The 144,179-nt window shown below is 41.3% G+C and overlaps 1 protein-coding gene across 1 annotated transcript; it reads right to left on the minus strand.

Moving 5' to 3' along the window:
• Window positions 1-1,920: 1,920 nt before the first annotated feature.
• Window positions 1,921-72,941, minus strand: ANO1 (anoctamin 1). Its single transcript, XM_077784365.1, has 27 exons — window positions 72,697-72,941; window positions 42,393-42,571; window positions 39,743-40,069; window positions 37,328-37,426; window positions 36,219-36,370; window positions 34,922-34,976; window positions 32,434-32,485; window positions 29,866-29,931; window positions 29,326-29,381; window positions 27,803-27,844; window positions 24,729-24,793; window positions 24,027-24,161; window positions 22,603-22,763; window positions 19,907-19,989; window positions 17,441-17,512; window positions 15,527-15,604; window positions 14,301-14,375; window positions 12,707-12,908; window positions 12,108-12,219; window positions 11,884-11,941; window positions 11,695-11,795; window positions 11,427-11,572; window positions 10,176-10,328; window positions 8,945-8,997; window positions 7,147-7,331; window positions 5,423-5,528; window positions 1,921-4,510 (listed from the first exon to the last, which is right to left on the minus strand). Exons 1-27 carry the CDS (start codon window positions 72,752-72,754, stop codon window positions 4,250-4,252), a joined length of 3,132 nt encoding a protein of 1,043 aa, XP_077640491.1. The 5' UTR covers window positions 72,755-72,941; the 3' UTR covers window positions 1,921-4,249.
• Between the last annotated feature and the right edge of the window lie 71,238 nt (window positions 72,942-144,179).

Consider the following 144,179-nt stretch of genomic DNA (forward strand, 5'->3'; position numbering starts at 1 on the left):
CTGCTCTCACAATGCATCTGCATTGATTTATTTTAGCTTTAACTGACACTGAAGGTTAGAAAAGTAACCTACAAAAACTGTCAGGAGTTTTTATTTTATCCAAAGTGAAACCAATCACTCAATGAGTACTACTGAACCTCATGCAAAGCACACTGAAGGGAATCAATGGAAATATTTTCTTTGGCTCCAGGTGGCCCACATAGCCATAAAAATTAAGGATAGAGTTAAAATTCAAAAGAAGCCACATTCATAGTTAGTTTTTTCTTCAGAAAGGCCTGTTGGCCTAAAAAAAGAAGGTTAAAAAAAGGGTTTTCTCTGCTATACTAAAAATGGCATGTTGTGTTTGGTTATGGAATAAATAGTGCTCAAATGTGCAAAGAATTGAACCAGAGTTTGAATGGAATTCATATAAATTTTAAGACGGGGTTTTTTCAGTGGAAAGAGGAAGAGAACTTGTTTACTCTGAAAACTTCATAGGAAAATACAAATGCACTCAAGTGATGTACAGAGCTCTGGGAGAGGTCAGACTCCGGAGGAATCAGGATGAAAAGTAAATTATTATTGCTTATTGGAAATCACAACAGCCAAAAAGATCATTAACAGCTCAGGACCAGAGAGCATAGGGGGGTTAAAAATAGAAATGTGTCTGTGCCTTGATGTGAGACTTATTCACCCTTAAGCTATTTAAGACTGCAAAATATTTGTAGGACAGTATCCTGGAAACACAATGACATGGAAATCCAGGAGATTCAGACTCACACTGGCAGCACTTGGGGTGAGAACAGCTTCCTCCTCCTTGGATGCACTGACAGACATTGTGTTTTTGCTACCAACCTCGCACAGCAAACAGTGATTCAGCAATAGTTCAGAAATGTCCCCTGAAGCCATTTCCAGCAGGAATCTTCTCCAAGGTCTGCATTTTCTCTTGGACCAAGCACATGGATGCCATGACCTATCTCTTCAATACATTAAGGTGTTGGGTTTGAGACTTGTTTTTCTTTGATCAAATCCAGGCTGGGAAATGGTTTTGTGCTTATGGTTTTGGGGCAGAAGCATGCCAAGAACAGGCTGACTGCATGTAATGGACATGGTGTCATACCCAACACTGAATTCAGCTTTGTACTTGCACAAATTAAATATTTGGTTTGCTATCTATCTTTCATTAAACCTGGTCACTGTGCGTCACATCAAGGCATGTGCAGGTATTCTTTGATCACTTCCAGATTCCTGCTTCCCTATTTTATGTTTCTTTTTTTCCCCCCTCTATTCCAGTAAATCCTTTCTAGCACAATCCTGCCTCAAATTTGCTATTGTTAAAAGCAAACTTTTTTTTTTGCATCCCAAATATGAAAAACCTTCAGGAAAAATACCACAACCAGAGTGGAAGTGGTTTTCTGAATGGCATTATCTTACATCTACTGAGCTTATATGTACTATTCCGTCTTTAATAACTGACAATCCCACACAGTTAACAGCTAGACTGTGGTTTACCTGCTTGTGTTGTCCATATCCATTCTCTCAGGATACAATTCTCACCTTCTAAGCTAAATTTCCTGACTGGGAGCATGAATATTTTCCATCAAAGAAAGGAAGGCTGGTGTGAAGCCTCGTGCTTTGCCTCCTCACATGACAGTTAAATGGGAGAGGGAGAAAATATTGCAATCAGCAGGTGAGGTTTTGAGGCCAACTTTGCTTGGACAGCTCCCTCGGGGCAGTGGAAATGTGACAGCCACAGTGGAGCCATTCTGCAGTCAAAAACTCCCTTTGTGCTCCTGGAGATGGATTTCAGGTGGGATTCACTCATCTCCAAGTGGGTCTCTAAAGCAGCTCAAACACCAGACCTACCTGGGACATTTTTAGGGAGATGTTTACTCAGAGCACAAGGAGAGTTGGGAACAGAACCTGTCCCACCGGAGAAACTCTTGGATATTAAAGTTTATTTCAAATAACTTACTTCAAATAAGTGTTTAAAGAAAAAGGAAAAAACCCAACAAAATAAAACAGATTTAGTATATATTTGCTTTTCTTAAAAAATGATTCCATGAAAGAATTTTATAGATATCTAAGTAGTAATACAGATTTTTATATACAAAATTCAATTTCAATTTACTGTACAAAATAAAGTATAAGCAACTGTTACTATTCCATGATTTCAGCAAATAATGAAAAATTCAGATAAGTATGTGTTCAGGATATAGTTCCACCATTTACAGGAATGTCAGTATTAAGTTGGGAACACTTTTAGGTCAGTATTTACAGATTAAATCCCCTTCGAGGACCATCCCTAAGATTTCTCTTCAGAATAGGCAGTTTGGCTTTCTCCTGGATCTTTTGGGCTATCAAGGAATGAGAGGAAGAACATGTTTTCAACAAAATGTGTGGACAGAATTCTGCTTGATTTCTCCCCAGTCCTATTGCAGTTAGTGGGCCTGATCTGGTAAACACTTACTAACCAGGCATTACATTTATGTGGGAATAAATCAGGCAGGATTTGGCCCTACAGCAACATGCTACCATAAGGTACAAATTTTAAAAATAGTGACATTCCTGCAAGTCAAAATACAACAGAAACAAGAGTTAACAAAATATAAGCCCTTTATTAATAAAAATCTTTGGTTGGATCAATATTTTAAATAAGCTTCAAGAATATTTGGTTAATACCATTTTCTTTCTTCCACATAATTTCTCTTTTGGTACCTTCTTTGGACAGACTACAGAAAAATATCAAGTTTATCACATACTTTAAAACAAATAAATATATCAAAAGCTATATATGGCATTCTTTTTAAAGTTCTAGCATTAATCTTTAAATTAGTTTGGCAAAGAAAAAAAAAAGAAAGAAAAAAAGAAATAACTAACCTCTTGAAAACAGTTTGGTTTTGTAACAAACCATACAGTAGTTAGACTTTAAAGAAATCTTTCCTTTTTATTTTCTTTTTCAATTTTATAATGCAAGTGCCATGGACAAGACAAAGCAATAAAAGAAATTAGGTTAATTGCACCAATATTATTTGGAAGTGCAGTTTATAGGTTGACAAAGCAAAACAAAAACGTATTATGCTTAAAAAGAGCTGTACTGATGGCATTTAGCTAGTCATGGTAAGGATTTCAGACTTACACTTTAGGGGAAAGCTCTTTGTACAAAAGACAGAGGATTTTAAGACAAAAGAAAATTCCTGTAACTAGCTGATGGTCTGGTCCTGTAGGCCCAGTGCAGGCAAAGCTTCCACTGAAGACAGTAAGTGGGATGCATTTGGGATTTACTCCTCTGGCACAGCCTCTGGGAAGTGCCAGCCAACAGCAGAAAGTCTGTGGGAAAAGCTGGCTGTGAAACACGGGGTGCAAGCACTCCCTTCTGCTCCAGAGGGCTACAGGGAAAAGCCAGGCTGGGACAGGGATGTGCTGAAACATCGGGGAAAAGGGAATTTCCTCAGCAGCAGCAGCGTGCGAGTGCTTGGCAGGGCAGTGAGAGTCACTAGAGCTCTCTGTGTGCTCTTTAACTCAGGGCATTTAACAAATCTTCTGTGACCATGGACCTGCTGGGAGGATCTCTGGAATTGTGCTGCTGCTGCCAAGAAAGCACTGCCCAGAATCCCTGTGCTGATGTTTCCAGAGGCAGCGGTGCCCCGGGGAGGGTCTGGGGCACACAGCAGACTGCCACAAGTCCCTGCCACACCTTTGGGACTCCAAAGCTCAGGCTCACAGAGCTAAACCCAGCCTTGGCAAGCAAGTCAGTCTGATTTGCTTTATGAAATGCGAGGGAATACTGATTTTGCATCTCATTTAGCGAGTTACCCCATGGACCTTCAAACCCAGCTCTCCAAAAATAGTTCAATTAATATTATTATTATTATCATTATTATTATTATGACTTCAAATTTACCTTTATTTCATTAACTAATTGATAGGCTAAGATCAGATTCCCAGAGAATATCCCTAGCAACATTGTCCTAAGTACCTGCATTTCTTAATGCACACCAACATTGATAGCATTACCTAAGGATGAAATATAAAAACTCCCTGCATTACGGCTTGTGCAAAAGAAAAAACAAAACAAAACAAAACCCTAACATAGTCAGAAATATAACGTGGTCCTCCATGTTTGCAAGAAGGGCATTTCTCACAAAGATGGGAGTGAAATGGCAGCACATCCTTCAACGTGCACCGGGGTGTTCGTCACCGGAGTCCTGCCCTTGGCGCCATGGCTTTTGTCTCTGGAATGCCCTGACAGACTCAGCTCCCTCCTCTCCTAAACGTCCAGGGGATAGGAATGGCAGGAGGACAAGCTCCCACTGTGGCTCCTCGAGAGCTTGGGGCTGTGGTTGTTACAGTTTTCCCCTTTTCTCTTGTCCTTGTCTTTCCAGGTTTCCAGCATCTGCATCTTCCCTTGCTCTTCCCTCATGAAGACCTCCACCATGAGAACTTTCTCCTTGTGAATCTGCTGACTAATGTCCTTGGGAATGTCTGGGATAATCCAGTCAACAAATTCACTCATGAACATAACCAAGTTCTGAAAATGAATTTGTGAGAAAGTGTCAGCAGGGTCAAATTAAAGGGTAGCTGTACGGAAAGGAGAGGGCACTTAGGAAGGAAAAATGAAGAGAGGACAATATTTGAGTTGGACTATGGGACCAAATTCCCCTCAACTATTTTGTGTGTACTAGAAGAAGAGAAATATATTAGGTATAGACCTCTATGATTTATGCACCAATCCTGACACTGCAGCCACTTAGAAATCCAAAGGAATTTGCAATTGGTGAGTGGCTCATGAGATTTACATCAGGAAGACAGAAGCAAATACAAGAGGTAAAAAATGGTAAAAGTTGGTAAAATACATTCTGATTGAATTTTTCTAATTGAAAAACCTTGACTCAAGGAATGGGTGGTCTTTCCCAAAAAGAGAATTTTTAATCAAAAAAAGCCCAATAAAAGTTTTGAAACAAGTTATTCAGATAAGGCAGACTTAAAGCATTTGTGTCACAATAAGTAGCATCACTGTTGTGATTAAATAATGTCTTTTAAGGACAAATTACAAGATTTTGGCTTCTTATTCAGATACAAATAAAACTTGGAAAATTTTGAAAATCTCATTTCTTGGCTAGCTTTAAAAATTATTTTGGATTAAATTTATGCTGCTTCAGTGAAATTGTTGATGCCCTTTGGGAGAAATTGGTGGGATCTAATTAGTATCAACCTTGTGCTTTGCTGGTCTCTAAGGTCATTAAGTTGTTCTGTATCAAACTAGTTCAGGGAATCCCTGGGGATGAATTTTTCCACTGAGGATTTACCAGGGCCTGGGTGGGTGGGACAAAGTGGGTGATGAAGATAGGCAAATTTCTTTGGCTTTTCCATGAAACAACAGATAAAGAAGATATTTCTTTGGCACATTAACTTATTCCCAAATGCATGCAGTGTCACCTACCTGGAAAACTATCACAAATGCCAATCTTGCTGCTAGGACAGCCCAGAAGTCCTTTGAAATGTCATATTTGTTTTCAGACCAGGGGGGTTCTCTATAATCTTTGTACCTGCAAAACAAGACTCAGTAAATCAGGGGTGCAATTCAGAAATGTTGGCACTGGAAGGAGTTATTAACAAACAGTCAAGCAATAAATGGAACTGTCTAAAGAAAAGTTCACTATATTAACCTCTCGGAAACAAGACACAGCTGAAACTCTCCCATAGTCATCAAGTTAGCCTTAATATTAATGTTTAATTCATCTTAATACCCTCTGATTACTACATATAATATCAATTTTGCATAAAAGAGAGCTACACAGCTCTGTAAAAAGGCATTGGTAAGCATAGGTAAAAAGGCAACAAATGTTTTTCAAGCTGATTTTAAAGACAAAATACTGATCTCAGATTCATAGAATGTGTTTAACATGTGATTAGCAAAAGGTTGAAGCTAAATTTTGCCATATGGAGAGAAGAGAATTTTTCCTTATCTATGGCTTATGGAAAATCTATATGTTGATAAATGGGACCAAGAAAATACATTAAATTCTAAACCATAGCATCCAGTCAATATTTTGTAAGAATTAAGGCTCTGCATTTTCAAATTATTTTAAAATCCTTGGGATAAGGATAGGATTGAAAGAAGACAGAGGCTGGGAATGGAAAGCAAATAAATCTGGCATTTTCCTTTTGGACCACAATGCCAACACTTCCATTCTGTGCTGAAAAATGTTTGCCAACCTTGCTTAACCTCTGCCCGGAGAGCAGCAGGAGGAAACCGGAAGAAAGTAAAAGCAAGCAAAGCTACTGCAAATGCAGTTTGGGCTGGTTTTGCTTTCATCTCTGAGTGAATTTTCTGTTTAGAGGTAATTTGATCATATTAACTTGCACTACTCAAATGCATAAAGAATATAAAATAATATGATTCAAAGGGAAGATTTTTTACTTGGCCAGTTAGTGTGAATTTTTTTACTATGCATGTATCAAAATCATCTTTGTTTCTTTCTCCCCTGGAATATCTCTTCCTTCCTTACTCTCCTCTCTCTCTTCCTCCCTCCATTGTCCCCTTTCAGCTTTGTTGGTCTAAGTGCTTTCACTGTCAGATTTGGATTTGATGCCCGGTTCTAAGAATGTCTTAGCTGATAGGCAACCACAATTTTCCTTTAAACATGAGAAGAATAGATATGAATTGTCACAGGCATGCAAATTTCTTCTGTGTGATGACACTATAAATAAATTCTAAGTTCCAGTGCAGATAAGGATGCTACTATTCTCATCAGGAATTGGGAACTGAACAAGAAAAAAGAGGTCATGGTCATTATATCATGACATGACATCAGAGTGTCGTATTTTTCTTCCCTTAAACCATCATTGTGCTGTTTATTACTATTTGTCTCCTTTCCTGGAAAAGGGAATCCATGTTAATAAAAATTTTTGCATGGACAAGCACTGAATTTAACTAACAATAATCTCCATTTCTCTAAATAAGCAGTAAGTCATGTTCAGGTCTGTGATTATTTAATATGCAAGCAAGATGTTCAAGGTGACAGATCCATCTGATAGAAAAGGCTAGCAAGGTGCTAAAAAGGTATTGAAAATATGAAGAATCTGCCCCAGGAATGTAAGCATTTGCCACATTGTTAGCCAGCTGTGAAAACACTTGGCATTAGCGATCATTCAAGAGAGTACCTGCATATCTGAACCTCGTAGCCAAGATCCAGGGGGTCGTTGGGAGCTGTTCCTGCTTGGAAATCGCTGACATTAAAAGAGGATAGTGTATGGTTGACGAAGCCATGCATGGTGCCATTCTCACTGTACATGTACAGGTACACGAGGCGTGGAATGAAGTCGGATGTGAATGAGATCACAAATGCCTGAGCCACAAGAGTAAAGAGTGAGCATGGTACCCAGGCAGAGCTTAACTTCATCACATCCTCAACCAACTACTCACACCACTCAGGGGAGCCAAACTACTGCCCAAACTACTCACACCACTCAGGGGAGACTGAGGGCCCCGAAAGTGGAGCATTCACTGCACCAGCAAGGGATTGTTCACTGCCCAGTCTCCTGAGGTGCAGTGTATTCCCTGGAGCAGTGCCATGCCAGCTGAGGTGTCTGTGTGGGTGACAACCTGGGCCCCCAAAAATGGAGCAACTGTAGCCCCCAGCACCACAGGACAGCTACCACAGCTCTGCTTCCCTGTGTCCCCATCACAGCTTCTCCCTGTTGCCTTGAACAAGGTCCAATTAATTGATTTCCAGCTGCTTTTCCATCCTGCAAACAACCCACTGTGATTTGACTCTTCAAAGTCTCTTTGCATTGCAAAAGCATGTTAATTGTGTGTGGTTCTTAACTTCATCAGGATAAAAGGACGAGGAGACTGAGCCCAGTTTTATTTTTATAGTCACAAAAGTTGCATTTCATCCAGTTATTTAAAATTTTCTGAAAAGATCGTGGGGAAAAAGCATGACAGCCAATTGGGCTGAGTTCCTCATGACTTTAGCCTTCTTAATTTATCATCATTATGAAACATTGCCTCTGGCATAAATCTCATGTATATGTGGAACAAAGAGTACAAAATGTTTTACTTATTTTATGGTAAAGAGGAGCAGTACATTGATCAAAGAGGGAAAACTAACACTGGGTATTGATGAGGAAAGACTACACAGAACAAAAGAGAAAACCAGAGAAATTAGTTCCAAAAGAAAGCAGGAGAAATGGAAAGACAAACTAAGGCAGCATACCAAAAGAATGGGTTTGCCATAGCACAACAGACCCCTGGGGACAAAATGAAGGGATTTCAAGTCTGGATAATGTAAAAGAACCCCAAGGGAGTCCATGGCCATGTGGCCATAAGCCCTACAGAGCCCCTGCTTTGCTGCACTGCAAGCATATTGAATTTCAGCTGGCCTTTGTTTTCATCTTTCCCTCAGCTGGGGTGCAGGGAGGATGATCATTGTGGACGTGTATTCATATAGAATAGTGCAGAAGTACATGCATTAAGGCCTGCTAAATTTTTGTGAAATGTTGAAATAAACATTTTTTTCCAGGATTTTCCAAGCTCCCTGAGTGGGAGCAACGCAGCTCGAGGGCAGATTTTCAGTGGAGGGATTCTGCACTCTGAGGAGCTGAACTGGTTCTCACCTTACCCAAAATAGCACTGAAATTAAAAAATACATCTTATGCTACTGATAGTATTTCAAAAGAGTAAAAGTAAGCAGCTGTGATCATATTAGTTTGAAGGAGAGAACTGTTTTACAAAACCATTCTGGAAAAAAGCAGCAGTGACTCCCTACTATTTTATATTATTGCTACTGCTATCACAGCTTGAAAATAAACACAGCAACTCATCCTCAGGTATTTCCAAAAATTTCTCAATCATATACTTTCACTTGATTGAAGGTTTTTGTACTGAAATAAAACTAATGGAGCAGAATGGAAAAGCCAGCCTATTGAATTAAAATTTAATTCATGCTGATTTACTTACATTTATGATGACAGCAAGCTTTCCAATACCTCTGAGGATATTATACCAGATTCCTGAGGAAGGAGACAAATATGTAAATGCTGTTCTAGTCCTTAAAATGAGATAAATTACATCTTCAGTTAACAGATTTAGGAGCATGGATGATTGTGCTGAGCTAGCTGTATTTTAAATAGAAAAAGAACACATTATAAAAACTTAATTTAATGGCTTGTAAGCAAAATGAGCCCAACTAGGTTTTGGCATCTATTTTTTTTTTTTTTTTTTATTTTGAGGTTTTGAAGAATGGGCTTGAACTACAATGAGTTGCAATTAACACAGAAACAAATAAAAAATAATCAAACTCCCACCACAATAAAAAAAAAAATCCACATTACCCTCCCAATCATCTCCACCAGCAACCTGAACCTGCAGCATCAAATCAGGGAGCCACAAAACACCCCCAAAGCAAAGTCATGGCAAAACATGATGTGTTCTTCAAGTCTAGGATGGTCCTAGGGCACAAGGATGAGCCCAAGGAAAAACTCTGCCTGTACTGCAGTAGAATGAACTTAGAGTATAATAACAGATAAACTTCTCTGCTCTTGCTGCTTGGCTCTGTAACAAAGACAGTTATTTTATTTCTATTTTTATTTTAATGAGCTTTTAATTAATAATTAACCAGCATTTGGGAGAAGCAGCTCCCTCATTACAAACACCCTGTGAGTTCCCCTGTAAGGGTAGGACTGGGCTCTTGTCCCCACACAGGCACAGAGCCCAGCTCCAGCTCCATCCACTGCACTTTTCACCCTTCCAACCTTCCTGCTGAGTAGGGACAAAGGGATACATCTATCCACAGATTTTTGAGTCCCCTCTTATTCCCAAAGGTATTTCTGAGGCCAGTGCAGAGTTATTAAATGCAGAAATTTTTGCTTCTGCACAGAAACTGCATTACCAGGAAGGGTTGTTGATGTCAGAACCATGTGAGATATTTTGCTATTGCACTGATCATTTTGATTTAAAAAGCGATAATATTTACTTAATGAAATATTAATCTGAATTTAAAGCTTTGGTCTTTCTATTTTAAAAGTAAAGCCTCAATAAATTATGACAATTCACAGGTAAGCCACAGCTGAGTGGTTTGACTTTTCCTATAAGTATCTTCCTGTTATTGAAAGTAGCTCAGCATAATAATAATATCCTGCCATCAATCCAGGAATAAACAAACAGGGATACAATAACAATATCCACTTACCTATATCCTTTGCTCTCACTGCTACCGGTCTCCTCAGCTCAGTAACAAATTTTTTGGCATCCAGACGGATTTCAATGATGTTGTTCAATAAAGCGAACAAAGGTGCCAGTGGGAAGGAGGCAACAAACAAAGTCACAAACCCAAACTGGATAACTGGAAAGAAAAAGAAAACATTTCAGAGCCTGTTGTCAGTATTTACCAAATATACCCATCACCACATCAGTGCCAGCCCCTAAATTCTGACAAAGTGATGAATTCTGGGAGACTCAATCCCATTTTGTGTGTCAGGCATAGTCTGCATGATGGCTGCTCCATTTGGGTATGGAAAGGCCTTCTAAAAGGCAAGGCAATAGTAACCAGAAGGATGGGGAATCTCCTAAAACAATCCTTCCATGGGCAAAGCTGGCACAGGAGGCACCCGAAGGAGTGGGATTATGGCAGTGACCGTGTTGGCTCTACCTAAGCTTTCCATGTTCCACCTGGCAGGCCTTTTGCCTTCACTGGAAGCTTTGGAAAGGACATGGCTGATTCCTGCCCCTGACAGGAATACCTTGCTTCTTATAATCTGGGATCATATATGCTTTTTGTGTGGATGTCATGCTCATCCTGGACTGCCAGTGCCCATCTTTCTCCTGTTACTTCCAAATGCTGATCTCAGTAACAGCATCTTTTCTTATTTTTAGGAACTGGAAGCATGGCTGTACAGTTTGTACCACTGAATTCCCATCTGCTTCATGTACTGTGAATATCAAGGTCACCAGATATTCTAATTTGTCTCACTCATGTTAACATAAGATACTATTTGAAAAAAAATTCTAGGTGATCTTTCAAGTACAGCCAGATCAACAGACATGCATTGCTCTCAGAAAATTTTTTTCAGATATCAGATAAAAGACTCTGGTGTGGAAATAATCAAATCTGAACTAACTTACTTCCAGTGAAGGGTTCAACTGATGGTAAAATATGCCTCACAATCTCAAGTAGATTTGCATTTGAAACTTGACGGTGATGTGTTACATGACTTGAAAGAAAATAACCAAAATATCATTCTAAAGTAAGAGCTTGCAAATAACAGAGAGCACAATTCAGCCCTCCAGCAGCCAGGATTGGCTGAAACACGCTCTAGTCCACGACTGCACATGTTATCTCATATCCACTGTCTGCTGAATGTACATTTGAAAAAGCTCAGCTCTCCATCCCAATTAGTCACAATAATTACAGTTTCAAATGCCTTCTTTCCACCTCACTCACTCATTTCCATGTACTCAGGGGTGAGTCCAGCAAAGGGCTCCAGGTTATAGTCCACTTCATAGCGCTGCTTTTTCTTCATGTGCTCTTCATGATCTAGAGAACGCCGACGCTTCAATTTCAAGTATCGTATAAACTTCTTCATTTTTCTGAGAGAAATTGAGACAATTTGCTGAGCGCTGCATTCTGCTCACTCAGTGCTCATTTCTCAGTTGTTTTACATTACCAGGCACAATAATTAAAATAAGAAATCACAGAAGCTGCTACTTACGGGATGCCAATCTCAAACAAATTGTTCTGGATCAGCTGCTTGCCCAACATGATAATACTGAGCTGGATACACAATTCCATTAGGCATCCTCCTGGGGCACACTGGGGTGGACAGAGGAGAGGTCAGTCAGAATATCTCCTCTACCCCATCCATTCAACATAATCCCAGACAGGATAGAAATTCAGTTACCTCTTCCATTCGGAAGGAATGGAAAATGTAGACGTAGTCGCCTGGACGTCCAACAAATCTAGGGCACAATGAGTTAAAAACATCAGACAGATTTTATACTTTCAATATTTGATTCCTAAGGTAATTTATGTCATACTCCATGCCTCTGAGTGGGACCACTTAATATACAGTCCTGAAAAGGCCTCCAAGAAGCTGAAACCCTGAACAGCCCTTCCATCACTCACCGGCCTTTGAAAAAAGCCACGTAGAAAATGGGGGTGTAGGCATTGACAAATTTCAGCAGGAAAGCCTTGAAAATCAGCCGCTCCTCAAAGTTCTTGTCGGTCTTTGGTACCTCTGGAACCAATGGGACATGGATTAGAAACATTAAGGAATTATCCTACCTAGAAACATTTCAAGATCTTATAAAAGTGGGTTTTGGAGAACATCATCAGCCACCTTTTTAACAAAGGGATTTATATGTATATGATATATATTGATATATATAAAGCAGTATGGCTGCACTGAGGTCAATGGTCAGTCTGCTGAGGATCCCACGAGTCAGACACACTACAATGGCAATTCCAATTTAATTCTACACTTATCTGACCTCCATGACAATCATTTGTAGGTGTGCAAAAACTTGACCTGAAAAGATTTCTGGACCTTTTGTTACTGACAATTTCTCAGAAATAATAATAATAATAATAATAATAATAATTGAAAAAAAGTTCCACAGTGGAATTTTAGGCACAAATGTGACTGTCCTTGGCTCTGCTCATGAGCCCAGTGATCTGGGTGCTCTGATTTAACCCCTTGCGGCAAGCTGAGGGTTCCAACGCACCAATCTGCGTGAGCCATCTGGCGATGCAGCCATACACCTCGTCCAGGATGATGATGACCACCAGGTTGATGATGACGGCGGTGGCGGTGACGGTGACGCGGATGCTGGAGCGTCCCGAGGGCGTGGAGCTGATGGCCAGGGCAGCAGCCGTGGAGATCCTGTAGATGATCACCCCGAACACAATGGCAAACGTCAGCCCAACCTGCAAGGAAGAACCGCCCAAAACCTTACCAAAGGTTTGCCTTCAAACACTTTGTTTGGGGTTTAGAAATAACCTTAAAAATGGGACCTCTGGGCCATACCCCAAGTCCACCCAATACTGCATTAAGGCCTTGATGAACTGTGGAAAAGAAGCCCCCTTTTTCACTTGAAAATCACAGGAAAAAGAATGGCACCATGATGCCACAATTGCAGACAAAAGGCTATTTTTTTTAAAGGCACCTAAATGTAAACTCCATGCTTAGCAGCATTAAAATATGCTACATATTACTAATAAATAAATTCTAAAATACTAAATATTACTAATTAATATAGATAATAATTGTAATTAATATAAATACTAATATGAAAAGTATTAGTGGGCTCACTTTCAGCCCTGACACCAGCAGCATATACACATGGTGTTTCCTCTGTGATAAACAAAAAAACCCCAAATTTGAAACAAATAGGCATATTTCAGCTTCACTCTAAACACCAGCCTTCAAATCCCATAGACAGGCTCACTGTGCTCTCATAATCACAAACTGAAATTAAATCTGATTAAATCAACACACTTCCTGGCACAATAAAATTTCTCTCAGTTTTTCATTGCTTAAATAGAGGAATGATTTTAAAACATGAATCTCAAAAGGTACCGATTCTTCAGCTGAGCATATGAGATTTATTGCATTTCTGTCATCTGAAGATACAAATATTTAAAAAACTCAATCCTGAACCAAAATCCCTACCCCAAAAAACCAAATTAATTGACTTAGTCTGGGAAATTTTACCTTTGGAAAGGGTTTAAGCTTTTTTCAATATATCTGCCAATCTGTTCCATGACTTGATTTATTCTGTCAACATTTGTATTAAATGCTGATGGTTTATCAACAAATGGAAGAAGGCTGTTCTCATCATTATTTTACCTTTCCCTTGAATTAAGTGCTATGTTTGCAATTCTCCTGTTAGATGGTATAGCTCCAAATTTGAATGATTTATTAAAAATCGCTGCTATTATGATTGCAACTGGCAACATCAGTTATTTCCTAAATTTTGATTATAAAAATGATGTTGGTCTCTACTTCCTGACCACTTTCTGAGAGGCTCTCTGTACTTTTTTAGCTTCATCCCATCAGTGGTATGGGAATTTCTATTTCTGTGCCCTCACTTTCCCCTCCTCTAGTTTAGTATTCTTTCGTCTTTATTGGAAAATGATAGCATAGTAGAAATTCAAGCTCTTGAAAAGATTTCAGATCATCAACCAATAAAATGCTTGAATTTTTTCACTGGAAAAAGGCCAACTTGAACTATATCTAAGTGATAAATTTTCCTATAATTTCTCTTCCATACAGTGATTCAGTAACAAAAATTTCAGGTTTTGCCAGGTGACACTTACCATGAAGATGATGCCAACAAAATTGGTTAAATAGGCTGGAAAACGGTCCTTCCATGTCAGCTTCTCTTTATCCGTCTAAATTTTTTTTTGGTGGGGAAAAAAAAAGGGTATATTTAATAAATAAGGAGAGTGTGATTCTGCAAATGCTGGCAAAACCACAACCAGTTAGAAGATGCAGACACAGTGTTTACAGTCACAATTCCACACAGGCAAATTGTTTACTCCCTATCCAGGTTCAGACTGGTCAAGCGCCTGCACTGGGAGTATAAATAAACAAGATTTTTCTGTGTAATTTTTGAAGAAAACATGCAAATAGGCTGTCATAAACCATGAAGTAAGATCTCTCTTGCTGTTAGATATTTTCTTTTGCTTTCCCTACAAAAATCCCCCTCCTTCTTCTCCTCTTCCACAGTTAATATTTGCAGCTCTGCTGTTGCACTACTGCCTCCACTGAAATACAGATTTAAATATTAAATTAATTCATGCTATGAAGTAGCTCCAAGGTGAACATTCAGTTGACAGGGAAAATTAAGTTTTGGTGTGTGGCAAGACTTAAAATTCCTTTGATATGAGTGATTTTTAATTTTACCTGGCTATTCCTATAGTATTCAATGGACTACAGTAATAGGAATTATAGAAGGGGGGCTGGAATGAGGGGATCTTTAAGGTCCCTTCCAACCCAAACCATTTTGTTATTTTCGATATAACAACTCTGTATATTCTCTGAATTCCCTAAACCAAGTCAATCAGCCACTGCCTGAATTTTGGCTACAAAATATTCATTTAGAAGAGCATTGGTCCTCTGGAGTCCTTCACAAACTTGGATGCCCGGAATTGTTTTGAAACACCAGAAAATCAACAGCAAAAGAAACATCTCAGACGATGACACACTCGTTGTAATGCACATAAAAATATTGCTCAAATTCTATTTTTATGACATGCACGTTGTCTCAGGGAAGTGCAAGCGGCTCTTTCAACACATGGCCCATGCTCCTCTGCAAAACATAACATCCAGGATGGGAAATTCAAGATTAGCCAAGCAGTGCCATTCCCAACTCATAGAGCAGCGTCCCAAAAAGTGCTGAAGGAATGAGGCGAGGAACGGGAAGAAACCCAGAACTGAATGTGAATACTAAACAAAGGTTCAACAGCCAAAACCAAATTGATTTGTGTCTTCCATAATTACTCATAATTTGAGTTTCTTCATAAGTTTGTATTAAAAGAACCAATTTCACCCCAGCCATGACTTTCTTAACTCTTTGTCTCCATTTGTTTGCTGTCTCTTCTGGAAAATATCGGTGCTTCTGATCGGCAGTCAAAGGAAACAGAAAAGGGTTGGGAAGTGTGGCATTACAAAGCACTGCTCAATTAATTCCAATAATCAATTCCATATTTTCTACTGACACAGCACTTTAGCACAAGTGAATGCTCTGTTAGCTTGGTTAAGGCTTTGTGTTTCAGCTTTAAGTTAATAAAATATAACAGCAACAAAAGAGAAATGCTTGCCCCAAATCCTAGGGAACATCAGGCAATCCTGCAAATGATATTCCCTTTTTAATATAGGATTGTGCTCCGCTTTCAATTTTATGAGGTGTAAAGAATGTGCAATTTTTTTTCCTTTAATTTTTCTTTTTAATTAGACTTCTCTTGAAAAAGCTATAAGCAATTTTGGTTTAGCTCTAGATAATTTTTTTTAGGAAGGTTTCCAAGTGTTACAACTGTCAAATTTGAACTTTAACACACTAGATCCCAATGAAAGATAACCACCAAGTCTTTCAGAAAAAACTCTTTTTCTCATGTTTCCCAAATTAGTAACATCCAAATTGAACACAGCCCAAAAACTTATAAATAGTCTGGTTAAAAAAAAAATAATCCTTTCTTAATTGCTCAACTTTCATTCTCCAATATTAGAGGGATGCCATTCATTAATTGTTTGATTAGTATTCCACATTTAATACCTGAATTCTGATTATATGCAAAAGTAGAGCAAGTTACAGGTTGTTAGTGGAATACAGTAAAGTCTGTATCCAAAATCATTTACCCAGCCTATCATAGTGCAGCAACCCAATATTTTTCTCTTCTGCAAGGGATTTAAAAAGGTATTTGATTTGCTTATGGCCCATGAACCACTTACACACAGCATCCTATAGGTTAATGGGTCCACACCACCAGCAGCTCTGTAGCATCTGTTAAGAGGGGTCCAGTGGTACTTAGGTATAAATTTACTTTACCACTCATCTATATGTGCTGTCCCTAAAGAGTGTAAATGTTATTGCAGTTTTATTTTCACAGGATTGTCATAAAATCCCAATTTAGGGTGGTGTCACTGGCAACAGACACAAGAGAGGAAATTCTGCCAAATTTTACATTGGAATTTTTACTTTTTCTCAATAAAATTACGGCACACAAATGGCTCACTTCTTGCAGTGAAGGGGAAATAACCTCAGGTAGGATGGGGGCATCAGTGTGCAGGGGAGAAAAGGAACTTTCCCAAATCGTTCTGCTGCTGACAGGAAAGGAATTACAGCTCCAGTGAAAGGGCAGGGAAGCTGCTTGTAGGGATTGCACCATCCCTTGGCAAGAGGCAGGTGCTCCTGGGGTGACAGGCAGCACCTTTCTCACAGTGATGTAAACAGCAAGTTCAGAGCATAAGTGAGCACTGCCTTGTTCAGTGGGATAAAAGGGGAAGCTGTGTTTTTAAAAGGCAGAAAGTTATCGCCAAAGCTGGAATTTGGCCTGAAAATTTGAGTTAGTGCTCTTCATTAATATTTTTATTTGCAGAGAAAGTCCAGCAAGACAGAACTTCTCCTGAGAGGCTTTAGGTACTTTTACTTCACAGAACTAGATGGTTTGTTACAGTTTTCTCAAACTTGATTTATTAGTGCTAGAGGAGCACCTCTTTGATGAGGCTCTGTTAGTTTCCTTGAGTCACACTCCTGAATCTAATTAGTAAAGTAATTTCTAGATTTAATCAGATCTTGTGCCTGGCAGACACTAGCATCTCATGTGTAGATGAAGACACCTGGAACTTAAACACAGTGACCATTGACTACTTTTTACCTATTTATTAGTCTTGGGTTACTGCCTGCTATAACAACCTTCTTCTTCATAAGTGAAACAAATGAATATTTTTACCATACCTCTTTATGTTTGTGTTCTTTTCTCAAAGATTTTTCTAAAACTTTTGCTTCATATTCTGCTCTTGGATGATCCTGTGAAAGAAGTCATATTTAATAAAAAAGCAACATTACTTATTTTCTCTGTCATCTACAGATGAACTCTCTGCAGGTCTATTTCCTGATAATTTCTGAGTTTTCTAACTGAATTCCAATTCACTTGGTATGTCATTCATGTCAATTGATAGTTGACTATGATTTAAAAAAAAATGTTAAGTCCTGTGTCTACAGGAGCAGCTGCAGAACAATTTGGACGGCAATGTGCAGTGCTCTGTAGATTACATTTAATATATAAGATATGCAGCATAACCTGCAGACAGCATGGCTCATGATGCTTGGATTGTAGTTACCTCTATTTTTGAAAAAAGTTAAATGCCATTAACTAATTTCAGTGATCCTCAGCTCATGAGTGGATTAATTTTCTGTTGTAAGCATGCAAAATACTTGTCTTTGGGATCCCATAAAATTGGGGTGTTCCCCTAATTCTGTCCTGGACAGCATCCACAGATTCTCTGTCTGCATTGCAGGAGAAGGTGCAGGAAACACTTGGAAGTAAGAGACAGCCAAAAGACTGAGGAAGATTCATGGGTTCAGAATTCCCAATAAGTATACATTCATAAAAGAATCAGAATTCAAAATTATGCATTGGATGGGAAACAGAACGGAGCTGAAAAAAGTCTGAACAAGTGGAGAGGGGACGGGTGTAAAGGCAAAGCAATCAGTGGGAGTTCCAAAGAAAATCTGATGCTCAAAAAAGGAGAAATGGAGATCAAAAGATGATAGTCAGCAGTAGACATGGAAGAAAAAAGGTAGGAGCGATTTAAAAAAAAAAAAAATGTTTTCCAAACCTTGACTGCCTCCTTCAGGAAACCAGAAAAAAACCATGAAAAACAAGAAAAAAACAAAAAACAAATAAACAAAAATTTGATTATTGAACTGTTCCAGGTCATATTGTATTTATATATTAAAAGTTACATGAAACAAGCACAGGAACAGTGGCTGGTTAGACGCTACCGGAGAAAACCCAGTCTATTCATGTTCTATATTAATCAACATTACTGCAAGTATTGTGTGACCCTAGCATCCATAAAAGCTTTAGCATTTCACTCAAAACCCCAACTGTTCAATATGACTCTACCTTGAGTTTTCCCCAAATCAGCAACAGGAGAACCTTAAATCCTGTGAAAAACCCATGACTGTATTATTTATCACTGACCACCAAAAACACAGAATAAAATATCCGTAATTGACAGCTGCTGGTTTGGCTGTGCAGAGCCCTGAACTAGACATGAAACTGCCATTGGAAAGATACACTTAATCCTCTTCACTTTCATAGATGCTAACAAGTTACCAAAAATAAAGGAGCATATAGTGTCCAGGAAATAAATCCCTATATTCTCTCCCAGTAAATAGGTATGGACCAGTGCAGAGGCTGCTGGCACAGGGCACCAAAACATATAAAGGAGGAGATAAAGAAATTAAGGGGAGATAATTCCTACAGAAAGGCTCTGGGGAGAGGGGAGCGATGGCTGCCAGGCTCAGCGAGCTGCAGGGTGTCAAAGCCAGGGAGGGCTGCTGAGGTCTGCGTTTCACGTGAGCAGTATTTGTTGTGTATCTATTTAGGACATCTAGAGATGTGACAAGGGAGGTCATATTTCTTTTAATAACAGCAGCAGGGCAAGGCTGGGGGCTGGGAGCGTGCTGTGCTCTGGGAAGGTGTCTCCTGTATTTTCTGTAGAGTGGCAAAATTGAAACCAAAAAGGTGGGAAACAGTTTCTCAGCTGACTGAGGATTTTCTCTCCTTTCTAAAACTTCATTGATTTTGAAGATTTTTTTTTCATACAGATTTGGCCCTTTTCTCCTTTATGCTCTTCAGCAGATTTAGAATAAACCTGGGCAGAGGTTTATTTACTTTTTTTAGCCACTGCAAAAAACTCCACCACCTCCATACCATATCCCTCCCCATGCCTCAAGCCCTGAGGTTTTTCCAAGTCAGGGCTTGATCCTGCATCATTAAAGTTAATGGGAATTTTTCAGTGCTCTTTTTACAGCACTGTAACTTTATCAGCTTCAATGCATTCATTTCTGATTTACAGCAGTATGTGATGAATGAGGTCCTTGGCTCTTGGCACCCTGACTTCAGCCCAGCAGAAAGTCTGAGCTGTATATTCCATGTCTACACTGCTAGGTGTGACTCCACACTTCAAAAAGAAAAAAAAAAAAAATCACATTTTGTGGCTGTACAATTATGTTCCCATGGCAACAGGACCAGACTAGTCATGCCTTTGCTACAAAAACCTCAAACGGTTCATGTACAGGGATTTTCCTTCCTCCTATAGGATGGAACCCTCCCAGGAACATGAGGCAAAGTCTGTCAGGTCAGGGCAACAGCAGGGTGGAAGGCAAAGAGTCAGAACTGAAGGGACAAACCTCCTCCTCTTCAAACCCAGTCAGGTCCCACCTGTAGTTGAGGCGCATCTGTTTTCTCTTCCAGTGCTCCATAAAGGTGGCAGCTGAAACAACAATTTAACATGTAACACACATCACCACATAACTTCATTTCTGTTTCCTTTTGTTCAACAGTCAGGTCTGGGTGGGAAATACTGATGTGCCGGGAGCCAAATGTTTTATCCAGGTGAGCTGAAAAGAGAGCATTTTTTACATCCACAGCTTCATGTAGGAAGATACCTGCAATTTTTTAAGGGGTCTAAAAAAGCCAGGCAGCCAAACTTATTTAAATATTTGTATGTATGACTAATAATGTGTATAGTTTCATCTGTGAATCCAAAAAACCTGAATCTTATCTGTACAAAATAGGAATGATTTCACTTGTATGGATGGCAGTTATTCCCTCAAAGATATCAATATAAAGCATTTTTATATCATTATAATTACATCCATCTAGTGGTCACAATAGAGTGATTTGCTCTAATCATCACACTCAAACTCAAACACTCTGTCAAAGTGTGAAAGGGGAGGCCTTTAAGAGTTTTAATCATTATAAAACCAGCCATTTTCTCTTTGATGGAGAAGGTTCAGAGGAAAAAACCCCGTTAAAGCAAATCTTGAGTCCCCGTGAATGATCCCAGTCTATATCAGTCTATCTGCCCCTGAGACCGAGCAAGTTCTCAGAGGACATATTTAGATGCTGGGAATACACCAGTGTTGTATAATAAATAAGTGATTATGAAAGAGGCAAGTCTACCAAGAAATGATGTTCCCAGGGGAGCTTCCTACAGTGAGTATTAACAGATGTGCTCAGAAACGTTTGTATCCAGAAAAAACAGAGGCAGGGAGAGGGTAACAAAGTTGAACAGAGAGAAGAGGACACCCTCTTGACTGGAGCCAGGCTGGGGCCATGACATCCATTTGCCTTCCAAGTGAAACTTTTGTGTGGAAAAGCTACAGCTGAGCCCCTTCACAAGCCACAGGCTTCCTGTCCATCAGGGTGGCCAGAGCTGTGTCTTGAGAGGGTCCATGTCTCAGGGACCTGGAAATGCCTCTTCTCTCCTCACAGTTCTCACTGCAGCTGGGGGCTGCAGCTTCCATTTACAGCCAGAGATATGGAACACGAACAAGACGCTGCTGGAAATCCTCCCGTGGCACTGGCTTACAGCAGGGCAAAAGAAGAGGACAGTGTCTGGAATCCTGGTTTGTTTTGGGAGCCCTGGGGGAAGGTGCCAGGCAGCTGCATCCCTGCTCTGCCACGAGCATCTGCACTTCCCTATTTCAACTGTAGGTGAATTTAACAACACAAATTCAAAACTATGTGAAGAAAGTTCTTAGTTTTCCAGTTGAAAGAGACCTTTTTGAAACAATTTTTGGTTTATATGGGGTTGTACCACAATAAAACTTTGCACTGACTCCATGAAGCTTGAGAAGTTTGACATTCTACTTCAAAACCCTCTCAGATTTTGTGCAGAGCCCAGAACCTGGCTTCTGCCAATCTGCCTTACTTTGCACAAGAGTGTAAAAAATGGATGAAGAGTTGCTTGCTGTGGAAAGAGAGGCAGACTTACTTTTTGGACAAGAGGATAACATGCCAAGATCCATGTGGGGCTCCCAGTAATGGTAAATGAGGGATACCAAAGCTGACACTTGACTTTCCTTGTGATACTTGATAATAACCTCTTAGTGCTGCATCTAAAACAATGTTATCCCAAACACAGATCCTGGCTGTGTTAATAATTAAAATGAAATTATCCTGAATTGTACTTAAATCAGTTCGGATGAATGATAATGTACAAACAGTTCCCTATGTACTGGAAGAGATAAAACTCAGGGTGTATTATTAGGATGAAATATAATCCAGAACAGGTTGTGTCAATTCACAAAGAGGTGTACACGAGGGCTTGTGCTGCTCTTGCTGCTGCTGGGAATATGTGGCCATCAAAGCTCCTCTTCCCCAAAGCCCATTCCTGAAGAAAAGAGGTTCCCTATCCCTCCCCCAGCAGGGAGGGGAGAAGTCCTCCATAATCCTTCCTGAGCACATCCTCACAAAGACATCATGAGAGCGTTCATAGTTAGACCCAAGTGCCAGACACATGCCCAGAAAGGGCTCAAAGCATGAGGGCAGCATCAGGATCAGGAAAAATCCCTCTCCATCACCGGTCCCTCTTCCCAGCCTCCTTGCATGATATCTGCCTGCTGATAAACCTAATTGCATCTCAGAGCACACTCAGGAATCAATGTTGGTTTGTCCTGAAGATGCTAAAGGCCATTACACTTCCCCCCAGAGCCCTCCCCTCAACCCTAGAGTACATTAATACATTTCTTCTGTAATGTTCTAAAGTGGAAGCTGGCTCTGCAAAGTGATTTTTTTTTTTTTGGCAAGCTGTGCAATCCTGTTAATGAAATTTTGACATACCACGCAGCAGTTTTATGACAGATACTTAACAATTTCGTTTGCTATTCAGCTTCAGCAACTTTTTGAATTTTAGCCTCCAGTCCAGAATATAAATTTGAGTGTGATAGTTTCATGGGAAAAAAAAAAAAAAAAAAAAGAAAGATAATTTTTTTTCTTTCATTTACTGCCTGTGTATAAATATCCTGCTTTATCTCCTCTGTTTCTTCCTGTTGTATTTTCAATAATTAAAAGCTTAACATCAAGGCATAGATCTTCTTACCCCAGAGAGCCATGAAGACTGAGAAGAAGACAGTTGCAGGGTTATCAAACAGATGACTGGCACGGGCAGTGGCACAAGCAGAGCTCATCTTCCAGTAACTGCACGTTTTGTCACACAAAGGACACATGGTGATGTTGTTTCTCTGGTCACACATCTCCATACTGCAACAAAGCCACAAGAGAAGAGAAAATCATGGTCAGGATGGCTCTAGCTTTGTGCTTTAGTGATCTTTTCTCCTCTGGACAGCTGCTGCTTCTGTAGGGTCACTGGATAGGATCCTACAGCACTGCAGGGGCTGAAATCCTCATGGTAAGGCTGTCTTCCCTCCCTCCTTCCTGCCCCAGCTCAATTTTCATTCCAGGGAATAAGAGGGAACATTAGGAAAGCCATAAGGCTCTATGCTTTCTCCTCTAAGGTCTTACAGAATAAAATAAATAAAAATAAAGTAAAACACTCTTGTTTTGAAATACAAAGCACAGTGATAGATAAGGTACAAGGGAAGTGCTGAGCATCAAGAGACTGGAGTTCAACCAGTTTATCTCCTCTGTGCTCCATCTGTGAAATAGCAACAGTGACCCTCCCTTTGGCTTTTTTCAACTGTTGGAAGCACTACAAAGCGATCTTAATGAAAAAAAAAATTAAATCTATTTTTTAGTACCCATTATCTGCTTTGTTATTCAGGGCTGGTGCTTATTGTACAAGCCATGTAATTTAAATCTCCAGCTGATGATGCATGTAGGGTGAATAATGCAAAATCAGAGGGCTTTAAAAATGTTTTAATACAAAACTTGCTGAAAGATTAAAAGTAGGAGGACATACAGATTTTGTTGATGTGATCACAGTAGATTATTTGAGGGATGTATATTCTTGATGTATCGCTCTGTCACACAATGCCCTCCTCAGCACTCTGTGCTGGGAAGCATCAAACTCCCTCATTAGCAGAATTTTACTGGTTTGTTTTAACATAATGATCTGAGTTTGGGAAAAAGCCCAACCACCTGAGCAACCAGCCAAGAATTATTTTTAGGACATAAATGCAAACTGCCCAAGTAATAGTAACAATGAATGCTAATGAGATAGAAATGGGCTGCTCTGTGCCCTTGGGAGAACTCCATGCCTTACTTGAATCTGAGATCAGGGGGCCTGTGGAGTTGGATTAATTTTAAGCACAGCTTCCAAAAGATGAAATGTGAGAATGGCGAGTTTTAGGAGCATATCATCGTGCTGCAACAGCCAGTTGGGCACAGATGGGAATGGGGACTGGGTGTAGGGATGTGGGTAGCACAGGACAAGACCCAGGAACAAGAAACCCCAATTTGAGCTGCACTTGGCCTAGATATTACTGACAAAACATGTCTAAAGTGAGGCAATTTTGAGCTAAAAGTGCCCTCCAACAGCAGAATCTATTTATTCATCCATTTTACCTGGGTATATTCTCATCCACAGTTGCGCAGCCATAGAGGAAAACAATAATTCCTACAATCGAAGCTGGTATGAGCATTTGTGTATAAACTCCCAGCCAGGCAAAATATAGCCCAATCTTCTCTCCAAAGTATTTTCTGAAATACATTTAGAAAAAAAAAGGGAAAGAAATGAGAGATGTTTCCTATTTCTTAAAATATAATGCGGCTAAAATTATGAATCACATCTGGATTAGGCATGGAGAAAGTAAGATCTGATGACCTGTGGGAATTTTTTTCTTCTCAGAGGACTCTCTTTCTCATGATGCTTGGAGTCCATCCAGAGACAGAGGCACCCTGAAAACAAGTTTCTCCCACTGGTCATTTTTCCCCCCACTGTGTTTGCTGTGGAAATTGGTATCTTTGGACCTTCTGTGAGTGAATCATCTTAAAAAGGCACCTTGTTTTCTTCAGAGAATCTTATCATGAGCAAACAAAATTAATTAAAAATATATCCCCCACAAGCTTTCACTCTATGTGGGATATATGAGCACATTCTAAACTCACAGAAAACTCCTTTTCTCCCAGTGATTTTCCCATTCTTTGGAATCCCCCAGGGTGAGGGGGCACCGAGGGCAGCACTGCCCCAGGGGCACAGGGCACGAGCATCCCTGCACAGCTTCATCTCTGCCCTTGGAAACTCCACGCCCAGGGCTGAACTCTCACCTCACCAGGTCGATGGGCTGGTATTTATAAAACACTCCGTAGCTCGCCCACTCCTCACACAGGAGCTGGAAAACAGAAAGGCCAGAGAAAGATGAGAGCTAAAGCACCACTGGGTTCTCCTTCGGCCACTGCGGGGTCCACAGGCCTCACCACGCCGGAGTTTCAGCTCATGTCCTGCCAACACACACAGCCCGAATTAAATATTAAATTAAATGTGATCGTTTGGCGTGCTCCAACAGAGAGATGAATTCCAGCACGTTGAAAGGCTCTTCAGCAGCTGGACCGATGGACACCTACAGCAGAGACAGGGACAGCAGTGCTGGGCTTGTGATCCAGCCACCCTCTGGGGTAAGAACCTTCTCCTGACATCCAGCCTCAATCTCCACTGACACAACCTCAGCCATTTCACTGTAATTCAGCATCTAGCAAGAGGTGCTGGGCTGAGGTGCCTCAAAAGCCTCATTTAATTTTTTTTTTTTCAGTTTTAAACCACAAGGAGCCAATGATTTCCATTCTTCCTTTTTGTCAGGATGTGGGCCAAAGAAAGCAATGAGCCCCGTTACTGATTTGCAAAACTGAATGCCTCACAAAAATAGGTTCTTCTGAGACCTTCAACTTATCCTTTATTTTGTAAAATATATAAATAGTGCTTCTCAAACTCACTTTCGTCCCTCATTCAATTCAGCCAACAGAGTGAACAAGAAATGTTAACTCAAATGGGGAACAAAGACTGAAACCATTATCAAGTAGAGGGAGGGCAACAGGATTAATCTTGTTCCTAGACCAAACAGGATGTTATTCCCTAAACTCCAGGCTATTTTATCATGGGAAACTTGACAGATGTCAAACTCCTACATGTCTCCAGTGAAATGCAGCAAAAAGAAAAGGGCAGACCAGAGCCTGGCCATTGCCCATGCCCATTCCTCCTGCTCACACTTGATCACAGAGAAGTCCCAAAGCAACCCAAACCATGTTCCTACAGCAATTTTGAAATTCTCTTGCCAAATCATTAACAGAGAATTTCCAAGCTGGACTGCTGTACTTATACAAATGGTTTGACTCACTAAAAAAAACCAAAAAACCAACAAAGCTACTTCTCAGCTTTTACAGAAATATGACATCAAAAATGTAAATGTTTTCCCCTCTGCAAAATCATTAATCATTAATAATTTCCTTACAACAGTAAGAGCAGGAACTGAAACTTAACAGGAGGCCTTTGTTAAACAGCAACATTCTTGCAAATTTTATTTTTATTCTGCTTTAGGTTTCTTTCAACCACATTTTCCAAAGGTTTAAGGCCAACTGCCTATGTCTGGGAAGCAATGATTTGGGATACCTCAATATTCCCAGGCAGCACTAGCTAAGCCCCTTCCTTCTATATATATTCTTTTAAATTTAATCTTTAAAACTAAGTTTATGCTGGAAATTAAATTCCTTTTCTGTGATCCAAGCTGGTCAGACATATGAGGAAAACACTAAGCTGAGGAGATTTTGCATCAGTGCCATGTTTTAGTTTTGTGCAACTCAAAACCAGATTTGTGCCTAAAGTACAAATGAATTATCTAATTTATCCTGACATTTATCAGCCTGATATTCAAAGCACAGCTTCAAAGACATGATTAGAGGAGATCAGCACACTAGACGTAAATATTTACTTCATTTCTAGGCCTCAAATCTTTAATTTTCTTGTTAAAAAAGGCACAGGCCTGGCCTAGCGCTGGGTAAGATTAAAGAAAGCTTCAAGAAACCAGAAGAGACATGCCAAAACACACCAAAAGATTATTTGATGGAACTGAAAGTTAATAGCCAAGCTAAACACTTCCAAACACACAAGGAACTTGTGAAATTAGTGAATTTGTTAGGTTTGAGATGTTAGTAACACAGAAGATAATCTGGACACTTTCAGAAAACATGGATTTTCATCCTATTTTTAGTAGAGAGATGTGTTGCTTAATAATGGAGAGACAGATGTGTGGTATTTTTAACACAAATCAATAGAGGGAGGGAAATAATATTCACTGCCTTTTGATGAGCCATTTGCACCTGAAGAAACAGCACACTGTCAATTTTTGGAACCTATTTTTATATATAAAGCCTGAAGGTCTTAAAATCTGCTTTTCCTATGAACTGAATGCTCAGAGCACTTCTTTGGAGGAAAAAAACACCAACAAAACATGAAACAAACAGGAAAGGCAAAGTTTCAGGACTGAAACCCCAGCATATATAACACCCAAATTTAGTAGATCCTCCTGAGAGAACTGGTTGTCACCTCTCCACTTCAGTTTTTGTCTGATGCATAGACAAACCCACCCTTCTTTGGGGAAGTGTGATGGGAAGGATGAAGTCACTAGCTTTGAATTTAAGAAATTGGCATTTCCAAAAAGGGTGGAAAATTTTATTTTGCTCATGCTTCCTTACTACTTCCTACTTCCTTAGGAAAAGTACTTCCTTAGGATAATTCCTATGTGTTTTACCACAGTGAACAAATGTCTTTCACTATGCAGACAATAAAACCACAATTTAAAGCATTAACTTCAGCAAAAAGTGATGCAATGCCTTGGTGTACACCCACAGGACAGCTTCTGGCTGCAGAGCACACATTAAAACATTGTTGAGGACCTCTTATTCCTAAAAAATATTCAGTATCTACCTTTCCCAATAATTTTTATGCTTATGTGCATAAACTATGTCTGCCTCTCACTCCTCCAATTCTGATCCTTATGCCACAGAATGAAGTAGGATTTACACCCAATGCAGATAGCAGAATATAAATGAGCATTCTTTCACTAGACCTGGCCTGAAATGACATTATCTGAACATATGTCAATATTCTTACCAATGTGGCATGAAATGTATCATTATCAAGGTGGGTACTTCATACATATCCACACTACATTCCATATTTGGGCAAATTTAAATGCTGCAAAGCACTTTTTTTCTTAAACTGCTTGGCATTTAGTGCCCTTTTGCAGCATTTTCTGCGGGATTTTGGCAAACACATCCAGATTCCAACAGGTGACTCTTCAGGCTGGGATTCTTGTGAATATGTTAGACCCTTCTGTGCATCAACTTACTTTTCTGTCATTGGGCTCCACGTTTTCACCTTCATAGTCACCCTTTAAAGAGAGAGAAAATCTGCGTCATCCAGTGGGTTGTGCCAAGAACTGCTCTGCATCCCGCATACCCACGTCTCCCACTCACTTAATGCATCAAAACCAGAAAAAGCAATCTGTAAAATAATGCTGTATTTTAGGAGCCCATTTGTCATGGCACACTTAGTCTTTTGTCGTCGGGCACATTAGGAAAGAGCAATAGTGTCTGTCATGGGGGGAAAAGGAATAAATAAGTGATAAAGGTGGCCTAAAAATGTCAAGGGAAAGGATGCGGTATTGCCATGGTATTTGGGGTTCAGCTCAGTCCACTGGAAAGAAAAGGAACCAGATGAGAGAGCTGCTCCCTCTTCAGACTCTCCAAACACTCAGAGCTGATTAGATTTGAGGTTTTAATTTGGAGCTATTTTTTGAGCAAACTAAGACAATAAATAACTTCTATGCAAGACTATCAGCAGCTGTCCAAAGATGTGAGGCAAGAACAGGAAGAGAAGTTTATTTAACCTTACTTTCTCTATTTCTACACAGCACTGCTGTAGTTTGAGAGCCCTGACATATGTGACAAACATCAGGCAGACAAAGAGGCTGCTCTGCTCTTGGGTGCTCCAAGATAAAGCTCTCACAGTCCCATGTAAAACCAGTGCAAGTGGGGGAAGCAGAAAACCAGGAAGACACACTTCACTCTCAAATCCCAGGCCAGAAAACCAGCACTGGGCTCCACAGCCCTTGGACCCTCACACTCAGCTCAGGAGTGAGCAGTGTGACAGCCAGTCCCTGTGACATCTGCCAAGCTTTTATACAGGCTAAGAGCATGTGTTTGCCAGTTCTAGTTGCACCCTGAACCTCTAAATCAGAAGGACACCAGCACCAAACTCTGTGCATCTCTGACAGGATGGGGGTCCCTGGCTTGTCTTGAGTGCCACTAGAATTCCTGAGCTCTCACTGATCCTCTTGATGAGCACCACAGCTGAACACACTCTTGACATCTCACTGAGCTGTTCAGAAGCAGATTTCATCAGCAGGAAGGCCTGCAGTCACATCCAGCCCCATGGAATATGTGACATCAGATCCTTGCTTGTGGCTTTTCCTGGTTGCACGGATGCACAGCTACTGACACCTCCCCAGGGAGATGTGGCCAAGGGAACCAGCTACTTGGCTCCCTGGGAATAAATGTGTTTCCTGGCACTGGTGCCACAGATCTTGGGGGCAGAAGGTCAGGAAACAACAGAAGAATTTAATTTGCTAAAACACTGTAACAACTCTTCTAATGTTACGTTCCAATTTATGATCATCGGATGTAGAACCGAGGTGGGGAATTCCTTAAAAGTGAGCAGAGGGATGGAAACAACATGCAGAAGTTACTGCAGTCATGACACAAGTGAGAAGAAAGTCAGTCATGTTTGGGATGATGCCACCAACATGTCACACATGAGGGATTTCTTGGTGACAGGCAGCAGATGTGTAAAATATATTGTGAGATCACTTACGTCATGCAGAGGATATGCAGCACTGTAAACTCCATTGGCAAGCAGGCTGGTGATCCCTTGAAAAATAAAGCCATAACAGTTATTTATAAGTTCAAGGTTAGACAGCCTCACTTCATCATCCTTCCAGGAGATTTCCCTCAAAGTAACAGCCATTTGATCAGGTAATGATTTTGCTGCCATCTTATTCCTTTCATTTTAATCATATAAGTTATTATACATGACTCATTTTATGAAATGGAAAACTGCAGAGAGCAAGAGGAAGTCATATATATTTGAGAATCAAGAATTAGAAGCCAATGACTTGGAATTAGTCATTAAAATAAATTACATTTTCTGAAAAGTCAGTTTGATTTAAGGGCAAGCCTGAAGATTTGAAAGTATAGCAGAAGGCTGGATCACAAGGAGAATATGGCTGGAATTGGTGGCACAGGGAAACCCACATCCACACGCATCATTCACTCAAAGTTTTGAATTCAGGTTTCAGATGGATCAGAGAAATTTTAGGGAAAGCCTTTGTGAAGACCTTGGCATAATACTTACCATATTTACCACATTTTCGTCTTTTATTTAAAAGGGCAGTTTCCTTCTTTCTTCCCTCTCCTTTTCCTGTTTACACAGCCATTTATTAGTGACATGCATGAGGCTGAAAGCAATTAGTGCTTCATCTATTAAATGTCTCTGGCACAAGGGACTGGGAGGAGTCCTGCCTTTCCCTGGGGTGGTGTCTCTCCTTAACTAGGGGCCAGAGGGAGAAGTTGGTGTGGAAGTTTGGAGGAGCACTGCACCATCCCCAGGATGGCTGGACCTGGGCCTTTGGAGGGCTGTAGCTCATTAATTCCCTAATGCTCTTTCCTCCTGCTGCTGCTGGCTTTAATAGAGCTACTTCCAATTCTGTTCGCCACGTCTGCAGGTGTCATGTTGCCCATGAACATACATTTGGGGATGGAATGAATCAGTTTTGGGTGCTGAGTCAGAACTAAGTCAAGCACTTGTCTTTGTGCAGGGCAATGGTGATTTGATTAGTGCCAGCTGAAAAAAAATATTATAAATCTTGCCACTGGCATTGGGGAGGATTTTCAAAGACTTAAAAAAGGAAACAAAATGAGGTATTTCAGTGTGCTCCATGCTGCCTATCAGCTCATGGCTAAGAAAAGAGTGCGGGACTGGGTGTGAAGGAACAGTTACTATGAACCAGGAACCAGCTCACTGTAAAGTCATTTTTGATTGCTCTTGAAATGAGGATTGTTCAAGTTCATTAACATTTTTGAGATACTAATCACCTGCTGGAGGAGCAGCTCCAGGAGCGCTCAGTATCTTGCGGTATCATTAATTTTCAAAGCCCTATTTAAGATTATACAGGTCTATGAATTGTCTGCAAATGTTTCCACACTCCTGGCAGAAACAACTGGTGAGCAGATAAATTATTTTTCTAGGGCTGTGAGAAGAGCGACACAGTACCCTTCTACTACAGATCTGGACTTAACAGTGAAGCCAGACTCACATTTTCACAAAATTTTCCAAATAAATAACAAAGGCTGCAGTGTTCCCCTGGGCAGCTGCTTTTTTCCTCCTGGGCAGCAGTGCTGCAGCATTATCTGTGTTTGTTTAAATCTGTTTGCCACCTCTGCTAGGTTGTAACCCAACATTCCAGCACTGGAACACAAAGGAGCTGATTGAGTTATGATGGGTTGGCCTGATGGCACTTTTATCAGCAATATTGTGTGGCCTTGCCAGTCTCAGGTAGAAGATCCATACAGGAGTCCTAACACTCTACCATACATGAGTGTCTTCCCTATTCAACTAATCACTACTGTGCTTCCCACTTTCTGGACCAAAAAAAGAAAAAAAAGAAAAATCAACTGAGAAACCAACTGCAAGGCAAGAATTCAAACTGAGCTGTTTGACCTTCACCTTTCAAGAGCCAAAAGATGTAATTTCCAGTGAAAATGATCCAGCACCAGACTCGAAAAGGGTCTCAAAAGTCACAGAATAATTTGAATTTCCCATGCTACAGAGAACAGCACTTCTGTTAATACTGGCTGGACACCAATTTTTAGTGTATATTAGGAGTCAACAATAGTGCATTATATGTTGTAACTTCAACACAAAAGTCAAAGCATGGAAATAATTTGTGGCGTAATTGTTCTTCTATTATTTGATGTCTTTCTGAGCAGCTGATGGGTCAATATTGAACAGAACTACCTGTAATTCAAGTTCCTATTGTTTTATTGAACTTCTTGTAGGCAAATATGTGCTGTAACCGATTTCAACATTTACCAAACATTTTCTTCCATGTTTATGCACTTTTCTCACGTTTGGAAATTCACCCTTTGTTTGGATTTACCATTTGTTTGGATTTACCATTAACTATTTGTTAACTTTGGTCCCACAGTCAAGTGTGTATCTGTGTATCATGTATAAAATAAAGTATGTAACAGCTGAGCAGGATCAGCTGCCAACAAATCTTTAAGGTGATCTGATTTGCAATTCATCTTTATTATGAGTTCATTTCTTACAGCAGAAACCCTAGGGCTGAAATCTTGAAACTCTTGGTTGTGGTAGTACACACTTCACATCCCCTGACTTGCAGCACCTGCTCTGAGGGCTGAGGAGCCCAGTTCCAGTGCAAGCCTTGGCCCCAGGCTGCTCATCTCATTTCCACTCAGGACAGTCACCAGTCAAGACCATTCCCTTCAAGTCACTGGAAAACCATCACACTAGAAAATATGGGGCTCCTGCTTGAACAAAATGGGCCAAGTCACAGACTTTGACTGCAGGTATTGGATTTCACAGAAATACCCTCAATCCATTTCAGGGAGCGTAGAACATCTCACCTGCTGGTTTATGTCACCATCCATCCTAAGTCACATCTGCAGGGGCTACATGCTTACTTACCATTTAATTTAGAGTTTAATCTATAAATTCACATTTGAGAAAATGTCAAACAGCTGCATAAATTGAATCAGATTTCCAAATAAAACAATTACATCCACATACATCAAATTAGAGAGCAGGGGGAAAACCTAAACTCCACTGCCATTTGCAACATAAAATTATTTTCAATACCTGAAAAAGATATTGATCTTAAAGCTAAATAAAGTTCCTTACCCATGCTATATTTTGCTTTGGTACACGTTGTTCTTTTCAATATTTCATAAACCTACAGAAGCAAAAGAAAAGACAGGGTTACTTCAGACACCACCAGTGAAAAGCACAATCTTTTTGTGTACAGCTCAAATATTGGCCAAACCATGATGTGGATGAAGTTGTCACTCTTTAATAAAAGTCACGGTGCTCAAGAGAGCAGGGCTCAGAGCTCTGTGTGCTGTGCTTTCTGTACAGGAGAGAAAAGCTTAGCTAAATAGTCAGCTACCAGGAGAACTGGTGGGGGCAAACAGGGTTACATCTACCCCCTGGCATAACAGAAATCCAGTTTTTGCCCATGTTAGCCATCGATCAGAGCTCAGGGGTGTTCTTCCACCTGGAGCAGCTCTTCCCTGGCCTCCAAGGGCACAGGCCAGGCTGGCTCCATCCCAAGGAGCTGTGCAGAGCTCCGGGCTCACGGAGCATACAGAGCATGCAGCCTGGACTAACACAGGCTGACCTTAACATCTCTGAGCCTGCCTGACCTCGGCGGCAAAACAGATGTATTTATTTTGGATTTATTGCATTTATTGTCGAGTAACCTTTGCACAGCTCAGCAGGCTGCCCACAAGGTTCAGCTTTTGGCTGCTCCTGTGCAGCAATGCTCTCTGGCAGGGCAAGCAGGCAGCACAGGGACACCTGGAGCAAAGGCACCTTCTGCCCACTGCCTGGCCCATCGAGGGAGCTGGGGACTGTTTCCCAGCTCTCTAATCCATGTGCTAATTTGACTCTTGCCTAATTCACTGGAGGAAGCAAGTGAGGGCATCCGGGGCAAGTCCCACAGCTCATACAAGTCTGTCGTCTTGTAACCCCTGTGAATTAAAGGGCTGTCAGAGAGATTTCCAGTTATATATTTTTTTATTTTCTTTTTTAATAACTAAAAGGTCTTTGGCTTAGTTTCTATTCATCAAAGACTCATGGGTAGTGACTAGATTCCTGTTCATTTCACAGCAGGTGGAAGGGTCAATATTTGCACTGTGGTTCAAAAATACATTTGAGAAAGGCAGGGAAGAACTTTAAGAAAGAAGAATACAAACAGAAATGCATACAGAATAAAATGATGTTGGGAAACATTCAATATGTTCTTCATTACTGGGTGATTTGCAGGGATTTCACACAAAGCAGCACAGCATCAGCATTATTCTTATATGCCCAGTGTTCCTTCAGTCCTTTAAAAAAACCCTTGTCCTTCATTTACCTCTCAGCCTCTGCTCTGAGCTCCTGCTTCAGTCCATTTTCCAGTCAGTCTTGCTCACCCTTCTTGTCCCATAGAACAATTTTGTCTTGCTGCCTTGCTCAGCCTGTCATTAATTTGAACTCTTCATTTGTTGAGTTCCTTGTACTTACAAGATTTTTTTTCCCCTATATCTCTGGATATATAAAAGAAAGCCTACAAACAAAAGCCAGGCTTCCCCCCACCACCCCCACCCCCCGTCTCAAGTTAAATGTTTTATTTGCTAATAAACCAAATCAATATATGTGTTTTTATTCCCCATTTCTGTGCTCCTGCATCTGCCTCCCCTGGTCCAGCTCACCTTGCCCCATAACCAGTGCTAACATCAAACCCTTGCTTTTCAGGCTTGTGGGAGCTACACTGTGGAATAAGCTGGAATTTCAGAGCAGGAAAGGGAAGTTGGATATTTTCCACCCCTTATCACCACAGCAATGAAAGGCAGCTATGATTGGGGTATAAGCTCTTTTGGAAACCACTTGGCATCCCAAAAGGCTTGAAGTTAAATATAAGATAAAAGCATGCTGGCAGTCACATTCCAAGGCACCAGTTAGGAGCAGTGGAATGGGGCAAAGATTCCCTGTTATCCTCTGAAGTGTGCTGCAGCCAGGGCTGCTTGGCATGGCCCCTTCCAGCTACCCTGGATGCCACATGAGCTGGCCTTTCAGTTCCTCCTTTGGTGGCTATAAATGAGGCTACACCTTCTTCCTCAACTCTATTTTATGTTTTGTAAGTCAGATAAAAGCCATCAACCTCAACTTTCAATACAACCATTACAGAGAATTTCCCCCAAAAAACTATAAATAATATTCCCTGTAAATACCTGGCTGTTTTGTTGGAATTTGTCTCAGGATATTTAGCAGCATTTTGCAGGAAGAACAATGTATAGTTACAAAAAGTTAAAGCCCTCGTGGGTGCAAGCAGCTGGTGGGCAGAACAAGTGGCAAAATGTAAATATTCCCAGCTGATGATATCTCTACTAAGAAAATTACCCATGAATTAGAAAGAAGATGCAAATTATTCTCCAAAAGGCAGAAACCTGTTAGCATCAAACACTACTCAGAACTAAATCTGGAATTATTTATAATTTCAGTACCTGATGTCACAGGAGATCCTTGACATTTGGTTAAGAAAGATAAACTTGAACAGGCATTGCACTAATGCTGTTAACACCACGACTGAGGCAATATCCACCATAAATTATTTATAGCCAGTACTTACTATAGTGCTTCTGGTTTTACTGTCGAAGAAGGAATCTTTGTCAGACAAATCAAATCTGTTAAAAGATTAGAAGGAAGCCCATTAGGTAAAAAAAAAAAAAAAAAAAATCAGTAATTTCCTGTTCTTGTTGACCCCTTCAATATTGTCATTTCTCCTGGGGATCTCTCAAAGCTCAAATTAAAGAACAGCTTGTAAAAACCGTGTTAAAAAGCAAGTCCAACACAACTCCCACAATTTAAAGAAGCTGCTTATACATTTCACTGGCTTTATGTCTTTATAGGTTTTTCAGCACAAAAGAGCGTGTGGACACTTGTTGAATCCCTGACCACTGCTGGCCTTGAATTTCTCCTCATAATCTTTAATTTTCCCTGTGAAGCCTCTGGTTCCTCCCTCACATAGCAGAGACACAGGTGGTGTCCCTGGAAAAGCCACCTGCAAACAGTGTGAGGCCCATCCATGTCTGCACTCAGGAGCACATTCTGGACCTTCCCTGAACCTCCAGGAACACCCTACACTCAGCAAACACACAAAGACATTCCTGAAAGCCCAAGGATGGGCCAAGATGTCACACACACTGCCTGGCCCAAGCCCATCAGTGCTCTGCATCTCTGGATGGAACACAAAGCTCTGGGGGTGCAGGGAAGAGATCCTGCCCTAGGTCTGCTGCTTGTTCCAGCAGGCACGTCCATAAACATGGCCTTCAAAGCAGCTCCTCTGGGATGCTGGCCAGGGAAGAGCAGCAGCAGAGCAATCCAGGGCAGGAGAAGCTTTGGCTGGGCTCTACTTTGTGATTTTTTTCCCTACACCCATATCTGCAGCTGTTCTTGCTGATCTGGGGTTGATGGCAAAGCCACCTCTGACTTCACAGCACTTCAAAGGCCAGGCCTGGTTGTCACTACCTGTGTCAGCTGCCCACACCAGTTATATAAAATTATTCTGAAATTTATCAGCTCACATCTCTGGCTACAAGTTTTCCTGAGCATTTCATTTAATGTGGAGAAGAGACAGTTATAAATCATATCATAAATCCCCTTTTTGCAGCCTAACAGGTGAAGTGTACTTATGTGCCACAACAGCAGCTAAAACACACAGAGATTTCGCTGCAGAGACTCATTCCTCAACAGTGAGCCAAAATTACCCCCCAAAAAATAAATTTACTGAAAAATGGGAATATTCTTTACAGCAATGCCCACCAAAGTGTTAGTTTTCATGTTCCCATTCACCCTCTGGTGGCTGAGCTGCTGTCAGAGAGGCTGGAACCTGTGGACATGGATATTCAGGGAAGGCTTTCACTTACAAGTGCTGCTTCTCTCTGGAGAAGGGGTAGGAGAGGCGCTTCACCGTCTGAGGTTTGTGTTCTGCTACCTTGGGCTGGATGGGCTCCGTTATTTTTTGAATCACAGAATTAATCTTTTTCAGGAGGCCATGGGTCTGGTTGATCTGATACATCTGAGGGGGCAAAGAGAAAAAAAAAAACCAACAACCAAACAATAAAACTTTACTGCTTTTTGGTTATCCACAGGTCAGAGTGAACTGTAAGGAATCAACCAGCAATTAGATAAATATTTCACAATAAACTATCGAGGAGTGTAGTTTACATTCTTGAAATCATCCAGAAAGAAAGGCATGGGAAAGTCAAACCAAGGGTTAGGGAACCACAGGATCACAATGGACTTTTTTTATCTAATTGTGCTTCTGATTAAAATCCCTGGTAAGTGAGGCAATAATGGGGATTAATATGAAATCCAAACCAAAATTGTGGTTTTAGTGTTGTATTAAATGATGCTGGGCTTGGAGACTGTCTCTGGCTCCATTATGGACTCCTCTGTGCAGTCTGGAGCCTGCATTTAGGCTGTGTTTAAATATTAATCCATCTCTGAGCTGTGCTCACTGAGCAGGTAGCTATCTATCTATCACAGGTGATTTAGAATTGATGAAAATATACTGTCATTCCTTTAATGACATTTCAAATATTCTGAAAGGTAATTTATTTTGTGGTTGAGTGGCCCCAGCTCCTGCAACTATGACTGACTGTGCATATGAATAGTCACTAAACCCAGTGAGACAAATTCTTATCCTTGTGTTCAGTTTTAGAAAAAAATGTCCAAAAGGCACACAGAAATTTCACCATCAATTGAAACCTCTTCTTCTAAAACATACTGAGGATGAAATCACTCTCATCATGTACAGGCAGTGGTAGCAGCCAGAAATTCTTAATTTCCATTCTTCTTTTCACTTTTCCCTCTGCTGCCCCAAGCAAGTACGTTTGTGACTTTCATTTCTGGTGCACAGTTCATTGTTTTGAAAACGCTCATGGAAAGAGAAGTCTGCATTTATAAAGTCCTCTGAGAGGAACATATGTTTAAACTATGCCTTCATGAGGAAAACAAGAAAATCAAGACTCACCTTTTTTGTGGGCATCTTGAGCTTAAGGAATTCTGCCTCTCGACACAATACATTCCATGGTGCATGTATTTTTACAAATCCAATCCCATGGATTTTGGTCTTAAAAAAAAAAAGCAGGGGAAAATACTACTGATGAGAGGAAATGAAATACATTACCTCTTGTGATTCATGCATATTTAAGGAACAAAGAGTGCATTAAGGCCAACATGATAAATCTCATTTGTTTGAGAGAGTTGGTTTCTAACAACGGGACAAACACCTCACTGTGCTGAGCTGCTATAGAACATGACTCAAAAAATTCAATTGTCTCCCAGAGCAATTACCACAAGGTTAAACAGATAAAAACTGTTTGGGAAATAAAAGCTAATGACTGCGGACACAAATACAGGCTGAGTCAGTTAAATTTGAAGCAGAGGCATCCAGCCAAAATGGTGTGATTTGGTGAGTGTGTTGTAATTGCTGGGCCTGAGAGGGTCCCTGCTGCTCCTCAAAGGAGCAGACTCAGAATCAAATGTGAGTAGCTCCATTAAAAGCATCATAGTTGGGAAAAGCGGTAGGAAGAACTCCACCAAACAAAGCAAAAGGAGGACAGAAGTTAATGGCAATATTAGTGGTGTGCCTGCAGCCCAGTAATTCTCTGAGCTGTGTTCTAGAGGGCTGGACATGAATGTTTGCTCCTGGCACTCCCACATACACCCGTGTTTGCTCCCCCTGGGGCAGCCATTTCAACGGCACTGGACAAACGATACCCAACTAGGAGGTGTTCAGCAAACAGAAGAGAAATAAAATTCAACGAATCTTTCTAATCCTGCTGCTGCACCACTCACTTATTACAATAACTAGCTTTCACACAGATGTATTCTTATTGGCTTTCTAGAAACTGGATACTCAGAGGACCATGGAATGGTTTGGGTTGGAAGGGAACTTGGGGGTCATCCAGTTCCAACACTCCTGCCATGGACAGACTAGGCTGCCCCAAGCCCTGTCCAACCTGGCCATGTTTTTAATCAATTATTTGTGGACATCAAGCCACTGACCACAACTCTTTGTGTGTGACCATCCAGACATTTAATTGAAGAGAGCTTAAGTGATTTATTAAACACTGTCTGTTTAAGAAGCGTTTGCTCTTTTGGAATCAGTGAGGTCTCCAATGAAGCTTTCTGGCTTTTCAGGCCCAAGTGACTGCAGATCTTTGCCTTTACATGGACATGCTGGCTGTGGAAGCTGATGTAAATCCCCATATCTTGCTTTCCTCTCTACACTTTCATCTCATGTAGTTTGGTGTTTTACACTGAAAAGACAGAGTTCCCTCTCTTTTACAGTGTTCTGGCTTGACCCCTGAGCCCTTCTACATTATTTGAAATGATATTACATGTCATAGGTGAAACCTCCCATCTGGCAAAAGATTTCAGTATCTATGACTTGGCACAGGCAAACTCCTTGTTTCCTACAGGAACCCACAAGCTGGTCAGAAAGCAGGTCTGATTTTCACTGTTAGACAGAGAGGGGAAAGGTTTTGGGCTTTTCTTGTATTGTACAATGTTAAGTACATCTATTACATATACATAATATATAAAAATTAGAAATGTCTGTAATTTGTGAATAATAGGTGACAGATTTATTTTTTGCAGTCTGTTCTCAGGTCAAAATGTTTATCTCAGCTTTTAGATCCTGTAAATAAAACCAGCATAAATGTTTACCCTCTCTCTTGGGAGTCTGGGGCACATTGGTTGGGTCAGATAATTGTAGCAGCTTTCTCTGAAATTAATACTGCTGTGTCTATTTCTACTAATCACACACTGGCAGCACTTCACATACATCATTTTTTACACGGTCTAATGGGCTTTTAATAGAATATCCTGTTTTCACGGTGCAGGTGGAAGATGTTACAAGCTGTACTGTTCACGTCTAAGAATGGAAAGAGCAAACTGTAACAAAGACCCATGTGCTCCAGCAGGAGCATGGATCAGAGCCTCCTGAACTGATTTAATTTTCCTAAAGGCTATATTAAGGAATAAAGATGACACTGCCTGTATCTGATTTTTTTTCCCCTCATAGCTGGAATTACCAGAGGATACAAACCACTGCATACTGTATACCCACCAAACTGGGATTAGTGTTCAGAGCAGTTAAAGCCTCACTTCCAGATAGCCCAACACAGCCCTGTTGCAATGGTGGGTGTGCCACAAATCTTGGCCAAGAAAAGTCAAGAAACTTCACCTCATCAGGGCATTTACAACACCATGGCACACTCCTGTGCAGCCAACTAAAACAGTGGGTGAGGATGCCACTGACTGCCAGAACTGCAATCAAACCCTGCAAGAGCTGAGCTTGTGCAACCTTGATCAGAGCCAGGCTCATAGGGACAGCTCAGCATCCCCCGGGACCTGGCCTCCAGTTTAAAAGGATCCTTACATCTTCATCGCGTTCCAGCTCCAGCCCAGCCTCCACGAGGTTGCCCTCATACTCCTCCCTGCGGAACCTCTTGTCGTCCTCGTGGTAATCCACGTGCAGCTCGCTGTCCCCTATCTCCAGCTGCACGCCCTTCCCAGGGAGTGGCTGGTCCTGCTTGGTGCTTCGGACACTGGCGTCGTTCTGCTGAGCGCGCCTGGCCAGAGTCTTCCCGGCTGAGGACTTCTTGTAGTGGTAAACCAGGATGTAGTCCACCTTCCTCTTGCCATCCCTGAAGTACAGCCCATATTTGCAGTCAGCATCCGGGTTTTTGGATAGGGAATTTAAGAACTGGAAGTGAGGAGAGAAGAAGAGAGAAGAATAATGATTGTACAGCCCAACACAAGCACCAGACAGACCATCCTCTCCTCTCAAGGCTCCTTTTGCCTGGAGCACATGATGTCCTCTCTCCAGAGAGCCAGCAGATGGGAGGAGTCCCCCCATGCTACTTACTCCAAACATTTTTGCAAGTTAACACCTTTAATTTTACTGATAGCCAGCTGGGATTTTATTGGCCAGAAATAAATAGATTGCATGACTGGGATTTAATCTAATCACCAGCACACTGGTTCATAAGTCAGCTACTTGCTGGGTTTGGTTTTCTCCTTCGGGGGTTAATTGCCATTAAGATCATCTGTCTTTTTCCACCCATGACATCTGTAATGCTGCAATTCTGACAAATAGATTAATATCATGTGGAAACATTTCTCACTTCTCTTATCTATCATTGCAAGTCCATATAATCTGAAACAGAGATCATCTTAGATACAGACTGAAGGGAGCCAACTGCTCCTGCGGCACAGCCAAAAACACCATGGAAAGTGGCCAGGGAAGTGGGGTCACTGCTTATTAAGTTCACTACTTCTTTTTTTCCTACTTCTAAAACCTATGTCACTATGCAAACTGATGGTGGCAATGGCTTTATTCCCAGCCTGGGTTAATGCTGGGTAAGTGTTGCAAGATACTTGCAAGGTACGACTCAAAATACAATTTAATTTCCAAGCATTTATCTGAAAACTGCACAGGGCAACTGTAGAAACAAACAAACAAACAAAAGCTACTAACAATTAATTTATTTATACTTTTATAACAGTTTTCATGCATAATTCACAATTTTACCCTTGGAGATTCACATAATATTAAATACAAAATTAAAAAAAAAAAAAAAGGAAGAGAATTCACTAGTAACTGGCATTTGTTTTCACAAAAAATACCCAACACAGGAGTGGCTTTTCAGTGACCAGGGAACTTTTCTGGCTCCTAAGTTTATAGAAGAATGTCCATCCTCCATGGAGAGAAAAGGAATTGTACTCGAAAAGAGAATAATTGGTCATCAGTTGTAAAATGCTAAAATCTATTTGGGATGTGTACACCTGCTTATTTCATACATAAAACACTAAATGTAAGTTATTTTAGATAGTCTTTGCTATCTGCTTCTCTCTCCTTTAGGATTTCATCCCTCTTTTCCATTTTTCCCTAAACCCTTTACACCAAGTTAATAAATATATAATAAAATAATGCAGCATTTGGGGCCATCAAGGAGTTCACTCATTGTCCTCTTGCCTCTATTCCCCATTCCATGAAAACAGGGGATGTTATTTAGCCATGTCAAACTTCTCAGGGCAATCTGTTAATGTTTATGCCCTACCTAGTTATTCTCATTTAGTTGATTTTACTAAGTAATTAAACAGCGGTTTCTGAAAAACTGGGCTGAGCCACCACTGTGTCTACTAAAGCCTCAACAAATTCACTTATATGTGAGAACATCTATATCCCACAGCAAACAGCAAGCAGCCAAAAAATTTGGTTCTTAATTTTAAAGAAATTAATGGTCAGATTATTTTAAGGATGGGGTATAAATGCTGAAAGATACTCATGGGCCAGATATATGCTCTTGCAGGGCTGCTGTGCTTAAATTGAGATGAAATTACTTAGACCATGTAAAGCTCATATCTCTTCAGCTGTGAGTGAGACAGAGAAAAGACATTTCAGTTTCACCACAGCAGGAGGATTTTAACACGCTGACAGAACCATTCCTCCATGCTCCATCCTAATTTTAAGCACAAGCACAATAAATCACATGTTGCTTTTTCTGGTACCTCTTTCCCCAGTGAATCTGTTGTATAGCCCACTCCACCTTAATAAACTTATGTTCAAATTACATAACCAAATTGTAATCATGTCGAGTGTTCATCTTACTAACTTCCTTTAAAATCTGTGTTAAAGAATTTAACTGAGGAGTAATTAATGCCACTGGAAATCTAATTTCTATTGTGTGCTGGAGAAGATCAGTTTAATGTTTCCTATGTTAACAATGGCTTTTGCATGAATTTTTAGACATTCTCTTCTGTTCTTCTCTGCACTGGCAAGAAGATGTAAAGGTTATTGACAGCCTCATTGTCAGATTCCCTACTCTGAGAAGAGTCAGCCCCTTTTTATGCTACAGGTTAAACCAGGCTCTCTTTCTCACACATCCAAGAACCCCCCCCACCACATCAGCATGGACTGTGCCTGGTGGCAATCCTTCCCAGCACCTTGGGAAAACAGAGGGAGAGGATTTCAGAGCATCCTGGGAGTGGAAAGGATGAGGAATAAGCAGGCTGTGGTTACTTACCGTGCTCTCATGCTGGTCGTAGCCGATGTCCTCGATGGCTCGGATGTTGATGATGTGGATGCCCTTCTCCTCAGCAGGCAGACAGGAGTACTTCTTGTTCACTCTCATTCCTATCTCCTCTGGAGCCTCACTGAGATCTTCTGGCAGAAAATCTACCCCATGAAACTCGCTGTCTGTGTCTGAGAAGGAAGGGAACAATTTTATCAAGACACTTTAATCCTGACTTGCTCCTCCCAGAGCCACCCAAAAGCTGAAATGTATCCTGTTCCTGCCCTCTCCTGCCAATGAGCCCTTGGACAGGCTCCCACCCCTTCTCCTTCCTCCCTTCTCAGCTTTCCTCAGCCCTCCTCAGCCCTACCTGGGTCTCCTCCTCCTCCAGAGGAAGAGGGCTCAGTTAACTTTTATCCTACATGGGTGTCTCAGGATGTTTTTACTCTGTGTGCTGATTAAATGATTGTGTTTCTTGGCAAGAGAAGGAAAAAGGCAGGGGGAAAGGGAAAAACTGCTGGTGAGGATAGATGCCATGGTGCCTTTCCCTTTTCAGGAGGCATTTTCTCCTTTAACTTGTTCTGATGAAAAACTAAGTCAAGGGTTTCCCCTCAAGTACCTATGTCCTGCATCTGATTTACTGAACCCTTCTTTAAGTAGTCTTGAAAATCTGGGGGTTTCTCCATCTCAATCTGCTTCTGATGAAGACATCAGAACGATTCCCATTTCATGTTTAATTATATAGATAGGCTAAAGGATTTAATATAAAAATTTCACTATAAACTGAGCAACCATATAAGTGACAGAATGCAAACTGGTGTTTGCATATGGGCACTTATGCAAGCAATAGAAGGCAAAGTGTTCCAAGATTTTATTTTGACACGGAAATAAAATACTGCAGCATTGTACTTTTGGTTTGTTTTTTTTTTTTTTTTTGAAACCACACAGGAGGAGGGCTTGCTTGTCTAAAGAGTGACGATAAGGCAAGAATTGTAGAATTTATAGAATTTATGGATGCTAAATTAGCTTTCCCAAACAACAAAAATCATGAAACCGAATTACCCTGTCTGTGGTTGAACTTCAGGGATAATATTGAGGGAAGAGACAAAGAAAATCCCACTCCCCAGCAAATTTGCAGATGATGTGAAACTGAGAAGAAGGATTGATAAGACGGAGGGTAAGGCTGCCACTTGAAGGGGTTTTGACAGGCTGGAAAAACGGAAACCCAAAAAAGTCCCTTATGCAGCCCAAAGGAGGGAAGGCAAATGATGGGGGTCACATTCCTGTCTTTAACTACCAACTGAGTAGGTACAGACACAGCAGGGTCAGATTCTTCTCAAAGGTGAAGAATGAGAAAAGGACGAGAAGCTACAGACACAAGTTGCAATGAGGGAAATTACAACCAAACATAAAAAAAAAAATCTAAATTATCTAACAAGAGTGATCACACAATGGGAAAGGAATCAGTGAAGCCATAAATCTCCATCCATCCCTGGAGAAGGTCAGAGCTTGACCACACTTGGCCCAATCTGAATGTTGGGAGGGCACTGCAATAATCACTACACTTCTGATCAGGCTCTTCCTGAGAACAGGAGGAGCCAGCAAGGACAACAACCTGCAGGCAGAGGAGGAGGATGCAACCAAAGCCTTGGCACCTGTCCTCAGCTTATCAGAGAAAGGTAAACATTACTGTTATGAAAGCCGTGCTTCTGTGGAATTCGCAGTTGTGCTCCTCTGGAGCTTGCCAACACCACGAGTCTGTGGATGTTCATTTCAGTCCTGGACAATCTGCTCCCCAAGCTGCTTTCTCAGGAACACCAGTGCTCATTAACATCATCCTAACACCTGGGCAGCAATCACCCTCTACGCAGACATCTGCGCAGCCTGTAACACCCACACCTCTGCAGATCTGGGCTGCTGCTCTTGGCTCTTCTCTAACACTCCCCAGTAGTCATCTCAGAACAGACATCACTCATGAGATCTCAGGGCAGCATCACCAAACTCAGCGAGCCACTTGAACAGCAATTTGTAACAAATCGAGGAGCTTTTTTTAGGGGTAATACAGAGATGCAGTCAGAAATCTGCAGGCTCGTGGGAGCAACTGGAATGTTGTAGCAATTCCCTACACGTGTATGGTCTCTGTTTCCCAACACTCACAGGCACATATGGGCAGGCTCCCTGAACAATGGGAAATGAAACAAGTGTGGGCAGCTGCAGAATCCTGTGTACTCAAGCCTTTATTCTGTGGCTACAAAATACTCATAAAATAATACAACTTTTGGAGCTTCATAACTGCAACAACCTGCATTTTTTATCTGGAAGGATGCTGGAAACAACTTTGTAAAAATTGGATTAAGTGCTATAAAAGTTTCCCTCCTTTTCACACGTGCACTAAGTAAAACCAGTTATATCAGATTTTTGCAGAGGGTATTGGAAGAGAAGCACCTTTTACTGACTGTGAATCTGAATAATGGAGCTGTGAACTGAAAAGTGCTAGTTTAGGTATCACCACTGGGACAGGATAGGTTCAGAGGAGAAAATAACAAAGCTTCATTGAGCCCAAACAACCTCTCTGTGCTCTGAAGCTGCACTTCCAAGCAGAGTTTCTTAAGCCCCAGCACAGAACAAGGAGACCTGCTCAGATGATTCAGCACCATTGTGTAAGCCCAAACAATCCCCCTCCCTCCCCAGAGATATTTACATTCCTGTTTACACATCAGTAGCCTGGCAATATTGGAAATAACAAGTGCTTCAGGTAGGCAATGAATCATAGAATTTTGGTTTATTATGACTACTGGAAAATATGTGAACTGTGAGAGCTTTCTTGATATAATCTTAATTACAACAAGTTTGATTTCTGCACTTAAGGATGATGTCAGGATTTAATCCTAAGTAAAGCCATCCAAACCACTTTGGTAATTGCAAACACCCAGGGATTACAAGCACTTCCCTTGTGCTGATTTGGCAGAGGCCAAAGCCTTCTGTTGCAGAACACAAAACCTCTTTTTTTTTTTTTTTTTTTTTTAACATGGAGTAGAAAATATCAAAGACTTAAAACCATGAATATTTTATGTTAATCACATTAGACAAGGACAATAATTTAATCTCAAAATAAATTCATATTCAGAATTATTTATGGCAAGATAGAAGAGGAAAGGTGAGGAGTGAAAATAATAATGTCCCAATTCAGTTAGACTGACATTGTTATATCTTTGTCGGGAGCTGAAAGAGGTGAGCATTATGAAAACTGCTGGCTTTGCTGCCTTCTAATGCTGACTAACTCGCTCTCTTCTATTTATTAAGCAGAAAACACTACAACAAAGACTTGAAGAAACACTCAATGTATTTTAACACAGCCATAAAACCAATCCCAAAACTCCATGGATTTTGAGTCAGCAGAAGTCCCCTGATATTCTGGGGCAGAGAGTCAAACCCATGCTTGAGTCTCCCACTCTGAACAATATGGGAAACAAGATAGAACTAATAAAAAAATCCCTCAAACTTGAAACCACTTCCTCCTCTGTTCAAATTTCAGTCGCAGCTGTTAAAATTTCCAACCTCATCTTGCAAAAATTAACACTAATTTATTATCACTTTTCCACCACTGAAATTTGGCACACTGTGCTGTAACTTTTTCTTATTCAGACACTTTCCACACTGAATGTTGATGACCTGGTGAACCAGACCAAAAACCTGTTGTAGAAACCAATGTATTTTCTCCATGATTCAATCAACATTAATATTATAGTCATAACCATGAATGGTCACTGAATAGTCCCTGGCAAAAAGTATTTTTGTCATTAAAATGAATTTAAAAATTGCTTTCACACAATGCAACTCTTAAAGAAACACCCTGCACTAGTTCTAAAATAAGCATCATCAAGTCCGCATGAGTACCTCTAAACAAATGAACAAATATTTCCCTGCTCATCCTGAAACCAATAATGTCAGTGAAACTGCCTTCCCTTGTTTTCTTTTTCTTTTTTTCCTGGTCTTCTCTTGTTTTCTCTTTTAGAGAGTATGTTTAGAAAGTGGTAGAACAAAAAAAGTCACAAAGACCTCTGAGTTAAAAAGGGAAAGCAGCAGGAAAGTTACAAGACCATGTGGTTCAAGGCTTTTAAATGCCTGCATCCTTATCTTTTTGTTTTATATAAACTATGATAGAATTCAGAATGAAAAATTAAGAATCATTCAGGTAATGAGGAAGCATACTATGAATATCATGCACACACACACATATATATACATATGGTAAAAGAAACAAACACAACCTACAAGTAAATGTTGGATATTTGTTTATGGTATGCTTTTTTTACAGAAAAAAATGTTAGCTTGTGCAATACATTGGATAACTTTTGGATTTAAGTTATTTTCTTGAAGAAAATAATAGATACTGAAATAAAACTCCTTTAGTGGGGTTTTGCTTACTACATATTGCCCCCTAGCAGAAGGATCCTCCTTCAGCACATTCTCACCCAGTTCTCTACCGCCTGTATCACCCAAATTCCAAGTCAGAGAAGAATCCTGAGAAGAATTTCCTAAGAAGAACAAAACATCATCGTCACAAGTGACTCGCCTATCTCTTCCCCTTTTCCTTCCCCCACCTTCTGATATGCTCCAAGGCTGTCAAAGCCCTGGAAGGGCAAGGCCAGGCAGGCTCGGAGCGTCAGCCCAGCCCAGCCAGGCTCCTTCCGACCCGCGGGTCATCCCTGCGGCCCGAGGAGCCGTGCCCGGGAATGCTGGCCAGCAGGCTGGAATGCCAGCGAGGATACCCACTGCTGGCAGGGAGGCCAGTGCTTTTTTTGGGATGCTGACACCTGTTTACAAGGCACTGGCCCCAGACCAACAGAGCTGCCGTGCTCTCCCAGGAACACCCGCACACGTCCCGAACCTCTGGTCTGCTCGAAGGCCTGACATCGGCCGCTGATCAGCTCCACATCAGGGATAACTTGATGGAAATTGTCCCTCGCCCCTCCAGCTGTGAGCAGCCAGATGTTGCCCTGAGCTGTGCTGCTGGTGGAGGGGCAGCAGGTTTCACTGCTACCACCGAATGGCCTGGCAGGAAAAGGGAGCCCACCTCCCCCGGGGCAAATTTAATGTTGATACCTCCTGTCCATCCTTTCAGGGATGCAGATGCTTCCTGCCCATCCTTTCAGGGATGCAGGGATGTTGATAGCACCTGCTCTTCCATCTGCAGAAAGGTGAACCCTGCCTCTTTCATCTACTGTAAGTAGGATAATTTGGAACTCACCCATCTCCTTTGCTTTTCCATTTATTTAAAAATGTGTAGCCTACATCTGTGCTGGTTATTACCTTAATGAATCAAGCATGATGTTATGACCCACTAAGTTTAAAAAAAAAAAAACAACTCAAACAGTGAAATAAATCCTGGATTCCACAGACAGTTTCCTTTGCAGAGGAGGAATACTTCCAAAGCAGAATGACCTTGGTGTGCCTGATGCTGACAACCCACACTGAAGGGCAGAGCCCATCAGACACTTCATGTCCAGTGCTTGGGAGTCACAAAGATGGAAAAACTTCACTTCCTGGCAGGATTGTTTGGATGATCAGCTGGCTTAGCTCTGTTCCTCACTACTGAGAATGGTGGGGCTCTGGAGTGCAGCTTTAGCTTTCTTGGAAGTCTGTCTGCAGCTTTAAAGTTATTGATCTATTATTATCAGCAACATATTCAAAGCAGATTAGAAGGACACGCAGCTATGACATAATTTTTTATTTATGCCTGTCTATTTGTGTTTTTAAATATTCATTTACCCCACTTGCAGGATGCAGTCCTGGGCTTGAGCACATGTCTGATATGACAGAAGCCTTGTGAAATGTAAAAACAAAGAGCAAAACCACCCAAAACCTTTAAAGATAATGAACAGTTTGATTGAAATGGCATTTTCAACAGCACATAAATGACCAGAAAATACAAATTCTGCCATAACACTACTGCCTGTTTCACTAGACCCTGTCAAATCTCACATTTTATGAAAACGCATAAAGCCTCTTCCCATCCCAAGTCAAATTTCACTTTTTTCTCCACAACTATCAACAGCTATTTAATGGTCTGTTAAGTAAATCTGTTTTCAGATATATTTTCAATACACCTAAGTTAAGCACTCTTCTTCTGCCAGGCACCAGAACAATATTATTTGCTTCTGTTACTATTGCACAAGGATCAGCACTAAAACTATGCTCAAGGTTATTGGGAAAACAAAACCAGATATGGGAGAGCCACTGAATCCATGTTTTGTGAATCCTGTTAAATATGTTTTGCAGGGTTATGATTCTCATTATTTTTGTTTGTATGTTCCAAGGGAAGGCAGTTTTTATCAATAGGAGCAGTAAGATGAAAGGAAAAATACTAAAAAGCAGATTATGGTGAGAGAACTGGTATTTATTGGGACAGTGGATACCCAGAGTCTAAATATAAAAGATATCAAGATACATTAAAAATATGATCTATATTTTCCTTTACCAGGCTGTAACAAAAGACTCTTGACACCAAACATGTGAAAATGAAGATCCAAAACTTACTAGTTTTACTCTAAAATAATGGACTACAGCCTCGGGCTGAGGCCATGGCACATGTGCTGACAGGCAGAGCTGCTCTTGATCCCTCAGGTTTCCCATTTGAAGTCCTAATCTTGGGACATTTGCACTGGTGTTTACATTTCCATGCAAAGCCATGACGACTTTTGGGCTACATAAACCCAGTAATGGATGCCTTGGAAGGCTTTGCTTACCTGATAAAGAGGGTTTGGGCCACAGGCACCACATTCAGGAGTTGCTTTTCCACATTGGAGCTGAGGCAGGCAGTCACTAGGGTTTACAGGGCAGAGCTCCACCTTATTTATATACATTTTTTGGGTGTGCCCAGGCAGGTGGAGCTGATGTGGAAGGGTGATGCAGGTGGGAGACACTCAGCTGAGATCCCAGCTCTGTGCTCCCTGAGGAAATCCAACCAAATCCTACCCTGAGTTTTCTTCAGTTGGCCCTGCAGTTTTAACTTGAACAACACCAATATAAGAGAATAAAAGGGCAAGTTCCACCAGCAGTTGGAAGAATCTCCCTCCCTGAGCAAGGGATGCAAATCAGTGATTGGAAAAGCTCATTAACTCCTGTCTATCTATGGGAATGCCATTCCCTGCATTTCCCAGTCCTAAGGAACCAAGCTGGGGTACGCCAGAGGCAGAAGCCCTAAGAAGTGTCGATGCAAGCAGACACTCAGCTCCTTGGTTTTTAGGAAAGAGCTGAGACCTTGGAGGGTGTCATGTCCCAGCCAGGCAGCTCTCCCCATTCCAGGGGATGCTGCAGGAACACAGGAATCTCCTGCTTAGGCTTCCCAGAGTAGCAAAATTCTTGGAGCAGAAAGCTGATCAGCAAAGACAGCTTCCCTTTGGGGCCAGGAAGTAGTGGGCCAGTGCCTTTGTAAGGTTTCTTGACAGCCCCCAGGTGAAAGGAACACTTGGAATGGTTGAGGATGGACATTCTTTGAAGTTTGGCTCAGCAAGGAAGCTGAGGACAGCAGGGCTGAGCCCAGGCTCACCAATTTTTATCTAATACATCTACGTATCAAAAGAGCAGTCAAGATCCAGTCTAAGTATAAACAGCTGCCCTGTAGGTTTTGTAACAGGGGACAGGCTTCCTAATAAACCTGGATTATCCAAAGATGCACCAGTCAATCCCCCTTTCCTGCCCAGAAACAAAGGAGAGGCAATTGCCATGAAATTGCTGTCACCTGCACAATGGAAAGAAGCAGAGTGTGGAGGGCTCTGTGGTTGCTGCAGGTGTTCACAGGCAGCTGGGCCAAAATCTCTATCCAAATATCTCAGTTTCATTCCTAACTTGTTCCTGTTTGTTCTGCAGCAGCACTTTTCCAAAAGGAGCTCAAAATCCATCCCAAAGGCATGGACCTTAAAGAGGCAGATTTCTACATCAGGGTGTAGGTGCCTAACACTGTTCCCCCCAAAAAAAAAACAACAAACCCAAGGAGTTCATATCACAAGAACCTAAGACAGGCTTATTTTCAAAGATGATTGTGCTCAGCCTGTATATAAACAAGGACATCTTGGCAACTCAAAGAGATGTCCTAAAAAAATAAAAAACCAAACCTTTTTTTGTAATTATGATGACCATGTAAAACACTAACAGAAACAGAAATAATAAAGGGCAACTCTAGTCCAGTGTTTTACTTCCAAAAGTGTGAGATGGATTCTCCTGTTTTGCCATCTTTCTGTTCATTATTCTTTGAGAAATCACTCCCAGAAAGAGCATCACCAGACAATCACAAGCATCACCAGAGGGGCATCAGTCTTCCCATGACAAACCCTCAGCACTATCTCCTTACTACTAGAAATGAATCCTCCTCCACTGAGGAAACACCTCTGAGCACCACAAAAGTATGGCCCAAAAAACTGAAACTAGAAATTATAGACTTTCAAACAGCATATCTTTTCTATAGCCAAATCTTCTTTAAATTCCCAAACTGCAGCTGTTCCACCATGAAAGAGCCCAAAATTCACCACAGGCACGTGATGGGCTGCCCAAAGATATTCTGGGTAAGAAAGGAAACAGCAGCTCCTCCCAAGAGCAAGCATTTGACATCAACACAGAGAGAAAGAGAGAAAACATTATTTGTTTTCATATTTCCTGAGAAAGACATTGAGGATGTAACCTTGTTATTTATGCAGGGTCAAGGTTTCATTCTAGAATTTAGGAAAGGAATTTATTTTCCCCTAAAGTGTGATTAAGTTTATAAGCCTAAGACAAGTTTTGATTGTGGTTTTTTTTCTGTTTTGGTTAGCAGAATAATATTTCACTTTCTGTCTTCTCTTTTTTTGAAAAAGGAAAATGTGCTGTTCATTTATCTGGTAAATGTTTATCCATTTTTTGTTAAAAATCCCTAAATAATATAATCAAATGGAATTAAACTTTAATATACTGCTTATCTTCAAGCACTGAAACACTTAGAAAAATAATACTCTGCATGAAAAAAAAAAAAGTCTCGTGTTTAAACAATATGTTTAGGAAAGGAATTGTTTTGGATACACTAAAGGACAGTATCTGTTATTCCATAATCTTGTTCAAAATATGCTGTAAATGGCTATTTACAAACTTTATTTTTTTTTTAATACCACATACTCTGTGTTGGTGGGTTTGTTAAACCGGTTTACAAAACACATTTTTGTCAGCTAGGTTTCTATTCTCATGAACAGTCTCTACAATTTTAGGTTTTGGGGTTTTTATTATTCAATCTCTTTGGAAATTATTTTGAAGTGGTTACTTTTGAACATGCAATAAAGTATTGCAGATGGAGAGACAGGAAAGTTCTAACTTGCAATAATGATGTCAATACAGGTAGTTTTAAGGAAGAGAGGGCAACTAGCTTGATAAAAACAAAGGTACTGCAGTTCTGATTGTCTTCAAATCTGACTGAGAGATCAATGCTAGCAACATCCTTGGGCCATTTGCTTTACTGACCTTTTGGATGTCTGTGGCCTGTAGCAGTTGCTGGTTTTTATTATGTTATTGCACAATTTTTATTATGATACTGCATTGTTGTGTTTGAGAGACAGACAATATTTTAAATATTTGAACCAGTTGCAGAGGGTGAAAAAAATATGTTTGATGGGGTAAATTTTTGTTTTCACATTGCCAGACTCCAGCCCAATTTAGGACCAGGGCACCTTTCCATGAGGATAAGGATGGACAGAGGGGTGGGCACCTCACCACAGCGTCTCCCTGAGCCAACACACACTTCTGATGTTTCTGCACCTACTTGTTTTCTTTGCCTGATTTCAACACAATTTTTTATTTAGGTGAAACTAACCCTTCTTCCCTGAAAACTTTCATCTCCTAACTGTATTCCTTCATGAAATATTTGTAACTCAGGTCAACAGCTTGAGCTCTTTATGTCTTTTCTCCTTGCAGGCTGGTTTTTGCCTGTCCTTGGGACCAGAGACAGGCAGGACAGTGAATGCCACCCCAGCACACCTCCAGGCAGTCCAACCAGATCCTGCAAGGAAATTTCAGAGCACAAAGCCAAGTCTTCTTGATAAACATCCCACAGTGGTACAGCACAAAACTGTGTCTTATGAAAGGCTGGATGCTAAAATGGTACTGAAAACCAAAGCAAATGTAAGACTCTGCCCAAAGTCTTTGGAGTGCCAGTTCTCACCAGAGAAAATACCTACAGACCCAGGATGTCACCCTGAACATGATGCTCCAGTGGGATAAACATCATCACACCCACTCCAGCCAATTCCCACAGCCTCCATTGGGATCTCCCCAGGCTACAAAACATGAGTGGTTTCTCTACTAATCTTTGCACTTGCCAATCAGCCATCAGGCTCTTAGAAAGGACGGAGCCCACAACCTTTTAAACAAGATTTAAAGAAGCCAGGCAGCAAAAAACAGCCATTTGAAGAAAAACTCTGTGTCTGAAATGCTACTTTTCATGGTAAAACAATGTCTTGCTGGTTTGACTGAAAGGCACACTTCTTGCTGATCAAGAGTTTTTTGAGCACCTATATCCTGTTTGGCTTCTCTCATTTATGCCTATTTATTTGGGAAATTCACGGTGCAATTCCCAGAGGTTCAGATGCTGTATCACTTATCCACGTCAATAAACAATCTGGAGCACTGTTTAAATATGGAAACACTTTGTAGCAGCACAACCAAAGGCACTGGCTGTGCTGCTGCTGTGCCTGAGGGAAAAAAGGGAGGGGGGAAAGGGATCTTTTTGGTGAAGACAGCCATTTATCTTTCATTAATCCACCAACACCACTGGGGCACACCGCACAGCTGGAAGTTTTACAAATTCTGCCCATCCTGACCTTGAGCTGGAGGCTTTTCTTGTTTAGGTGAGGATATAATTGGTTGCACCATTTACTGACAGTTCTGCTCTCTCCTTAATTTTTAGATGCCAAAACTGAATCTGATTCTGCTGACATCCCAGTGTCTGGGTTTTGGAAAACACTTGGTGTTGAGAACTTCCAGCCACCACTGGTAGCAGAGGAGCTCTCGGAGCAGAGCTGCAGAAAGCAGTGTCCAACCAACTGGAAGCCAACACCTTAAGGTGAAACTGCACACCCACTGCCTGTGCACCCTGTGCCCAAACACAGCACGGCTCCTCCCTTTCAAGGAACACCCACAAAAATATCTTTCTCATGACTGTAGAGCTTCTACAAGCCCGTCAGAGCTCCCAGCACGGTGTAAAGTGTTCTGCTGGAAGACAGGCTGCTCCTAATCTTCTCTGGAGCTGTCACCTGGATTCCTTCATTCTGTGTCTCAGGATTCCTTCATTCTGTGTCAGTACAACTGTTCCTCTGTGAGAAACAGCTCAGAAAAAGGAAAATTACTACTTAGGGTATGTCCAGTGAAGATGAACAAGCAACAGCAGCTTTTTTCTGGGGTATTGCCTGCAGCACACATCACAGCTGTTCACGGGAACTCAAATTTAAGCAGATGTAAAATGACAGAGGGGGTTGTGGCAGTGATGGAGGGAGAAGCTTCTTTTCCTAGGACACAATAAAAGAATTAAAAATCTACCCCCCCCCCTCATTACCTACTTTCCCCATCCTACACTGGATAGTCAAGAGGACAGAGAGTAATGAAGGACAAATAAAGTGCACAAATGATTAATTAACATTTAAAGCACTCAAAAGCAGTCATTAGAGATGAGGTTCCAAAGCAAAAGTTCATGCCAGGGCAACAGTGCCCAAAAAAAACCCAAACAAAAAAAAAAAAAAAAAAAAAAAAAGAAAGAAAAAAAAAAAAAAAAACCCTCACCAACTATTTTTGTAACGGTACTTGAGAAATTTATGAATGGGATTCTGTGATGTGGTTGCCCGAAATAGCAAAGATTTGGACATGGTGACCCCAGGAGTTCCTGAGAGCAGCTGGCACAGAGGCCACGCGTGAACAGAGGGTTCCCCACTGTTCCCTCTCCTCTCCTGTCAGGATGGGCTCTTCCCTCTGAGTTACAAACAAAATGCAGCATCAGCATAAGGCACCTCACACTAGGACCAGGACGATAAACATTGCCCCAAAACCAACAACTCTATCCAGAAACCCAAAGGGAACTTTGTAAACCCCCCTGGCCAGATGCCTCTTGTCCTCTACTTTCTTCCAAGACATATTTTCATGGATTTCTTTTTATTTTTGTTGCTTTAGGCTATATGGTACACATTTTTCTTGTGAAAAGATGCTTGAAACAGGATAAAGTACTACAGGTCAGGCTTTTCCAGCCCTGAGCAGCATTACTGCATGTTCCCTACACAGAGATATTGTCAATTTATGTTTAGTTTATGAGTCCTAGACCCTTCTTTGAGGAACTTCCATTTAACTGGCTAATTATCCCTGCCCAGATGGAGGATTTTGCACTTGTCTGGTTCTCATCTCCAGTCCTGGGAGCACATCCTTTTCCAGAAAGATAAGCAACAAGTCTGCTTTAACAATGCAAGATTTAAAGCTGCTGGTACCAGATCCAAACCTCCACAGACACAAAAAGCTGGAGGGGGAGGCACTGACTTCACTGGTTCAAGTTTCAAGAAGAAAGTTTTGGTGGGGCAATCTGTCATCAGCAAGCTTTATTTTAGATCTATTATCAACTGTCCTGCCGTGTCCAGCCTAAAGTTGGCATAAAGGAACAGAGCTGCCATTAACCCCTCTGGGTGGTTTTTTTGGGGGGTTTTTTTTTGGGTTTTTTGAGGAATTTGATGGAAATACAAACCATATGTGACCATACTCAAAGCAAATGAAACCAGTACTTTTGAGTGGCCTGACACTATTCAGATCCAATACCTAAAATTGTGGAATCAGGGCAGAAGTTTGGGTTTTACACAGTAAAACTTAGGAGGAGTAAACCTGGAGGAGATTCTTCCCTGTAAACATGAGAGCACATCTGACATGGAGATCAAAAGAAGAACTTACACTAATTATACTGAAAAACAATCAGTGCTCCAGAACAGATAATAATGAGAAATGAACACTGCAGAAAACTTTGATGTACTTCTTAGATAACTGTGGTACTTTAAAACTGGATGCAGTTCAAACATTTAAAACATGTCAGTCTGAGATCTACATTTCAGATTGAGAATGTGTTGATGCACAAGTAGATTTTAAAATAAACACACGGTGGAGCAGAACACAAACATAGATTAAAATAAAAAAAGAAAACTAAACCTAAACCCCTGCTCTTCAGTTAAATCTCCCCTGTTGGAGAGGCTTTAAAACCACTTCTCCTTCACACAAGCTAAACCCAAATGCCAAATTTTACTGAAATCATTGTTAATAATTCCATTTGCAGCCTGGCTGTTGACTCAGTGCAATTTGAGTCACAGGCACAGCCTAGATCACACTGCCAGCTCCTGTTCCCACCAGCAGGCACAACACTAAGGGCAAAACCTGTCAGTCCTGATGGAGGAGAACACAAACCTGTGGATATTTCAGCAGGCCATTTGTCTTGCTGATGCTAATGAAGATTCCTCAGGATAAGTAGGTCTGGTTCATTACTGACTAAGCTGTGGGACCAAGCTGAAAAGGTGCTCCCAAAAGCATCAGTAGTGACAGGATGAGGAACACGAAATAAAAGGACAGAACTTTGGAGACTTTCAAGCTTCTCTAAACATACTTCTTTATGCTCCTGTTTAGCAGTGAAATATTTTCCTGTAACACCCTTCACCAGAAAATCACTTAAAACAAAATAAAGAACTAAAAAGACAGCTAAAGGCACAACTACAAAGACAAGTAAAGTTTTTCTAAGACTGCAGCTGAATGAAATAGGTGAAGAAAAAAGCCACCACAGGGCAGGAAAGAAACATTCCAACAGCACCAATAATCCATCCATTTACACAAGAAGTAATGTCCATGTGATACACTTCATTTTCACTCTCTGCAGCCAAGCCATGGGAAGTGGATTTTCTCAGTATCATGATGTGACTTTAGCTGGGCATCAAAAAACACATGATAATCCTTAAAATACGGTGAAAATTCAGAAATGCTATTAACAACAAAAAGTGTTTTCCTCCCCACATTTCCTATTTACATTTCCTGTGCTCTGAAGTTTAAAATTCCTATAAAAGTCCCATCTGAGGGCATGGAGAACACAATTGGAAGAGGTCCATGAGCTCCACAAAAAAATTAACATAAAGATAAATTTTTAGAGCACTGTTTCTATATAAACTACAAGACAGCACATGCTGCCAGGACTATCCTTCAGCAACAATATGTGCCAGCACCTATTGGACTGTTAATGAAATTAGCCATTAAATTTAAACACTTTGGAGGATGGAAAAGAGCCTGTGGCTCCCTGATTTTAATTATTTTGCTGAAGAGGGGCTAAGAGTGTGTGTGACAACTCCAGGGATGAACACAGCACATGGGAATAGCCTTGGATGAAGCTGCTCATGCTCCCTGTTACATCCACACTCCAGGAAGTACATCTTTTCAAATTTAAGCAAATTAACCAGTGGTCCTCATTAACCCAGCCCCCCTTAAGGACATTTGACCCAGGGCACAGAGTGGGGGTATCAAAGGGGACATGAGCACTCTCAGTTGCAAGCATGCACGGGCTTGCTGCCACCAGAATGTCCTGACACGTGTCCATCATGTCATTTTCAAAACAGCTGCTTCCCATGGGCGCTGTTGGAGTGTTTAATTACATGGAATAAGCATTGAGGGCCCAATGCTGCTCCAGCTCCCACGCTGGGCCACCAGCAGGGCCACCACGCTGGGCTCTCTCACCCCAGGTGACAGAGCACAGCTGTCACCTGCAGAGTGGCTCCTTCCAGGTGCCCACACCATTTATTTCCTCCTGGAGTCCATTCCCTGGAACGCTTCTGGAGCCAACCAAACTCACAGCACATGAAATCTGAACATGCACCACAACAAACATTGGTTTCCTTTCCTTAAGAGGCAAAGGAAAGAGTTCTCATTTTATTTTCAGGGTGCAACAGCAGCCGGCACCAAGGAAAACAGAGGCAGAAATACTTTTCTAAAGCCCTTTCCAAAAACATTTGCCATCTGCATGCTGGATGATGGACTGTGTTCACACACTGTGTGATTCCAGGAGCAGATTTCAGGGATTTCACATTTCTGAAGCAGTCGGGAGTCAGATGTTTTTGCAGCCCTGATTTCTTTCAATCAATTATTGCCTACTGGTTACAGAAATATTAGAAATCCTACAGTTCATAATTCTTAATGTCCAAATTCATTATTTGAACACAAAAATCTGCTGAGACAACATCCACCTTCTCCTTTACCCTAAGAAAGGATTCCTGGAGCCCACGCAGCAAACTCCCAGGCGGCAAGCTCTGTTCACATGGAAATGTTAAAGAGGAGAAACAATATCAGAGTGCCCCCTATGTTTATAATTATATCTTTAATAACATTCCACCTCCTTTCTAATTTTTCCTCCAGGTTCCATTTTTGGCCTGTTCTCAGTGACAGCCTCTCACAGGCATTCCCAAACGACAACACATACTTCGGTGAACTATCAGTTTCACTTGCTCCACTCTGATTTTTACTTGATGGCAGAATTTATTTTTTCCTGGCGGGCCTATGAGTTTTATTCCCTCATAAAGAATAAAGCAATTAAGAGATAAGTGCTCTCAGAAAGATTTAGCAGGTTTTAGTCATTCAGGTACACACCCATCTGTTCACTTTTATCTGGAGTTTTTGATGAGTTAAAGTTTTATAGGGATAGAGGAAGGAATGCCAGGATTGAAGTTTTAAGGTATATGATTGCAGAGTAAATTAGGGTAGAATGAAACAGCACTACCAAGTCCAATGAAAGGTGAAGGCTGCATGAAGCAGACTCAACCAATAAGAGACTGATCAAGTGTTGAAGCAAGAGAATGCTGAGGATGGGGCAAGATCTCCTAATGAGCTAAAGCAGGTATTGCTCTAAGGTCCCTGCTCCTGAAACCACACACAATGGAAAGCAAAGCACTTTGTTGATGTAAGGGCTCAGAAATGCTGCAGTTATAACCCTCATGGGCCAAGTCTAGCATTTTATTGTATAAATTCAGTGAAGCAAGATCAGTCTTTTCCTCTTTTTTTCCACAGAATTTCTTCACCCTATCTCACACTGCTGTGCACCGCAACTAAAATACAGAAAATGCAAAGTGAAGCCCTTGCTCACACAAATTCTGACAAGTCCTCACTGCAAGACACCAGCTGGAGCAGAGTATGCTGGATTCAGAACACACTTTGGCTTACGTTTTACAAAAGCAACCTCTCAAGCACCACTTTACCAACCAGTGTGGAACCCAGAATTTATGAGTATGAAAGAAAACTCTTCAGGGCTGGGTTATCCTCCCTCTCTCTGGGTCAGACTCTTTGCTCCCTCCTCAGACATGCCTGGAGGCAGCCTGGAGATCCAGCCTGTAGGAATGCACCGGTTTCCCACAGCGAATTTCAGTGCCCTCCAAACAGGGTGAGTAAATATTCCCTAAATAAAAATTATCTCTGGATCATGCTACAGATGTAAAACAAATCAGGCTGTGTAAGATGAGAAGCTGGAAAAGAGAGATCACCCAGATTTGCCCTCTTTCAACAGCTTTTTAAAAAGATCCTTTTCCCCCACCAGGTGCAGCCTCTCTGGACTATGCAGAGGCTCCCACATGGATCCCAAGAGGACTCTTACATTCCAGGGCACAGCATGTAGCAGAGGGATGGGAACAAGGGGCACATCTCCTACATCCAAGGAACTGACACCCCAACAGCATCCAGCTGCTCTATGCATCCCTTGCTTCCTTCCCAAACATAACCAGCTACTTACCCCATATCCCCAAACTTCACAAATAGCTGCGGCACTATTGCTATTTTTTAAAGAAAAGGAGAAGGTATCAGAAAAAAAAAAAAAAAAAAAAAAAAAAAAAAAAAAAAAGAAACCAAGAAAGAAGAAGAACAGACACAAAATTAAACAATCTACCCTAAAATAAACTCTGTGGTATTATCTGTCTCTTGTCAAAAAGTTAGTAGGGAATAAAAGTGACAGGCTGTCTACTGAGATACATCCCATGACCAAGTGACACACCTAAAACTTGTCAAAGACTTCCCTCTGTTGATGTGTCTGCTTATCATTAGTGCCTACACATGTTACATTACTGTATACTCTTAGAGGGTGGAAGCTCTTGATTTATTTCTTGCAGGGAAAGAACACTTCTTTCCCCCACCTGATTTCACCCTTCTGATGTGACAGGTCTTTGTCTGTTCCTCACATAAACCAGAGAACTCCTCGACTAAAACCAGACTCCGTGTAATTATTTTCCCTTAAAAATAAAGTCAATAAAACTGGCAAATATGAACAAAACTGGAACTGATCTATCAAAGAACTGTAAACAAATTTTCCTCCAGTGCACATTCTTCGCATTAAGGAATTACAATTGGTCAGTATTAAAACCAGACAAATGATGTGGTGCTTTGGTGAAAGAGGGGATGACACAACTCATGTGGACAACTTACAGAAATGGGTAAACGAGATGGTGCCTCAGCCCAGACAGCAATTAGCTTTTCAGAACTCGGTGTCTGGTGTCCAGCCCTGCATGGAGGGCCCCTACAGAACATCTCACATCAGAATTGGAACACCAGGCTTGGCCAGCTCCGCTTGAAAACTGGGTTTTGACCACAGCTTTGATGTGGCTGTGCACTTGGGTACATTGCCATGAAGTTTTAATTCTTGTTAAAACTGCAGGAGGGTGGAGCAAGGACACCAGGAGGGCTTAGGAGAAAAGTGGTGCCGTGGGGGCAATCTGGAAAGGGTTTCCTCTGCAGTGTAGCCAAAAACATTCAGAGGGATTTAAAAACTGTTTGCAGATGAATATCTGTACTTTTTTTTCTGAGAAGAAACTTTAAATTAAAATTAAATTGAGCAAATAAAGCAAGCTAGAGCTATTGAAATAGAAAGTGTATGGATCTTGGGAAGGGGAAAAGAGCAAGAGAAACACTTCACACTGGAAGGTGCACCCAGGAGGGCAAGTACACAAGAGTTTGAGTTTGAGTCTGAGCAAGAGCAAACTGTGTGTCAGAAACCAGTCTACCTACACCACATCAGCTGGACAGATGGAAAGAGAGATCTTACCTGTTAACATTGCTAAGACCAGATTCAGTACGAAGATTCATTTTGTTTCTTCATTATCTCTTCTTGGGGAGCAATTGAAACTCTCTTTTCCAGACCATGAATATCTACTTTTATTTGCTTTTGTCTCAGTGCAACCTGAGTGATGTCATGGTAGCCCAACAACAGCAAAACATTTCTCTCCCAATGCTATGAGGAGTCCATAGGCCAGGGCACCAGAATTCCCTGCCTTCCTGGACTGCTCCTCAGAGATCCCAACACCAGCACAGCACTGCTTCACGGGATTCTATCACCCAGTGGTATTGAGTCAACCAGAAAAGTGCCTTCAGACATGAAGTGAAGAAAAATCCCTGGCCTTCCCAGAAGGAAGTGCAGGGGGCAGTTCAAAGCTGAACCCTAAGAAAACCCTGGTCACAGAGGGGTTTGCCTTTTAATACGGTTTAGATTACAATCCTATCTGTCTCCACAGCTTTGATGAAAGTCGTGTTTTCCATGTCAACAGAAAGCAATGAACTAAAACATGAACTCAAAGAACTTGACACATGTACATGTCTCAAATGTACAAACAACTGACTGTTTCCATAGAAAAACCAGAGAACAAACTGAAATAACTCCAAAAAAATGAATTCCTAATCTTGTAATAAAGGCCACATGGTCAGCTCAAGTGAGTGCAGTACTGGAGAGGCAAAACTGATCAGTTTTACTCAAACACCAATACTGATTTCATCTCTTACTTCACCTTTTGTTCATCCCAGGACACATTCCTGTGGAAACTGCAGGACTCACCTTTTACTCAGCAGAGCATTGGCAGAATTAATTATTGAATGTTTAATCAAATCAAACAGTGAATGAACATACCCTGGAGTACAAGTTCATGGAAAACACAAAGCAAACCAAACATCATCGACTGAATTTTTGTGGCTGAATCCAAACCTCTTATCTGTACTTACGGGAACCATCCTGATCTGGGCTGCACACAAACTTATTTTGTACACCAGAGTCAAACACAGGTCAACAAAGCAGAAAATCAACAGAAATACCATTTGGAAGCTGGATATTACAAAAAACTCTTGTGAGATTTTAATACCATCAGACTCTGGATTTTGCCCTGATTTGGAAATAAACTGATTTTACAAATCCCACAAGCCAAAACTCAACCTTGCTTCCACTGGGCACCACTCTCAGCAAAAAGTCATTGATCAATAATCAGTGTCACTGTAATTTCAAGCAAGAAATAATACCAGCAAAGGCTTTGGATCTGAAAACCCATTTAGTTAAGAATATTTTATTGTGGAAAAGCATGTGGAAACAGAAAATAAGTTAAAATGATAAAGAGACCTGAATAGAAAGCCCATGGTTATAAATGGAACAGTCACTGTGAGCAGACAGTTCTGTACATCCACATCTGTTCCAGTTCAAAGCAGTTCATGTGAACCAGGGGAAGGAACTATTTTTTCCTTCAGTGCTGCAAACCTATCTGCAGTCTGGCCAGGGCACAGGGTAGGAAGAGGGAGAAACCATCATCACTGGTGGTTTCAATCCAAGTTTCAAGAGATGGAGCTGCCACCAACATCTCTTCTTGCTTTTTCATATTTTCTCCCCCATATTAAAACACACTTAGAAGAGAACAGCAACATTTGCAAACACTTGTGGCAATTAAAGCTGTTTATTTTTGCTAAAACCAGGCTTAACAAAAGCTCTGTTTTTGTTCCTCTGCTCACAGATAGTTTCTGTTTCACAACTGCCCCTTCTGGGGCCACTTTGATGATAACGTGGGAAAAACAGGCAGAACAGTTAAACAGGGAAATAAATATATAAAAATAACGAGGCTGCTTCAGGACTCTTTCAGGTTCCAGAAAAGCTCAGATTTCCTGCCTGTGGATAGCTGAAACATTTTATCTACCCAGTTTGGTCTTAGTTTCTCTAATATTCTCTTTTCTCCTTCCTTTGAATCTTAATATTTTTTTTTTTTAAGTAACAAAGTAACAAAGAAACCAGTGGCAAGAAAAATGTGGTGCGAAGAAACAGAAAGAGCACTCAAAAAAGGGGGAAAGCTGGAATTAACTCCCTGTTTTGCTCTGACAGCAACACCATACTTCAGAGGAAAGACACTCCCCTGTAATAATCTGGTAATGAAAAGTATTTATTTGCCTACTTACAATATTAAATGACTACACACATACAATATGTGGGATTTAAAAGCTTTTTTCTTTTTTTAACATCAGATCGTTCACATTGAGGTTGAAATATGTTTATAGGGTCCCTGAGTTTATTTGCCACAGGAAAAACATGAAACTTCCCGCAAACAACTCTGCTCCTGACGGAAAACCCGCTCAAGTCAGTCAATACTGAGTAATTGCTGGACTGAAATCAATCCCAAGCTCCCAGGAACTGCTTCAGCTGTGTTTTGCTGCAAAGACCTAGTGCCGTGATTGATGAGGAGCTGAAATCCTCAGCTACCATTAGACATTGCTTCCAAACTGGATGGCAAAGCCTCCGCTGGAGCAGAGCTCATGAGAAGCTCCCCGAAGGCAGAGATAGATCTTCACTTCAGCTAAAGAACCCTTAAAACCCCTCGCACAGATGCTCAGTGAATGAAGGGCAGGGCTGGGGAGATAAGCGCTGCTCATGCCAGATGGAGAAGGTGCCGTGGAAGGTGGGAAGCTGCTGCACATTTCCCTTAGACACAGAGGCATGGAAGCTGTCGGGGCACACACGAGGCTCTCCTGCTCAACTGCCCACTTGCTACCAAAACCAGGGCTATTTGAACACTTAAGTGCTTCTCTGGATGAGGGCCAGAGGGTACAGGGGATTGCAGGACACAGCCCCCAGGAACTATTCTGAGAAAATGTACTGAAAAGGGAGAAAAAGAAAAGCTTTCATTAATTTATATTATCAAGACAACAAAGATCTTGTTTTAGAAACTATAATCTGGTTCTTCTGAGAGTTTCTTAGCAAGATGCTACAAAAAGAAGCTTTAAAAATTAAATTATTTCATCTGCCATTTAGGAACTACTAGCTTTAAAAGGCTTAGATTTGATTTCTATGCCTCTGGTATGTAATGATGTTTAAAACCTAAACCAAAACCTGTTTCTGCTCTTCCTCTGGTAATTAGTAGATGGTTTCTGGTTTTCATTATCCAACTATTCATTTATATTGTTAGATGGGCTTAAATGGTTAAGATTAGTCAAAGATACTTTATCACAACACAAAAGAGACAAGTCATTACGGCACTGTAAGAACAGAGCACAATTTCTCTTGTAGCCAATGACTTGTCATTATTTTCAGTGTGTTTGAGAAAGCAGTTTCATGCTTAAAAGAAAATGATCAGCTGCAAATTTACAAAATAAGCTATTTATTTTTTTCAGTGTGATGGCACTCCTCAGTCCCCTACAAAGTAAGCAGCAGAGTGAATAAGCACGGGCCAGTAGCTCAAACTCCATTTCTGAAGTAAGGAGCACCTAGAACAGTTTTACCCTGTATGATCTGGGCCAGACACAGAGCACTCTGCTTGTTCCTCACCTACACAGTGCACAGGGTCTTATCCTGGACAAATGTTCTCTCAACTGGATCCATTTCAAGTGAACTAAAATGACAGTTTTGTTCTCTGTTGACATCAAACCCATCAATTCAACATATTCATTCTTGTCATATGCCAGAAGTTCTGCAACTTGAATGCAATGCAAATGGAGTGATGGGCTCTCACAATGTCTCCCTAAAGTTTGTGAAGTCTTCCAACATCTGTGGATACAGAAATACCTTCTAAAGCACATACAAAAGGGCTGGGACATGATTTTGGTGTTCAGCCTCTTAACCTGGGAGTTAAAGAAGGATCTCCTGTGTATCCTTGAGTACAATTGCTCCGAAACAGGATCTGTTTCTGTTCCAAGAGCCCAAACATCATCTAAAACACCTCAGAGCACATGAAGTCCAATATTTCTCCAAAATGACTGAATGTGAAATCTGTAGGAAGAGTTGTCTCTGTTAGCTGAAGTGTGTCCCGGCAATGTACCTCAAGCTGCTTTCTCATGCCTTTAGCTGGCCTCAGCTCTCTGGCAAATGGATTATTGACAGCAATAAAGATTCAAAGATGAAATAACATTTCAAATCTATGTCCCTGTCAATGCTATACCCTAAAAGACAAATTGTGGGAGCCTGCAAACAAAACCCTGCTAGTACAGTGCTGATACCCAAAACCCCAGAAACGTTGAAATATAAATTAAGGATTACTGAATTCACACCCTCTGTACAATCAGTTATGCTGATTTAAAAAAAAAAATGGAGTATATGGACACTCACTCTTCATTATTCTGTTTGCCAGTAGGAGAGGTATTCCCAAGACATATCCTGGAAAAGGAAATGGTGCTCAGCATGTTTTAACTTAGATTACTCACCATTTTTAATGAGTGAACAAAATTACAGCATCTTCTGCTACTGCTGTACAGAAGCAGCCTTAAATTTCACCCAAAGGAGACCTCTACCTAAAATTCCTGATAACAGTCATTTATTTTCAGGTCTGTTTGATTCAAATTTATGGTAGGTTTGGGGCAGAAGCATGATGAACTGACTGTATGCCCTAGGAGAATAAATTTGTGAACATATATTGCTTGAGATGATTAAAGAAAAGTAATGCTTTGGATGTTGGTCTGATGGACCTTAGGAATAGTGTGAGAGGAATAATTGACTGGAATCTCACTTTTCTTACTTAGTGATCAATTAACCTCAAGAATTCCACTTCTAATGATATTTTTTTTAAACACTTTGCACAGAGCTGCAAGGTCAACCACATTAGAGGCAGATGCAGAAAGCAGCTTTCCCCTCCATGCTGCCCATGCCATGTGTGAGACCCCTGAGGCACAACCCCAGAGCCAGCCCTTTCCCTCACTGACCCTGGAGCTGCAACTCCGACACCTGGCGAAAATCCTGGAAAAAGCCTGGTTCCACGTCCTTACTTTGTGACTCAGGCTCGTTTCTGTTTATGCTCTTGTGAGCTGAAGAATGATGATGACTAGTAGCTATATAGATAAATAAAGTATATTAAGTCACAGGAAGTAAAAAGGGAAAACCATTCATTTATTTTTAGTAACCTGTTCTTGCCATTCATCAGAAGAAGAACATCCAAAAGTTTGCAGTGAGATACAAGCATCTGGATGGGGTTTGCTGACCACATACCAGCATTCAGACTACTCACAGAGAAGCATTTGCCTTCTTTAGACTAGTCCCAGACTCGGTGCCAGGAACACAGGATACAGACAATAACGGAGTCATTTCCACTAGCAGGAAAGTGTGCTGTCATCACACAGGCTGCAGCTGCTTGGTCTCCCCCTTCCAGTGGTCCTGCAGTAGATTCCTCCCTACAGATGCACCTTGGCACCAGCTGGTACATCATGAACAAGGAAATTAATAGGAAAAGTGTGTGCTGTCCACACACCTTCCATCAGCAGTGCCCACACCAGGTCAAACACCAGGGAAAATAGCCCAAGGTCCAGGTTGCCTTCTCCATATGGAGAGCCCAAGTCCTGCATCCTGGTTGAGGCAATCCCCAGATGCAGAGAATGGACTGAAAGCAGCCTTGAGGAGGACTTGGGGTTGCTGGCTGAAGAGAAGCTCAACTTGAGCTGTCAAGGTTTGCTGGCAGCCCAAAAAGCCCAACATGTCCTGGGATGTCCCAAAAACAGCGTGGCAAACAGGGTGAGGGAGGGAATTCTGCCCTTCTACTCTGAAACACTGCATCCAGCTCTGGAGCCCCAACTTGGAAAGGATGTGGATGTGCTGGAATTAATCCAGAGGAGGCCATGGAAATGCCCCAAGGGCTGGAGCCATCTATAGAGCCAGGCTGGGTGAGCTGGAGCTGTTCAGCCTGGAGAAGAGAAGGTTTGGAGAGACCTTAGAGCTTCTTCCACTGCCTAAAGGGGCTCCAGGAGAGCTGAAGAGAGACTTTGGACAAGGGCCTGGAGTGCCCTTGGGGAATGGCTTCAAACAGGAAGGGTAGGTTCAGACGGGATATTGGGAAGGAATTGTTCCCTGTGAGGGTGGTGAGGCCCTGAAACAGATTCCCAGAGAATCTGTGGCTGCTTCATCCCTGGAAGTGTCCAAGACCAGTCTGGACAAGGCTTGGAGCAACCTGGGATCGTGGAAGATGTCCCTGCCCATGGCAGGGGGTGGAACAAGATGACCTTTAAGGCTCTTTCCAACACAAACCACACTGGGATTCTGTGACTGTGGCAATGCTAATCAAAACCAAAGAGATGATGATTAAATCTGGATCTGGATGCTCAACTCCCAGACACTGAGTGACCTCAGGACACCCACACACCTTCCCCTCCTCTTGCTGGTTTGCCAAAGCAGCACCAATCCAACAGTGGAAGACCTTTTGAGGCCAACAGTGCCGTGCTGCACTTGTGGTGAATTTAACAGGATTGCACAAAAGCTTCCATCTCTTATGGCCCGCAGAAGTAATTTTTTTTTTTCTGGGCAGTCATACCACAAGCATAAAGTCACACCATATTTTGAATCTTTGCCTTCCAAAATCTGGGAAGAATTGCAAGGCATGCTCATCGACATGTCTTGTGGTACGTGGGCAGCAAAGATGCCAAAGTGCAAATGGTCAGATACAAATACGCAAAAGGTTTTTCTCTGACTGTCAGTGTTGCTCTGGACAAGTGTCTTTAACCACCCTTACTTCAAAGTAGTAAAAACTCTAAAACTTTGAATGATGCTTAGCCCTGAAACTTCTACCTTGGCTCCCTTTTCACTTCTTAAGAAAATTATAGAACTACAATATCATGTTGAAAAGCAGAGTTTAAAATGTATTCAGAGTTCATTATTTTACCTCCATGATGTCACTGAAGTCACTATCTGCTCGCTCTTCCTATTCAATTTTTAACAGTGTGTCCTGAATCTGCTCTGAAAATGTAATTTAGTTGCTAGACTTTTTCCTTTTTTCACTAATTGAATGCTGTGGAATGAATTTCTCTCTCCCGGCACATTTTCTCTTAGTAAACTTTAGTTATCAACACATGGATCCCTATTGCACATTGCAAGCTTGTTCTGCAAGCAAGATATCAGCTGACGTCAATGAAGATGTAAAAGGGACACCAAATATTTTGCAGCATGTTTAGAAAACAGAGATTTTTCTTGTTTTGGTCTGTACTCATCAGGATACAAATAGAGGGAGAGGTAAACCAGCAGGACTGGGAGCCAGGAATACATAACTCAGATTGTTGTGTATCACTAATGTCATGGTAGAAGTCCAGTAATCTATAGGATATGAAAAAAGCAGTTGATACCTGCTAACCACTTAGGCTTTTCATAACAGAGTTCAGGTTTTTAAACTCCCACAGAGCACTTACAGTTGTGTGGAAAAAGTCATAGGTGTTTGTGTCAGTTTGAAAAAAGAAAAGAGCTGCAGTCTGAAAGGCCATCTCAGTAATTGTATAAATTATTAATATACCACAGATAGGAATAAGAATGTACATCCAGGTCCTTGCACAGATAGAGCTGCCAAGAATAAATCAGATATGTAGATAAGGTAAGCAGGCAAAGATATTAAAGAGGAATGGCACTGGGTCTGGTGTTACTGCTATCTTTCCATCAGCTCAAATCTGGAAATAGTTTCCGTAATGGCTGGAAGGACAGACTGACACAGAAAGTTCAAAAAATGTGAACTGTGGGAGTCCAAAGAAGACAGCAAACACTAGCATGTGGGCCAGTCACAGAGGAGAGGCAGGGACAAGCCACTGGAAAGAGCAAAGGAAGCTGGAACACATGGAGCAGCACAAAGGCATGGAACAAAGACAAGATGAGGACGGAGAGGGGACACAGGTCAGCTGCTGCAGAGAAAGGCTAAAGGTGCAGGGAGGTTAGGGAGCAGGGAGAAGGGCTGGCCCTCCCACCAGGATGTAGTACTACTTTCAGAAATAGAGGGATGAGGGATACGAATCAAAGGCTAAACCAAATAAATAAGAATCTATTTCCCTGAGGGCATGTGGGCTCGCCCAGGACTAAACCTGGTGACTAATGCAGAGGAGCTCTGCTTCCTGTGTATTCCCAGCCCCCCGGGCCAGGCAGACATTGTGGTTGTTGCTAAAAGGCCCACATTGACCATAAATTACCTCGCAGGAACAATGGAGACACCACTATCTCTGTGCTCTTCAAAGCACCAGAACAAAGTGGCGCAGTGTTAGTGGCATTGCTCAGACCTAACAGCTGGCACAAGATGACTTAGCACCACTGAAAATAACCCCGTGACAGGGCCCCAGCAAAGCTGCCAACCCCTGAAAATTTGTCATTTGTAAAGCCCCTTCCCTTTGGGATTTGTACCTATGACAGAACTGCAGGTCTTGTCCTGATCTCCAGTTTGGCTGCAAACATGGGTGAGGTCAGGGAGGCAAATAATGCCACGCCAGCTGAACACCTCCTGCAGTCTCAGAAATCATACAGAGCTCTTTCATCCCACTTTGCTGACATGGCTTGTATAATAAAATGTGAGGCTGTGAAGCAGAAGGGCTTTGTCAGAATCCCTGAAAACACTCACAAGAAATAAGGAGTGTGGTGACTTCTGTTCCTAGAGCTCACCAAACCAGTGGTGCACCTATGCCCTGACCCAAGAATTCTATATGAAATGCAAGTTTTGATAGTGTAGATGTACTTCAAATTCCCAGTCATCTTGCTTGAGGACACTGCCAAGGACTTTGGACAGGCTTTCCTCTGGAGCCTGCTTGGTGCCTTTGGCTTTCCCAGATCTCACCCCTGCGCTGACTGCCCTCTGCGGCAAATGAGGATATTAGCAGAGGGATCAGCCTTCCAAAGGCACAGGGCAAAGATTCACGAGTACCTGTACAAGAGGGAGAAAGCTGCTGAGCACTGTGTGGAGGCTAAGGGGTTCTCTTTGCCCAGGAGTCACAGACCTTGCTGTACAGTGTGATACAAGCACCTCTTCAGCACTGTGACCTCTGTGAGAACAGCTCCTTCCTGCTGGAGAGGTTTCTGGTCAGAGCTGTATCCCAGGGGACCTCACCCAGGACCCAGCTGTGTAAGATGTCAACCATGCCCTGGTTAGTGCCAAGTATCCCCAATAAAATGAGAGTGGGTCCAAATTTGGCTTTCATCAGCCTTTCACACAGTAAAGCTTTTCCTGCCTATCACAGCCCCTTCCTTTCTTCCTCTCCCCAAAGTGATCCTAATTAAAAGTGAGCCTTATTTTCCAACCACAGCACATCCCCAAGCATTTCCTTTTCTCAAAACTGCCAGAACCCAAAGGGTGCAATTCGAGTCAAAAGGAACATTTTTCCCTTCTCGATGCCAACAAACACTGCTGCTTCCCAGGGTTACCCTGCTGCCTGCTTCTGTTTTGGCACGTTGCTTTCCCCCATATTTCACATCACACACCCATGCAACCTCGGCGTGTGGCCCCAGAGCTCTCCACCATCCTCCCAGCACATCCACCACACGATGCCCCATTTCCCACACCCTGATGCCCTGCCAGAGCTCCCAGGGACTGCCAGGCTGCCCTGCTTGCTGCCAGCCTGGGGCAGGACAGGGAATGCTCCCCGTGGCACATGCCTGCAGCCCGGCACCAAGTCAGAGCCCTGCCCTGGCCCTGTGCACGCTCACCCCCAGGAATTAATAAGTTATTACGACAAATTAAAATATTAAGTTAATGATGTGCATGACTGCAAGTTACCGAGCTGGAAAAGAAGTCCTAATTAAATCAATACAGTTATTAGTCCCTTGTCATCTCTGATTAATTATTAGCTTAATATGCTCCATCATTTTCACTGTTAATGGAAGGAGCTGCAGTGCTACCAGGGAAAGATGGGCTGTACACACCAGAAACCCATGGAGACATGCTGGAACTCCCAGCTCTGGGCTGGACAAGGTCTTGCAGAGAAGAGAGGAAGAAATATTTCATTTTTGGGGGCACTGGTCTGACATAATTTAAGTTTGTTTTCAAAGGGGGCAGATGTTTGCTCAGGGGATTTTTGACTGCTGAAAGGTTAAGGGGTAAAGATTTGACTTCTAAAGCTGGGCTTAGTCCCGGGCACTTGTCCCAGTGCCTCCAAGCTTTTCTCTCCAGTGACAGGATATCACCACAGTCCTTTCAGGAGCCAACATGCCCCTGCCTTACCCCAGAGCCCACCCCAGTTGTGACCCTCACCCCATCCTCAGCAGATGCACTCATTACGCCATGCACAGAGAAGGAGTGGGCACCACAATAAACTGGCAGGCATCAGCTGTGGTGCCTGGCTCCTCAGGGCACAGATGTAGCTCAGGACACCTGTCCTTTCATGCCACCGACAGGGCCAAAAATAATGTGTTGAGCTCACTTTTCTCCTCTGTAGCAATAACTGAAACAGTACTTTGGGTTGAGGCAACAGATAGTATCTACCCAGAGCCCAGGGGAACAGTTTCCCTTCTGCTTTGCTGTCTTCCATCATCCTTTCGCTGCACCCAACTTTTTCCTAACTCCTTGCAATGAGAAGGTTTCCTTTGCTGTCTGCAGGAGGATTTATTTGAATGCAAAAACTTCAAGGATAGGTCTCTACGTGTCTCTCCAGCAAGTCACAAAATGAATTTATACCACAAATGCTGCTATGTCATTAGACAGGAGCTTCATTTTAGAAACAGCTTTTACAAACAAGCTCTTTTGGATAGGTTATCAGTAGAAATACAAACACATGCTGCCAAGAGCAAAACTGCTCCTTGAACTCATCAATGAAGTTGTTCATGCTGCTAAGGGGTGATTCAGTAAATTAAATAATGTCATTGCAAAAGACTGTGCTTCTCAAAGATAAAAAGCCACTCAAATGATTTCTCAGGATCTCACCACCCTATCACTGTGATTACCTCGTGATAAATTGCCACCTGCCCCATGAGTAATGGTAGTTCCAGTGCTATTTTATCATTTAGTCCTCTTACTGATATCTCTGTTAGTGTACTGCCACAACACTTGAGCCTCCCATGATCTACTTGCCTTCCATTGCAGTTGTGCAAAGTTGGAGCTCCTTGTTTCCAGGAAGAAGTTAAGGTGGGACAACCAGTATCATGCAGAAACCCTGTCCCCTGCTCCTTAGATATAAAGCCCACCTGTTTTATTTCAGACATTAACGAAAAAGTTTAAATTCTGAACACTCTGGCCAGCCTAGGTTTGATGAGTAAACAGCACTTCTTCTAGAAATGGGCTGAACTCCAGTGAAATATTTGGCTATTTAATGAGCAGGCTCTAGGATCACGGTTTTCGTGGGAATCCAAAAAGAGGGAGTAAAGAAAAGGGCTCCCTGCGCTATTCTTAGCTGCAAACAGCTAGATTTGGAATTTTGATTGTAAAGCATGGAATTTATAAATGGTGCCATGCTAAATTTACTTCATTTGTATACAATTCAGCCGGATAATCAGAAGTGTTCCAGCACGTTCCTGGTTAGCATCTCAGTTCTGGTTTTATTGTCTCCAAGCTAGTAGAAAAAATGCATTCAGTAAATAGTGTTTGCAAAATTTGTGTCCCAGTGCGTGTGCACGAAGGTTTTCTATACACAGATTTTATACAAACGCGCATGTGGGTGCACATGCATGCACACAGACACTGAGCCGTGATTTATTTCCAGAGGGAAGCCAAGGAAATTCCCACCCCCTACCACTTAAATGATCTGCTCATTGGCTCCAAACATTCTGCAACTTCTCAGCCAAGGAATGTATTTTCCCCTTCCAATATATATAATTTCTTTTGCTGAACACATTAGTTAATGATAGTGAGATACATGATTTATTCCGTTCTATAAAAACATTACTGACAATCTCAGACAGATCCATTTCATTTAGCAAGTTGGTTTTTTTTTTTTTTTTAGCTCGTCTTCCGCGGCACGGTGTGAATTAACAGCAATCATCAACTCAAGGATTTGTCACATATACTTGGTACTCCGGCAATTTTTCATAATTAGATTGGCCTCCCGCGGTTAGACGAGCTTTTAATTATGATATTAATATAGGTTAAAAGGACTTCACACTGTTTTACGCTTTGGGAGGCGGGAGGAGGAAAGCGGGAGGTGGGAGACGAGCTATTTCATTTCACTGGTACTCGGTGGCGATTATTTCTGGATTTTTAAAAATAGTCGATGAAACGCTAATAATAAATCCCTTATCGGGGCGGCCGCCCGCCGAGCCCGTCCCCGGCCGGGCAGGAGCGCGCCCTCATCCCGCACCTTCCCCAGCGCGGCGGCGGCCGAGACTTACGCGGTCCCCAGGGCGCGGCGGCCGGCAGCCTGCGCAGGTGGATCTCATCCTTCTCCATCGCCCGTCCGAGCTCCGCAGCCCGCCTGCCACTTGGTACCAAAGTGAACTTGCCAGGATCCCTCCTCTCGCCGCTCCTCCTCCCTCGCACCCCCCCGCGCTGCTGCCGGGGCGGGCGCGCTGCTCCGGGAGCGGCTCCGCGCAGCGCCCCGCCGCCCCCGGGCACATTTAAACGCGAGCGCCGGGCGGCAGCCGGCCCGGCACGCCGGAGCGCGGCCCTCCGCGGGGAGCCGGCCCTCCTCCCGCCCTGCCCGGCCCTGCCCTGCCCTGCCGGTGACGCCGCGGCTCTCCCCGCCCGGCCGCCCCCCGCAGTCCCCGCGCAATCCCCGCGCGTACCCGCGGCGGGGCTGACCTTGGGCGCGGGGCGGCGGCGCCGGAGCGACGGCGGCAGCTGCGGGCGGGGACAGCGCGGCCGCGAAGGTCAGCGCGCCCTGCGCTGCGCCGCGCCCCGCGCTCGGAACCCCCCGCGCCGCTTCCAGGGCTTTTTATTTTATCTTTATTTATTTATTTATTTATTTATTATTTTTTGCCCCTGCACTTTCCCGTTTTTCCCGAGGTGAAGAGGAAAAGCGAGGCTGGTTTTGCTGCTGAAGCCCCGCGATCGTTTCCCCTTTGCCCAAAGTGCGGGCTTGGACACCCCCCGTGTTTCTCACAGTCCCGGTGGGAAAGGTGACGAGATTCCCAGCTGCGAGAGCAGGGTTAAAGTTCTCCATCCTCTGTGCCGGCAGCCAGGGCAGCCCGTCTCCCGGGAAAGCTTCTTCTCCCAGGTCTGGTCCTGGAGGGATGCTCCGAATGTCGCCATAGACACCAACAAACTCGGGCCCCCAAAGAACAAATTTTTAAACTTTTTTTTTTAGAAATGTGAGGTGTAAAATAGCTGGCGCTCACTTTTTACACCTCCCGCTGTGTGGCTACAGTATTTGTACAGGGGGTGGAGTAGGATTTCAGGTCATTCCCCTTTTCAGCGCCCCACAGGGATTCCCTGGTCCTCTCCAAAGTTTCAGCCTGAGCCCGTGCTGTGCTGCAGAAACCTACTCAGGCAAACCTGACACAGATATCTCTGCACCATTCTCTGACTGCTTTCTCTCTTTTTTTTTTTTTTTTTTTAAATTGTAATCTCAGACCAGCACTTAACCCTCAAAAATGCAAAGCCAGGAGTATGCAAGGGCTCTGCCAGAAGGAAAGAGGCTCAGCAGGCTTCCCAACTTCTGGCAGGCAGCCCCCGAGTGTCCCACATTTGCAAGTTCCTCTCACTGCCATGCTCTTGCTGTACCCAGGTCCTTCCTGGCCCACTTGCATCCAGGGAAATTGCAGGGCCATTGCTGAGTGGCATCTTGCAGGTGGCACTCACCCCTAGGCTACAGATAATGGTTCTAATTCCATTCTGAATTCCCCTTTGCTACTGAATATGTTGGGGGTTATGGCTTGGGTGTCTCTGTGGGGCTGTTTTTTGGAGAACTGTAAAAGCATCTTTCCTGGGTTGGTTGGGGGTTTGACAGCAGAGGCAGAAAGCACAGTGTGGTAAATGCATGAACAAGGAAACTTACGTATGTGGATTTTCCCTTCATGGAATATAAGCCCTAGAGGCCCTGAGTCAGGATGGTTTCAGGCAACATTTCCTATCTTTTTTGCTCCATTTTAACTTTTGGTCTGGTTTTGGGACAGTTTGGATGGGACTATTTTTAAAGTGCACATCACTGGGTTTAATTTTAGCAGGGGAAGGGGCAAGCAGATTGTGTTGCACCAAAGCCTTACTCACCAGTTCTCTTAACCCCCAGATCAAAGGCACTTGGGAACATGCTCTTTTCCCTTCGCCTGTAATTAATTTATTCTGGATGAAGATGTGCCACAGACCCAAATGTGGGCACAGGACCAATACATATATTTGTTTTACAAATGTGAGACACAAAGAGAGATCTGGGAATCGTGCTAGATTCCAGTATCCCATCTCATCATGACCACAAGCTCTGTGAGCATCTGCTGGATAGAGCTGGGATGGGAATTCAACCTGGATTTATGCACAGGGTCTTCATCATTGAAGTGCCACCTTTCCTCGTGGACAGTAGGCTTTCAGCAGGCTTTCCCTACTGAAAGCCCAGCCAGAGGTAGATCAGCTGATTCATGACATTATTTTGTAGCAGGTTTTAGGAAGTTTTTATCTGATGAGTCAGATTTTGAGAATTAAAATGTGTTTTCAGGTGTGTATTCCAGCTTCACTCCTGAAAAAAAATAAAGCTGACATTACTGCCTCATTTGAGATGTTTAAGTCTTAATGAGCAATAATTTATCTTGGTGTCCTGAAAATTAAAATACATTAATTTCCTGGTATTATTTTAGAAGGTCCTAGGCTGACATGATTTGAGTGGAAATGTAAAAATCTCAGCGCAGTGTGGAACCTGTGCTCCACCCTGTAATACTGAGAGGCAGGACAACAAATTCCCATCCCACAGCTCTAGATGAGCTCTGGCAGATCCTTTAGCTTCTCTGGAGAAGCCCATCGTTGGAAACTGCTGTAAAGATAACAAGAGAGTTAAAGAAACCATGCTAAAGAAATCATGAGTCTGGGCAGAGCCTGCCTGACCTCCATCCCCCTCCACTACTTCCCCACAGTATTCCTTTTGCCTGTCGATATTCCCTCCCCTGCGTGGGCATATGGGTTTTGTAATTGGGCTAACAAGTGCCGGACCACTCACCTGAGGTGACAGAGCCACTCTGTGGGACTGCTCAGACTCCAACAGGCACAGACGAAATGCGATTTTTCTTCTCAAGAGCCCTACGAGCTAAAATCAGCTGCTGGGATGACAGGAAGCAGAGACTCCAGCTCCAGTTTTCTTCCTCAGCCTGTGATAAACCCAGCATGCCATCTCAACACATACTTGTGAGAAGAATGGCGAGGGCATGGAGAACCCTCTGTCTGTGCAATAAAACAAAAATGCTCTCCCAGCAGTGAGGAAGACGACAGCGGGTCTTGGCACCCCCACCTCCAGTGAGTGCTCTTGCTGGAAATATTTACAGTCTGTGAAATTAATTGTGTGCCTTCTGAACAATAATAATGCAGCTCTGGGCTGCTGTGCTCTGGAGTGGAGGCTCTGTGTGCTCAGGGTGTTCGTGCTCTGAGGAAATGCCTGTGTGTGGCACTTGCCCCACCACCCCAAATGGCAAACGACCACCCACCCACCCCTCTGCCTTGGAGTTGCATCTGGACTGTTTTTCTGAAGTCTTTTATGCTTTTGAGGGGTGCTCAGAGCAGGCAGGGCTCCACTGCAGCTCTGCTCTCAGCTGGGGCACCCAGAGATAAGAGCCCAAGTCCCTGGCAGGCACCCGGGGCAGCGTGAACACAATCACATGATGGTGAAACAAACCCTGGCTGTGACAGCAGCACAGCCCCTGCCCCTCTCCTTCCCCACCACACACAGCACGCTGCCTGCCTGTCACGGCCTCACAGGCAAAAAGAAAAGAGGATATGTTGTGTAGAATCAGGTTCCAGAGAGCCCTGAAACCACTGGCAGCGCAGGAAAGGTAAACAGGGAGCGATAAGTCACAGTATAAAAGTTAAGGCATGCCCAGAGGAATTAGCAGGTGGCAAGATTAAATAAATAGGATGGCTGGTTTTGTCATGTAATGCACTAAAACCATAGGATTATTAAGTAAATTACTATATGCCAGTAAAACAATACACAGAGCAAACCTATACACAGAATACAGAACACTGTTACATTGTCATGAGATACAAATTAAGCCAGAAGCTTTTTTTTTTAAAAAAAAAAAAAGGGATGAGAATTATTTACCAAAAAGCTGCTCCAATGGCGTCTACTGTACAAAGGAGTCTGACTGTAATTTTCAGCTTAGTAAGCTCTCAAAGCCCTGGTGGTTGGAGAGACACTTGTGGGGATGTTCTATTTCTGATCTCCTTTCATTGCTGCTTACCCCTGACAGATAGTGGGTCCTGGGGGAGGTGGACCTGCGAGTATGGCAAGTTCTTTTGGCTCTGTAGCACTCAGCATTTACATAGAGCTCATGTACCTAAAGCACAGTTTGTTTTGAACTCATTTAGGTCTGTTACATCTGTGAGCAGTCTCTGCTTATTTTTTAATTTTTTCCCTTTTTTTTTTTTTTTTTTTTTTAGTGATTTAACATTTTGCAAAGCTCAGTGAGGAAAAAAATTGTACTCCTTGTAAATAGCAATGCCCAGGAGGAGCAGGACTATTCCCTTCCTTAGGTCCCTACAAAATACTTTCACCAGCTGCTGGCAGCCACGAATCTGGGAAACACCCCGGTTTTTCCCATCAATGCTGACGAAGTTTCCGAGTGTCGGAGCACCTCCCACTTCTTCCCCGCGCGGTTTGCAGTCGCAAGGAGCACGGGCCGGCTTTGGAAGGAGTTCGGGGGATGCCGAGAGCCGCGCTGCCGGGAGCGGCTCTGACTCCGGCCGGCTGAGTCACGGCCGCTCCCGCTGCTCGGGGAAGGAAAGTCTGACAGCGCTGCCGCAGCTGCAGCGGCCAGAGGGGCGGGAGGGGAACAGAGCCCGCTCCCGCTTCTTTTGAACCCTCTGCTATTGCATCCAGTCTCCCTCTCAGTCCCAAAGCTGGTGGAACCGGAGCCAAACTACTGCGGGTGCGAGTTTCGGTGAGATCGCCATCGTCCGTCTCCATCTCCTGTGGGATCCTGGCGCTGTGCTTAAAATTATCCATGCTTTTAGAAAAGTTTTCCCTAATCCCAAGCACTTCTTGCCATAGGCAAGACAATTGGCCCATGGCCATTTCCATCAGACACGGCAACCTGTGTTCCCTGCTCTTTGGTCTTTGTGACTAACAGCAGCACAAACCTTCTTGAACTGAATCTTCAGGTAACCATGAGAGGAAAAATCAGAATGGTTCTTAAAATTTACTTTAGTTTTGTTTTTTGTTGTTGTTGTTTTTATTTTTACTTTTTTTTTTTTTTTTTTCATTTTGTTTTCCTTTGGTTGTACAGTCCAAAGCAAAAATTAGCCCACAGTGTTTCCATCTTCCAGCATGCTGCACCCTACTTCTGTGTCTTTGGTGTTCAGCGGTGAAGGTAAAAAAATGATACAAAATCACTTAGCAGAAGCTACCTGTAGAGATTTACTCACTTGAATCACAAGGAGGAAGAAAGGGTGAAGCATTTACTTGTGACTCCCCTCCAAGTCTTTGCATTTATAGGAGGCATCATCTCCCTCAACACACATTTACCCCAGGTGTTTACTGCGACTTCATATTGAATCTGCAATGGTTTCACCATTTGTAATGGAAGCAGCAAAGCCTTTTATTGTAAAATACAAAGAACGACAAAGAGTGAGTCAGGTTAATACTTTAAGTGGCTTGGGTACTGGGAGGCTGCAGCCCCATATGCTACAGTCATTCTACAGCATATTTAGCATCCTGCATGCACTGGCAGGCCACTGAGAGGCAAGGTTTTAACACTTCATTAACTGTGATGGGAGTTTTGCCATCAGCAGTGATGGTTTTCACATGCCAGGACCTAAATATTTCATATTCTCCTTCCTTATCAGCAGATATCCACTAAAACTGCTCAAGATTTGTTATGCACTGGAGATTAGAGACTCTGTAAAGCTCAGAGTTTTGACAGCACTTGCCAAAGGAGGTGCTGGTTCTTCCAGAACCCAGAGACCAACCCATGGGGTTTTGCTCCTTGTCCATCCCTGAGACATCACCGATGAAATTCCACATAAGACTATCTCTGAAATGTAGGTTTCAATTCTGTACTTCCATTTATTCAGTTCCAACTGGTGGTTACATCTTTTTGTATGTTTCATAGATTGTTTTTTGTTTTTTGTTTTTTTTTTTTTTAAACTCCACAGTATATCTCCAAGGTGTTTGTGGTTTAAACACCTGAATCATGAACTGAGTCGGAATCTCTGTGAAGATTCCCTGAAAACAGGAGAACAATGAGCTGAGAATCCAGTCCAGGGCTGAGTCAGAGGCAGGTTCAGAGACGTTCACCAATATTTTCCAAAGCACAGACATCTATGGCCTGCATGAGAAACTGCATGAGAGTGGTGAGCTGGTTAAAGGAGCAGCTGTATTCACTTTTTCAGCCTCAGAACTCTGTGTTTCTGCAGGACAGGTACTGAAAGGAAGAAACAGAGACAAAATGAAGGATGTTTCAATATGAAATCACCCCCCCTTAGACTGATCTTAGCATGAGAGAGTATCACCTGCAGCAGTTGAGTCCTGCTGAGGTGATCAGGTATGGCCATGTCCTCACGTGCATGTGTTTGAATATCAAATGGGTCCAGGAAAGAATATAGACTTTTTTATATTGTGCTTTGGATCCATAAAAATCAAATAATGCAGCAGTGATTGTTTCCTGGTGAGGCTGAGTGCTGCATACCTTCCTGTATTATACCTGTAAATATAAGTAGCCGGTCTATATCCAGATGGGTAATCAGGATTACCAAAGACAAGCCATTTGTTACTGTACACAAAGGTGCCATAAAAATGCACCACTCGCAGCAAACACTGGTGTTTGAAAAACAAGCAGCCAGCACTGGGTCCTGTGTGATCCCAACAGCTCCAGGAAAAATCAGTGTAGGAAGGCAGGCAAAGCCAGAGGGGATGACAAAACCGAGGTGACACCAAAAAAGCAGAGCTGTGGCCTAAATTTAGTAATAAGAGGGGAGAGCTGGACAAGAAGGGATAAAAAATTGTGATAAACAAAGTTTGCAAAATCCTTGTGTCTTATTCAGTGTGACTAATCCAAAGTCAAACTCCTCTGATGAGCTGTTGGCTCTTGTCAGGGCAGCTGTGACATCCAGGCAATTCCTTCAGCTCTAATGCCCCCTTCTCCATGGAATCTTAATAAATCTTTTTAATTGCACCACTTAGGAGCAAATCTGTCATGGGAGGATTTTTTGTAGCTCCCTTACAGACTGTCAGATCTGTCTGCAAGAAGAGAAGAAAGGGTGTTCAGCTGCTATTTCTGTCAGGACTGAGATCCAGGAGTCACACGAAGGAGTTTTCTGTTTCACAGGTGAACTCCCATCACAGCAGCCTCTTGCTGGCCACAGATGAAAAATGAATTTGAGTGGGTTCAGGAAGTTCTGTGTGCATCATTTATGTAGGTCAAGGTGGGAAATAGACACCAAAATTCACAAACATTTCTGGTGATTCTGGCGATTTCTTTTCAAGAGCAGCTCTTGAATGCTCCCTTTCAAAACACAGGGTTTTCAACATATGTCATAATTTTTGGCCCATATTATCAGCTATTCCAATGATAAAAACCAAATTCTTATAGCTATATATAATTTTTATATGTATAAATACAGAATTCTTTTATCTTAGCAGCAGGTTGAATTCCCATGGGAAGATGCCAGCACATACCCTGAGGATGAGGATTATCAGCAGTCATGAGGTGAGAGACTTGGCAGAAGGTGTGAAAGGGACCAGTGACACAGGAGAATTTCCAGTGGCTCATTCTCTCCTTCTTTCCATGTAAAACCTGTGCACCCAACAATTCACACACCTTAAAATATTATTACCTGAAAATAAGTCCTCAGATACCTTTCACTGTCAGATAATGAAGAGTATTATTTAGTGATTGAATATGGACAATAAACCTGAACAGAATAAAGGGAAGAAATCTCAGTGTTCTTTCTGAATATTTTAAAATACTTCTAAAAAATGTGCTTTTTACAAACTTATAAGTAACTAATTTATCAGTGGGTTTGAGAACAGCTGGACATATGTAAAAACAATCCTGAAAAAATACAAGATAAAACTCTGTTTTCAATTAAAAAAAAAAAGCTTTTAAAGTATCTTTTTTTCCCCATTCCCTATTTCTCACGCCTTTCTCAGGCAGAATTATTTAAGTTCCTCTCCATGAATCCTGCATCTTAAAAGACACACAGATGCAACTGATCTTTATCACGTTCTTTTAAACACGAGGGGGCACCAAAAAGCCGGAGGAGCAAGATAAAAACGTTTCCCATACAATAAATCAGAAAAAAAACCCCGTAACAACTCTTGATAGCCTTGTCAAGTGAGACAGGTTTTGAAGGAAAAAGAAAGGAAAGCAATGCAATATTTTATCATCCCTGCATCTGAAAGGACTGGGAGAGTAATCCCTGCCATGTGCATCTCTTGCTGCCTCATTTCTTTTACTAGCTAGAATATGGATTATTTCCCACCACAGATGGTTCTCGAGGAAGGAGAAATCCTGTATCCATGGTTTTATAAAGGAGGAATCCAGCCTTGAAACAAAAAGATGCCAAATACCCCTAAAATGCAAAGTTGAGACAAAGGACCATTCGAATTTTTATTCTTTTTTTTCCTATAGAAACATCACTTATGCTTGTGTTACTAAAATTTCCAGCCCTTTTTCAATCAATCTGTGTTTCCATGATAAAGCTGACTAGAGAGGAAGTTTTGATATTTAGACTAAGGAAAGTTCTTCATGTATCATGATCCCATCTATTGGAATCTGGGCGTCTGCACACCCAAAGCAGGGGGATTTCCCCAGTGCCGGGGCTGAGCAGGAGCCCCAGCAGGGTGCAAACCCCAGCAGAAGAGCTGTGGTGGGAGGAAAGGGCCACCTGAGCCCTGCCCCATCACCTTTGTGGGTGCTGAGGCTCTGCTGCTCAGAAAAGGGAGCACAATTCAAAGGAATGCCACGATTTAGAGCAATGAATGAAAGCAAGGCTGCTCTGGGCTTCAGGGAATGGATTTGGCAGAGTGTTTTTCTTCCTAACTTTTCCTAGCTTTTCATTTTTTTCTCCTCTTTGACTTCCGATACTGAAGGTTTCCCCCCGAGGAGTTTCCTGCTTTCTTAGGTGAACTCTTGTTCTCCCTGGATTTTTTTATGTCTTCCTAATGTTCAAGGCAATTATCCATCTAGCCCTTCCCTCTTCCTAGCCTAAACAAACACTGTTACAAGGAGTTTTCAAAAGAATTAACATTTTCCAGGTCAACATGAGGTCTTTAGGGAGACATCCCTAACTGAGATCTCGTTTAGGTGAATTCCTTAAGTCAGCAGGTAGCAATCACAAGAAGAAAATGATTTTTTCTCTTTTTTGCAAGTGTTAAACTGTTTTAACTCATTTAAAATCCCAGGTGAGCCCTGCATGGAGTTAAAATGCCTTTTCTGTGTAGTCAGACCTTACACAGATAGATTATTCCATTCATAGTCCAGGTATGAAGGTTTCAAGCTCCTGTTATTCAGAATATTCCCATATTCTGCCTGGGAAAATGGTTCTGTAGTGACACAGATCTCATGGTTAAGATCTTCCTAATAACTGACTGTGTTTGGACCTGAACAGGTCTGCTTTTCCCATTCTCTGTGTTCATCTAGGTTATGAACTCCCTGTTCACTGCTGTGTTTGTTACCCACTTAATGGAGGTAAAACTGTTTATCAATGGTTTCCAAAGTGAGAAAACTCTTTGGGCTTTGTAAATACATATATATATATATATATATATATGTTGAAGACATGATGTGTTCTTTACATTCATCACAAACACAGAAGGATCCCCTGTCTCAAAAATGGATCTATGGATAAAACACAGGAGAAGGGAGTCATGAGATGTGAATCCTTTTCACACCATTACCTTTCCTATGAATATGAGTCAGTGGACTTGACTGTGCTTTATTGACAAGTGCATTACTTGTGAATAAATAATGAGTAATAATAAGTAATACACTCGTGCATTACTGACAGCAGACCCAACTCTGACAAACCCCATCACTTCTGCAAACCTGGGACCAAAGCCTGGCCTATCCAGCTTTGACATCAGGGCTTCCACTGCACTTACCAGCCCTTGGAATCAGGGGACTCTCTGACTTACTGAAGTTTCTAGGTCTGTGAGGGGTTTTTTATTCAATCACTTAGGTGGGTGTTGGGATGCAGTAGAGGTGAGGAGCAGGCTAGTTTAGGAGTGTCCAATTGTTGCCTAATCCTATTTTTTCTCTCTTTTTGCTTAATTCCAAAAATACTAGAGGTTCTGCTTGCATTATGCAGCAAGCATTTGTCTGTGTGTGTATGTTAGCATTATGCAGCATTAATTCCTGCACATTCCAGAGCTGGAGTTTTGCTTGTGCTGAGCTGCACAACATCTCTTCAAGCAGAGCTGCTCCTGTCTGACACTGCTGGGATATTCCACAATCAGCTCCCTCACTAAAACTCAGCATCATCACCTGATACTTTTGTTCAGGTCTTCATTGTGCTTTGCTGACTTTTTGGGCGTCATTATTCCTGCAGTTGTGTTTGGGTTTGTCTTCTCTTTTTCCCCTCCCATAAATACATTTTAATCTTTCTGCCTTCCTTTCATTTGTCATCTCTTTTAGCTGCAGATATTTGCCCAATAGTGCTGAGATGTTTTTGCTAAGTGTCTTACATTAACCATGACTTCAGCATCCCCCCCTGCAGAGTATCCAAACCAAGCACAGTCCCAGAGAAGCTCTGCAAGGACACCAGAGCAGCTTCTGTCATTGCCAAAGCTGTCCTGAGATTTTTGACCTTCACACCAAAGGTCTGTTTCTTATCCACCCAGAATATTTAATATATCTCCCTCCGACATATGAATCAGCTCTCTGGGGATTTGGGATCATTGATTTAATGAAACAAGGTAGTCCATACTTGATAATGCAATCAGACAGCGATTATGGCTCCACAGGAACAACTTTTGGTGCCAGCTCTGGCTCAATCTATCCCTCTTCCTGTACATGCTGGGCCTTTTATTGCTGCACTCACTCCCTCCTCTGAACTGTGGTTCTGCAAGCATGTGTGGAACAGCCCAGGCAACTTATCTGAATGAGGAAAGGAAGAAAAAGAAGATTTGGGATTTTGTTCAGTTGATCCAGTTCCTCAAACAATCTCTCAATGACAGCACACATTTTAGTGATGTCCCAGAGGAGGAGGCAGCTCGGAAAAAGGGAAAGAGTTTCTTATGAAATCATAAATAACCATGATGCTGGATGTGGCACTTCAGCCTGAACTGGAATCAGTCAGAAAAGTTAAAACATGGCCCTTTGTGAATACTGAAACTTCTAACATCATGAATGTCAGGTCTGATAAAATTTCCTTTCAGGCAGCAGCAAAAACTTCCTGAACTTTATTTCATTCACTCTGTCAAATATGGCATATAGTGTTTCAATCAAGCTGAAATAAATAGTTCTTTCCAAAGCACAGACCTTTCCTGCAGACAAGAAACTCTCTTACTAACCAAGCAACTAGAAAGAAAGTGAAATGATGAATACAACCAGGCTTTCTTGCTGTTACATTTAAATTTCCACCCAAGATAATAATAAAAAAAAATAGGAAGAAATTGTACCTTCGCCTTTCCAAACTGCAAAACTCAAGCTCAAAAGTAAAGCTTTTGAGTCATGGTGCTGTTTCTTTTCTGTGCTGTGCAAGTGTGCTGCAGATTTTTCAAGACTCTATTTGTATTGAGGAGGAAAAGGAACTTTGATCTGCAAAGCTGACTTTCATCCATCAGCTCTGGAGCTGTCCTTTAAAAGGAATTAGTGTTTCCTGAATGCATTTGATACATGCAAAACCCAGAAGCAGCTAGAAACCTTGGGCATACTAAAGAATAAAATCCAGCAGGGAATTAGAAGTAGCTAACCTGAATGGAGAAGTGCACAGAGCTCATGAAACTTGTACCCATTCCCCTATTCATCCCTTCTCCCCACTTCCTCCCACTTGTCACCAGTACACAATGACCATTTTCAGTGACAAGGAAGAGTTGCCTCCTCCTCAAGTGCCTTGCTTCTGTGACACACGGGGCTAGAAACAAAACCAAGCACTGATAAACACACACTTCTTGCGTTAAAGGAACCTGGCTGTGAAAAAAGGGAGGTGACAGCAGTGGTTTCAGCACTCTGGGGGTGTTTGGCTGTGCTGATTTTGAACACCAAACACTCAGCTGATGATAAAAACCTCATCTGGCAGAGCTGTACCTGCTTTGAGCCTTGCAAAACTGGAAAATGATGATAGCTCTCTAGATTTTGGTCAGGGTGGAGGAAGACATCCTTTCCTCCTGCCTACACCCCACTGCTCTTGCTTCTGGACAGTGAGCACCTGCTGACTTAAAGTTTCAGCTCAACCCATAACCCAGACTGGAAGCAGAGAATAAAATACTGGGGATGTATTTCTGCTGCTGTGGGCTGGGTGTGGTGCCAAGAAAGACTCCAGCAGGATGAAGGGGTAGTCAGCACCAGGTAGGAATGGCACTACCAGCAGGAGAGCCCAGGGGAGCTCTGCTCAGCAGCTCCTGGGCTTGCAGGGGGATGAAAACACTGGAAAGAGAGATGTGTGATGAGGATTTTGTGGTTTGAATCTGCCTGGGGTGATCAAAAGGAACTCTGGCTAAGTCAAGAGTTTTAATGGTAAGAGAGGATAGTAATAAATCATTAAAGAACTTTAGGATGCTGTCAGACAACCTAATATTTAAGTTTTGGTAAGAGGCTAAAGCAGCAGTTTAAGAGTTGCCCAGTGTAGGGTTTAAGTATTTATATGTATTTTATTAACATTAATTTATAATTACCAACATGTTCTTGTGCTAGGTGTATGTTTATAAATACCACCAGACTCACTGTAGCACCAGCTTCACTTGTGTGATAAATATTGATATGTTTGTCTTAGAAAATTATCTATTTTGCTTTGGAGTCTTTAATTAGTTCCACTTTCTGTCATTGCCTGGAATTGATTTTTGTGTGTTTACTCTTTGGGAACTGTGTGTACAATTCTGGCATAGCTGCCAGAACTTGGGTGATATGTTGTTCATCTCTGGAGCTTTGTTAAAGTGTTTTGAAAAGTGAAAAAACCAATGTTTCTATAAATCTGCCAGAGGGTTGTAGCCAGTTTTGTTATTTTTTAAATTTTTTTTTTTTTTAAAGCTGAAGAAACTTGGAAATGGGCAGGAAAAGTTTAAAAGTGTTTTCTTTAACAGTTTGAAACATCGTATTTCATGTTGCTATTATAAACAGTGAAATGCCCTATTCCCTTATTTGGTTAAAAAAGCAGACAAGCTATATGCACTGAGTATTCTGCCTTTAGGACCTTTTTTAACAACAATTATTAATTACAGTGCATACTGGTTGGCATCCCAGATTGGTGCTACTGAGCTGAGAAGCCAAATATTGAAAGTTTCTGTTTGAGGGTTCAGTTCATAACCCCTCTGTTTGGATTAAGAGCAGAATGTTTGTGTGAATTTTTTTGTAAAAAAGTTGAGCTTCCAGTGTTTAATGGAAGTGGCATTATAACACAGGCCATGTCTCCAAAGTCCTCTCAGAATGAACAGCAAAACAGTTTTAAATGCAAACATATGTTTCATAAACTTTGGTTTATTTAACTTTTTTTTTTTAATGAGGAGATGAATTTTACAGCTGACAGACTCAAAAATAGGCAGAATTATGTTCAACAAGCATTCCATCCTGAGGGTTTTTTTTTTTTAAGCTTCACAACAACGATTTCTATTTATCTCAGGTTATGCAATATTCAGTGACTGGAAGTCTAGTCTGTGTCAGAATTCACACATTGTTCTGCACCCCATCTTCCAGGTTGGTTATCTGTTGCAATCTTAGCCTTAACTTAACATTTAAAAGCTTTTTGCTGGCCCACAGTGCTCAGAAATTAATCACCACCTCACTTGCCCACACATTAATGGCATTTATTCAGGAGGAAGGAGTGACCTCACTCCACTCGTGCCCAGGAGTTGGGTTCTGCTTCCAAGAGGTGCCCAATTATCAAAAAGCAGGAATGTCTTTAGATGAGCTTGTCCTAAATGCTTTAGATGTGAAAGTGGAACACAGAAAAAAGACTTGTGGAAGGCTGAGGAGAGATGATTTGCCCAAATGGACTCTGCTCACCCAGGTTCCAGCCACAGCAAAGTGGATTCTTACACCACCAGGATTCTTACAGCACAAAATAAGGCTGGAAGGTCTACCTGTGAAAATTCACTATAAAAGGAGAAAATTCAGAGTCTTCAGACCCCTGCAGAAAGGCACTGGAATTTACTCCCTTTGTTTCCCCTCACAGATTATCTGGGATCACCTCAAACAGAGATATTCTGGCATGCTCTGACCAAGTGAAAGACTGTCTTTTCCCTTAAAACCCTCCGTTCTGGGTGTTTTTTTGGGGGGTATGGGATCAAATCTACCAAGAGGTTTTTAATACTAGACATTACATGGCTCTGTAAGTCCTTGACACTGACAGTGAAGTAATTAAAGATTGTTACAAAAAAAACCCAAACAAACAAACAACCAAAAAACACCCAAAACAAACAAACAAACAAAAAACCCCTAATCCTACAACTTTAAAAATTAAACAGGAATAATCTTTAACCTTTTGAAAAACTGAGCATTGTTTTTCCAGGTTCAACTACAGTAGGAAGAATAGTCAACAATTTTAACTTGTTTTAATTGTTCTTTACTACTCACAGGCATGAAAAAAAAAAATCTGTAACCTAAAAATCCAGACTACTTGTCCATTGGAATAAATTTGAACTCTAAATTATGAGCTCCTAACCCACTCTTTATCAATCTGGAGAGAATTAAACTTCATATTTTAAAAGAGTCCTTTAATTTTTCGCTAGCTGGTAGTGAATGCAACTAAAGAGTCTGGTGGGGATTTTAACACCTGGAGTCACCAAATTGTCACCCTTAGGTGGAAACTGGAGGACTTGTGGGTCAAGTGGAGAACAAAATACAGCAAAATATTAGGTTATGCTTCTGTTTGGAATGTTTGGAAGTGTCAGTGTGTGGAATTGTTCCATATAGGAGAGGCAGATTTTACTTTTTGTTGTTTCTGCCAAAAGGGAACAACCAGTCAAATGAAAATATTGATCTAAAATCTCTCCATGCACTGCACATAAGCAGCAGAATGGTCTAGTGCATGAGTACACTTCACAATGGAGTTCCAGGGATTAATGAGATTAATGAGATCACTGGAGACACTGGGCAAACTGGCAAGTCTGTTCTTTCTCATGAAGCTGTGCAAATAGAAATGAATCCACGCTCATTCTTAGGTCTCAGACTGAGATTGCAACATCTGCAGGGAAAGGGAAAAAAAATCTGTAACAAGCAGCTCAATGGCCCATAAGCCATTACAACCATAGCTGAGATAAATTATGACTGAAATTAAGGGGAGTGAATAAAATTTTCTAGACATGAATCTAAGGTACCCCAAAAATAACCAAATACTGTCAGAATTATAGCCCCTAATTGTGGTTTGATCAGTCTCTAATTCTTACCATGCAAAATTCAAACCTCATGAACTAGAAGTAGAATCAGGTTAAGCAGACAGGTATTTTCTTTTCTTCTCTTCTCTTAATTTGCATTATGTATGACCAGCAACATGGTCTCAATTACTTTTATGTGCACCAAAACTGTTCCAGAATTAGCAGAGGAGGGAGTAACTAAATGGAAAGAAAAGGGAGTAGAGTTGATGAGGGCAATTCAGAATTAGTTTTGTCAGCAGCATTTCTGGCTTCTGAGAACCTGAAGGGTCTCGTTTCTGAGATGTCAAGCCAGTAGTGGGGGAGCTGCCAAAAATAAAAGACAACTTAAGAATAAATATAAATCCCATCTAGTTTAGAAGAACTCGTCATAGGGTAAGAGTTTCCCACAGGACTGAGCACAGTCAGAGGAATGATCCTCCTGAGGATGTTTCCGTTCCAGAGGAATCCCCCTGCAAAACTCCAATGTGTCATCCCAGAGCCTCCATCCCCAGCTGCCAGAAAGAGCCCTGTGAGAAAATGACTACCCTGACATTTCCTTCTGAGGCCTCTTCTTCCTCATTTTCTGACTACGGAGCCTCTGCCTGGGCGTGTGAGTCAGTGCCACGAGCAGGACTCATTGTAGGGTGGATTCTGAGGTAGAAATACAATTTTTCTGCCAATTCTTTCTTCTTTTTCTTCTTCCAAGGTCGGGATTAAATGTGTGAGATGGTATTTCTTTTTCAGACTCAGAGGTTTGTTAGTTCTTATCTATATTACAGTCTCATAAAGTATGAGTTCTGCAGCGCTTCACTCTAACAAACTAAAAACGGAGCCCCATCTCTCTCTCCACAAGGTCTTTGAAGGATAAACTGTCCAGTTAAGAAATGACACCTCAATTATTTTACTTTTAACTCAATAACCAACCACTCATGCCCTGCAATGGGGACTTTTTTATCCAATCATACAAACCACCCAAACCCGTGGAGAAGAAGGTGAAGAAGCACCAGCTTCTGCCCTAAAACCTCCATGTTACCATATATATATTACTATATTCTAAAACATTAAACTCTAAGTTTTCCACCATGTGGTATTACACACTTCTATTCAAACTCCACACCCACAATCCCAGTTCTGTCATTCAATTTTGGAAGCCTTCTCCATGGCCTCAGGTCAAATGCAGAGTTCTCTTGGGAGTCAGTGCCTGTCAGCACAGAAAGTCTGAAATTCTCAGTAACCAGAGTTCCAACACTTTTCCATGGATTTCTATACCCCACTTACTCCTGCTTTATCCAGATGCCTTCAGCAATGTTTAACAACAGGACTGCCATCTGCCATGTACCTGCTCCCTCCTCTCCTTGCCAGTGGGAGAAGTGGAAACAGTGGAGTGTGTTTTATAACACACCCTGCCCCGCAACATGTGCACAAAGGCACCCAGAGCTCTGCATGTAAATTAGAGAAAGATCAACATCCCAGACTTGCTCTCTGAACTTTGTCTGGACGGTTGTGACATTTAGGATGGTCCCCAGCTTCTTGGGAGGACATGGGGAGACATGCAAGGAGGTGAATTTTACCCTCATTATAGAGCTTGACCACACCACGGGAGGATCCTGCATCACCCTGGCCAAAGATGTTTCTTCTGTTATTAACAGAAGCTGATGATTAAGGGTTGCTCTTGAAAGCCCAGGAGCATGTCTAAAGTCAAGGCAAGCTGTAGGCTTGACTGTCCTCTAACCAAGGGAGTTAAAATGAAAGATTTTATGACTTCTGTCACATAATATGAGCTGTGCTTTGGAAACACCCAGGCTCCAGAAAACAGTGCATATGAAGGAGCTGCTTTACAGTATAAATGGGCTGAATTAAAGTAATCAAATCTGTAGGAAGTGGGTATAAAATATGGTCAGTATTCTGAATGAAACTGTAAGAAACCTGGCCTTTTTTGTACTCAGGCTACTCAGGATTCTAATGCTCCCCTCAAAGTGCTGGTCCATGGGAGTTTCCAGGCCTTGATTCTCCAAGGAATCCCAAAAGAACAGCAAAAGCTGCAGAGAAAAAAATGACAGCAGGGTAGTTGTACTCAGAGGACCTAATTCCTGTTATTCACGTAATGTATGATTCACTTTATTATCTCTCTGTGCCTGTATCTTTCTCTATTCTTGGCCTGCTTAGACTGAACCTTCTCAGAAACACCAATCATATTTGGACACAATCACTGCCATCTTTCAATAAAACTTCTTCATTTTGGAGAAGGAGTTGGGCACTAGGTAGGTGCTTTGGATAAGAACTCAGGAAAATGGAGTTACTTCTCAGGGGGAGCACAAGGTTCCTGCATGAATTTCATCACAAGGCTCCTGCACGAACTTCATCAGGTATTTAGCTGGACTTCCACTTTCCACATGTAAAACAAGGAGTTTTGCTTAATTTCTGTGTCTTACCAAGCTGGATTTGAAGCTCTGTGGTACATAGACCTCTAACAAAGTATATTTATCTACATGCAGGACCAGGAACAGGGGGAGCTCAGGCAGTTTCTGGCATGGGGCTGTTTTACATCTTCTGGTTAGGACTGAGTTTTGCCCAGGGCTGAAGGTTTGCACGTTGACTTGCACCTTTTTTCCCAAGCCTGGAAGACAAGCCAGCTTTGTAATTCAAAACCTCATTCAAGTTCACCAATGCTTCTGAACTTCTTGGGTTTTTTTTTGGTGTGGTGTTGTTTTTTTTTTTTTTTTTTTTTTTTTTTTTTTTTTGTAAGTCTGCCTCTGTAGACAATGAGACAATGTGAAATTAGATAGACTTAATCTCATTTTGTATTTTGCTGTCAGAACTTTACACAGTTTTTCACTACACATCCATGACAGATAAAATGACCAATCTGGATTCCTTACTGAAGTCAGAATGTTGCCAAAACTGTTGTCCAGGTATGGATTCCTGGATTAATTTCTTGCTGTTCACCCTTAAACATGGTTGTGGGGGCAGAAGGAGATTCTGGCATTGAGTTTGTTTTCAAATCACCCCATAAATACAAAAGTTTTAACCCCACGGCCAATCCTTTTGTTCAAAAGCAGAAACTTGGGATTCAACAAATCTAACAGCAAACTGCCACACAGGAAAATTCCATTTGAAGCTTAGATGGCAGTTATTATTCCTTCTTCTCCTTCTTCTGAGCCTTAGAAATTGCCCATCTCTTCTCACTGCAAAGAGACCTCCTTTTAAGTGCATTTCCCTAAGGAAATGAGAATGTGTATCTACTTAATTTAAAAAGACTGCACAGAACTGTGTTTTGGAAATCTTCTAATCTGATGATGAGCTGCAGTCCCTCTCACTGTGCTGCAGACACTGTACCAAAACAAACCAAGTTTTTGCTGACACTCTTTGTTTTCCAAGTGGATTCTCATTTTCAGAAAGAATCAACACATCTTCCACTACAGAAAGTTCAGTCAGGTCCCTCTACCCCTCAGCAGATGTCTGAGCTTTGTTTTTTTATTTTAATGGGAATTGGTATTACCAGAAACTGGGAAGTTTGTTTCAGCCATTTAGAGAAATGGGAGGATTCAGATTAAGATTTCACACATTTTAAACTAAAATAAAGGTGCTGAGCAATATTGGTAGAAGGAGAATGTCATGTAAACTGAGCTGGGGATTGGTATTGAGCAATTGCTGAGAGCAGCTAAATGGTAAATGGCTGAAATGCACCTCTATTTGTCAGGAGAGCTGAAGAAGCCCCCAGGTTATTTCTCAGTTGTTCATTCCTCATATTATGAAAAGTAGGCCATTTATTTAAAAGTAATGGGTGCTACTGTGTGGGAATTAGCAATGATGAAATGCTTAGACTCCCTGGAAATCACAATCAGCATGATGTTATTGTTGTCTTACTTCAATCCTTCAAAATGCATCCTGTTCTCAAACTCTTCAAGTTAAATGATTTAATTAAAAACCTTTAGGCTTAGAAAATCATAGTTATCTGTAATATTCTCAGCTAAAATTAGTTATATGTTATGTGAACTATGCTACAATAATGATGTTGTCATGTGTACTATTCACTGCTTTGCAAATGTGAACTGTTTTTCCATTTGAATTATAGTAAATATATATATTTTATACTTCATTTCCCTGTCTGTGATTTAATATTTTGCTTAAATACAGCAGTGTGTATATTTTATCCAATCCTGCTACCACCCCCCCAAAATTTTAGGGTTGAATAGAAGAAAAATAGCTTTGTAAACCTGTGAGTGCTTCAGAGTTCCATTCTGATTCCTATTCCTATGTATTTTTTAAAAGAAACACTTCATACTTAACTGTTTTGCAAATACATCAATAAAATAAATGCTAAGTACATTTAGAGTGTTTCTCCTTTGATTAAATAATAATTAATCTCTTTCTTTTCATCCTTAACTTGATTCCATTGCTGAAGGGGGTCCTGTCCAGTGGCTTTAAAACCCAAATAATTCTGATTTACCAATCATCATTAGTCATATATTGCCAAAACATGAAAATAATTTTCTATACCTGACATTAAGCTAAAAACCATACAATTTGACAAAGGATTTTTTCTTCCTAGCTTGCTGCTGCATAGTTAAGAAAAAAATCTTATGAAGATGTCTAATTCTTCTTCATAGCTCCCTTTGTCTAAAGAACAAATATAATGAGTCCATTGTGCTATTGCTCAACCTTAAAACCAGTGCTGGATAAAACCAGGTTTACCATAGGTTCAATTTTGATTTTCTCAGGAAAACACTTTCTTTCATCCTTTCAATTTTTCAATGGTGGTCAAAAACCCAAACCAGTAATGAGTCAAACTGAAAATAGATTGCACAAAATCCACCTCGTCCTTGCTGAATAACTTGACTGGAATTGATACTGCAGCTCTCCCAAGACCTTCTCATCACATTGACATTTCCTTGCCCTCCTGGGTCAGAAAGGGGACACTGGATGTCCTGGTGCAGATCAGAGCCTTCTCTTCTGATCATCACCAAGCAATGCAAGCAATTAACACAAGCTTAAAGGCTTGCTAAGCTCCAAAAAATTGAAGTACATTTGCTTGGATTTTGGGCCTACAGTTTATATCCTATACATTTAATCAAAGACCATTGTCACTGCTTTCTCTAACAAGGAACTGGAGCCAAAATTTGGAGGCTTTAACCTCCATTCGGTCCTTGTTCAAAAAAGAGCAAAATAATGGCCAGAAATGAGGGAGGAATTAAAGGACCCTTTAAAACAACACCTAAATAAGCAGCAAGGTCCAAACTCAGCACAGTAAAGTTGTGGCCTGCCTGAAGTTAAGTTAGACTGAAATGATTTCCTGCAGATATAGAAATAAAAACCCAACAAAACCTAATGTCAATGACAAGTCAAGCATAAATTATGTGTCTTAAAGAATAAAAACCTTCCTATTTTTATTCTAAGTATTCTAATAATGTTTAATTCTATCACAGGTTCTTTTAAGGTATCAAAAACAAAGGGGCCAGGAAAGTTTTGCAACCAGATTTCTCTTTTACAGTGATGAACTACATGACTTTACTCCTCTGTTAAAAACATCATTCTTAATATCCATCAATGAAACAGATTTATCAGTTTTAGCAGTCTTTTCTAAACATAATTTTGGTGACAAAAATGATTTATTTTAAACCTTTTTCCTGTTTCTGAGTTTGAAAGGCTCTCTGAGATGTGTCTGCAGTATGATCTCAAGCACTAAATTCAGTTAGGCACAGGTTTATTTACTACTATAATCACTGAAGGAAAAATGGAATTATTCCTTGAAGCAAAGCTGACAGCAGAGTACAGAAATCTGCTCAAAGGCTGGGAGCTTTTTTCTTTGATTGCTGCAAAGGAATCTGTTGAGAAAACAGGATATTATTTGCATAATGCATCAAAATGACTGTTAGTTTTCCTTTATGAAGGCACAACAAACTTCCTGACACAGATAATATCCTAGCAACTCCTTGTGGTAACAGAGACACCATTCCAGCAACAGAAATATTTACAGTATGTTTTTATGGCATATTAAGTCTCAGCTATTTAAAAAGCCGGAGGAATTGTTCCATATTTCTAAAAATGGATGCTTGAGAGTAAGCTTTTAGAACTATGCATAGTTTAGAATCTAATTGTTTCTTTTTTTGTGAGATGCAGGTTGATTTTGGAGGAACATTTTTAAAATACATGATATTCCTGTCATTTTATTTTGGTCAGTGTTTTCAACAAATTTGCAGCAGAGTGGTAATTTTTTGTTAGATGAAGATTTGAGAATTTGGAGTAAGAATAGCTATGTGGCAAAATTCAAGTTTTACTAAGTAAATTAAGTCATGAATACATATAAAAAAATATCAGCAGAAAAATGGGATAAGGCATAGTTGAAAACTCATATTTTAAGATGCAAATATTCAGCTTCCATTTTATCTAAAATATTTTTTTAAAGAATAGCATAGCATATTAATCATAGTCTATGATTGATGGCATTAATCTTAATTTACATACATAGTTTTAATCTTAAATAATTTTATACCATAGGAAATTTGCATGAATATGAAACTCTTAAGTGAAAAACTAAAGGGTTTTGATAGTAAAAGGCTGGTTTCTGAGCTGGCTTTACACTCTGGGGTTGGTTACTCATTCATGTCTGCCCATTCCATTACAGTCAGCAGGACTTCATGTGTGAGGAACTTCCTGAGGCCCCTTCCTGAAGAAAGTTTTGGCTGCAAAAGGATGATTAGGTAAATGTGGACGTTTCTCCTGAGCAATGTTTTTCTATTTATATGCTGAAATGTGTTCTGTGGTGCCTTGCCTCAAAAAATGAATATGTAACCAGTCTAAAGCTGCATTAAATGGGTGTGGAAAACCAGCTTGAAAGTCAAGATCCACTTGTATTTAGTAAAAACCTTTTTCTTTAGTTGCAAATCTGGACATATGTTTCAAAACTGATCAGAAATAGCAAATAAGTGAAGAAGGGCAGCCCTGTTTCCTGTGAATGAGCTCTGCTGTACACTTTTCCTTGGCATCTCCAAGACCTGATGATACCTCTTTGGAGGACACCACATTAATAACACATCATGGCAAACACTTGTATATTTATGCTTCTGCAGCCTTCTTATTGAATTAATTGAGTGATTTGCTTGCCTGATGACACAAGTCAGGAAAATGTGTGTTCAAAGTACCCTGTCATCAATCATTTTCTTAACTTTAAACACATGTCAAGTCCCCATGAAGCTGACCAATCCTTTGGGTCACTCTGAAAACTTATTTTGGAGCCTCTGAAAGAAGTGGGATGTGGTTTTAAAGAGTATTTTAACCTAATCCTTCATTCCTCAAGATAAAAAAAGTCAAGGCTAGGCCAGGCAGCTTATGACTTTTTAGAAAATGGAAAATAAGGCTCAGCACACTCAGCTACCACCAAAATCAGGAGCTGAAAGAATTCTGCAAAGTTTCCTGTGAACGCAGGAATCTGTGTGGAGTTTTGCTTAATTTGTTTCATTAACTCTGTCAGGAAATATGATGTAGTGCTCAGGAACGTAAACATTCTGACTTACAAGTTTGTTGCCATACAAGTAAAGGGTTTTTTCTCAAAGTCGTGGCAGACATGAGTGTACACAAAGATATTCTGCATAGCAGGGGAGGCCACCCACAAAGTTACATGAATTTAATTTTTGATTCACATTCTTGATCTCCCATAAAAGCTAAGGTGGGCCACGGCTGTTTTCCCATAAAGCACTGAGAATGCTCAACCCGAGTCATTTGGACCTTGAACAGAGAACAAACCCACTTCCCCAGCCCCCCCAAAAAGATCCTATTTTGTACATCCCACAGGGTAGCAAATTCCCCAGAGGAAACACTCAGGCTGAGGGAAGCGCTGCGAAGACGTTTTCCTTCTGCCTTTTCAAAGAAATTCCCTGGCTGACATCAGACCTGGCCCCCCCCATGCCAACCCAAGGCTCAGCCACAGGAGATGGCACTGCTGCAGAAAAGGCATTTTTGGATCTTGGCACCTTTGATTTACAGCTGCTGAGGAGGCCCCGTGGGTGGTCGGAGCCTTTGGTTTCCCTTCTGCAGCTGACAGACAGAAGGGAGATAACAGCAAGGGAAAAGGGAGAGAGGAGCGTCACAGAATGGACAATCTGAGACATGTGGAGCCAGAGTCTCTGAGAGCTAAATTAACTTGTCCCTGGTTATGCCAATTTATGATTTTGATGTCTCGTGAAAAGTGCATCTTATGTCACAAAATTAACAAGGGAGCAAAATTAACCCCTAACCCCAAATTTCTACAGAGTACATTCTTCATCTTCCACCTTAGGACAAACATGAACCAAATCAAGAATAGCACTGGTGTATTTTCCTGACATAGGCTAAAAACCTGTCCCTGCTCCTTCATTGTCATTTGTTGCTGTGTTTACCTGGAATTTGAACAGACAATTCTGCATTGCATGACCTGCAAGTGGCAGTTCTGGGTGTAAGGAGCCAGCCACCTTCTTGTCTGAGTGGTTTGAAATCCATGAGAAGCAGTTTCTGGCATTTCAAATATGTGTATATATAGGCATTGTCAGGTCATTTCTTTTTCAGGTTGCTACTGAATTCTACAAGATCCTAGGAAGAGGCTCACTATAATCATGTGCAAGTATCATTGGTTTAGGTAGATGAAATTGGAAACTTCTTGGAAGAAGTTGAAAACAACTTAAGTTCAGCAGATCAGCTTTCATTCTGTCTACATTTTGTCTTGGAAACAAAGAGAAAATATCCTTTACCTTACGGTCTGACAGTGCTGGTCCTTGATCTGCATCATATGGCAAATACACAGATAAATTTTGTAATCTAGTGGAGGCAAAATGAATTTCTCTGTTCCCCACTTTCTTTACTGCAGGAAAAAAAAAAAAAAAGGGTTACCTCTCCAGTGTCCTCTTCGGTTTTTCCCAGTTATGAAGAGGAAAGCCCTGGCTCTGTTCTGTCCTGCCTGTGGGACACCCTGAGTGTCCCCAGAGGAGTCAGCCAAGGTCATGTGGGGCCTGCAGTCTTTCTGAGGGCACCCCACAAAGCCTGGGTGGCCCAACTCCATCATGAACCAACGAGTCCCAAAGCACCCTGGAAGGCAATGCCAGGTGGGCTGTGCTCCTTTTTTTCCTTTTCCTTTTTCTTTTCCTTTTCCGTTTCCTTTTCCTTTTCCTTTTCCGTCTCCTCAGAAGCTCCTGTCCTGGCAAGCCCTGTGGTGCTCTTATTCTGCGCATGAATTCAACCAGCAGGTAGAGGTGGCAGAAGGGCAGCAACGTGGAGCAAGCAGAAACCCTTTACACTGTGTTTCCATGAAATAATTTCTGGTCATGCTTAACAGCCACATCTCTGTGGAGTTCACTGATCAGAGGGGCCAAATAACAGAGGGGATCCAAAGGCACAGCTGTCCCCTTTCCCTGAGGGACAGGGATGACCCTTCTACCTCTGAGGAAGAAGCTCCACCTAGGACAATGCAGAGGGTGACCCTGGGAGTCAAGTCCATGGTGTGTAAGTTCAAAAAACCTCCTCCAGCAGCAGCCATGTGGGTCTGCAAGAGCTGGAGGGCTCTGTGCTGGGCTGCAGAGCCCAGGAGCTGCCTGATGCAGGTTCAAGGGGCAGAGATGTCTGACTCCTGGGTTGGGAGTCCACAGGCCACAAAGCCCTCTCCTATCCAGAAGTTTGCTGGTTAAGCACTGGCAGTGTGGGACAAATCTTGGTTGCTCCAGTGGTCACAAGCGGTGGCTATCCAGACAAACTCTCTGAGCAGTGTGAAGCCAATGGATCCAGTACTGTCCTGAGCATTGAACCCTGTCAACCCTTCAGAAGAAAAAAGGTACTAAAAATCACTCATCTCATCAAATGCTGTGTCAGATTGTCCCTCAGAGGAGGGATACACAACCAAACCTCTAAAGCAAAAATTACCATCTCTGTGTTACCCTGATTCTGACAGAAATTCTCCAAACTGGCCAAAACTGCTGCCCTTGGGCCAGTGGTCATTGCTCCAACTTGAAATATGAAGAGGGTGAGGACCTGTTCAGCTGCTCACACACTTCTGTCTCATGCCCTGTGGGCCACCTCAGCCTAGCTAAGATACCCACATGCTGGAAGACTTACAGGACACACCTGGGGCTCCAGGCAGGATATTTGGGAGCATCTCAGATGGGCTGTGGGGGCATCAAGATCTTTGTCTTTGCACTGACCTTCACTCAGAACTAAAAAATCCAGAGAAAACACAGTGATGGGCACTGTGAGGGAAGCACAGACAGAGAGAGGAGGATCCTTCTTTGTGTGCAGATCATGTTTTCCCAGGCATGCTCATAATCAAGCCCAAACTTATTCTTATTCACCTTGTTAGAGCATCTTTCATTCACAGCAGCAGGATCTGAAGCTTCCCTGTGGAACTTGAAGCTGGCTTCCCATGGGGACTTGTGTGACATCTAGGAGTTAAACATCCTAAAGCTGAATTAGCTTCAACACCTCTTTATTGAGTGGGTAAATATTTACATCAAATTGTCCAGACTTTAGCATAACAACTTCAATTCCTTCTGGCAAGAAGCCAGCACAGGTCACTTTGTAAATGGCAAGGCTTCCAGATAATTAAACAACACTCACTGGCCAATAATTTATATATATTATAACTCAGACTTAAGAACCCAAATAGAATAAGCTTCACAGACACTAAACACTTATTTGCTGTGACACTATTTACATTTGGATCTGCAGAAAGCAGTAAATCAAAAGAGGACTTTAGAAGAGGAAGAAGAGAGAAGAGTCTTCCTTTTCCCAATATTAATATTTAATAACCTTTCAGACATATGCACTTTTGGATGCAATTCCTAGAAATAGGAATTTTACATAAGGACTTGAATGAGCCAAAGAATGAATGGCTAAAAATGCTACATCTGCTTTTCCTGGCACAGTGGCAGGGCCTACTGTGAGATTTTAGGGCCTGGTGTGAAAAGAAGCAAAGGAAGATGCATAAAAACATATTAGAAGTGATTGCTCATGTGGCAGAATTTGCAAATTGAATGTTGCAAAATTATTTCCAGAAGTGCTATGAGTTCTTCTTTTGGGAAATAAGTCAAAGAGAATAATGAATACAAATAGTATTAAATCAAAAGGACACTCTTCCCAAAACTATGCTAGAAAAAACATCTGCATAATCAAAAAGTTTGGGAGCTTGGAGTGGTTTTTTTTGGGTTTTTTTTGGTAAAACTAAAAGTGAGCCTTGAAAACAGGGAAGCTGAACATGCAAGAAGTACAGCTACAATTCCTGGGGTAATTAATCTCTGCCATGGGGAAATAAATAAATCAATTTCTGTTAATGTTCCTGGGTTTTGGTGTTCAAATTTTGTCACCATCTTTAATTTTCATTGTATGATTTTAGTTAAATGATTTTAAATTATGCAATTTATAACCATGTTTGGAAAAATCATTTCCTATTCCTTTTTTCTCCATGCAGCAATATCCAAACCAATGTACCAGCTGTTTTTTTGGTTTTTTTTTTGGTTGGTTGGTTGTTTTTTTTTTTTGTGTTTTTTTTTTTTTTTGCTTTGTTTGTTTTTTTTTTTTTTACTTTGAGCCTGGTGCTTCTGTATTTCCCAAGGTGTTTTATTTCAGGAAAATGTTCATGAAGATAGGTTGCATTCTTGATTGCTTTTGTGTTTCCTTAGTTATTGTATCTTTTATTACTCTTGGCAACAAATCAAAACCAGCAGAGCTGTCTTTTACTTGCAAGAAGAGAGTGTTATATACAGCTTATCACTTCATTAAATCAATTGTAGTGAATTCTCAGCTTTTCTTGGCTGTTCTTCCAGTGCTTTTGAGTTTTTCCAAACATCACAGGGTACAATTAGTGCTAATAGTCAGCCATTATCTACATCATTTTTCAAGAGAAGTGTTTGATACATTTTGCAGTGCAGGAGATCTGTCGGTTAATAAAGCCAGCTGAAAATGCAAACATTTTTTCTTCATTTTAAGTGCTATTATTTCGCATCCTGTTTGGTGTTGAGTAAATGCACTGCTTCATGTGGAGTATATTTTCTATGTGGGCACAAGAAGGGAAGGTACAAGCCCAGACGGGTTCTCATGGTAACAGATTTAGCAGAAATTTGTATTTAATCCCCCTCAGGGCATTGAGTGGTGCATTTTGATGCCTTTCAGGGCAGATGCTGAGGTGCTTCCTCTGGATGCCAGAGGAGTTTTCACTCTCATAAATAAGAGGCCTTATCTCCAACACTGAAAATGAAGGATATTTTCATCCCAGCCCTATCAGATGGGATGCAGCAGGAAGCAGCCTCTCAGTTTGTCCCATGGGTGTCAGCATCCCTGGTGCTCTATCACACAGCCCAAGGCTCCAGCCAGTCTTGATGCCTCCTCCCAAGTTCTGCTCTTCCTCACTGCTTCCCATTTTAGGCAGAGCAGCCAGGAGAAACTGTCCTGCTCTGGAGCTATTATTGCAGAGACAATGTCCTGATGTTTTTTCAGCTCTGTATTGCTACTGGATTTGTGTACTTGTGTTTATATACATTTTAGATTCAAAGGGCTCCCCTGTGCTGCAGTACATCCAGGCTCACAGACAAGGTCACATGAGGGAGAGTTTACCTTGACAGCTTCTTAGGGAAAGGAATTTTCTGCACTTTCTGCACTAAGCCTGGGGCTAAAATTCATTACCAGAGGAATCTTTGATGGGGACGGCCAGAATGTCCAAAACATGCAAATCAAAGTAAATATTTTGGAATTATTATGGTGTCAGAAAATGTCCTCATCTGATACTCTTTAATTTTGGAAGCTGCAGAGATAATAATTCACTCTTCTACCTCAGTCCAAAAAAATTGACTCTGACAGGGGGCTTACAATCAAAATAGAAAAGAAAAGGCAATGCTAAAATACTGCCCATTCAGTGTGAAAATGGAGAAATATAGGGCCAATCTTAGTCACTGGGTCCTGACCCCACTCTCAGACAGCTTGACATTAAGTGATGTGAAAATGAAGATCAAGTGAAAATTGATGTTGAGGATGTCTCCAGCATGAAGAACAAGCCAGTGGCAGCCCCACTAAGCTGGAAGGAGGAGAGCAGAATATTCTCAGGGACACACTGAAGAATTGAATGGAGGTACAGCAGGAGGGATGGAATAAAAAAGAATTTTTCACTGGTAAAAGCTAAAGGAGGCCAGGATTTTTACACCAACACTAATCACCTCCCTGATGGCTGACAGACTAAGGAAAATAAATAAATGTAGGAAATAATTACTGGTACAGTAACATTAATACAAACATTGCATATCACTGGAACTGTCTCCTGTTCTTCTATCATCCAAGTGATGATTCCACAAGAAAATAGATCTTACAGCTACCAATCTCTTCAGGTTATTGAAGCATTGAGACTTTCCCTGAGGACTCTGATGGACTCTGTAATGCTCAGATCAAATATCTGTATTCAAATATCTTTATTCTGCCTGGGAGTGTACACTGCACTGCCTGGCAGTGTCCTGCAGACTGAGAGAGACTGCAGGGACAAATGAATTGCAAACTCACTGGAAATTGCTGTCCCCCTCAGTTGTACCATCTGATACTGAGCCATGAGTATTTTATTCTCTCCAATAAAATGCGGATTTAAAGGTACAGCTTTGTTAATTCAGTGTCATAAACAGTCCACACAAACTGATCCTAAGAAATTATTCAGGGAATTGAATTACCACTGAAGAAATATTGAAGCTGCCCATTTTCCATGTGAACTGGATAATCATTTTCTTCCCCTCTGCTCGGGACACTGAAGTCAACAAAACAACAAAAAATCCTATTCTGTTAATAGACAAGTTGGCATTTATATAGATGCAATTGCAATTTACCTCTCAAAAGTTCACTAGTAGATGAAAAGGTTGATAACACCCTTTAGAATATGAATCATACATTTGTGTTTTCCTCACTGGTGAAGCCTTTAGTGAAATAATATGTGCAGAAAAATGAATGCTTCTCCTTGAGATGGGAGATGCATGAAAGTGCTGGAGCTAGTTTCCTCTGTATGGGCTAAATCAGGGGCTGTTGCATGTATCCATACATGTATTCTCATGTTAAAATATGGCTTCTACAGTGCAAGAACAAGCATCTTGGTTGCACTATTTTATTTCAGAGTGGTGGTTCTCAGCCCTCCTGTTTAATGACTTCATAATAGCCTGGGGCAGAGCCCAGTACTGCTCAATTTTTTTCTGTGCTAGCTCACATTTTTCTTTGCTCAGGTTTTCCTGACCAAACCAGATTTGCATGTAATATCTTTAGTGTTTCAAAGGTTGCTTAATAAACACCAGCCTGGAACAACTTGAGTTACTATTTTCTAAGACCTTCAGATTTGTCACTGGAAGGCCAAGCAGTGGAATGACTATGTTATGTTCCAAACATCTCTAAAGCTAAAACAAAAGCAGCAATACAAATACATATGTCAAGGACTTGTGCTTTTTCACCATTACTTTCACCATCCCACACACATTTGTTGCTATCCCAACCCTTCTGAAACATTCTCCCAACATTTATATAATGCAAGTAATTCCAGTTTTTGCCTTCCATATGATTGCCTCTGTGCCTCAGGTCACTACATTTAAGTCTTAGTGCTTTGAATTAATTGCATGTGATTCATTAGTTGAGAAAGCAGTTTTAAAAAAAACACATTAAATGTGTTGTTTGCTGAGAGGACTACAGAATCAGACCAAGAGAAGGACTCTATGGAAACTGGAATAATCTGGGAGTTGGCAGAAAAGGTCACATGAATTGTGTTTGTCTTTCAGGACTTTTTTGTGGTGGTAATGTTAGGCACCTGAAGTCCACCTGAATCTTGGCCCAAGGAGCACCGAAGGACATTGTCACACAGATCCAGTGACAGGGAAAAAAACTAGCTTGGCCTCAAAAGAAACAAGTGTCTCTCATGGGCTTCAAGGCTAGGAATAAATAAAAATATTCAATAAAGAAAAGAGGTGTTTTTCAGACACATGCTTCAAATATCATCATAAAGAATATCTGGTGATGAACAACCACAGAGACCAACATCAGGTATTTGTAGCTCTGCCTATACAGTTGCCACAATATCTCTACTTTTCTATGTCTCTGCAACTTTCTTTTATGACAATGGAGAAATTAATTTGATAACAGTACATGCTCTGACAATGAGCACTTGGTTTCAAATGTCAAGTGCCACAAAAAGAGAGGCTTTTTTAAACAATTTATTGCCAGTGGAAATGGGTGAAGACCAAAAGCTTATTGGTCTATCAGGCAATCTGAAAGTACTTGAGTACAAGCACAATCTCAAATTCTATTGTTGTTTCCAGTAAGACATATAAACCACTATCCACATTTTCCAAAACAAAGAGGGCAATAACCTTCTTCCTGAATTTCCTATCACTGAAATAAGCAGATTTCAGCTGCTCTCAGCTTCACCAGGCTGAACTGAAACAGAGCAGTCCTATCTGTAATTAGAAATTCGTAAATCACTCATCCAGATTGTGTATTTTTTGTAATTCAAGGTAGGCAGGATGTGTTATGCTAACTTTTAAATCCAATCCATGACCTCCTGTGTTTTGAGAACAGGACCAAAGATGGAGCTGGGAAATGAGTGTCTTGGTGTTACAAGACACACTGTGCATTTGTGAAATACAGTTTGAAAAGTGTTGCAGAGTGGCAGCCATGCACAGGAAATTTGATATGTAACAGATTTAGAACAGTTATAAGGAACAACTTCCTTTATGATGACGTCTAGGAAGTAATTTATCATCTCACAGAGGAGTCTGGCACCTTAAAGTGTTTATCTAAGGAAAGGAAATGAACCCCTGTCATCTAATAGAAACAGTATTTGATCCATCTCACAAAGAAGTACACTGGTCAAAGGAATTTTAAATAATCCTCAGCTCCAGCATTTGGCTATACCTGCTTCTTGTCTCCAGGAAGCTCTCAATCCATTACTTTCCTGGTGTTTTCCTTTCTTTTCAATCCTTTCCTTATTTAGACAATCTCTGGGTTTGAACATTGTCCAAGATTTATTCCTTTTCAGATTAAATTAACAAATGCATCCAGTTACATTGAGTTAAATAGCAGGTGTACTTTAAACACACCAAAAATTTAGTTTTCAGGAAGAAAACTAACTAACTTGGATTCACTAAATATTCCTGAAGTTTATTCCTCAGACTGGAACACAAAGGCACCACTTTTAATGCATGATCCAAAGCCCATGAAAACCTTTCCACAGTCTTCAATGGGGCTTTGATTAAGGCATGTGGGTGGGACCATCATTGAATGCTTTACTGAAAGAAGTGTATTAAAGGGAGAATTTTTTAAAAACAAGTAGAGAATGAGGGGGAAACCTGGAAAAGAGGCAAAACGGAGAACAGGATGGGAACGGGTTTGATGTGAAGTATATAATGGAGTGAAAATAGCAAGAAAGCCCATGAGGAGAAATGACAGCCAGAATGTACAAAATAGTAGATTTATTGGTCCTTTGAGATAGAGATTTAAAACTGATTTGTGGGCTGAGAAATATAAACAGGAATCTGAATAAGACACCAAGAACAGCAAGAAATAATGATGACTCTTCCCATAGTATTTAGGGATAGATGAGAATATAGGTAGGGAGGAGATCTGTGAAAAAACAGAACCCTGGAGCTTCAAGTTTTATTTGCTAAGTCTTAGTAGTGAGACCTTTAACTAGAAAAGGAGCAGCCTAATACAATCCCCAGCCTGCTGTCCCAAGTTTCCATGACTAAAAGAAAAGTGTGAAATTTGGTATCTCAGAGAATGTTTTCATCTTTTATGGCTTCTTACGCACCAAACAGCCAGATGGACATAGAAATGTCCATTTCACAGGACAAGTGTGAAGGAGGTCATAGGCTCAAAGTGATCACTACTGAAAGTTGTCATTAATTCCCCAAAAGAATGAAATAGAAGCTGAAAAATTGGTCCTGGTCTGCAGTCCATAAAAGCAGAAGAAAGAAGACTGTAGGAAGACTAAAGGATATGATTGTTTCATCTGGGGGGTGGGGGGGTGGGGGGGGTGGGGGGGTGGGAAATATGAAGTGAAAATAAAAACTGAGCAAAAGCTATTGTCAAATATCACCTTCTGGTCAGGGGCAGTATGGAAACAGCTCTTTATGGTTTATTTAGAAGTGACTGCTCTCTAGGGCTTCAGACACAAAATATTCACATGAAGTGACCAATAATAACTGAAACAGGTTGAATTTGTAGTCTGGGGACAGTGCTGATTGCCCATCAGGTAGTGCAGATGAGTAGAACCCTTAAATTTTCCCTTTCACTAGGGAGCCAGTGCATACACAAACTTTCCCTAAGAAACAAAAATAAGCAAATAAAAAGGAAAGAAAGGAAGTTATTTTTCTGTTCCCTTTGACCTAAATTTCTCTTTTCATGATAGTTCATCATGACCACCACTGAGTTTCCCACCTTAGGGATCTGCAGAGTTCAAAGCTTGTGATACCTGGCTTGTCCTGACTATCCAGTTCAGCAGCTTCCTTCAGCACTGCTCTTGGCTTCCCCACAGGATTTACACCTCCCTGGGCTCTTTGCCTTTCCCCTTGGCACAGAGAGCTTCTGGGACAGACTTTGATGCTATGTTCTTGGTGCTGAATTCAGCACATTCCCACACAAAAGGATCACAGGGTTTATTCTGGCAAATCCCACTTGGTATTCCCTGCCTTCTTCCTCTCCTACCTGTCATGGGACATGACCATTGCTGTTACCTACCTTCCACCTCCCTCCAACAGTTAATGGATTTATAAAGAATGTAAAAATCTGCCTGGGTACCTTTCACTCTGTCCATAACCCATTTGAAGCCCTCATTAGAATCATTTTTAGGAACTGCCAAAGGAAGAGGGAAAAAAAAAAGCTCCTTCCCTGTCCCTTGTCTTGGAAAGAAACTCCCCAGGTGACAGGTTTTACCTACTGACATTTTTTCTATGCTACATCCTTCATTTGGAGAGAGTGTTATCTAATTGCAGAACAATGACAACTCAATTCCAGCTTCTCTCTGACACAACTTGCTTTCTTCTCTTACTTTCAGTGGGTTTATACTGAGACCACATTTGGCTGTGCTCCCATACCTGACTGAACTGTCCTCCCCTGACCTGTGCTTGTCTTTGGAGCAGCACAGTAGAGGCAGGAGTTGAATAGGCCTTGCTGGACAGGAAAAGGAAATGTCCTGAGTCCAACAAGCCTTTTAGGTTTATCTCTTCTCCATGCTCCTGAAGTGCCAGTAAAACCTTAAATCCACTCTCTCAAGTCTCAAGTACAGAACATCTGTCTTCCCCACAAGTTATCCAAGCTTTTCTTCCTTAATGACCTCATTTTGGCAAATTACTCCTGTGTTTACTACCTTGGTGAAATCTTGGAGTTTGAACTCCCAGTCTGGCCTTAATTTTCCAACTTCGTTCTGCATGTGCCATTCTCACAGTACTTTCCTATTCAGTTTTATATTTCATTACACATTTTCACTACTTCTAGAACTAAACCTCTTTCTTTCAATGAATTAATTTCTCTTCTTGAAATCAATTATCTGATTCTTTCCCCCTTCTGGCTTCAATTTGTTTCCTTTTCCCTGCTAGACTCTGGCTTTGGCCGATTTGTAGCAATGAGAATTCCTGGGAAAGGCTAATTCCTCTATAGCTGTGTGAAACAGGTTCTATGGCCAGGCTACAGATTATTGTCACTTAAGTCTACCTAAACCCTGGATAATACCATTGAAACCAAATAAAATAGATTTCAAATACCTATCCCATGTTATACCTTTAAAGCTATGAGTTTCATGTAATTTCAGGAGAAAAGAGGCAACTTCTAAGGTAGTCTTGCTCTTATTGTAACATTTTTGTAGGAAAGTACATTCAGCCTGATAAATTGAGCTAACATGTAAAAACCTTATCTATGCCAAAAACCCAGAAGCCTGGCTCAGAGTAGTGTGATAGCATAACCTGCTGTATGTCTCATGCCCTCTCCTGATAAAGCATTTGATGGCAATTCACTACAAATCCCAGTCAGTCCCTGTGAGTCCTAAATGTAATTTTTCATACAAAATATTTTCATCTTAGTGTAAATCCATTAATTTTTATATAATTTCTATTCTGTGACTACAGTGGAAGTGGGGCTCCTGTCTCCTCCAAGAGTAGTGTTTTATGTGCCTGTATCATTTGAATGGAATCAGTTGATGCCTTGAGAAGGTTGACCTAGAACAGAGACTAGACAGAATTAAAGAATAAAGTATAGATTTATTAGAAGGCCTCAATGGACACACCTTGGGCAGCACCCATGATGAACCCAAAATGGTCACAAAATGGGCGACCAGTCACAAGGTCTCTTATTTTTATAAGTTCTGTTCCATTTGCATTTTGGAGTTAATTGTCCAATTACAGCTTCAGGTTATGAAGTCCCATCCTTCTTGTTTTCTCTCTTCAGTCCACTTTGTTTGTGCTCTTGGGCCTGAAACTAGTATTGGTTGTCCTTGGTCCCCAGCGAGAGAAGGAATTTCTTTGTCTCCCTACTCTGTGAAGAGAGCTTACCACCCATTAATACGAAGCTCAAACCTATACACTAAAGTAGCACAGAATCTGAAAAATATAAAAGCTAAAACCTAAGCCATCACAGTAAATAAAATCCCTTGCTTCCCCTTCAGCATGTCTGACTTTCAATACATTCATCCAAAAATTTCAAATCTTTTAAAATCTTGTACCATCCATCAACCTTTCAATGCTTCCAATTCTAGCATCTGCCAGCTCTGGATCTTGGCACTCTCCCATCATGATCATTTCTAGTCTGCTCATCATTGGGCCCTCAAGAGTAGAGATTAAAGAAAGCCTAAAAATATCACAAAGGATGTCATTAATTTCAGTCACTTCCCTGGAAAGGCAGACACTGCACATTCTGTTCAGACCTTTGTCCACCTCAGCTTGTTCAGCCTTTCCACAGCTGCCTCCAGGCCGTGGTGTTCCTCCTCAGGAGCTCATGGAGCCTGGTGAGGCTGTCCCAGAGCCCTTCACACACTTTCTTGCTCTCCAATATCAAAAGCCAAATACTACTGAGATAATTCTGTCATTGCCTGGTGGTGCCTGAGAAAATTATTTCTCTAATGTTTTGGTTCCTCATCTACTTTCTGCCTACTCTGTGTCTATAAATAGGGTCAGTGTCATTTGAGCCGGGAACTGCAGCTTCATGCTCAAGGTTTATCTGCTCCTCTAATCATCTGGTAATGGACTATATTGCAACATTCCTCTGCATCAAAAGGAGTAGTCAGCATTTATTTTTGCTCCAGAGCCTGAAGACATCCAAACTGCTTCAGAAAAGAAGCAGGAAACCCATTGCCAAACATATAACCTGCCATCAGCAGATTGAAGGGTAGGTAATAGCACAGAGTAGGTGAGAGACAGGAAATGAGGAGAATGTTTAAACACAAAAAGATAACCAAAACAACAATCATTCCATGTCACTGAATCTGTCTGAATGAGCAGTTCATTTCCTACTGGTTTGTTCAAAAAAATATGTACTCCTTAATACTTGTGTGTAGCATTAAGATTGTTTCCTGTGTGCTAACCACGTAAGGAAATAACCTCTAAAGGGGTTGGGAAGTGGTAAAGGACAGAACTCAGTCCAATGTGATTTTTTTCCAAGGGAGAAGGACAAGGCACAAGGGAAAGTGGAGTTGCTTACAAATGAAGCAGCTGTATCGAGGACACCCACTGGTGCCACTTGCTGAGCTCTCTAAGCAAGATCATTGGGATGAGCTTTAATAGTGGTTGGGATTGCTTAATGTTCTTCATCCTTATTCACAGAAGTTTAGTTGAAAGAATTTTTAAAAAATATTTTTGTCCCCCACAGCGTGTCCTGCTGTGTGGGAATCCAGGGCTTCCCTCTGGCTGCCCTGGAAGGCCTGGGACCCCCCTGGACAGAGCCCCCAGAGACACTGGCTGTGATCTCTGTCCATGGAAAAGAGTTTTCAATCTTACAGGATGAATTACAAGCTCTGAGTGTTTGATAGAAGTAATAATTAAGTGTGGCAAGGGTGCAAAAGTAAAATTTTAGGATTCTAGATTAGGGGTCCAAAGGGGACAAGATGGAGAAAATTGGGTGTGTCTTGTCCTTTTTCTCCTTCTTCATGCCCTCCATGTTTCACTGTGGTGTTGGCATTTTTCTGTTGGTTCAGGCTGGGCACACACTGTCCAATGTAGGTGACAGCTATTGGCACGTTATTGTAAATCCAGCCCAGGGAGTTTCTGGTATTTAATGTTTGTAACATCCCACTGAGGGCAGAGCCCCACACGCTGCCCTGCAGGACAGAGCTGGGCAGGGCAGCAGAACATGTTAGAGATCAACAGAATAAACAACCTTGAAACCAGCACAGACCAATTATGGCTTCTGCTTTGGCAGGGGGGCAGAAAGACAGACTTTTTACAATCTTGGAATCATCAATAGCTCAGATTCCGACACTGCTGCAGTGGGATCGTTTGAGGTCAGGACTGTCCCTGTGTAACTCGGGGCTGTCTCTGGGGATGACTGACAGCAGGCGAGCCTTGGCAGAAGGGCCAGGGCAGCACTGCTGCATTATCTGGAGGATCACGGCTCCCCCATTTCCCCATGTGGAGACAAAGTCGGGAATAACAATGCAGGCCCTGCTCAGCAAGGCCTCAGCCCTCTCACAGCCTCTCTAATCTGAGGCACATTTAAAGATCAGACCACCTTCAAAGCATCACTTGACTTTATCTCTCCTTGTGTCTGTTCACACTGTCCTGGCCACGCTGTTTTACTGCATTTTATCTGCAGGCTCGCTGTGACTCATGCAGAACGTGGCCACCCTCCCACTGCCACAGCCTGTCCCGGTCCCTGCCCTGCTGCCATTGCTGGAATTTCAATGGCATGTGCTGTGGCTCCAGATGAAATACAGCTTCCCACAGCCACCCTCAGTTCTCATCATTTCTTATGCATGTTTCATGGAGGATCTTGGGCCGGGCATGAGTCCTCTCCCCACATCACTCAAGATGAATATCCGTGGTTTCAGAATGGAAAAGGGATAGCCCATGCTGCTGTGGCTGCCACGCCGGCTGGAATCATTCTGCTGTCCAGAGGACCAAACACTACTAAGTTACTCCTTTGTGAAGGGTTACGTACCCAGAAAATAGCATGAAGTAGCCTTCCTCTGGGAAGAAAAAAAAAACAAACCAAAACTCAAAAAAACCCTGGAATACTAAAAATGAACAGTTTGCTCTACTCATAACTCCAGGGCGGGAGAGCCAATGTGTTATCTTACTGATTCTGGAGGGGGAGCAAGGGTGTTATTAGTTTGCACTTCACAAATTTTGTGACGTGTTTCTGAGGACAAAAAAAGATGAGACAGACAACCTTCAGGCAGACAACCCTCAGGCAGACAACCCTTCTGATTAGGATTTATTTAAAAAATGTGGACTAAGAGCTGAATTTTCCATGTTCACAAGAGAAAAACATTCCTATGTTAGTCAGTATTAGTTAGTAAAAAATGACGCAAACCAAGGCCAAGATCAGGAAAGCATGTAAAGCTTTGCTTAACTCTAACCTTAAGCAATAGAGCTTTTCAGAACTTGCCTTCTTTAGCCCCACACTTGGTCCTTTTGCCCTCAGCAACATTACACATTAGCACAAGACTTCTGTTGATTCTCTGTGAAAAGTTATGCCAATAAATACAGTCCAGAATATTTCAGAGGCACAATGCTTTTAAAGCAGCATTAATAAGCTTCTCCTCTGTATTTCTGCACAGTCACAGTATCTGAACCTGCCTTTCAACAGGTAATGTTTGGACAGTATTTTTCGCTACAAATCTTATCCACAACAGCAAATTAAGCTGAAAGGAAAAGAATAAAAGTTACTTTTCTGTTTTCAATAAGAATTCCCATGCTGTAGCTGTACTAATGTGAGGGGAACTTGCCAAGAAGTGTCAAGCTCCATCTACTGGCATTAAATTGAATTTGTAACTCAGCACACTGAATTTTGGGCCTATCTACAAGAACAAGCAGGCAATTTCACTGTCTTTGTAGAATTTTAGTCCAATTCCACTATACTCTATGTTAATCCACCTTATTTAAATATCAGCTATATTTTCAAACTCTTGTGACATTTGCCGAGTTATATGAACATGGGAGAAAAGTCTTCCACTGCATGAGGTGCTGGGCTGTGACAATTTATACCCGTAAGCAGTTCCCCAAATGATTAAAAAGGGAGGGGAGATCTTCCTTCAGCTGCCATGCATGAGGGAGAAGGGAACAACAAATGTGAGTTGCAAAAAGAGACACATCTCATCCTTTAAGCAAGGATACAAAATTGATTTTTTTCTATCAGTATTTACGTCAAACTCATAATTTCTATATATACTCTGCCTTTTTATATACACTCTGCGTGCTCTTAAGTATAAAATTTCAGAGACTGGAAATAAATTCAATGATCATTTTGAAGAAGGGTAACTGCTTCTTGTACCTACAATTTTTATGTCAGGTGGGACTTTTGATAACCTAGAGATAAAAATACATCATGCTGAAATCATACTGAGTAAATAGGCACCATAACAATTCTGTGTATTCATGATAAAATAACATCAGTCAACTCAAATACAGAGCAGCAAGGCTTCTGTAATAGGGCATCACACAAATTCAAATTACTTTCAAGATATTGAATATATAAAAGGCTTGAAGAATTACATTTCTTCCTGACTGATGAACAAGAAACATCATAGATTTTTAATCTCTTGAGCCAGAAAAATAAGAAAAAGAAGGAGAGAGCAGGAAAAGCCTTGACAGGAATCTGGTGTTCAGAAAATTCAACAATAAGAAAAGTCTGTGATTAATATTAATAGAACATAACATCCCATCCGTTTCATGTTTATTTACTTTTGAGGGAACATTCTTGCCTTAAATTGCATCCTGTTTCCAAAAAAGCCACTATGCTGAAGCCTTCCATGTACCAAGATGAGTAAAGTAGGTCGAGCAAGTCCTGTTAATCTTCAACGGAAGTCAGCTGGGGGGATGCGCAAGTTCCAGCTGCCACTGGGACACTCCTGCTCACCTGGCCGAGATGCTGCCTCGGTCCCTTTCTCTTGGAGCACTTTGCAGAGCTCATCCTGCCTGGAGTTGGAAATCCAAATCCCTTCCTCATTTTCCCGTGGTTTGTGCTATTGGCCATCAGCTCCACACTCCAAATTTCTCCTCCCTTAGCTTTTCTGACTCTGCCCTCTCCTGGCTAGTTTCCCTCCTTGTTGTTTCCTCCTTCCCGAGGCAGGAATTGAGGGGAAATCTCACAAAGATCAGTTCTTGGCCCCTCCATCCCCACTCAATAGATGTAGTTATTAGAAAATAACTGTTTCTGTTTTACCACACCTGAAAAATGCTGGTGACCACATAAATAATGTATCTGCTATTTTTAAACCATTTTTATTCTCTGGGAAATCCCATTCCAAGGCATAGGGTCATTGACAATACCTCCCCTGTCTTCTTTTCTCATGCTTAGGAACAGCAGCAATGTAATTTTATGACACCATCAGTAGGAAGAGAAACAAAAGGACCAACTGAAAATACTGTGAAAACATTATCACTTTCTTGATTTAGTTTGGGTTTGTTTCATTTTTGGTTGTTTTTTTTTTTTTTTTTTTTCCTGCACTTCTCTTCCTGTTTTGATTTAAACACGCATTTCAATTAAAACTCACTAATAACTAAATCTATTTTGCCCAGTTCTGCACTTGGCAAATGGTCTCCTGTCACCCTGAATCTGTTCCAAAATTCTCGGCAAAGTCATGACCCTGGACTTACTCATGTCACTCCCTTCATAACCTCACTCTTCCTCATCCTTCAGTCTTGTTCAAAACCCCTCTATGAAATTCCTCCAGTGCTTCTTACACCTGAGCCTGACAACTTTTCTCAGACAAGCCATGGAGTTGTGTCTTACAGAGATGTCCTTGACTGTCCCATTCATTTTTTTCATTTCTATTTTTATGCAACTCTTTGTTACTCTTTTGGAGGAGATTTACCCAGAAATCTCCTCCTCCAGAACCACCCTAGGCCATCAAGTGTGTAAGACAAAATGTGACTTACTAAGGTATAACTTTGTATGTCAATTTTACGCTCCAGCCTTTTATTTTTTTCTCATTCCTCTGTTGAGCAACACCTTACCTGTTGCCTTCAGGGGAAGGCAAGGCGACCTGGTTGCAAGGAACAGCACGGCAGCCTGGCCTCGCCCAGGCCACTCAGGCCACAGACATACACAGACACCAATGTGGTGGATGGTCAAATGGCGTTTATTATCTTATCTCGTGAGGTTAAATAGTCAAGGGTGACTTTGCTACATCAAAGGAAGAAGGTAGGGTCTCTAGGGTTAGTAAGAAGTGGAAAACTACTGAGTTAGGTGGGGTTACATGTCTTGGGGGTAATGGATCACGTATTACAGGATGAGGGGGAAGGGTCTTGCTGTCTTGCTTTCTGTCACATCCCGAAATCTTCCGTTTGCCTGTCCCTATCTACTACATCTCCCCCCCACTTTTCATAAATAAATGAGGTAGTCGTAGATATAGGCACTGAAGTGAGGTACAAAGTTGTAACTTGATAAGGGAAAAGGGGTTTGGTAAACCTGAGTAACTCTCGCAAGGCGAGTTTAGAAGGCTCCTGTGACTGGCAGTGCTCGCAGTTTTTGGTTTACAGCATTTGTTGCTGGCCTATAAACAGAATGTTGGCCCGTTCTAGTCAGGCCTGAAAAAACAAGACCAGCTTGTTCAGCAGGCATGGTCCTAGGGTAACAGCTAAAAGCAGTATTGCCAGTGGACCTATGAGGGTGGAAATTAAAGTGGTAAGCCATGGCAATTGATTGAACCAGGATTCGAACCAGCTCTGTTGGGTGTCACTGTCTTTCTTTCTCTGAGCTAGTCTATCTCGGAGTTCTGCCATGGAGTCTTTAACGACTCCTGTGTGGTCTGCATAAAAGCAGCATTCCTCTTTCAAGGCTGCACACATCCTCCTTGTTGCATGAACAAGAGGTCCAGTCCTCGCCTATTCTGCAAGATTATTTCTGAGAACGAGGAGACTGACTTCTCTAGATAGGAGATGGATTTCTCAATCCTCTGCAAGTCTTCATCAATGGTCATTTGCAGCTGAGAGAGTCCGTGCTGTTGGGTTGCGATGGCTGAGACACCCGTGGCTGTGCCAGCTGCTCCCAGGCCGAGCAGCATTGCGATAGTTATACCCGTGATTATTTCTCTTTTGTGGAGTCTGTCGGGTTCCTCGAAAAGGTGGTACACCTCTTCGTCTGAGTGGTACAGGACCCTAGGAACAATCAGAACTTGGCACAGAAGTCAATAGAGTCATTAAATTTGGCAAGGAACACACAAGGACTCACCCTAGATCACTGACAAACCCACATCCCAGACGCAGAGGGGACTACCCACTTATTGATCTTTCTGTTGGGCTTGACAGCTTTGGTGCAGAAGTTGCCTTTTTGCTTTGCCAAGGTTGCATTGCCAAAACATTTGCCCTGGCCTGTGATTTGACTCAGGGTGATTCCTCTGTGGGGAGTGTCCCACCTGCACTGGTGGAGGGCTTTGGCTGTGGAGTAACTGAAGGGGGTGTCTAAAGCAATGCCTTCGTAGAAAGGGGGTTTAGCATCATAGCAAAGCCAGCAGGAATTGGTTAGGTTCGGGTTGGATTCATTCAAGGATAGAAAGATAGCTTCTAGCATGCGAAAGATTGGGTTTGGGTCTGACTCGGCTGCGCAGCCTATCTGGAAGGCATCTGCATGGCCGGTCGGGGTATTGGTGACTTTTGAGGTGGGTTTTGGGGTGGGTTGTGTTTTTCCCTTTCAGCACGTCTTTAATAACTTTATTGGGTCCTACCAGTCGAGGTGCTGGTGGTTGGAGCCTGATAATTTGTACATTCACCCACCTTCTTGGCCCTTTGAGGACTACTGTCTATGTTCTGCCTGTGGCCCAACTTTCTCAGCCCACATCTGTGCGGCTTGTTGCTGAGGCGTGATCATATCATTATGTTTTCTTATCAACCTGGATAAGCTCGAGCTGTGCAGTGGTTGCCCCACCCCTGAAGCCTGATCTAATAACCTTGTACAACTATCTTTCCATTCCTGTCTAAACACGATCATTCCTGCACCGTCAAACATCATGCGACCTATTTGTTTAATATCAAAAGGGAGCAAGTCGTCATTACCAAAGAGACCGTCAACTAGGGTGGAGACCATGGCCGAGTTAATCCCTTTTTCTGAAATGGCTTTGAAAATTGCCTGTACGTCTTTGGGCATATATCTTTAGTTGATTCCCCTCTGGCCCGGTGATCCTCACCGGGAAGGCTTGAATTGCGGCCGCGGGGGCCCATTCAGCACAAGCTATTTTTATTTTTTTCCAGTTGGTAAACTGGGCTGGTTCGTATTGTGATTGCCTTTCGGTGTGGCTTAAAGCTTTATTCGTTTTTGTTTCAAATCCCATTGGCTCTGCTCTCTCCATTTCAGAGTCCCAGCCAGCTTCCGTCAGCTCTTCTGAGCTGCCGGAGCTGCTGCTGGACTCAGAGCTGGAGTCGAATGCCAGCGCACCTCCAGGGTTCGGTGCCTTTTTGTGCAACTCCGGCCCCGCTCCTCCCTTTGGGGGTGGTGCCCCCCCGCCCCCCGGGCTCGCCCTGCCTCCTGCAGGGGGAGGTTTCTCCCTTAAATGGTAGCAGCATCTGGCACGGCTGCCGATTGTCTCCGTGCCCTCTGCCGCTCTCCTCCTCTTTCTCCTGCATACGCGCATTCATAAAACTCCACACCTCCGGGCTTTTCCCACCAAGACCACCCGCGCCCCACCCATCTTCTTGGTCTCTGGCGCCATGTTCGGCCACATAGGGTGGGGGCTCAGCTCGGATCTCTTCCTGAGCCACGGTTTCTGCATTTCTGGTTTACCTCGCTAGTTCCTGCCAAAAGGATTCCGCGCGTTGCTGCACCTCCAGCATTGGGTCGCTGACTGTCAGTGGCAGGACGGATGGGGAAACCGCAGATTTTTAGGAAGGTTCCGCGGGGGGTTTTGGGCTCTGGCCCGGGGAGGGGGGCGACGCGCCGGGCCCCCCCGGATCCCCGCTCCAGGGCAGATCGCCCTCAGGGGCGGTTTGCGTCCCCGCTTCTACGCCTAGCTTGGGTGTAACCAATAAACACGTACGTGCCGCACTCCATGTCTCCTGCTCTTCTAGTGCTCTGTGTAGGGCTTTTTCTACTTTGCCCCACGCCTTAAGGCTTCTGCCTCTGCCTGAGGATTTTGTATCCTCAGCCAGCGTGGCCGTGCATTTCTCCCATTCCTCCAGATGTAATACATCCACAGGACGTTAAATCGCCAAGCTCTAAGAGCCTTGCTATAGCAAGATAAAAGTCTTTGAGCCTGCACTTCATAGCCCACTGCTTATGAATCCCACTCACGACCCTGACGATGGCATCCATGACAATCGCTCATCCAGGGACGTCTCCCTCGCTGAGAATTGGTCTCACCGCTCCGGCCGCTGCTCTTGTCCTGGTGATACCCGCTACCCGAATGAATCTTTCCAGCTTTCGGCACCAGACTTACCTGCCTTCATTAATATCAAATGAAATATCTGATGCATAAAGGATTTGCCTGGAGCAGCCTCTGACTGCCTTAAGCATCCTGGAAGCTTTTACTCAGCTGTAAATATGGAGGTAATCTCATTCAAGAAAAAGGGACTAACCAACTGGGACTCTTAAGTTTGATACTGAGGCCCTTAAATAGTCAAAATGTGAAAGAAACTAAACAAAAGAAGCATATTTTGGTATTTTCATAATATTGAGACAATATTCCAGTCATTTTTCCCAGAGTGCTCAGTGGGAATGTTGGTATCTCAAATCACATAATTTGTCTTTACTAAGAGAAAAATTCTCCTTTAGTATTTCCTGGAGCAGCCTAAAGCACTGATAACTCTGGAAAGAAGAGAGGCCACGAGTCAAATATGGGGAGCAACAGTGCTCCAGTATCCAAACAATTTTATGCCTTTTATTTTGCCTTGCCAACTTGTCATGAGCAGACATTTTTCTTCAGAAAAATCTGTGTGAGATAGAGGCAGAAATATTTGGGGAATCTGGGCCTAAAGTCATCTGATAAAAAACCAGAGAACTGAGGTCAACCTCTTATTATTTCTGCAGTGGGAGAAGACACATAAAAGAGGGGAAGGGCCCCTCCTCTGCTGCACCTCTAAGTACAGAATTGCAATACTTTGTCCTCACACTCCCAAAGGGGATCTTTAACCTGTGCATGGGCTTCAAGACCCATTTTAATGTACCCTGACAGTTCATCAAAATAAATGCAGGATGATAAGAGAAAAAAATACAGAAATAGTCAAAAATCTTTATTCTTCCTAATTTGTTCTTTGGTTATTCTTGTTATTTGGTTATTTGTATTCTTGTATTTTGGTTATTCTTCTTTCCCTTGACAAACAGGGATTTTGACAACTCTACCTAATACAGTAAGACATCACAGGGTTTACCACAAGCAGATTTCATTGTACCCTACATTTTGCTGTATTGGTTCATCTACAAGCTGCTCTGCTGGGTATATTTAAATGTGCATAACCTTTCCTCTGCAAGTATCCCAGCAGTTTTCCCTTTTGCCCTGGCATCTGTCCCTTCCTGAGCATTGCCACAAAGCTCCCTCCTGTTTTCCTACTGGCTCTGCTGTCTTTGAGCAATCCCACATCTCTGCTGTATCCAACAAAGAGTACTTGTCTTCACCTTGAAATCCTCCCAGAAGTGCACCTTGCTTATCCTTGTTTTCTGCTGAAATACCAGTAGGGAAAGGCACCATCATGGACATTTGGAGACTGAAAAAATCCTTTCCCTGTTAATTGGGATGGAGTAGAATCTGTCCATGCATTCTCTCTCTGCATCTTCTCCACACTTCCTGGCCAAATTTGCCCTGGGAAGTTTAATTCTATTTTCTTTATTTTTTTTAATCTGTTGTGAGATGTTTGACTGCAGTTAAGAAAACATACTTTGATGGAAATACATTTGTCTGAAACTGTTCCAAAGCATCAGCTCGAATCACCTCTGACTTTTAATTAACACCTGATAGCAGCCTTCCACTGCAAACTTGGTACTTTTTCAAAATTTAGGATGGCCTGCTTTCTCCCATAATGTCTTTTAAACCCCCTCAAAACTACGTCATCCTCCTTCTTCTAATATCTCCCTTGAGGGAAGCTTATATGTAAAAAGGAAAAAAAAAGAAAAAAGAGAAAAGTGTTCTGCTGTACAAAGAAATTAATAATTCTGAAAAGAAGAAACTAATGCAGCAAAACAAGCACATAAACAAGCAAATTCCAAGTAAACTTTTTAGAAGTTACTTTTGAGTGAAGCAGGAACTTTCAGTTCAGCAGAAACTTTCTCTAGGAGACATTTCTCAGGACAAAGATGAAATTTGTGATTAAAGAAGACAGGATTAGAATATTGCAGGTATGTTTATATTCATACCATTGAATTTCAGTTCCGCACTTCTCCTGATGAGGACAAGTGCACTGGATGCTGGGCATACTTTGATTTTGACTTTCTTTCTTTGTGTCTCCTTAAAAATAATCATCTATGGTTTCATTTTAGGGCAAAGCCAAACCTTACCATGAATCCACAGAATACTCTGAAGAATGAGAAGGAGGATTGTTTTTCTACACCTTTAATTATTTAAACATGGTTTTGTGAGGCACATTGCTCTGAATTGGTCCCAGGCCCCAAACATCAATATGTTGCAACAGAATGAGCTGCAGAAATCCATCAATGTTGTTCATGCGTGTAAAAAAATCATGTCATACCAGTAACATGTCCTCTGTGTACTCATAAAAGTTATGCTTATATTACTAAAAAACCCCAAATATTGGGATATGTGACCATACAACAGGGAAATTCATCTCTTCTGATTGTAAGAAGCCCCACTAATTGTAATAATTATTTTTCTTCAATAGCTTTTTAAAAAATCAATCCATTTTCATTTCCAAATATAGTATGACTAGTTGGCAAATGCTAACAATCAATTCCAAACTTTTATTTCAAAGTGAAACACCTTTTTTGTGTCCTTTTCTTCACTTCGTCAGTTTAGGAAATGAAAGTTTATGTTGAAGTGTTGGGTTTTTTTCAAAGAAATTTCTTTTCTAAGAAATTGTTTCTACATGTCAGGCAAGAAAACTCTCAGTTCTACCTAAAGATTAAGTCTCTATCTAGAATTGAAATAGGTTACCTTTGAAACAACATTATTCCAAATAATATTTGAAATAACTGTACTGTTGGTACCTAGACTCTTCCTGCGGTCAGCAGATGGCAGCCTCGACATATTTCAGTAAAATGCAGGTTACTTATGTGAAGTTTAAGTTGGCTTTAGTCAGCATTTCCCTTTTGAGGTGATTCCCTTGCTCTCCACACTCTTTCCTGACTTTCTTTCCATCTCAGTGGTCTGCAGTCATTTCTAGCTGAAGGCAGTCAGCCCAGAGTCAATTTGTTGCTTTAAAACTGGCACCTCTGCTTCTTAATTGCAATAGAATCTGGGGCTACAGAAGGATTTCCTAGGCAAACATACAAAAGGTAAGCTCAAGAGCAGCAGCCCAAATGCCTTTACCTAATTCATGGAATTTAATTTTACACTGCAAGGAGACCCAAGTATCATAAACAAATACTGCTCAGCTGTACAAGGTTTGCAAGACTGAATTCCTGGCTGTGTTCTCCTGCTCTCCTGCCCCAGTTTTACATGAAACTTACAATTCCTTCAAACCAAAACAAGCATTTCCATGATGGCTTTTTTCCTTCAAAGAGCTGGGTATCCATTATCCTACTTCTTGTTTGTGAAAAAAATGTGAAAAATTATTTGCTTAAAACTCCAGTATTTTAATCTGGAGAGATTTTGGAGATCTTAAGCCTGGCCTGTAAACAAAGCATAGGAAACTTTAGGTGTAGCATGGTCTGCTGCTGTTGTCACCACAGTCATGTCATTCTGAACAGAGAAGAAGGTTATGTTTGAGATTAAATTAGCGACTCAAATGCCTGTGAGCTTTCTAGAAGTAGCAAGTATCTAAATCCAAATTTTGGAGCTAGTTTCATAACACTGGGTCAAATCCTCTTGTCTGGAGTATACTTAAATTGTTGGGTTTACTGGCACTAGAAACTTCAGCCTGAGTTTGGCACTTCCGCCCTCCTTCATTTACTGCTATCAGATGTTAACAGGAGGAGATTTCCCTCACCCCAAGCTTCCTATGCCTTGGATGAGAAGGCAGAACCTCACAGCAAATGCCACCTACACAAGAGTCTGAGGTGGAAAATAACAGTAAAGCCCTCAGTTCATGAAGATCCAGTGTATGTGTGCAGGATATTTAAAACATATAATCCTGAAGACATCTATGTAGTCAAGTGCATTTCTTTTTTTAAATTCCTGAAACGATTGTCCAAATCAATTTCAAGTTGAGTTTGTTTTTACTTTAGAGTTAACAAATCAACACTTGCAGGCCTTGGATGCTGCTTCTGGAGAGTGTATCAGGAAGAAAAGTATTCCTTGATACTTGGGGGAGATGCATTTGAGCTAGCTAATTGTAAGATTTGAAATATGTAATGAGCTCCAGGTACTCATGCAGGTGGTTCTCCAGGAACATTGTCCTAATTTTCTTTTTCATTTTCTTCCCTTTAATCAGATGTTCTGATGATCAAACCAGCCTGATGCAGGTAATAACTCATGCTGAAGCTCAGGGAAAACCTAAGGCTAAATATGCTGAGATATGAATAACACACAGGTATTTCTATTTTCGCCCTGCTGTTTTTACTGCCGTGTCCCTTGGCGTGTGTGAGAAGTGAGAACAGGACTTGTGAAGCCAACACAAATCTTGTCTTCTGCCAAGGAAGGAGCTCTCTGTGCCCCCAGCCTCCAAGCCTGAGCTCAGACCCCACCAACAGCACAGCTCCTCACTGCTGGATGAAAATGTCTAGCAACAAAAATCTAATTGATATATTAAAAATCTGTGACTGGAGGCGCAGATATTGATGTTGTTCAGTGAATTTTTATTGCTTAGGATTTCATGATTATGCAACTGTTGGTACTGCACCGTGTTTATTCCCCCTTGAGCCTTACGTAACTGAGGTCAACCCACGGCATTTATAAACACACTTTGTTTAGTCTCAGGGTTTATCCCACCATAAAAGGGAGCAGTAAATAAATAAATAAATAAACAAATAAATAAATACAGCTGGCCACACAAAGGACAGGCTTCCAAAATCAGGATGTTGGATGTTTTATTTTGTACCCCATGGCTTCAGAGACTTCCAAGAACTTTAAAGCTTGAACTAGAAAAAGCATACGTGTGCTTATATGCTGAGGACACCAGAGCCTGCCTGCTTGAGCCTGGGATTAAGTGTGTGAACTGATGCTGACACTCTGTCATCAGTACCCAGAGCTTCTCCAACTGGGCCTGCCACACACAGCACTCATGGGTTCACGCCACCCCTCCTAAAGATAGCAAAGTGCGCCCAGGGAGCCTTTGCTCCGGTTTCAGGCTCATTAGGTGAGTGATGACAGCTCGTAGTAGTGGTCCCCCATGGCCAGACAATAAGCAAGGCCCCCCACTGCTGCTGCCCACCCTGGTGGCAGCTGAATTTTGCCAGCTGTCCTGGCAACCAGTGGGACACCTGCACAGATCTCCCCATGTCTGTGCTTTTGGTGCAAGCTCTCACTCCTAAGAAACTCCAAACCCAGAATTCTGGTTAAAAGTGTTTTTTCCCTGTTTCTGTTTGCAACTTGTTTTACCAAAGATAACCCAAAGAAGACATAAACACCCTCAGTGTCTCTCCCTTGTTTTCAATAATTTCAGTGTTGAGCATCCCCACCTCTGAAATCACTATTCACCCAAGGAAGTGTTTGCTAATTAGAAGTTTAATTTTGGTGTCTTTTAAGTATCAAAACCATTATATGGTTACTTCAGCCTAATCTGAAGGATCTTCATGAGTTAATTTAGTGCCATCGGCTGTAATCTTATCTAGGCTCCAAAATAAGTTAAACTCATAACACTCTCAGTTTTAGTCTCAGTTTTATGAAATAAAGGCTTAAAATTATCACTGAATAGATTTCCATAGAAACATTAAATTACTTTTGTAATTAGGACAAAAATCAGTAATCACTAAGATGTAACAGAATGTATTAACTCAGACCTATTTAAGGAACAGATCTCTGACCACTGCACGGAATGGTGATATGGTTCTTACCTGCATTCACTGTTTTCTGAGTTACTGGATCATACCCAATTTCATGGGTCTATGAAAGGGCTGTTTCTCAAGTCTGTGTTAGCAATTAAATCTAGGAAACCTGCTTGAATGATCTCCAGTGTGCAAAAACTTCTCAGAAAATGTGTGAAGGGTTTTGTTTCTGTACTGTAAATGTGTTGGCTCACTGCTCCAACTATTTCCTAGTAAAACACCACACATCATTTGATGCAGATGAAGGCAAGGCAGAGAGCCAGGCATGGGGCATGGCTTGAGAACATGATGACGCATTTGTGGTTCTCTAAGTCATATTTTAAAACCATCTCTTGCTTTCAGCTCTCAGAGAGATAAGGATCTTCTTTCTAGAGATACTGTGGTGCATGAAACATCAGGAGTCACTGAACAAAGCACTGATCTAAATACAAACAGAAAAGAGTCTTTTTATGGAGAACTCTATCACCATTCCGTGCAGTGCTCAGAGATCTGTTCCTTAAATGGCACTGAGTTAATACATTCTGTTACATCTTAGAGATTACTCATTTTTGTCCTAATTACAAAAGTAATGTAATGTTTCTATGGAAATCTATTAAGTGATAATTTTAAGCCTTTATTTCATTAGCATGATTTCCTCAGCCATGATGCGTTCTTGTAAAGCCCTACTGTCCTGGCTGTCTTTGTTTAGTGTGAGCATCAGAACATGCAACACTGGCACATAATGCATACTCTGTATTTGTAATAGGCACTAGAGAATTAATTCTAACTCTAGGGCAATAAACTTTAAATGCTGGGATTTGCTTGTAGTTGTTTGCTTCAGATCTGAAATATTTAAGCAAAAGTATTCTTCCTTATTTTTTTATTTTGTGGCACAACTCAGTTTCCTTTATGTTTAATTCATTCAATATGTAAAAAATTTTCTCCACTCTAAAACTAACTCAGAGGCATTCACTGAGGCCTCACTGAACTGCACCACTCTTCACAGACTAGTGGAAATTCCTCACACATTTTCATGATGCTTCTCACTACAGCAGCTGAGTGCAACACAAACAGGAATATTTGTGAAGTGAAAAGTGATGTTACATTGTCATTTTACAGCATCATTTTCCAGAGAGCTTCATTGAGAACAGTGTACCCAAAACTGACATTGAGCTGCCAGGCCTATGACCTACAGTTCATGTAGCTGCCAGTATAAGAATTTCTGGCTCCACCTGTCAGATTGGGAAGGGAGGATCTAGACCCAAAGTCCAGTACCAAGTCACAAGATCATTTTTCTCCATGTGGATAAAAACTGGTAGTAATATAGGTCACCTGTAAAGTAATCAGTAAAAAGATGATCTGCAGTCAGGAGCACAACAGTTATTCAGAAACGCCAATTATATGATCTGTAGTAGTTCTGAATTGTTTATTGCCTTCATTCACTAAAAACATTGTTTTAGCAGAAAAAGAGGAAGGACAGGAGCAAGTGTTCGGTCTGACATTGTTACTCATTTCCCTGGATTACCCTGGTGCCCTGAATTAAACCCCCAAAACTAACAAGAAGCTATTTCCCAGAAAAAAAAGTCTCAGCTTGGTGTGTTTTTTCAGAGCTATTTTCACTGGTGTTTATTTCATGTGAGCTGATGAAAGTCCCAAGGGTTTACCTCAGACAAAAAGAGTGGGACAAGCACACGAGCGTCCAGCAGCTCAAACCAGCTGTGGAGAGGCTGCCAAAGGAGATCATTCTGCCAAGCCAAACGGCTTCCAGACTGTGCACTTGTGTGTCAAAGTGACATTAGTGTATTGTGACATAAGTACTGTCTTTTATCAGGGATAAGCTTCAAAGCCACAGAGATGGAGAGATGGGAAACTGGAGGTTGACAGGAAAAATAGAAGCTGGCAGAAAAACATAAAGAGAATTTGTTAAAATAAACCAAACACTCCAAGAGCCAGTGATACCCTCAAGCAAATTAGAGCAAATTTAGAGCAAATCTAGATACCCAAATTTGGAGAAAAGGGTGTTTCATTGCTTTGAGAACATGATAGTTTTGGCATGTTAAATAAGTATTCTCTGCAAAATGCAATGGAATTTGAAAAGCCTTGTGTTTGCTGTAATGTCTGGAGCTGCTTGCTGATGAGAGAAGCTTTAGTCACAGAGAATGGGAGTAGTTAAAATAGACTGACATGACTGGTCATATCTATTTTGATTTAAGTTCTGGACAACTCAGGTCCTTACCTAAATAAAGTTTGGCAAGGAACTCTAGAAAAAGCAGTGGAAAGCACTTCAATCCCACAGTTTGCTGAAAGGATACTTTTTGAGGTGAAATAAATTATTTGCCAAAGTTTATATTCACAGCAGGCCAACAATGATACCAAAACCAAAATATAGCATGTCCAGTCCTACCCTGGAGCTGAATCCCACGGCTCATTTCACATGTGCAAGCAGAAGTGTTGTGGATTGCTGATAGTGTGGGAGAACTTGCCCTGGGTCAGACAATTCCCCTGGCCAATCTCTCCCTGATGTATTGCAGGGCACTTGGGATGCTGGCTTTGTCATGGGAAGTGCAGAAAGGGGATCATACACCTTGGTTTGCAGCACTTAGCACTGAGGCTTCCTGTCTCCTTGGTTAGCAAGACAGAATTTCCACCCAATTCCATGGGCCAAAGCCTTGCAGGATGAGGCTAAAGGTTTTAACTTGACATCAAAATTTCCTGCCAGAGTGATTGTCAGCAAGGTAGGTCATTTCCCTCTGGAGTGTTTTCCTCCTCTTATCTCTGGTGGCTCCCAAAAGCACATATGTTTCACTGGAGCTCAAACTAAAACAATATCCTGCATCTGGTAAATCAGGACATCTCTGATCTTTTGAGTCAGTCCCCTTTGACAGTCACACAGTCAATAAAAGTCTCAGAGGTGCAAGTAAGCTGAATCCCCCTCTCTATTCCTTTCCTAGGCTTGAATCCTGAAGAGGACAGAACAAAATTTTCACCTTCCTACCCAAATTTCAGCAATCAAAGAATAATATGCCAATTAAAAGTGCCACAGCTTCTTCTGACAGCTGTCTATTAGCATGACTGATGTCTGCTGGAGTCCAGAAGCTTCTGCAGGGCTCACATGAAGATCAAAGACTTCTATCTAAGTCCCTTAAATCAAAATATTTACTTGCTGTCATCTGGACAGATAAAGAGAAGTCATGGCCTCAACATCTGACAGCTCTCCTGTGATGCTATGAATGTGGCCCGTTTGCCATTAATGTCCCTGGTGATAGAAATAGGATATTGTGGTGCCTACAGAAGGGTGGTTCCCAGACAGAGATAGCCAGATCAAATTCAACCTGGATAAGGCAAAAGGAAAACAGCCAGGTAGGAGGGATCACCAGGAAAATGGCCCTTGTGGAAGTAAATGTACAGCAAGAACAAGACCTTTAACTCAAATGACTTTTTCTTTTTATTATTCAAAAAAGGGCCTCTGATCCTTTAGCCCAGATCTGTGTGCTTAGATTTGATTCTCAGCTTGTTATTCCTTAATGCCACTGAGTCCATCATGATTTAGTCACTCCAGCAGCACAAGGCTGAAGAAAACATTTCATCACCTTGATTAACAACATATTTTTATAAAAGTGCAACATCATATCTGAAGAAATCCAGGAATCACTGAGGGAACAGAGAGGTTCCACAGCACAACATTTTGAGGCAAATAAAGAACATTAGAAATAAAAAAGAAATTGTAAAGCAATATTAAAATATTACTAATATCGGCACTCAAGTAAAACCTGTATTTTAGAGAGCTGCTTGTTTTCTCCCTTCTCAAGGCCTTTTTAAGCTTCTCATAAACAAGACTTTTACTGTATAGGACAAGGACCAGCACAGCAGTAACAGCAGGAGCTAAGGAACAATTTTGAATCAGTGTTGGTTTACAGTTCTATATGCTGCTGCAAATATTTCCTGGCAAGTTCTGGTATTTTTTAAAAAATCACACCAGGTCCACAAAAGCATTGAGATGCTTCACTCCCATTAAAATCCCTGAAGAAATCAGCAGGAGTTCAGCACTTGCTCCTAATCACACCATCGGAGCAGCAGAGGCTGGTGATAAACAGTGAACCCTTCTGCTACAGCTGCATCTGGGAAAGGACAGCAAGTTTTCAGTCCAGTTGATTTGCAAATCCCTAGTTTTATGCCTCCAACAGCAGCCCCAGTTTTGTTTAAATGACATTTTGTTAATTACTTTTCTAGGCCGCCCAGCACACGGCCAGGCAGTCATTGAACACGAACTGAAGATTGCAAGTCAAGACTCTCCAAATGCACTGCTGCCTGCAGTGTTTTAATTTCATGTGCAAAACCGGGTATCGTGAACAGAATGAAACTTTTAGTGAAGAAGTCCAGGGTTAAACCTGTGACCTGGATGTTTCAAATGATTACCTATTCCTAATAGAAGTTTTGCCCTGGTCTTTCCCCATCCCAGGAAAAGTGGTGATTTTTCAGATCATTTATTTGGAGGTGTGTTGAATTCATATTCCCATCCTTAATTCACAGGCTGCAGAGGTAATTTTTGCAGCAGCTCATGGAAATGGAAGTCAACCTATCTGCTGCTCCCAGTACATTTTGCAGGGCTTAGATTTCTGGACTTTTTCCACAGCGTGGCATTGTTCATGTCCTTTGTCTTGCCATTAATGTCCCTACTGTTACGGTTTTGTCTGTTGGGTCAACGAGATTAGATTTCAGTAGTACAGCAAACTGGAAAAAAAAAAAATACAAGCCATTAGATAATCATTAAAGCACATCTGTTGCCTTTTTCTGAGTGCCAAAGTCTGAATTCCATTGAACTACTGACATGGCACTTGACCAGCACTTAGTTCAGCTGTGGGCAATGAGCTGCAAAAGGATTAAAATATTAGCAGCGAGTGGATTTAGCCTAATCCTGGCACTTTTGTTTGGATTGTAGAGAAAGGTGCCCAGAGCAAGAGAGAATGAAACAATTGCAGTAAGAAAATGCCAACATTTTTAAGGCCATTCCACAAATTGTGCTGTGCTGGTGCTCCACTTTGGTGTGATGCCAAGATATCAGTTCCTCACTTCCGCGCTTTCATCTGCTTCCACTCTGGGTCAAAACTCCCTGAGAACTTCCCAGCCTGAAAATCTGGCTGTTGGAGAATGGAAACAGGTTTCCCCCCCATCATCCAGGCACCCAGAGTGACAGCAATCTGGACTGGGGACAAACATCCTGTCTCAGCCACAAGCTCCTTTTCTCCTTCAGAAACTCTTCTGAAACATCACGTGGCAAATATTTTGAGTCATAGCTGCTTTTTATGCATAATCTTTGTTTATTTATTAAAGAAAACTTGTATGTGCTATGTATATCTCTTTGCAAAGTACTGGAAATCACATTTTCACAGACAAAAACTAGGTCTTACAAAGAAGTCCTCATGGAGGAGGCACCCAGTTCGCAGAAGATATCATTGTGATTTAAAATGGAAGTGTTATCACATAGGCACTCTAGATGGATAACAATGTAGCTATCTATGACTAATTCTACAGAATAATACAATAATATGATACAAGAGAAGTAAAAAAAAAAAAAAAAAACCAAACCAAACCAAAACAAAAAACTTTAATAATTAAAAAAAACCCACATATTAGACTACAAACATTTAGGAGGATTTACTTTCCTTAAGAAATGGTCTGGAGTATTGAAATCACTGTTGCTTTGGTGTGGCTGCCAGAAACTAATTTTAGAGTTGAGATCTTTTGTGATTTAGTATGAATTAAGATACTTTATGATTTAGTACAGGATTCCTGATTTTTTAGAGATCAAGCAAGATAAACACAGAGTGAAAAAAAAAATTCTTTGATAGTTTTCTGCCATCCCTGATGACTGCAAAAATCCAAAGTCTACCTCTGACCTACATAGAAATTCACAGGTGCTAAAGATACAATTTAAAGACACTTGGGCTTTTTTAGTTTTGGGGGTTTTTGCCTAAGAAATGCTTGAAAAACCAAACTACACCAAGGAGCTTCACTGCCTGGATTGATTGAACTATTCCTCTATGGAGTTGGGAATCTTTTACTAGCTGATAATTGCTACATTTCAAGCAAATTTGGATGAATGGAAATTCTATTGATGATGATTTTACAACATGTAAGACACATACACCAAGGAGAGAGAGGGGCTCAGAGACAATCATATTTAGCCAGAAATGTGGATGTACATTTATAAATTATAATTTTTTTTCTGCTTAATCAAATCATTGTCTCAGATGTCCTTCTCTCCATGACTGTTGTCAACACTGCTGCTACCCTCCCATGCAGCTATTACTGTCCTTGCACTCATTAATCCCAATAAATGGTTGCTCACAAAATTCCTCTACATTGTACTCCTGGAATACGCCCTCCCATGTATTACTCACCTGGGATATCAGTAATAAACTAGAAAAGGATGATAAGCCATCAAATCTGTAACAGGTGGTGAAAGGCAGAGAGGCGATAAACCCTACAATTAGAAGTTTATAATTGATGATTATTTCATCAATTGTTTTGTTTTTAACAATTATTTTTCTTTCTATGACTGACTTATCTGTTGGAATTCCTCTTTTAATGAGCAGGAAGTCAGCAGGATGACTTTGCTTCTTCTTAACAGGCTGAAAAAGGCATGCTTAGGAAAACACAGTGCCTGGGTAATGTTCCAGAAAAAGCAATTAAGAAATAAAACCCACGCAACTCTGTACTCCTTGTCCACATAAAAGGTCATATTTTTGATTGCTTTTCCTAGGGTAGGTTCTACCTTGATTCCAGTCTTGCAACATTCAGGGATAAGAAATGTATTTAGGATATATCCTGCTGCTTGTCTGTGGTACATGTTCTACATGTACAGCAACTGTACCTAAAAAAGTCACCAAAAGCCACTGTTTAAACTTGATTGATAAAATATTTCCAGTTTAACTAATTGAAGGACTTGACAGTCCATTCATGAAGCTCATCCATGAGGCCCATGCCCCTCTTGTGTCATGGAGGAACTTGGAAGAACTTCCACTGCCTTGGAAGTCAGTTTATGTACCTGCAGAGTCTGCATTTTTTATCTCAGCTTGTCAACAGCAGCTGCAAATTTATCTGGAGAGAACCTGGCTCCTCTGGCTTCCAGAATGAAATGGAAGTCAAGAAATCGTAGATAATTGGATGGTTTGCGGGTTTTTTGTGTCTTTGTTTTGATTTTCTTTTTTAAAATCCAGAGCATTTCTCAGCCTTTTGGAAGGAAGAAGGAGAACAAACATGCTGGACACAAAGCCTAACTTTAGTGCTTTTTTGTCACCGTAAGAAGCATCAGCCCTCATGTTTGGCTTTCATGTAAGGTACCCCATGTACCAGAGCTAAGGGTAAAGTTGTTCCAGCATTCATGAAAGAATTCAAAATTCCCAGGGTGAGAATTGCTGTCTCGTGCTGTCAAATCATGGTTCAGGAACTCATCGAGGGTGTGAAAAATTTGGATTCTGGTCTCCCCTCCTCCAGTGGACAGGGTGTTTTCATGGAATCAAAGAATCATTGAATGGTTTGGGTTGGAAGGGGCCTTAAAAATGGAGGATTGCATTTAACAAGTTTAATCCAAAATAGGCCAAGGAAGGGACAGTTTTCAGGGTTCTCCTTTTCTGTCTGCTAATTAGAGGAAGCAACCACACAAAAGCAATTTCCTTGCCTTGGCAATTCCTTAGGGTTTTTTTTGAAAAACAGTATAATGTTAGTGGAAAACAGAGAGCACACAGAGCAAGCCACAGGGCCTGGAGCATCCCTCAAACAGGGAAAACTCTAATCTAGGTCTTCTCCCCACTCAGGCTTTGTGCTACCACTCCGTTTCTGTATGAAAGTGTCTCAGCTGCCACAGTGAGGATGGTCCTTCCAGTCTGTCACTGACCCTCAGCCTCTTTGCAAGTGTTTTACAGAGCTCTGAAATGCAAATATTCTGCAAGGCCACTGCCCACCTCCCCAGTGCTTGTTACAGCTATAAAATGGGATTGGGGCCAAAGTGTGATGTGATCTGGCAACTGCAGACTGCAGGATAGTGCCCTGTGGAGCGCTGGGTTCCAAAAGCAGGTGAGAGAAGCCATAAATCTGTTTGTACTTGCAATGGGAGCCCATTTGCTCTCTTTCGTCCAAGGCAACTCTCACCTCTTCGTAGATCTTCAATTCTTCCCAGTGATTTTGTATTTTATTTGCAGATCCTGGCATTTCCTACAGGAGACTTTATAAGCACACATCCCCAGATTTGTGCAAGCCTGACTTTAAACATTTCTTAAGGTCTGCTTTCTGTTTTTAGAAATAAAACCAAGACTACGTCAACCAGAGGTGACAAAGGTCTGCTTCATGCCTTGCACATGGGTAGAATCTCAGTCTGGAAAGCAAACAGGTCACTTCAGCTTTCCTAAGAACATTCCTGTGACTCAGACCACTGCCTTCTGGACAATTATGACCTAAATGTGACTAAAATGCTCCTAATCTATGCAGTGGCCTGAGTACGCTGATAAAATGCCCATTTACCTGCTGTAGTCACGGGCTGACATCAGTTCCCCCAGTGATGTCATAATCAAATATTTCCTGGTCTTCAAGTGAATAAATACCCACCAAGGTCTAAAGGCCCCTGTTGTGGTTTAGGCCTGAGGAATATTTTCATCAAGGTTAGAAATAGTAAAATAATGATTCATTTCTGCTCTTTTTAGCAGCCTGATGCTCTTCCAGCTGAGCTCTGATTCTTGATGTGTGATTTTATTCCCATCAGCAAAGAGCATGACATCTTCTTATTTCAGTCCTTGGGGAAGTGCTTGGGAGAAAAATATGGCTCATTTTAGCTGTTTGGGAAACACCACCATGTTCCTAAGAGGAAAAGGAAGAGGCAGGTGGGTTGCAAAGGGGCAATTGAACAGTTCTATCACCCCTTTAATGGTGTAAGACACGTTCAACACAGAGCAGACAGCCAAGAGAGGCACCAGCTTAATGGGTGAACAACTTCTGGGCAAACAGCATTACACCAACCTGTAAGAAAAATTTACAGAAAATAAGAGAAATTTCACAATTACAGATTTCCCCAGGTGGCTGCTTTTTGTAAGAAAACGATTAAAGAACTGTTTTTTTTCCTTATTGGGAAGTCTCCATAACATTAGCAAGACTAATTTCTCTCCCTAAGTAAACTAAAGAAAAAGTATTTTAGAAGGAGTAAACTAACTAAAATTTAATGTTTTGTTTCTTTACATTGTTAGTAGGTAGAAAAAGTTATAGGAAAAAGAGAAGTGTTCAAAATGTTTTATTCTGAGTTTTATGACTCTTTATTTTACTTATTGTTAGTAAATTTTTCTTATACCCTTTTAAAGTTTTAAACCACTTTAGCTTTCTCCTGATCCTATCTCACAACAAAAAGGAAGTACACTAGTAATTAATCAGCACTGATTAGTACACTGCCCAAAAAATCTCAAATTAGCAAACCAAAAGCACGACACAAAATTAGTGTTTCTACCCAGTTCAAACTAAAACCTCCACATCATCCTAAGAAATAGGGCCTGCTTTTAAACAGAGACAGGTACATTTATTTTTATGCAATGGATTATTGTATCAGTTATTACATCTTTCAGAGGCTACAACACCACTTTTCCCAAAAATCCAGATTAAAGCAATTTACTTTTTACCTGAAACAATCCCATATACTTGGGGAACCCTTGTGGAATAAAGACAAGGAGTTGATGAGCACACTTCAACATACACTTCATTTTTCCTTCATTAGGAGGTTTTTATGCACCCTGAGGTCATGTGCTGAGTGGGGATTTTTGAAGGAATTCTGAATGATTTAGAGATGGGATGTATGATTTTTCTAGGTGGTCTGATTTATTTGCTTTATTTTTTATATAGATAGGGAGGGTGAATTTGGTTTATATTTTTATTGTGTGTTTTAGTTATAAGATTTTTTAAGGATTTAATTATTAATTAAATATTGTTAATAAGGATATTTATGGGTTTGATTTAATTTTTTAATATTTTGTTTTATGGATTTATGTTATAGTGGAAGTTCTTTTTACTGAATTATGTTTGATATATAAACTTATAGTATTGTATTTAAAATTTTTTTGTTTATTTTTGTTATCACTTTTTTTCATATTTTAAATTTTTAATTTTAATTTTTTTTTAACTTAATATGTTATTAACAGTTGTTGTGATATTCTGAGCACCAGAACTGATGGAGTATCGGTGCAGGTTTCAATAAGTTCCAATACTTTTTGTCAGATGCAAAGCCTGATCCTTAAGAGTCGAAATATTAGTGCTTGTAGGGATCCAACAGCATCTTCACAAGGTGTTCACTGTCTTACAGAAATCTGGAATTGCAACCTGTTGCTTTTCACTGGCTGCAATAGAAAAGAACTGACACTCTGCAAAAGCCTCCTGCAGGAAAACAAACATCTTGAGTTACACTAAATTGTTTTTCTCCCAGACATCTACAAAGAAAAAAAAATGATAATTTTTTAATGTAGAATATTTATTTGTTTTTCTATGTAGAATAACAACAGAAGATAGCAAATATTTTGCCCTTCTTTTTCAGGAAAAAAATAATCCTTTTGTGTAACTTCCATTTTTAGGTTCAAGCACGGACATGACTGAGAGGTGTTGAATTTATGTACTGCCAAGATTTTCAGTAGAAAAGAAGCAGTAAAACATAAATTATAGTCTGCTGGTTTTAAACATATGCTTTGGTTAAAAAAAAAATAGTTTCAATTTTATTATAAAGGAAATATTTGTATATTTAAGTCTTAAAGCTGAATAGAAATTGGGTTGCTCATGGTTTGGCCAGAAGTTACCTGTAACATTTTTCTGATGTAAAAGATTTTCCTCTTTCCTCTTGGCAACATTCAGAATACTGTAGGTCAACCATTTATGGCAAAGACTTGTGTTTATTGCTCAGAATGAAGAACACACTGCAGATAAAGGCACACCATTCTTTTATTTCTAATAATACCCTTGAATGAGAACCAGGAATAGTGTTAACCTTAAGGTCCATTCTGAGAGTTTCCAAGAATTCTTAGACTTTTGGAATATTCCATAAAATGCCTCCTTCTTCATTCTTTTATTGTCAAGAAATAAATTGGCAGATCTCAAAAAATCTGAAAGTTTTTATTTACGTTTCTTTCAAAATTAATTTTTAATTACAAAAAACCCAATCCCGTAACATTCTTCTTTTATCTCAAAAGCAATCAAAAGGAACAAACTAATGGAGTAACTTCAGAGCATTTATTGCTCACTGGGAGATACTGTACCAGACAGTCCATGGCACCTAAAATAATTATCAAGCTTTTATTATATTATAACTTCCACCTGCCCTGGCAAAGATCACATGACTTAAGACGAAACTCTGGAGTAAGACAGAAAATGTTGGATAATAATAGGTTGAAGTCTTGTTCCCATTAGGTCAAAGACAATAATTCCTGATGATTTCAGTAGTCTTGGTGGGGCTTAAGAAATATTTTGCCAGAGTCACTCTGCCTGATAGAGCTTTGTGGTATCTGTGGTATCAGAAATTAGAGCAAGGAGCTGATAAGTTCTTTTTCTGATACTCCCATCTCCATTCCCCACAGCAGATGCTTGACTGGGCTGGGTGCGTCACTTTAGGAGTATTTTCTAAGAAAATTCTCTTTTTTTTCTTTGTTGTGTCCTGAGCTGTAGCTTCATCTCCATGCATTTCAGCAGGGAGATACTGGAGCCAAGGATTACTCACCTTCTGCTTCAGTAACAAGATGCAGAGACCAGTGATTTTTGATAAGTACTACACAGGGAGCAGCTAGACATGAATATCTTTATTTAAGTTCAATGTAGCTACTGCTTGTTCCTTGGTAGAAACAGCTCTTTCTCTAACAGCAGCACTTAGGGGCTCACCAAAACCAGAAAAAAAAAAAAAAAAAAGAACCAAATAAAAAAAAAACACAACTCAGAGGAGGGGAAAAGTCAAGTTCTAAAGAGCTGTAGTCTATCAGGTAGATTTTTGAGTGTGTACGGAAATTTGAGTTTATCTCACCAAGGTGTTTTCCTTACCACAAGATGTCACTGTTTTTTATTTCTTTCCTCTGACACTGTCCGCAGTTCTCTTGAGTTCCACGATGCTCTGAAGGGAAAACGATCCGATCTCACGAAAGTGGATATTTTGTGTACCTGTTTATTTTGACCATCTGCTCTCTTTATGCTAGATTTGAAACACCCGCTGTTTTGTGGCTTTCAGTGTTTATTTGTTGCAGATATTTTTTTTCTTTTCAGACTGTAAAATGTTTCACAGCCTACCACTTCACTTTTGAATTTTCATTCTCAAACCAACACAGGCTTACTTTGCGTCCACTCAATAAGAAAAATGTTTTAGATGTGAGAATCATCCAGATAGTCTGCTAAATTTGGGGGGCTCTACCAAGATCTGAAGGGTTTGAGTTTTAAATTCCTAATGAAATCAGGCACAGAAATTTCTAGACAGCATTTAACACACTTCTAGTACAATAAAGCTTTTTTTAGATTGGACATCAGGATAAGGTTTTATTGCATACACTTATAAATATGACATTATTGAGTAGGTAAATGTTCTCATAACAGACTTGTACTGTCTGCAAAGACAAGAGGATTTACTGATATCCATATTTATCTAAAAAGAAAAAAAGACATTTCCATTAGCTGAAATAGGAGATGGTGACAACAGATTTTATCTTAAGATGTATTCAGAATGTTCCTTGTTGGCTCTTTTTATCTGGATTCACCAAGATGTTGCCAGTATACTCTCAAATAAAGGTGTTACATGGGGACTGGATTTCTGAGGAATTCGGATTTTGAGGAAGTTTCTCACAGTGATGGCTGCTTGAGTGAAAAAGTTGGCTTTGTGTGAGAAGTGTGAGACATCTCCCAGGCCTGACCCACCTCTAGTTACTCCTTTAATAACCCAGGGCCCTGTGCACAGTGAGTGGGACATGCAGGGTTCTCCTTTCCACATAACAGACAGGCTGCACTAACCCTGCATCTGCTCCTGTGTTAGCCTGTCACTCACAGTCAGGGGTTACTTGATGCCTAAAATAATTCCTCCCCTGACAACTAATTCATCTGGGAAGAAAAAATACTCCATCCAGATGGTGGGAATCTCACAGGCTCCTATTTTCTTTTTCTTTTTTTTTTTTTTTTTTTTTTTTTTTTTTTTTTTTTTTGGAATGGCAAAGTCTCTCTATTTTTTAATAGACATGCAGTAAGTTATATAACATTCTTGGAGCTATCCTATGCTATTATCAGCCTTTAACTATGCCTTTGGCATTCAGAAAATAAAGCCTTCCCTGACCTGGGAGACTCCATCTCTAAAAATGGGGACTGCTAAAATCCTTTACAGAAGTGAGCCCTTATACCAAATACTATATTTTTCTCAAGATTTGAAAATTAAGAATGGAGAGGGTGATGGGGAAAGGAATGGAGCAGACATTTTTAACTCTGTGCAGCATTGACCTGGAGAGGTTCTTGGTAAGTGTCACCATCTGTGGACTTCCTCAAGGCTCAGACACCAGGAATGTGTACTTTTAGTCCAGCATTTAGCAGGTATCCCAGTGATAAAATGCAGAATGATTTGTGAGTTTTAACTGAAGAGATAAAGATATAATATCTGTGAAAGGATGCCTTATTTCCTTAGCTAAAGTGCCAGGCTTCAGAAATGGGTTTTCAAGAAACACGTGCTCTGTCTGTTAAGAAAGATCACTCAGCCTCTCCCTGCCATGCAGGGGGATGCCAGTGGAAGTGATTTTTTATTCTTTGGTTGTAAAAGAGCAGCATGACAGTTGTGATGCTATTTTTCATAAACTGAGGTTCCTGTTCTGGCACGGGTGAGACAGAAAGGCAGCTTGCCTGGCTTTTACAAAGTGACTTTCCTCATAATGTGTTTGGAGAGAAGGGCTTGGAAAAAGGTTCAGGAAAGGTCCAAATGCAAACATGAAGGTTGTCTACTAATTCTGAGTCAATTTTTTATCAGAATAATATCTGCTGCCTTCCAGAAGAACAAGAAGGGTACCATCAAGAGTGACAGAATATTAATCTGTATTAGTGGGAGTGAAAATTGGCAAAAGCAATGAAATACCCTGCTTTTGTCAATGAGATAACATTGTGTGAGGTTTTTTATTTGGGCCCAGTCCTTTAGCATGGTGAACAAAAAATACAATTATACTGTAATGAAAAATACAATTGGGGTTTTCAAAATGGCATCCCAGAGCCAAATGAAGGCTCCCTGCCCAGGCCTCACTCTAGTGCTATTATTCCCTAGAATAAAACCTAAATTCTAAATTCTAAAATAAATTATTATTCTAGTTATTCCCACAAATAACTATGCCCAGGACTATGGCCCTGGGACTGATGGCCACCCCAAGAGAAATTCCCTTGACATGGGAACCTGTGTGACTATTTGCTGTGATCTCCAGTGTGGACACCTCTGAACCTTGAAAAACCCCAGACCTCACCCCATGCTCCCACCAGATGATCCCTTAAAGCTGCCTTAGGAGAGCACAGCAATAAACTGATGAAAATCAATAGTCTCACTGTAAAATCCCTTCCTTAGGCTCAAGATGCCACCCCAGCCCTTCCTGGAGCTGCTCTTGGGGGTCAGGGATCCCTGTTTGCTGGCTGCCCCAGGTGGTAACAGCTCCTGTGGGGTCCCCTTTCCCATTTATTGCAAAATCCTGTTGTTCTGGGTGCCTCTGTCTGTGGGGAGCTCTGTAAGGAGAGGCTGGGGCTGCACTGAGCTGCTCCAGCCCCCAGACACTGCAGTCCCAGCAGCAGGCACAGCTGAGCCCCTCACCTGGGCTGCTGGCATCTCCAGGAAGGTGTTCAATAAAGAGAAAAATGCTGGATGGGCAGAGGAGAAGGGGTAAAAGCCAAGGAACAGTCCTGGAGCACCCAGATCAGGGAAGAAGGAGAGGACAAAAGGTGCTCCAGGTGCTGGCTGGAGCAGGGATTCCCCTCAGAAAGACCACAGTGCAGTGGGGACACACGTGAGGATGGAGAGGCAGAGGAGCCAGAGTGGAGCCGAGTCTGGGAAAGAGTGAGTGATTTCCCTGTCCTTATCTCAACCCACGAGCTAGTCCATCCCATTTCTTCCCCTCTCCCCATGTTCCTGAGCAGGGGAGTGGGCTGGGTGAGCAGCTGGACAGTGGCCAGAGTCAGCCCACCATATATGTACAGAGTACAGCCTCTTGCTCTGAGGAACCTCCCAGGAAAATAAGGTGATAAAGTGGACAAAAGGGAAGGATGGTTCATTTTAGAAGTCATTCAGAAGCTGAGGCACAGAAGCTGCTTATATTGTAGAGTTACACAGGGAGACCAGTTCAGTGACCCCGTGTTCCAGGCACCCAGGTCCTCAACCAACTTTCCTCCCACATCAGGACCATGGAAAAGTGTTCTCCTGTATTTTTGCCAGTTAACTGGCATTTTATCTTCCAAAGGGACTCAGGCTACATGCATTGAATTTGGCCTGAAAACAGGCTGTGGTATTTCCATCTGTCAGTAACAGATTAAAAGAAGATTTCACGGATTCTTTATAAACAACCCTAAAGCTTCACCTCAGCTATTTATATCTAAACTGCAGAAACCCTTCATGACTGATGCCTGGGCTCCTCTGCCAAATTCTTGCCAATAGACTGACAGCCCAAATACTGTTAGACCTGTGTCCCACTGAAGAGCAACACTGAATTCCCATTCCTCAATAGTCTGAAATGTTTTCTAGTGACTCGTGACCTGTAGGAATGAATAGACATTTTAATAATTTTGCAAGAAGATTCCTAAGAGTCAAACGTGAATTTTTACCACTTACTTTTCTGCTTAAAACATTATTTTTAGGGTGGTTTATTTTTTTTTTTTTTTTTTTTTGGCCAACAAGCATAGGACTAGCAAATAATATTTATGACTTTCAGATATTTGCTTATTGCTAATTTTTTAAAAGAAAGAAAGGAAGCAGAGAGTGGGTGATTTCTTTATAAGAGAGAAATGTGTGGTTGACTACAATAATGAGCATTTTAATACTGGAAAAATAAGGATTATTCAAATTAATTGACCCTCTGTGTTGATATTGTTACCCACTAAGGTTCTCAGAAAGATAATTTAAATGAAGCACTTGAACACAGGAACCTCTGAAATATTTATCCATGAGCAGAGCTGGGAATATAATCAGCACACACATTTCTAGAACAGCTGGTTTTATTTTATTATTTGGAAAGTATCATTCACCAAGTTAAATACAAATATCTCGGGCTAAATGGGTTGGACAAATCCTTTTACAAAACTGATAGCTTCAATTTTGAAAAACTGTTCAGCCCAAGTGGATTTGCTACAAAGCAAATGAAACTGAAATCCAGAGCAGAGGAAAGTAAATTTCCTTCCATCCTTCCCAGCTTCCTTTCACCATTTTGGGGGAAGGCAGTGCTGAGAATCCTGTAAAGATGTGTTGGATTTTTCCCAAATTTTTGCAGTTTAGTGTAAGCAGTTTCTGCTTCTTTCTCACACTCCATAATTTTTCAGTGAGGAAAAACTGAGGGAAACAAAAGGAGAAAAAGAGAGAAATATTTGGGAATTTTTTTGTATTTGCTAGTGGGTTTTGGCACATGGAATTGTATAAGAAATACATGTTTATTCTTCAACAAACCCCATTTCATGTGGCTATTCAATCCTGGCCTAATCATTGTGGCAAAATGCGTAATTTTTTCCCCCACTACTGTACTTGAATGATCATCATTGGCAATTTAATGTATTTTCAGCACCACTTCTGCTCCAAGTTCTAGACATGAGTGACCACCCTGATGTGAATGTGAACAGAGATGTGGGAACTCAGACCCACAAAGAAAGAAGAGCCCACAGAGACCTCAGTGGTCCCAGAGAAAAAGTGTCTGCTTGACAGTTTGAGACCTCTAACAGTGAACCAATAACTTAATGCTCACAGGGTTTTTAAGTGCTGGCAGTGGGTGAATTTCCTACACCTTGACCCTCAGGAAGTTCTAAACCACATCACAAAATAATCTCAAGCAGTTCTAGCATGGCAGGAGGAAGGATATAAAATTCTTGGGCTTGTCCTGGACTTTGATAAAAATAATAATATAAATGGGTTCAGATCTTTTTGAATCTCCACAGTCAGGCCCTCTAATCAGTGATCAGTGATATTTTGTCAGCTTCTCTGGCAACAGTGAATTAATGCTGCTGACCTTTCAAACAAAAGCCAAAACCTTGACCTGGTTGCTGGGTGAGCTTCTTTAACAGAGTTTTTTGCACTATTAAACTTCTTCATCTAGGTGTATTTGATTAGTTTGGTACAATGACTGCTTGTTCTCACTTCAGAAGCTCCTCAGGGTCTGGGAAGGCAGGGAAGTTTGTCTTCCCCTCCAAGCTCTGAATAAAGTCAGACTGTGAGAGGCGGTACATAATAAATCTCAGATTCTGCTCTGCAGTGATCAAAACCCAATTGATTAAGTTTAAAACACAGAGATAAAGTACTTCTTTATCTAAGAACCTGTCAACACCCTATCTTGGTAAGACTGTGTGTTTTTCTTACTTGTATTTAGAGAAGTGTTTTGGTAAAATATTGTGTGTTTTATTTAGTTTCAAATTCTCATATAAATGCAGTTTGATAGATCTGAGTAATGCATAAGTAATATACACTAGGCAGTGCAAATTGAAATAAATGTGATGAGACACAGAGAATCTTTCTGGTAAGCAAATAGGAGAAGGAGGCTTCATTGAAGGAACAGCCTTTTTGAATAGGAAAATAAGCACAAAAAAAAGACCAGAGTCTTTCATATAAATTCTGTATGAAGTCAAGAATCTTTCTTATTGATTTTAAACCTGATTAAAATCAGCTGTTATTATCAGTCCACCTTGTTTAGTGTGCTACTAACTGGGACACCCTGCCTGCTTCTGAAGGAGAATGAAGGGTGTGTGTAAACAAGCTGTGTTCTTGCTTTTGCAAGACATTTGAAGATTTTTAATATTTATTTTAAATGAAAAAATTATGTCTGGTTACAATGTCTGTTTTCAGGAGTGCTTGACTTTTATGCTGATTTAAACCAAGAGTTTTCACACTTTCTGGGAACACCTTGTAAATTGTAAATAGAGTAGAGACAAGGAATTGGTGAGGGAAAGGTGAGTTCAGTGCCTCAGATTCCTTCACAAGAGCTTTTCAGACAGGATTGGAATAGCTGTTATGACTTGATTTATTTTTTATTTTGGCAGCAGCCCTCCCTTACTTTGGCAAGGGAGCCTTTGTGTTGGGATGCCTGCATGGAACTGCCCCTACAAGCCATTTGTCTCATCAAAGACCTTCTGTTTACAGCTGTCCCATGGCACCTCATGGCTACAAGGTCTGCAGTTCTCACATTTGCTGGATGTCAAGGAACTATAAAATAATTAGCCCAGAATCAGGGCGTTTAACCTGGGTCAGTTTACAAGAAGGTGTTTTCTCAGTGCTTCTTCAGCACCATGCAGAGAGCCCCATTTGCACCACCTTAACATGGAGCTGATCATACATTAGTCAGCAGTTATTCACACATTGCCCCGTGGAATAATTTCACAAAGAGCTGTATTACCCAGGAGATGAAAAGGAGTTGGGTTTCATTGCTGGTTTAACATGTGCAGCTGTTTCACCCTGACACCCCTTTGCTAAATGCTCAGGAAAACCCATGCCCTAACACATCATTAAAAAACAACAACAAAAAAAGATTCTCCTGTTCTCCTGGGCATCTCAGATCAGATCAGGCTCGCAGCCTAAAATATATCATTGTTTAAAAGTCCCATAGAGCTGCCACTTAAAAAGAAAGCTTCCATAAAGCACTTCCAAAAGACATGAACTCGAAGGAGATTAAAGGAAAATTTGTTAATGTGTACAGATATGTATTTGAGTGGGAAGCCAGGATCTGTGTTTCAATCATGTCTGAAATGATGACTCAGTCATGATCCAATTGCAAACATGAGCAACCTCGTCTGGTTCCTGCCCATGGCAGGCGATTGGAATTAAATCATCTTAAGGTCCCTTCCAACCCAAACCATTCTGTGATTCTATGATGGAAGGAGCTGGTGCTGCTACCCAGCCAATAATTCTGACCAAGCCACTTTAATAATAATGAGTTTAACCACCCTTCTAGGTTGGATAAGATTCCACTGTATGCACTAGGTTGTTCTAAAAGAAGTCGTCTTCTGTCTTAGTTAACTAGCATTGAAACACTTCAGGGAATTAAAGAAGACTACAACTAATGAAGGAGAATACTCTGGTAGAAGATATTTGTAGTGGTCATAAAAATTTCCCACATGGTGGAAATAAATAAAAACAGCTCACGAAAACTTTTCAATTTTTACATGAGTATCTAAAGTGTAAAATCTCCATGGTTAGTGCAAGGACTGGTTCTGATATTCGCCAGTGTTGTTCTAGGTCTAATCAAATCTCACTGACAACAGCACTTTTTGGATTTACTCATAGTTGGAGTCAGTGCTGTTGAAGAGGCAACAACCAAATGCCTCAAAGTTTTAGACCTCAAGTCAATCAAGTTGCATTTTTGAGACAGCAGAAAACTCCAGCCTATGTATTATAAGATCTTCATACTTGCGGCTCACACTTGAATTCTTGCCCTATTCTACTTAAAAGAGATGCTTCTCTAGATCTGATGCTGCATCTTCAACCCTTCTTAAATAAGTGCCTGTTAATCACAACCCTGCCCAGAAAACTTAATTCAGTGCCTGTTGGAGTGGTAGATGAACGGGACAATCTGCACTCTCCAGCTGCTGAAGCCAGCCCTTGTGACTGGCAGAGGTCATAGAAAGGATCTGAAAGAGGCAAAGAAAGTAATCAGAACTTTTCAGGAAAAACCTGAATTGTAAAATTATATAAAGCAACATTTAAATTAACCAGTTAACCAAAGAAAGTCAATGAGTAAAAAGCAATGCTTCAAATAATTGCAACAAATAAATCAGGTGTCTTTGGATTTTTCCTGGAAGCAAACTGGACAGAGACAGAGTCTAATTCTTTTCCTGGTGTGAGCCAGGAGGAATTCTGCTAAAACTAGCACTAGTGGGAGCCAGGTCAGACTCTTCCCAGGTTTCCCAGTGCTCTAGATCAGGCTGACAAGCTGTCACCTGTAAATCCTTCCTGTAAGCCCAAGTCAGGAGGTTTGGGAGCCAGGCTGAGGGTTATAGGGTGATACCAGTTAACATCCCCTTGAATAGCAGAGTGCCATGGGTCAGTGGTAAAATGGAAGGCTTAGCAATGGATCAAATTGTATCTGCCAAGTATATTTATCTTTCTGCCTGCTAAGTGTTAAAGAGTCCTGGTGACACTGATAAGGGAACTGTTACTTATATGTGCAAAGACTAAATACATCAGGTCACGACCCTGATTGGATAAGTGGTAGCTAAACCCTTATGGCTCCCTAACAATGGAAAAAAATTACAGCGCTGGTAATTGGGCACCAGCTATGGGGGGAAATGGGAATGACCAGAAGTACAAAGCCAGATTATGACTTTCTGACTCCTTGGCATGCTTTAGTGAGTATATGGACCATGCCACTTCAGTCTGATCTGCACAAAGGGTTTGTCTTTGAACAAGCCGAGACTGACAGCTTTTTTCTGCCTCTGTGTGGGGTTAAAGTCTGGGACCTGGCACTCATGTCACTGGTGCATGACAAAAAGTGGAGAAGTAACACTTTAGAGACACACTGGGCCTTCTGCTGCTTCTTTTGTTGCCTGGACAGGTCAGTGTTCTTCCATGTCCCCAGATACAATAAAGGTGCTGGTCACTGCTTTGGTCAAGGATGGAGCTGGCATAACAGCCCTGCAATGGTGCAGAACTAATCTGTGCCGGGCCTTTCCTGTGTGATAAACCCACACCCAAGTAACCTAATCTGCAATGGGAAATCACATACAAAAACCCTAAAAAAACGCCCAAACTCCACCCCCCTCCAAGTGCCCAGTGTTTAGTGATGGCCTGAATCTTTTCACAGCCATTTGAAGGTTTCCATTGGGGAGCCTGGTCATTTGATGTGACAATTAGCAAGAGGACTTTTGTACTCCACTGAGATGAAATGGCCCTCTGCAATAATTATTTTATGCCTTGAACAGAAACAAAAAAAAAAAAAAAAAAAAAAAAAAAAAAAAAAAAAAAAAAAAAGCCCAGAGAGCAGATAACATTGTTACATCAAACAGCAAATGGGTTGTGCTTGTAACTAGTTATTTTCTTATATTAAAGAATTAAAGAGAAGTGTTACTTTTCCCATGAGAAAAAGAACCCTTGAAATTATAAGACAAAATTTCCCCATACTGCTTTTAGTCTCCCCACATTTTTACCTTCATAACCCAGTCAGTTTGCTTTGACCCCAGATAATTTTTTAACTCTCCTCATCTTTTAATCTCTGTATGAAATATTAGCAACCTGAAGGGGAAGATTGTCAATGCCACCTGCAAGCTCTTTTTTTAACTTTTGCCATCAGGGCCAACGTGCTAGCAGAAAAAGTGCCATACTGAAAAACTTTCTTCAGCTTTTTCTTCTTCTCCAGCTATAATTTTGCGCAATGTACCTCTAAGTAGAATTGTTCATCATTCTGAAGAGATGACCAAAGACTTAAGGAGCAGTGGATACAAGCAAAGATTATTTGACCAAAAAAATTAATAAAAACAGATCTCCAAACCTGTTTTTAGAAATTTAAACTAATAATCTCCTATTTTTTCTTTACATTATTGAGAGATCTATACATGAAACTGGAGATTCCTTCACTGGGAATGCAGTTTCCTTTGCAAAAAACCAGATTAGGTATACCTTGATTTCCCTGGGACAGAATTAGAGGTATTCATGCTCCAGAAGGGAGGAGAATACTTCACATTTTTAACTTGTCACCTACACAGTGAAGACCCCTAACTCTCCCAGCATGCTGCTATCAGCATTTAGTCCTAGCAAAAGAAATAATTTTTAAAAGGTAGAATGGGTGGGACTAATCATGTTCTGACTTGGATAATCTGAGTACCAGGGAGACCAGATTCAAGATGCATTTTTTTTTCCCAAAAGACAGAGTGAATAGTCTT

Source organism: Lonchura striata, chromosome 6 (assembly GCF_046129695.1).
Source record: "Lonchura striata isolate bLonStr1 chromosome 6, bLonStr1.mat, whole genome shotgun sequence".
NCBI classification, from domain to species: domain Eukaryota; kingdom Metazoa; phylum Chordata; class Aves; order Passeriformes; family Estrildidae; genus Lonchura; species Lonchura striata.

Coding starts and splice junctions, on each gene's coding strand:
- ANO1 (XM_077784365.1), bottom strand. CDS start 72,754: ATGGAGAAGGATGAGATCCACCTGCGCAGGCTGCCGGCCGCCGCGCCC. Junction 37,427..39,742: donor AGCTGGAACGCGATGAAGAT/GTAAGGATCCTT, acceptor TTTTTTTTTAAG/ACCAAAATCCATGGGATTGG. Junction 24,162..24,728: donor CAGCCCATCGACCTGGTGAG/GTGAGAGTTCAG, acceptor AATGTATTTCAG/AAAATACTTTGGAGAGAAGA.